Genomic DNA, 128,857 nt, shown 5'->3' with positions numbered 1-128,857 from the left:
AAAAATTTTTATTGGAGACTGTCAAAAGAACCTTGTCTCGGTAAATTCTCTTATTCTGAGGGAATATCCAGTGCATATAAAATTGCCCAAATATTTATTTATCACCTATGATTCTTCATTCCTTTTTATAATTCCATTGTCTTCAGTGCTCTCTCTAAAAACAGCTTATCTGTATAGACATGATTCTCTTCTTGCCTATGTTGTTAAAAATAAAGTTCACAGGTTCTCATCTGTGCAACTCAGAAGAGAGACATGGACAGGAGCTATGAAGATGCCATGGATTTAGCTTGGTGTAAAACTGGTGCAGGATGATCGTGATCTCTGTACAGGTTTGTGGAGGCACATATTTCTGTTTATCACAGACAATGAGCATTTAATAATCATCAGGGGTAATTCACAAATAAAGACAATACAGTCAAAGGTGCACAGAGCTGACAGGGTTTAACAGGTCTTGTTTCAAGTTCTTCTGGACCTAGGAGAGAATGAAGATGTAAGTATCCAGCACAGATTTTATGCCGGTCATTTTCCACTGCTTACAAGAGTAATTGGTGCATCAAGAGCTGGACTTGAGCTTCTTTGGGTGCGTTAATGCAAGATTTGCTGCTAGAGGCTGTCTGGGAAATGTCATTGTCCCTGCCGGGAGGTGTCTGGCCACCAGCTGTGTCACTGGCGTCGTGGTGGGAGGGCTCCCTGGAGAGGTGAGGACGTCTGCTCCCGTCCCGTCTCGCCAGCCTTTCCTCTGCCCCCCGCTTGTCGTCACCGGCCCCAAACCCCTCTGCCCTTTGGCTTCCTCAGGCTCTGAGCCGTGGGTTTTCCCCTTTCTCATCCTCGCTGCCTCTCTCCTCCCAGCCCCGCTTCACGGCAGGGCTCCCTCGGGACCCACCCCGCACTCGGACTGCCGTGCCCTGCACAGCTCAGCCTGACCTCGCACGGCAGCTGGAGGCTGGTGGCCGCCAACAGGACTCCCTGCGCCTGCCTTGCCTTTCCCCTGTCCCCGTGTACGCTCCGTCTCCGGCCGGGGGGCTGGTGCCCGGCCCGCAGCCTCTGAGCTGCAGCCGCCTCCTCCTGCTTTCTCCAGGCGCTGCTCTCGCCGCCTCGGTGGCCCAGATCCGATGGCCTGAATTCCCCCAGCCGCGCGCTTCCTGCCGGCTGGCACGAGGCCGCCGGGGCGCGGAGCCAGGAGGCCGCCTTCGCCCGCAGAGCTGGTGCAGCCGCAGCCCCCGAGCCCTTCCCCCCACAGCACGGCCGCTGCCAAAATCCACAGATTCGTCCTTTCTTTCCTGATGCTGGTTAGCAAAAATGGGGCATGGTCGGTACTGATTTGAGGGGGTTGGCAGCTCCAAAAGATCAACGCTGTGTTTGCTGGGAGGCTCACGCTCCTGCTTCGCTCGTTCACCAGGGGCTCCCACTGGCTGCGATGGAGGTGCCGTCTGGCAGAGGTGACGCGAATACTAAGAATAAAACTTGCTTGGCCCTTTATTATCAAATATTTTCTCCTGTGCAGAACTGTGGCCTTTTAAATCCACGCAAGACCTTTGCAGCAACCTCCCTTCTGCACTTGCTGACCTACCATGGCTTTGGTGGTTTATTTTCACTGCTGCTGTGAGCAGGACTGGTACGGTGCCAACGTGAAGGACACGTGAGACCAAATACCTGCCTTTCTAAAGATGAGGCCTAAAGATGGGAACTAAAAAGGGATATCACATAAATGCCACCAAATAGGTTGCTAGCTGTGGGTTGCCTGCATTTAATTAGTCCAGGCGCCTTCAAAAATCACCCTCCAAGTTATTTTTGGTAGAGGAAGAGAAGAAGCTATCCTGGTACTCGGGGAAGGCAGTGGGGTAGTTACAGCTGAAGAAGAAATCAGAAACGCGACCTCTTTCAACACCAACACAGGTTGTTAAAGACACCTGGTTACTATGGGAACCCCAGCAAGAGCTTCTCAAACAAATTGGAAATCAGGACTTCATTACACCCAGGAAGCCCAGCCTGGATGGGTGGGAGAATATGGCTTATCCGAACCTGAATTATCTCCCGTCCCTGGGTTACTTACTGCTGTCTCAATTTCACAAATCATTAACACCGCATTGCTTCAGGTTTATAGCGTCTCCCGATGCCATTTTAAAAGACTTGCAAAGGGGATAATGAGCCAGACGCGCTGCGAGCAGGAGCGGCCTCGGCTGAACCACCTTTGGTGGAGCTGCACTCCCGCGGCTGCGCACTCACCCCAACGCACCTACATAATCAGAATAAAAATGACTACCTAAGTAACGGTACCGCTCCGCTGGGGTTATACAGTAAGCAAGTACGTAAATAAATTTCTCTTTCAATTTACCAAAGCATAGCACCGAAAGGAAATGAAGGACCTTTGGAGATATGTGGTCTGCATTTTGCCAGTATTTGAATGAAGTGTGTTTGCTGTTGAACTGCTGCCAGCGTAACAGCAGCCGTGCTTCAGGCAGCTCCTGGGTAAGGAATACAGAACCGCTGCACCTATCAAAGGGTGTATGTTTGCCATTTAGATGTCACCATAAGTTAAGTTGCTTCCTAATAGTCCCTGAACCTTGCAGATGACTGAGTGCCCTCGAAATCCGTGGTCAGCATTTGCAAACTGCCAATGCTCCGACGCTGCCCCCAGCTACCGTTTGCCTGCATCCCAGGGCTGGACGCGGCAATGCCCACGCTGCGGCTCTCCCACGCCGCGGCGTCTCCAAAGTGCACACCGTGCCACGGGAGCGGGAAATCTCCAACTGGGGTATTTCATCTGCCATATTTATATCAGACATAAAGCTGATCTGGCTTTGCCTTCTGCAAGAGATGAAGTTCTATGTAAAAATATATTTATTGGTAACCTGACTATTAAAGAAATGTTAAAGAAATGTTAAAGAAAGCAGTTTGAATTACTTGGATACTGCATTTTGGGTTGCTTAGGCACAAAATATTTTTTCAGAAAGCTATGAGAAAATTTGTACAATGTATCTGGTGCCATTTATCTATGCAAGGAAGCTGCATTTGCTTGGAGCGAGCTGACAACGTGTTTAAGAGTAATAAGTGTATTTAGACTTTGGAAGTATGTTATTAATTACAGCACTTTACACAACATTAAATTTGCCAATTAGGCAAACTCTTACTCTACAAAAGTAAAACCAAGGTAAACTGAATTCTTAAGGGAAAAAAAGATCCATTTAATGACTCGTGTACACTTTGAAAACTTGCGTAATCAAAAAGAGGATCTTGGAAACAGGACTTGTGAAGTCTGCACAATATTTGGGGAAGCAGCATTTAAATAACTGAATGACTCTTCTAGTGATATTTCAGTGAGGAGTAATAGTGCTCCTATAGCTAAATGGAGCTTGTGAAGTCCAATAATTCATTGGGATCAGCAATTAGACAATTTTAGTTAATTAAAAAGGCAATGTCTACAGTAAAAAAAAAAAAAAAAAGTGAGTTTATTTTTGTTTTCAAATGCAGAGGAGCCCTGTTGCTATAAACACATTAGGGTATGAGATGGTGCAAAAGGAAGACAAACTAAATAACTAGGAGCCATTACAAGAGAGAAAATATCCCGGAGTCACTGGAAACACTTCAACTTTACTATGTGAATAGAAATGAAGTTGGTCCTATTGCATCAAATACTCCCCTTTGAAATGAGAGAACTCCCCTGGCCCCAGTATTTCTGTCCTGTGAGCACAGAAGTGAAGGAGACAGAGAGAAGTGGGACCAACCTGCGTAATGTATTGCAGTCTTCGGAAAGAATTGTCTTAATATCAACTCATTACAAGAAAAGAAACTGCACAATTTGGCACAGTAAAAGGAAAATTAATAGAAAAAGTATCTGTATCTTCTTACAGGCACATTCTGGAACACAGCACATCCTGGAAATATGAATTCACACTGTTTATTTAAGCAAATGCAAAAGATTTCTGACTGGCTGGGAGCAGAACTTACCTAATGCAGAACAGCTTAGATACCCAATGAAAAATGATGCTTGGATTAAAATATTAGAAAGTCTAGGTAAAAATGACCTCATCTTAGTGAGATTGTGACTTGAAGCCCGAGTTTAATTGATCGTTTCCTGAGCTGGGCGCTGGCTGGTACCCCGACCACCGTGGCAGCGCCCAGTTCAGCCGACAAGCCAGTTTCCCGCAGAGACATGGCGGCGCACGTCCCGAAAGGGCAAAAGCAGGGCTGAATTTCCTGACACGGCCATAACCCGTGCGATGCTCGAGTACTCCTGGAGACCAAACAAAGCCCAAGCAGAGTGGCTCTGTAGCTGTCTTGTCCCCGCAGCACCGCTCGCTGTCTCGGTGAGGGATAAGGCTTGCAGAGGATGCTGCTGGGGGCTGGGACTCTCACAGATTGCTTTGTAATCAACTGGTTTGATTTCCGAACTTTGCAATCAAGCTGCTCCTCTCTACCCATAAGCATATTCCTACCTTCCTCTCATACAACCTCAGCCTGAAGCCCACAGCATTAATTTTCTCCAGTTTCACATCCTTTTGGAAATTGAGTAAATGACTGTTTCTGCTTGTTTGTTCTAATAGCATGCCACCCATTTTGCAGTAAACGCAGATTCTCCTCCCCAATTGTTTTAGTTTGTATAAAAGTCATGTAAACTAAGAGAGAAGCAGCCTCCAGCTGTAGGATTGGTCTCCTGCTAATTGCAGATGCGGGTCTGGAGCTTCCTTTGTGCACCGACAGCCGGGGTTGTGTGTGCTCCCAGCTGGTTCAGGCAGCGATGGTGGATGGATTTACCTGTATGGGAAAGGATCAAGGAAACAGCTCCGGAGTTCACTTGAGGAAGAGTGAGGCTTTTAGAAAATGCCTTTGCACAGGGGTGGAAGCATCAGCCGGAAGAAACAAGAGGGTGATGGTGTTTGCTTGGTGAGTGGGAAGTGGAGAGCTCTGGTGGGCAGGAGTTCGGTCAGGAGCTGCTGCAGGTTAGTGCTTCCCTTCCTGGAGAGAGGACTGTCATGCATCAGTAAATTAAGCTGCAAGACTTGAATTGCTTTAATTAGGCCGTCACTGGTAAGGGACGTACTGGTGAAGTGTTTTCGGAAACACTTTAAAAGTTCACATTCACTGAGGCCTCACTCTGACCAGATGCAGCCTCGGCTGGATCCTGCAACATGTCTCAGGGTGTTGGTCCCCAAGACACCAAACGGGACAGCGTTTCTTCACAGGTGAACCTGATGTCATCACAAACCCTGGCTTTTTAGGAAGACGCCCTTAAAGATTACTTCGTTTTGCTATTTAAGGCACCGACACTGAAATGTTACCACACTTGCCGCTGGGCTTGCGCACCCTCAGAGGGTTTGGGAGCCCGGCTGGCAGGCCGCAGGGTGTGGTTGTTCCTGCTCGGGGTGAGCATGACACATGCTCCTTTGTTTTTTTACCAAATCTTCCCGGCACCCAAGCGTGAGGTGCTGCCCGGATGGCCCCAAGTCAGCAGCGAGAGCCGGGGGCACTTTTTGTGCCTGGAAAAATGTTCTTTGGTGCAGTTCAGGAGCTGCAATGACTTTCCCTTTTCTGTGGCTTTTCCGATCTCCACTGGGAAGAGCGATGCCTGCGTGTCCCTGCACAAGCCAATGGGCAGAGCGTGCACGTGCCTTTGCGAGTGCCGGGGCAGAGCCACGGGAGAGCCCTCACCCCGCTGCCCCCACTGCTACCCTCGGGGCCGGAGGCAGCCCGGGGCCAGCAGCTGCACCGTGCTCCTGGCACTGCTCCCTCCATTGTGCGTGCGGCCAGGATGCGGCTCCACCACGTCTTAAAACGCGGCCCACGCGCCAAAGTCGTTTAGGTACTTGTGGAGGTTTTGCCTTTAACCTCCTGGATAGCAAAAGAAGGCTCAGGTCTGGTTTTTTGCCTTTTACTGTTTAAAGGGATGTCCCATGCCTAGTTAGGGTGCTGTTAGCCAACAGCTTGTTAGGGGCCAGCAGCAGTATCGTCCCCCCTGCCCGGCAGGCACCGCAGAGCAGATCCATCTAAGGAGATGGAAACATCAAGTCAGATAATTGTGAGGGTGCCGTGAACATCGTGATTCATATGTTATTTTAATACCATTGACAACAGTTTTCCTTCTACGTCCGTGTGGCAGCTGGAGCTGTGACCGGTGCTGCTGCCGTAGCGTGGTTCGGGCAAGCCGCAGTGCGGGTGTATCCCCACAGGTCTGGGGGGAGGTGGGTGGGTGCATGCTGTGGGTACAGCTGGGACTGGGGACGGGAGGAGATGAGGTTTTGCACTTCAGTGTTTGGAAACAAGTCCGTCGACTGGAAGTGCTGTGCCTTAATCTGCTGCTCCCTACTCTGCAAGGCTTAGGGGGTGGAAATGGTCGTACTTCTGCCGCTCGTGCGGCTCAGGCCTCGCGCAGGGCAGGGGCAGGGGCCAGGGCGGCCTGGGCTGGGGTGCCAGTGCGGCTTCGGCAGTGCTGGGGCAGCTCCCCATGGCACTGTGCCCCCACTCTTCTGTCTGCACCCAAATGTAGCACCAGAGGGTCGGGCTGTTTGTGGGGAAAGGCAGTCGAGACACACCATGGGGTATTTTACCGCCCCGTAGCAGGAGACGGCAGATCCCAAAGCCCATCCTTGCCCTGCCGGAGCTGGTGATGCCGGTGCTGCGAAACAGCTGAGCGTGAGCTCAGTGCTGGCCTGGCCACCCCGGGGCTGACGGGACAGGAGCCATCCTGACCCGACCCGTGGCTCCCTGTGCTCGAAGCTCCTTCAATGCCAGCAGCAGCCTGGGCACGGGCACGGGCAGGGCCTTACAGAGCGTGGCAGCGTCCTGACTTGGAAGAGGCGTAAACCTCTCGTACAAGAGGAGGAGGACAAAGTTTCAGCTGCCGTAAGGAAGGCAGCCTCTGGGGAGAGCACCCCCGCAGGGCCCCCTCCATCCTCCCAGGCAGCGCACAGCGAGTGCAAGCGGGGAGGTTGGCACCTCTGCCCGGAGAGCGATTCCGGGGGAACGACGGGGTACGCTGGCAGCCGGGGATGGCTGCGCTGCCCCCCCCCTCCCTTGCACGTCCCCGGGGAGCGGCTGCAGGTGGAGGCCGCGCCGTGGGAGATGCCACCCCGCGGGGGATGCTGTGCCACGGGGACAGCCGCGCTGCAGCCGGTCCCCACGCTAGTCAGTGGGTTCGCGCGTGACCCCCGCCCCCGCCCCCCCCCGCGGCGGACACGCGTGGGCGGGGCGTGGGCGGAGCGGCGGGGCGGAGCGGGGAGCGGCGCGGAGGGGAGCGCACCCGCAGAGAGCCGCGCTCAGCGCCCGCTCGGCAGCGCCTCCCGCCGCCGCGGCACCATGTGGCAGCCGGCCACGGAGCGGCTGCAGGTACGCGCGGGCGGGGGTCGGGTCCGGTCCGGTTCGGGGCGGGGGGGCCGAGCTGCCCGGGCAGGGCGGCGGGAGCGGGGCCGACGGAGCATCCTCCCCCGCACCGGGAGTTTGTTGCAACTTCTCCCCCCCACCCCACCCCGCGGAGGGCGGGTGTGCGGGATGGGGGGAACGGGACACGCATACACACGGAGTGCGGTGGGAGGGAGCCGCTGCCCCGGCGGCTGCGGCACTGCCGGTGGGGCTTTGGTGCCGGCGGGCGGGGGCGGCGCGGCTGTGGCCACCCCGGTCCCGGGAGGCGGCTCGGTGAGGTTTCGGCAGGGAAGGCGCCGTTTCAGGGCTTCTCTCCGCGCACCCCCTCGGGTGAGGGGGAGCCCCGCCGGCCCGGCCGCCGCCTGTTTCCGCGGTGCGGAGCGATGCCGGGCGGTGCGGGACGGGTCCCTTTCCGCGGCCGCGCGGGACCCGCGGAGCAGGGCGCGGGGGACACAAAATCCCGCGGGAGCCGTTCGCCACCCCTGAACGTGCAGGTCCGGGTGGCTCATGAGAACCTGGGGCCCCCCGCGCCGCTTCTCCGTGCCCGGCCGGGCCCTCCCGCAGCGGGTCGGGCTCCGCTAGCCCTGGGCTCTGTCTCTTTTTAATGTATGCTTTTATGTATATTTCATAGTCAGGGTGAAATCCGAGACAGGCAGAGAGCAAGATGAAATAAAACTCGGTTTGTAGTTCCACTGTGTCGACTTCATACAGTTTTCCAGAGCAAGTCCCTTGTGAGAGAGAACTGGACATTTTAAGTAAGAATCAATGGTCTTAGCTGATGACAAGAAAAGGTTATTATTGCTTTTGCAATTGAAATTGACAATTTTCTTTCTTTGATATCATCAAGCAGAAAATTCAGCGGTTTGATTGAGTTGATAGTAAAGCCAAGCTGAGTGAGTCTGTGAGCTTTAATCTGCACCAGCCAGTAACGGGAATAATTCCTGTTCTTAAAAAGACATACTTTTCTCTACAAAGAGAAACTTGATTTTTAGTGGATAGGAATGATGTGCCACATCCACAGTTTGTGGATTCCAGGGTAAAAACTATGTGAGCATGTTATTATTTGTTTGTTTCCCCATGTTAGCTAGAAACCTCTGTATGCTGAACACAAGCAGCAAGATCACCTGTGTGAAGGAGTTGGTGATTTTGGGCTGGTTGTGGAGGTGGGAGTACCTGTATCACCTGTGCTCTGGAGCATGGGGTCCCCTCTGGGGGGGATGCTGCTGCAGGGGAAGGACCTGAGATGAGGCAGCACCCGACAGTTGGGGGCAAAGGAGAAGGGGAGGGAAGGGAAAGAGAAGGGGAAAGCTGAGGTTAATAGTGCTGTGCTGGTCTGAATCACGTGGACTGGCTATGTGCCCCCTTCGTGGAATTAGGAGGTGTTAAAAATAACAAGATACTGTTATCACAAATATCTGATAATGCACACAAGAGCATGCAAGGCTAAAAAGAACCAAGTGCTCATGTTTTGCAAAGTAAGGTTGTAAGCGTAAGCTTATTCAGCTGCCTCACATGTCCCACGCACCAGGAGGGATCTTGCCTTAGGGAGCGGGTGGGAAAGGCCATGCATGTGCCGTGGGGAACCAGGGCTGCCTGGAGGGGCGATGCTGGCTTTCCTGTCTCAGCACAACACAGGCCTGTAGCGAGGGGAGCCCGTGCCCCTCCCTGCACTGGAGGGGAGCCACGAGCACCAAAGTTCTCAGCAGCGGCCACTGACTTCGTGCAACTTACTGGTCGTCACCTCTAGCTGGGGACTCCAGGCATCCTGAGCCTCCCAAAATGTTATGTACCTGTAATTGTGCTTCTTGCCAACAGGAGTTGCTGGGGAAGTGTATGAAGAGCTGTAGATGTTCTAAAAAAACCCAAGCCATAGGGATCCAAAATTGCAGAATTAAATGGTGCTTTTGATTTTTACCAGCTCCTAAATTGGGGAGCAGGGGAAAACCTTGGAAAAGCCGCAAGAAGCCCATAATAATTCTGTGTTCATGCAAGAGTTTAAATAACAACATAGTGAACAGTGGACCAAATGAATGCAGTGAGTGGGAGGATGCTGGGAGTAACTAGGATGGGATCCTGTAATTGGGAGCTGGACCCTAATCCATATACACACAAGCCAGAGTTGCACGGGCAATAGATTATCTAGTATCCCCAACTTCTTTGATTTTTATTTCCTTTTTTTTCTCCAAAAGAACTTTGAAACCTGGTCACTTCAAGTAGCCTGATCTCCCCTTCTGTTCCCAAGAACTACATGTTGTGCATCTGTATTGTGCAGAGCTGCTGGCAGTGTGGTCCACTCCCCCCCCCCCGCCAAGGAGAGCTTGTGCAAGTCCGAAATACGTGGTTTTTCCCCCTCAACATCTTCATTCGGTTTCAGGTGTCCCCTGTCGCTTTCTTTGTCCCAAGCTCCCTCTCTCCTAGCACCCAGCTGCTGTGAAACAAATCTTGATGTTGTCAGGGTGTTGAAGGGGGTGCTGGGCATGGGATTTCAGTTGTAGCAGGGAGGTATTTGGTCACTGGGTAGGACAGATGAAGTCTTGTGGTCTCTATTCATGTGTTCTTTGATTATGGGTTACACCAAGTCACTGCTGCAGGATATTTGGGGGATGTATAATGGCAGGTCAAGCCCCATCTTCCATAGGCTCTCCTTTGAGCTGATGTATGGGTGCAGAAAGCGTGGAGCTGGCACAACTTTCTTAATGTCTTCATGTATGAGTTGTATGTGGCGTAATTTTGACCCAATGCATCCTGCATTAATATCCAGCCACGGTGAACTGCAGCTCTGTCCTAAGTAAAATGGTAGTGAAAGTATCTTCATCTTTCAGAACGCTTCTTTTGGCCTGGGTCAGGAAGGGAAAGTAAGGGAAAGACGTTGGAAGTGACTGCCTGTTGGTCCTGCCCTCGTTGCTGCGGGGAGCTGCGTATGTTTAACTTAAACGGGAGCAAGCATCATGGTGTGAAGACTTCTGTCATGTCCTGATGTGGTCTTCTATGGCTCGCGGGTCTCCTTTCCCAGTCTCACGCAGCGTATAACAAGGCTGTGTGTTCCTGGTCTGTGGCCATTCGTGTAAAAGCTACTTTTGTTCCAAATGTACTCAGTCCTGTCAAGTTTCACGGTTTGTGCTGAAATTTTTGGCGTTGACTAGACGGGTGCAATTCCAGTAGTGAGATCATCAGCAAAACTCATGCATACGCAATAGGGACGAAGCGTCATCAGCAGTTGGGTTACAAAAATGCAGTGAGCTGGGGCATGAGCTGGACATCTCCCCACTGCTGTTGTGGCCACTTGCTGCTGAGATGCCCTCCCCTTTCGGGGACAGTGGTTTCTGGCTTTGCTGGAATACGCCGTGGTCACTTGTTTTTTTGGTTTGAGGTTGTGGGGCTGTTTTTTTTTTGTGGTCACTCTGGTCTCCACTCCACTTCTTTCTGACAGAAGCTTCTCCTGTTATCCTGCTGCTTAATGAAGAAGCCTTGCTGTTTCTGGAAGCTGTGTTGAATTGAATTCAATGAACTAGAAGAATAAGCTAGAAAAATATATATATCCAAATTTCTGGAACTTCCTTGAGAATATAATGCAGTGAAGCCTGCTTTTTCTTCTGCTGTTCCTTTCTTTTCCCCTTTTGTGATTCTTTCACCTATAGTGACATCACAGTTCCGTGTATTTTCCCCAAAGTTTGTGGGGCAGTCCCTTACGTGGGAAGTGGCACAGCCGGGACGTTGCAGGAATATACCATAGGGATCGTCGAGTCTCTGGTGTGGTACTCCAGAAGGTTGTGACTTTGCAGGTAATACTGGTATTAGCATTATTGATGCTTAATGTAAAAAAAGCGATCTGGGACTGTGTCTTTTTTTGAAGATTTTTTTTTTCCCCTTGAATTTGTGTGGCGGCGTTCCTGGTTCGTGTTCAGTAAAATGCGGGTGAACACAGGAGTGCCTCCTCATCTCCTCTGCTGGAGCAGCGACCAGGGGGTGCTTCAGGTATTTAAGGGTTGTTCTCCATGCTGGGAATGCCGGGGGCTCCAGCCTGGGGCTTGCTGAACCTTCTGGGTATGGTTTTCATTGCCGTGTTTGCGGCAGAGCTTATCGATGGTTATAAGCAGTGTGCTCTGATTTTTTTCGCTCAATGTTTGTGGCAGCGGCGCTGGTTGAAACAATGCTGCAAGTCTTCTGAAATCTTTCTTTAAAACTATTTCCAAATGTACCCTTTGTGCCCGGTTCAGGACAGGAGGGTTGGGAGCCCTTGGTGACACAGCTGGGATTTCGGAGCTGCTGGCCTCAACGATGCTCCCCTGAGGACTCTGAAGTGGTTTTCAAAACAAGGTCTTCATGCAGTTTCGTGTGCCTGTCTGAGAGATGACTGCTATTTGCTTTGAAACCTAAATTTTCCTGGAAGCTTGATGCCAGAGATTGTTTCTAGATAATAAATCCCAGTGGGTGCATAGTTTCCAAGGTCATGCTGTTTATAAGCCCTGTTTACAAGTTTTCCTGCTTCCCTTAACACATATGGGTAATGGGGATCACCATGTCCAAATACGTTTTCCCCAGGAGTGGGAGACGCAGCGGTGCTGGTGCTGCCACACTGGGCATGGCTGAGCTGTGCCCTTCTCGTTCCGGAGAAGCTCTCCCTTTTCCTCTGCAGGTGGTATGGCCGTGGGCTCGCACGAGCAGCAGTCAGGTCGTGGGGAGCAGGCAGGGGTGCCGTGTGGTGGAGCCCGTTCCCATCCCGTATCCTGCCTCTGCCTGCGCATCCGGGTGGGAAAATGCTGCTGTTTCAGATGCTTTTCTTGAGCAGGCGGTTACATCTTTCCAAGCGGTCTCTGGGTTTCTGCCATCATCTGGGCCTGCCCCAAACCACTGGAGGGCAGCAAGAGAGACACACAGCGCAACCCCCCCCCCTCCCCGTGCCGCCCACTGCCTCCCTCTTCATATGGCTTCATATGGATGTGCAAACGGCCAGGAGTTCACAGAGGACTTCGGTGATTCTTTGTCTACTCATCTGGAAATTGGATATTCTTACCAATACCCACAGTTTGGGGCCATTTCTGGGCAAGGATTTAATAGCGGATGGCTGTGGTGTATTCTCATATTGCTAGAATTTATTTCTTTGATAAAATACAGTTCCACGTCTTTTTCTAATGTGCTGTGAAAAACTGTGGGGGGGAGCTGCAGGGGGGTGAGATGTGACAAAGCGAAGAGGGTGATGGAGCGCAGGAAGCTTCAGGCACTTCTTTACCTGGGCAAGTTTGATTCCCTGAACCCAGAGACTTAATTTTGCCATCACATAACTTGTGCAGCCACTGTGAAGTCCATGGGAAATATGTTTGTGTAAGGTTGCTTTACCATAGTCTGAGTTTTTGGTGTAATTTACCTTCACGTTGTTAAGGTATAGCAGGAAAAACACAGTGTGGGTACTGGTGGAGGTGAAAAAAGTGAAAGCAGCAGTATTGGGGGTGTTGCTGCTCACTCTCTGGTTGGAACTACCAGGCTGCTCCCCGAGAGCACGACCCTCTGAGGCTGCATAAACACATCGCTGGTTTTACTGGGATCTGTTGCTGTACCGTGTCGCACCGCATTTTGAATCTGCGGATACTTTCAGATTTGGGCACGATAGACCCTGTTGCTACGTACACGCATATTACATGCGTCCGCTACCAGCCAGTACACGCATCAAACCCCGCTCCCACGTCACGAACACTGCAGCTCTTCACTAAAGAGAAGTTCGCTCTGGACATTTCTGTGTGATGGCTTCAAGGTAATCATGGGCACGGTGGTTTTCTGACTATGTTTGTTTGCATCTGTTCAGATGTAATGTGGTTTTAAGTGCTGTTGGTGCTTTGAGAATGAACTCTTTTTTTTTTTTTTTTTTTTTTTGCTATTATATGCCTGGGGTTCAGGTGTCTACATCTATTCAAAAGTGCAGTATACAGTCAGTCAAAAAAATAATTTTCTGATTTTTAAAAGCATAGGGAAAAAAAGTCTTCTTTAAACCAAACACAAACAGGTTGTAAATGTAAAGCACACAAACAGCTGTCTAGGCAGAAACCGTTGCAAGACGTGTAGCAGGATTGATACTACTACTGAGCTCTGGTTTTATTAAATATTATGTCAGAAGGAAAAAGTGAAAAGTATTTGAAATTTAAGCCTGAGTCATGTGGATGCAAACGTCTGGGAAGTCTTACAGCCCAGTGTTTTGGCACTGTATAGCTTCAGGCTATCTTTCAAGGCATCAAAGTTTTTGCACTAGTTTGCTGCTCTGCCTTTACAGCAGTCAGGGATCTTTAAAACAAAGCTCTGTGATTCCAGCAAGCTCATCTGGCACCACTTAGCTTGGGCAGTTCCTTTTTTCTACATTATTTATTCTTTGTAGAAAATGAATGGCTCTGGAAAAATGCTAATTTTGGGAAGCGTTCTATGACCAAAAGAAAATCGAAATCAGTGACTGCCTTGTGGAAAGCCCCCTGGGAAATGATCTTAAGGATTCATTTAGAGTGTACTACTAGTTTCTGTTTATGAAACTGACAGCCCGTTTGATCACCAAGAAAAATAAAAATAAAAATATAAATAAATAAAACAGTGATTTCCTTGAAGGAAGACAAACTAAAGCATTCTGTCGAAGTAGTTCAGAATTTGAACTGCCTGTTTCTTCCTTTCCCTTTGTCCGTGGCAGCAGTCAGCAGGACAGTCAGCGGTGGCGTGTTACCGTTTCCTTCCAAGCGTGACGGTGTTTGCAGACCTTCAGCTGGGCGGTGGGAGGCGTGCTAGGCGGCCGGGGCTTTGTGCTAGCATCCTCTCACGGACATCAGTACCGTGGTGACTTTGTTTGTGATGTGGCGCTCTGTGCGAGCAAGGTGAGTCTGGCCCAGGGAGGCGGCAAGGGGTAGCTGAAGAGTGCCTTTAAGCAATGGTTAGTAATTACCTTTCTCCTCCCCCCGCCCCCCGCCAGTGCTTTCATGTATAATAATTGAACTAATTTGCACTTCAAATAATAGTTATTATTTGAAATGTTACAGGTGACAGCAGTGTTAGTCTTCTGGGCTGTTTCTGAATAAATGCATCGGCATTCTTTGACCAAAGATTTTTAACCCGGGTGACTGTAAATGTGTCCTGAGAAGACCTAATATGGCTTTTCGTGATTTGTTTTTCCCGCTGAAGTTCTGAAAATGTGAAGTGGCAAATACAAATCTTTGAGCAGGAATCTTAACAGGGAAAAAAAAGTGTATTTCTGGTATTTGATATTTTTTAATGATGGCACAAAATATACACAGACTCAGAATGATGAAGTTGATCTCATTGCACTGACCCTTACCTTAGCAGTACAGTGATGGCTTCTGAAGTGTTGGCCTTGAAGAACTATACGTGTTTTCATTGGGAGCATTTAAATAGTAACCGCTTTTCTGACAAAATGATTCAGTGGTAATAATTCTAATGTTGATTTGGAAATGTAAAAATTTTGCCATTCCAGCGGTTTCCCTCCGTTCCCTCGCAGGCTTCCCCTGTTCCATCATGCCGAGTGCTTCAAGAGAAGGGGTGGGATGTCTGGAGCAGGTCGGGGGCCTTTTTTGGGCTGTTTCATTCCCTTCGCACAGCTTAACGGCTGGTTATGCTTCCAGGCAATGTTGACAGCTATATTTCTGACCTGAGTTACTACTAATCGTTTTACTGACCAAACTGTCCTGCGAGTGCAGTGCTGTTTGGTTTGGGATCTCCGTGCCGTAGCACCGGCAGTCAGCGCTCTTGTGCCATACCCCTTCGTTGCATTGGGTCTGCGTCATGCCAGACAATTTTCAAATGTCGTCTTATGTGAAAACATTTTCTCCAGATACATTTGATGGGAACTGCCAAGAACCCTGAGAGCAGACAGAAAGTTAATTAAGTGTCCTGAAGCTCAGATATGTGGCCACCTCTTTCTTCTCATGCCAGGCTCCCTCTGGGTTTGAGAGATGGTTATTCCATATGTTTCGTGTGAAGCTTTCAGAATGACCCTGGAGTAAGTTTCCAAGTATTCAGAGCCTCCATTTAGGGCCAGGCTTTTCCAGAGAGCGTTTTACCTGGTGGACCAAGCTCTTCTGAAAACATACCCATTCATTCAGTGCCTGGAGAGGAGAAGTGATGTTCAGAGTTTGGTCCCAACGGTGGAGTAGCTGCCCAGAAGATTATGCGGTGGGATCTGGTCCAAGCTCCACTGGGTCAGTACCAACCTTGAGCCCGAGTGGATTGTAGAGCAGGGCAGCAATCCTGTCCATCAGGCTCTTACAGGAGATCCGTGAAGTTTGTATAGTCTCATTTAAAACAAACGTTTGTCCATGCTATGGAGCTTCTTCCTGAGAGTGGCTGGAAGCCAGGGCAGAGGAGTTTGGGGTCTGTGGGGGACCTCTGTGGCGATGCTGGCAACATCAAATACATCATCGGAGCCTGCAAGTGTCTTGCTCTCTGTTCCCTCTCTGAGCCTGGGTGTTGAAAGACAGAAGGGATGGGTGGACACAGCATTTCCTCTCCAAATGGCTGCAGGGGGAGGCTCTGCGGAGCGAATCTCAGCTGCTTTCTTGTAGCTGGGGACGAGCTTTCCTGCTGTCTGGATTAATCTGTGCTTTCTGAGCTGATGACGATGATACTGACCTGAAAATGGTAATTACCCCTCCCTCCTGTCATTTTGGTTGAAAAAGCCCCAGGCAAACAAAAATTCTGTTATTATTTATTAAAACTCTCCAGTCCAAATTAAAATGCTGAACTTGGTTTCTAGTGTTCCGTTAAGAAATCTTGTCCTCAGTTTTCTAGTATTTCCTTCTGCTGGGGAGAGGAGCACCACAAGAAGAGTTGTGTCATGGTGTGCTGGTTCTTCTGGCTCCAGCTCGGAGCTGGAGACCGTAAAGACAAACAGCAAAATCATTAGAAAAAAAATAGATCAGCCTTCATAAACAGGGTTTTAATCTTTTTTTCCCCTTGATTTGAGACTATTTATTTAACAGAACCCTTTGCCCATTTTTAGCTTTTTCCATCTGGAATGTATTACTTTTTTCCAGTTTTTGACCAGAAAAGTACTTTCTGGAACTGAGGTGAACACCAAGCTGCAGCTCCCAGAGCTGCCTGGGTGTCGGGGTGTAGTGCGCACCTCTCCCCCGGCTCGCTGCGTCTGCGGGAGACGGCAGTGAATTTCTTTTATCTTCCAGAAAATTGTCAGCTTAAGCATCAGATTTACAAGAGTAGTCAATACAAAGATTGGAGAGAGGATTTTGGCTGTGTTGTTTTGCAGCTGGGGATTTCAAATTGTCCGAGTGACGTTTTTCATGGGATTGTTTGTGAAGGATCTGAGGAAGTATTACTTCAGGTACAGAAACAGGCAGTTTAACATATTTCTTGTGGGTAGCTATTTTAAGGCAAAGGTAAACCCAAACCTAGAAGTGTTTGCATTTATGTGCAGAGAATGAAGTGAGATACTTCTGTGGCTGGCTTGCTTATACCATAGCGTCCATATCGCTTTCTGTGCTGCCAGTTCCAGAATTGTTGATTGATATTAAATCAATTTGAATGTGGGGTGATTTTTTTTTTGCTTTGTGGTTTGTTTTTTTTTTTTCTTTTCTTTCTTTTTTCCCTGATCCACAGGAATTTTCTGTGCCTGACCATAAATAAAAATGCAGAAGCTTGAATCTTGTCCCACTGCTTTTAAGAGGGAGCCTGCACAGTGCGGATCTGCACAGGCTTCAGTTTTCACAGCTGTGCTCTGTTGTTTGGATTAGAATTAGAAGGAAGGATATTTCAAAAATTTTACACCAGTCCTCTCGCTAGTTTGGCTGAAAGGGCCTATTGAGCTTGGTACCGCGCGTTTGAGAAAATCCTGATAGTGAAGACAGCTTTGGTGCCTCCTGCTCCCATGAACTGGAAGGATGTGCAGCGCTGTTAAAGAGCGCTGAGTCGTTAACTCTTCTGATAGGCAACGAAGAACGAACCCAGCAGCGATTCCTGAGACACCCGAAACCCGGTGGCCCTCCAGCCGAGGGCAAGGCGTGGGTTCAGGCTGCCCCTGGATTTGTCACCCTGGGCTCCCCCAGGCCGAGCTGCCCACTGGGAAGCGTGGTGGGGAGGCTAGAAGAAGCGGAGCCCGCTCTGTCGCATCCTTGTTGGTGGAGCAACAGTGCTGAAGTCTGCAGAAGGGATGTTACTTTCTATGAGATTGGACAGTTCACGTTGATGAATGTGTGTTAAATCACTCGGATTATAAGAATGCAGTCTTATCTCTATGCCTTTGAACCCATTAACTTTTATCTTGCCATTTGAGATGGCAATATAACTTTTCAGTGGTTTATAAGGAATGTTAGGAAGCATTTGTCTGCGAGTGACTGTTTTGTTTTGATCTGGTGTGTGGAGGCTCTTTTTTCCATTAAAGAGCCGAAGCTCAGTGCTAGGTTGTGTAACATTTTCAAAGGGCAATGTTTTGATCTTGTACCTCTAAAATTCAGAGTTGCTATAAAAGGAAGAGTTGCACAGTTTGAAAGGTTACAGGAGCTGAGGTAGGTCACGCGGTTGCCTTTTCCTGCAGATCGGCGTTGCGATATTCAGTTCTTGTAGCTTCGAGGTCGCACGTGACTCCTTGCGCCTCCACGTCACAATCCTGCTACTTCTGGTAACAGAACGCATGCTTCCGAGGAGTAACCCCACTGCAAAGACTTGGGATTTTGTTTTCCTCAACAGCTAGTACGGACAGAGTTCAGATCATTTCCTTGGAGGTGCCCAGTGGGGACTGGGGTGCCTGGTGTAGGAAGTAGCCCCATCATCAATAGCCGCAGGGCAGCGAGGTCTGCGTGGGTGGAGGTAACTGGGGACGTTTGTCAGAAAGGCAGACTCTTAAGGAGGCTTTGGACTAATGTAAAATGCTCTACCTCTCTACAAAGCTTCGGGGCGTAGGAGGAGCAGGTCTCAGCTGGGGACCGGAGAGGTCCGTGAGCGGTCTGGGGGCAGGTGCAGCCCAGGAGCCCTGTCTGCAGAAACCTTGCGCTGAAACAGCTCGCTTCTGCTTGGTTACAAGAATCGTAGACATTTTAAATGATTTTCAGAGGACATTTATATTGTCTTTTCAGATTAGGATTTTTATTTCTCAACATCAGAAGTTATTTGTGCTGCTTACAAGATATTAGAAAACCAGCCACATGCAGCGGGCTGCGTTGACCAGGGAAATGCCCATTCCTTCTTTGTTCTGAAGCTTACTGCACCGGTTCTGGAAGTAACGGCCTGACCTTTCGTTCCTCTGTTATGGTCTGAGGGTGTTCTTACGTGGATGCGAAGCTTTCCAAGATAAACGAAGTGAATGTGGTTTGGCATTTAAATCACTAATGTATCAAGCTGGAGAATTTCAGAAGCCATTAATGTCTAAAGAGATGTCATTTTGTTCACTTGGGGATAAACTTTGTCCCTGTCTGTATGCATGTCTTTGGTTTTGGTCCAAATTCGGATCTTGAGAACGTTGGCATAAATCTAAGTGCCACTGCTAATGCCAGTGGAGTTACTCCATGTTTCTTTTACTCTGATTGAGAAGAAACTTGATGTGTTTTTAAGAGTCCAAATCTTATCTGATTTTTTCTTTTTTTTTTTTTTTTTAAAAAGAGTAGATATATGTGACAAGTATTAATATCTCAGCTGAACTGGATGTTTCTGTATGACTCTTTTTGCAAAGCGTGTGTTACTGAAGTCATTCTGGACTGAGCCCTAACACTGTTTGTGGATCGGGGGCTGTTTCGTATCCCACGGGAATGTCTGTATCACGCTGCGAGCTTGCCACCCTCTTGCTTTGGGGTGGGGGGAAAACCGCTTTACAAACTACTTATGGAAGTGTTAATAATCCTCATAGTCGCACGGTTCCTCCCCTCTGCGAGGGGAAATGGGAGTGTGGGTCCCTGGCAGGAGGGTCGGTGCGGGGCCGTGACGCCTGCCCCGGCAGCGGGCTCGGAGCATCGCTGGCTGTCAGCTCCATGGTGCCCGCCTGCCGCCTGGCTCCGGGGCTTCAGCAAATATTTTCACTTTTCAGCTGAAAACTGTATTTCTTATTTGAGAATCTCATCTGGTTTTGAGGCCTTTTCTTATTTTCATATTTTCTTGTGAAAACTTAATATATTTGCTTCTTCAAAGGGCTTAAAAGGACCGCTCCACTTTCCCCCCGCCCCAGCATTTCTCAGGAATGGAACAAAAAATTGTTTCTTACCCAGCAGCTGTTGTTAGCTGAAGGCAGAGAGCAATCTGCCTCATCCTGGGAAAAAAACCCCACTGTTCCCAACATTTTCTTAATCTCAAATCCATATGTGGGACAACAGGAAAGTTCTGTCATATTCTTCCCTATTAGCCCAAAATCTATCTGGTGAACTTTTTTTTTTTTTTTTTTTTAATTTTTAAACAGCTTTCTGGGAAGTTTTTAAATCTGGTCTCCTTACTGAGCTTTATAACTCAGTATAAACCTGCATAAAATCAGACTGAACCATTTGCTTTAAATGACCTGGTCCTTACAGTGCCAAACGTGACTTCCTGTATTGGTAGTAAAGGGATGTCGTGAGTTTGAGGAGTTGGATAACGAAGTTCGTCCCTGTTAATTGTTGTGACTTGTGCTGCAGAGCCGTCAATGCAGAGCGGTTATGGCTGTGTAATATGGTTTCCAGAAAAATTACAGTCTTTGTAGCAGTCCAGTTAGGAGGTGTCAACACGCAGCTGTGGGTTTTTATTTAAGAGAGTTTTATTAAAGGCCTTTTATTAGGGCTTTCCAGCTAACGGAGCAGGTGAAGGCTCCCTTCACAATGCTGGCGGGATCGGCTGGCCGGGGAGGGGGCAAGGCTGCCGGGAACGCTCCAGGGGACTCGGTGACAATTTTGCAATGGGAACAAACTGACACAGCACAACTTGTCCGTCTGTTGGAGGTGTGGAGGAATGACTTTCAAGCATATCGTCACCTCCTTAACGCAATCAGTTTTTCCACTCGGAAGGAGGCGATTGCAGTGCCAGCAGTGCCAAGGTGACGTTGTGCGCTGGAGCCTCTATGCTGTGCAGTGACGTTATCCTGGTGAAGAGAGGGTGTGATGCTGTCCGCACTAGAATAACACCACTTGCATTGCCCGGGTGATTCACAATACTTGGCGTCGGCATCGTCACAGTCTTTGGCCCTTCTAATCCTTCCTGTGTACGGGCACGAACCGGGCGCAGAGGCGCTAACGTCCAGCTCCCCAGCAGTGCCGGGAGCTGGGCTGGCAGCGCACGCCGTCGTAGAGAATTGGGCTGTAATTTTGTGCTTTGTGAAAGTCTTGTGCATGCAGTGGTTTGCACAAGGCTTTGGAAGAGAGCTTGGAGGCAGGTGCCTCCCCGAGACTTGTGTGTTCCTCAGTGCCTCCGGTTGCTGGCCTGCCTTGGTAGATCCGACCAGGAGTGAGCGGGCTCCGTAGCAAGAGGTCGTGCTGTAAACGCTGCGCGGGGATTCACTGCCAGGGCTGGTTATCCCACGTAGTCGGTTACTGCGCCCTGCGTGCAGATCCAAGGTTTGCTCTAGGAAATATTTAATGCTGTTCTGCTTTGTACACCTGGAGGTCAAAGGAGAAAGTGGTTTTTCTAGCTAATCATTGCCTCTTGCAAACTAATTGTAAGTAAAATAAAGCAAAGAGAAAGCATGTGGAGTCTGGCCAGCTCTTAGTAACGTCTGAACCAACTAGTCCAATGCTGTGTCATTTCTCTGACTTAATTTTACTGAACTTTTGTGGGATTTTAAGTCTGACCCTGTGTAGTTTAGCTTAACTTTCACTGTGTGATGGTTGTTTTTCGTGTGGGGTTTGTTTTTTGGTTTGGTTTTTTTTTTTTTTCCAAGCCAGTGGGTCAATATAAAGAATTATTTTAAACAGTGGATGTGAGATGGCTTAAAAAAATAAATAATGGGAGTTGCTACCAGCATTTACATGATAGATACTCCACTGGAAGTTAATAGTGAAGGGTCTAACGAGCAGGATGCTCACTTCCAGGGGTTGTGTTTACAAAAATCTGGAATTTATCTCCGTTCCTGGGCATTATTTGGTGCTGGAGGGATGCGTCTTCCTCCGGACCTGGCACAGGATCAGCAGGGCACTTGGGGTGGCGGGGAGGCTGCCCACTTGCCTGCAGTGCAAGTGAGCGTGTCCTTGTTTTCGTCTCTCGGCTGTTTTGCCCTTTCCTCTCCCCCCTGAGCAGCCAGCCCTCGGATGCTGTGTGTCCGTCTGCGAGATACTGGCTGGACAAAGGCTGGGCCCTCACCTGAGGGGCTGATGGGTTACAGCAGGGAGCAAGATGCTTTCAGTTTCTAATGTGCATGTTTCGATTAATATCTTGTTAACCCTGTGTTAACCCCTAACACCATGTGGTTACTAGTATAAATATTTATTCTTGGTATGTAGCTACAGATACGTGGTAAGGATTAATGCTAAATTGTTAGTACTTATACTCAGTGTAAGTAAAATCAGTTGGTCAGACTGCTTCCTTTTGTATGTTTGTTTTTTTTTTAAATTGGCAAAAGAGTGTGTACAAACAGGGTTCAGATGGCCAGAGCCTCCAGAATCTCATTATCTTAATTGAAAAATGTCAGCCTTTGACATTAATAAATGATTTAGCTAGTACATGATTTAGTCACTGGGGAGAAATGGAATCGACTGTTAGAACCATCCTTCACTTCTAGATGGTAATGATAAGCTACAGCCCACGGCGCTTAAGAATTAATAGCTCCGGGCTTGGGATATTATTTTTGTATATTAGAACATCTCAATTTTGTTATATTTGGTAATGTTTTATTCTGGAATATCTTCACTTAAAAAAAAAAAAACAACCTGGAAAAACACAAAGGACATCCTCCTGTATCCTCTAATGTCGCTCATCAGCTTTTTACAATCTGCAGATGTTGTTGTCAGTGCTCTGCCTCTTCCTTTTTTAAAAATCAAACTGTTTTGTTTCTGTTGACCGTTCTTCACGTACTGGAGGAAATAAGTTGTTTAGACGGTGTGTGGGGATTAGCCGTGTATTGAACTACTGCAGTAAACAAGTAATTAATTCTCATCAAAATGTACACTGTGCTCTGTGTGTGGATTTTATGGAGTCTTCTGGAAAAGAAAATATTTTTCTGTCTAAAAAGCATTTCCTACCCAGTGACTAGCTGTAAAAGAAACAGCTTGAAAATATTTCCTGGCCGGGAGAAAGGATCGGTACATACTTTTAGTTTGCCATTGTGGTTAACATCACTATGTGTTTTTTCTAGCACTTCCTAAGGTTTGGGTTTTTTTTTTTTTTCCTCAGTTTTATATATCTAGTGTTAATAAACATAGGTACAGAAATAACAGGCTGCCTGAGCTAACCCGTTTGATCTTTTCTTTTCTATTGGTAATGCCGATGTTGGGATTTTGCAAAGGATAATCTGAGGATTCAGGCTTGGCTTTGCTCTTGTTTGAAATCACTGTTAAAATAGATGACTTTGCAGGATCAGAGGCCTGAGGGTTGTGCCTTAGGGGGTTTTATTTGTTTGGGTTTTTTGTTGATGTTTGGGGTTTTTTTTAAGAACTAGATCAGTGGGCAAAATACAGCATTAGTGTATTGAAGGAGGTAAGCGGGTGAGGTCAGCGTGCCTGCTGGAGCACCGTGCGTGGGGTGTGCACCACACACAGCTGAGCAAGTGCAAGCTGGAGTTTGCCACGAGACGTGTCTCGGAGCACAGCCGGTGACTGATGGGTTTTGATGACCAACCTTTGCCTTTAGAAACAAAAATCTAGTGTTTGTCTCAGCTTCTAAACCAGGTTGGTGAACAGCTGTTAGGAGCACCAGGAGACGCACGGCTGTTGGTTTCCAGACTTTAAAAGATGTTTTTTTTTATGCTGTCACCAGTCAGCAAAGGAAAGTTGGGGTTGGCAATACCAGTGTTTCCAGAAAATGAGAAATCAAAGGTGGCAAACATGTATGTCTGGAGGATTTCTGGTCGGCCTCCCCATTAATGCAGGGCTTTTGCTGTTGTCCTCTGGCTTTGCAAGTGGCATTTCTCCACGGGCCAGCGTAGGGGCTGCTGACGCTTTGCAGGCGGTGTTTCGCTGGCATTGCTCCCTCTTAGCAAGCTGCTCTGCACCTGCCCCGAGCTACGCGTAACTCAGCAAGAAACAATTATTCCAAATCATGAGTACCCTTTTCCCTCTGACTATCCCAGTCTTACGTAGTTGTTTTCACTCCTGCCCTCTCCTGGCCGTCGCTGTGAGGGGTGTATTTCCTAACCTGGCTGGCTCTGCAGCGTGCCTGTCTTCTGGGGTGTCCCGACGCTGAGGTTTCACTGTCGTTTTGCTGTTGTATCGTACTGCAAATGACTGCTTAACTTGTCTGATTTTCTTGCTGATTCCTGGCAGAGCGGTTTGCCTTCTTTCAAATCATGCATCACTTCAGCCTGACCCTCATAATCTGGGATTTTTGTGGTGCCTCATTTTCTATAGGTGTGTGATTATGTGTGATTTTTCTGCCTTAAATTGTTATTGTTGCTTTTTCAATGTTAGCTTTTATCTGTTACTGTTGCAGACAACATCTAAAACTGATTCTGAGATGCTCAAAAAACCTGGAGGCAAATGAGAAGATTCCTAAATGTATTCATCCCTGGCACTCTTTCAGCCGTGACAGTTTCCATCCGAACAGATATGTTACAACTTTGGCAGACCAGGAGTGAAAGCAAGATCTGTTGGGGATGGTGACCTCTGTGGTACCAAAAGCTAGGCTAGACAACCCCAGCGGTTCTTTGGTAGCTGCGTTCTTGGGCAAAACCAGGTTTGAAATGTTTTTGAAGGCCGGGTACAGAGCGAGACCCATAAATAGATCCTTAAACTTGCTCTCCCGAGTTGCAGAACATCCCTCAGTAGGTCAGACCTAAAGACTGTCAGCTATTCATGCTGCATAAAAGTGTGTACTACAGTGAAATTGTCACAAAACTGGAACTAAAGTAAGCTGTAAATGGAAAAGCTGTAATTGTCAATTGAAATAATAAAAAGAGGGAGCATGCCCCTAATAAATGCTGTAGTGCAATTGCCATACAAGTGTGCACGTATTTACACTAACAAAGGTCTCATTTCTGCAAAACTTCAGCCATATGCGTATTTTTACCTACTGTGAGCAGCTAACTCGTGCCCACGGGCCTGTACTCTGCACAGTAAGTAAGGGTCTGATCTCTTGCAGGACTGGGGCCTTGCTTAAGTATTCAGTGTTTCTATGCACATGTATCTTCTCCGGAATTGAAAACATCTTTTATTCCCTGGGCTGAGCTGGCAGCCGGCACAGAAGGCAGCCTGCTTTATGTTTATCAATCCAGGGAGAAGTCCAGCTCTTGCGAGCGTATTTCTCATCTGCCAAGAGCAGCAATAGAAAGTTTAACTATCTTCCACTCTTTTTTAAATTACTTAAATACGGCCATTCAGGGAGGCATTTAATTCTTTAAATATGGTGAGGAAGGCGTTCGTGAATTAAGGGTAGAGGGTTTAACCCCATGATTTCCAAAGCTGTGCTGGCGGCTGGCCGCTGCCGGTGGCTGGACGTCGTGTGACAATGTGTGGTCTGTCCCGGGAGGTGCTGCGGGAGCATCCCCCTGCTGCGGACCAGCCCCGGGCAGAGAATCCATCCTGCCGTGCTCCCCGCACCCCTGCCTGCATGCTGGAGCCTTTTTGGGGTGCCTGCAGAGGTTTTACCTGTGGACAGTGGGTTATTTTGGGGAAACCCTGATTTAAACTATTGCTCTGTGCTGCCATCTATGCAGAGTATATTCAGAGAGAATAAGCAGCCTGGTCCTGATGCATTTGAGCTATTCCATTCATTTTAATTAGTCTAATTTAAGCTGTGATTTATATGTGTAAAAATGGGCTTTGATCATTTCGGGGCTTGGCTGAACGCACCCTCTGATCCAGGGCTGTAAATAAAGCCCTGGCAGTGAGTGAATGCTGAAGGGCTTTAGAAGGGTCTTTTCAGATGATTCTTGTGCCCGTGTGTGGAGAAATGGGGGTGTGTAAAAGATTTCTCTTGTAGCTGAGGAAATTTTAAAAGTCAGTAATGGCATATTTCACCATCAGAGTTTCTTAATTATTAGAGTGTTCTAGCAAGAAAATTACTTGCATAAATTGTGGCAGCCCATTTCACTAACCGAACGCCAGGTTTATTACTGTATAAACTTGATAATTAGTTTGTAATCCATGCATAGGCTTTTCATCCTGGTGGTTTTCTCGCAGAGAATAATTTGCCTTTTATTTGTTGAGGGTGGATTTTTTTGGTGAAAACACAAGTCCCATTCATGATGGGCACAGCAAATGTAGTAAAACACTATCATAGCTGGGAGTTGTTGTACGCTATGGATTTATGTCAAGAATGTTAATGATTTGTTTATGAATAAGTGAGCCTGTAGTATTGTGAAACAGTATTTGGCAGGGATGCTGAATGGACATTTTGAGAGCAGAGGATTCTTGAACTGAATAAGCTGTAGATATTTGTATGTCTCAAACTAGTCATAAGTAAGCTTATGGATTTTAAACAGAAGTGTTTATTTAATGCATTATCATAGTCTACAGCACTCATCTGGCATATGCATGGGCCACTCGATAACAAGCAAAGAGGTTGTTAAGTATTTTTTAAGGGCAGTTAATCTTCTTCTAGGGGGCTTTATTTTAAAAATAATGTTTTCTTCCAGAAAGTAACAGGAAACCTTAAACGGAGCAGCATGGTGTTTGCAGAGTCGGTGTGGATCAGGAACGTACTCTGGCTTTGCAGTGTCCCGCTTGGGTGTAGCACCTAGTTTAGCAGAGACACCACTTGAATTTTCTGATGAATTTATTGCTTGGCTGCCAGTATATTGTATGATCCCAAACAGGCACCTTCCCAATGAGTGCTTGGGAAGGGTTTGCCACTTTCTTCTGATCCCTGTTTTCTTGGAAGGATACCTACTGACGAGTAGGAGAGGTGGTTCGTTCCCCTCTTAGGTTGAGTCCAAAGACCGGTATCTCCTGTGTACTGGGAGTACTTGTGAGGAATGAAGAACAGTCTCTCAAAAGAATAATTTGGGGACTAGATTGAACTTCATCCCAGGTAGTGATTCATTGATTTACCTGTTACAATTTGCATGGTCCAGGTGTGGGATCTAATCACAGGGATATCAAATCAACTGACCAACAACCAATGTCCATCAGCACAAAGTGAGAGCTCTGTCACTGTTTGGACTCAAGTCCTTAATCAAACTAATGTGTGAATTTTTGTGCTATGTAAAGATCATAAAGTTTCAAAAAATGATTGTAATATTTATCCTCTCTCCAGGCATCCTTCCTATAATGAGTTTTATAGCTGGTTAAATGGACGCAAATGCTTAACATGAAGAAAAGGTAGCCACTCAAGTGGGATTAATGCACTTTTAAATGTAGCTAAGCCTCTTGAAAAACCGCAGGTAGAAGATGTGTTGGTCGCTGCAGCAGGAAGCTTTGCTGTGTGACTTCATGCACCAAGGGCAGCTGGGCCCAAAACCAAGGGACTTCAGTGCTGGATTCGGGAAGTGTCAGAGGCAGTTGGTGGTGTGGATCCAGGCTCCTGTGTGGAGTGTGACTAAACTCTGCCTGATAAATTATGGCATTTCTTGAAATAGTGTCTTGTACTTTTTAATGAGCTGGGCTATTAGCTCTGCATCAGTGAATGATTAAAATGGAGCAAGAATTGCTTTAGCATTAAAACTGTGCCTGGAGGACTTCTCTAAGAAATTGCTTATGATTATTAAGTGAATATAATACAGTAAGACAACCTTGCTTCTTTGCTGTGCTTTTTTTACTGAGTGCGGTTTTGAAAGTTGAAACGTGTACAGATGGAAAGTAATGTTCAAATGAGAATGGCTTTGGAAGCCGTGCAGTGCTCTCTCCCTTTGAACGTGGATAGGGAAGAGAGGTAAGACACAATGTATTGAGATACAACTTTTATAGAAAAATTGGATTTCCTCTAAATACGGTTTGATCGTGTGCCAAACGGAAAAGAGGCTGAAGCCAGAGCACTTCATGTGCCGAACTGGAGAAGATTCTCTTCCAAACCGAATGGGCTGGGGAAAAATGAGCCTCGTATTGCTTTGCTCCTTCTGCTGTGTGTGTATGCATGCAGCTAAATAAATGGAAAGGTAGCCACTCTCTGTGACCATGGATGATGAAGCAGCTGGTGGGGTGGTCAGACTAGCTCTAATCTAACCTCCTCTGGGGCGGCAACACCCCGTAGGGCAGGTGGCATGGGTTGCTGTAGCTCTGCCAAGTTACCACTGAGATTTACCCCTGTGTCCTTCATGTGTTATTTCTTCAACAGTGCATTCATTTCTTACGCCATTTTCAGAATTGTCTCCTCTTTCTTCCCCAGAATTGTCTGGTCTGAGATGGTAATTGAGCAAATAGATAGCCCACAAGCAGTGTGTTACTCCCATTCTCCGACACAGCGGCACATATTCAGGGAGGAAGGCAGGAGGGAAACAGTACTGGAGCTGATGAACTAATTTGTTCTCTGGAGAGATGCTTGCACCCTTTTCCTACTTGGATATGTACTGCACGATTAAACACTATTAAATATTGGCAAATTCACAGGAAACTGCATTTGTGATTTGTCCTCTGTGTAAGCAGAAAAGGCAATCCCAAATGTGCTTTAGAATGGCTTTGCTCTCCTGGGTTGGGAATATCAGTGATAGCCACCAGAGTCTGTTAATTTCTAACTATAGTGGTGATAAAACATGAAAGTGGAAATGCTCGTGTCGTAGGGCAGGAGTTGGAACTAATCATTTTTCTACAGATGCTGCAGGGAAAATAGATTATAACCACAGCCCTGTTTCATGTGCTGGTTGAAGCTGGTTCCCTTTTAATCTCTATTCTAGTGATGGAGGACTGCATGGAATATCATGGTTTTCAAATTATTTCTAATCTTTATTTCTACAAAGCAATTCTTCTTAAGAATAGGTCTTCAAGCAGATGCACTTGTTTAGGTTTATTTCATTGTGCGATGGTCAAAACCCATTGTTGTCCTTTATGGATAACTACTGCATACACTTGCCTGGCTTGAACAACAGAAAATGTTGCTGTTTGTGTTCCTGTTTCTGCAGGGAGATGCTGTAGCTCTTCAACTCTGATTTTTCTCTGTTGTGCTCTTTGTGGTGTGGATGACACCGAGATGCACGTGATACTCAACCCGTGCTTAAAGATGTGAAAAAGCAAAACTTGGAACACTTCGATTATGGTGGTTGCTGGATTGTACCCAGGAGGGAACAGGCTTTGTTGAACGATCAAAGGTCATTTATGCTCCTCAGCTGCTCCGAATGGAGCAGACAGATGTTTATCTAGCTGATTGTCTTGTAAAACTGTAGAATTGGCTTGTGCAAATAGCTGTGCATGCAAAACTTGACTGATGTTATTTCAGAGGCTTTTCTAATGTCCTCTGAAAATCTCTTCCAGGCAGAGAACCTAGGATCCAAAATTGAATAAAAATCAAACAAGGATACCTTCTGCTCCTAAAACTATCTAAGACTGAAAATAGTGTAGTTGGATTAAAGGTCAGTATATTGGAGGGGAACTGGTGGTGATTAATTGACGCGGAGTTAAAGTTCCCTCTCAAAAATCTGTGACTTCAGTCAACAGCTTGCCCAGACTTTCCACTTTCAAGGTTATCTGTTTCAAGATTTGCTTCTGGACTGAAATGATGTACTTTTTTTTTTTTTAAATGAAAATATTTTAGTTGCAGTGGTTTCCCAAGTAAGTTACAGTACAAACATTTTTACAGACTTTCTCTTAAATAATAATAACACTTGGAAAGCGAGAAAACAACCCTCTGTCATGTAGCTCAGAATCAATCCTCAGGAACAGAAATGTTCATTTTGAGCGTTCGGCTCGACCGCCCTCTGACCTCCCAAGTGAAGACCTAGAAGCAAAGTCTTATTTTGTGTCTGTGTGGAATGTTTTGTGGTGAATGTTCTTGACTAGCATGTAGGCAGAGAAGCCTTGCATGGGCAGTCTTGAGGATCTCGGCAGCTGTAATGAAAACCCTGATGGAAGTGAGTGGTGAAGAGGCAGAAGTCTTGCATAGCTGTTGCATTGCTCCTTGTGTGGCGTATAGCTTCACCGATAGAAGCTCCCCGCTGTGGTTTCCTTCTGATGATGGTGCTCCATCAGAGTAGTTGGCATTGATGATCCTAGCTCATGGGTTGGCATTTAATTGTTTTCTAAATGATCCTTGCTTTCCAAGGGTAAGAAACTGCAATAAACACTATGAGCTAGACAGTTACTTTTCCTAGAAGTATTTGTGGAAGAGGTCAGGAAACCTGACAGATTCCCTTGAGAAGTCTTCTGCGGATTCATCTTCCATTGCAGAATTGGGGCTGACCCATACTGAAGCGGCACTGGTGATTCATATTGAATCCCTGTGTGCATGCATCCATCTGCCCATATCTGCAGTCTACGTGGTTACTGCCATATCAGTAAATGCTCAGAATTGGGCTTTTTTTTTTTTCCTCTCTTGGCCAGATTACTGCCATTGACATCACTTAGTTTGGCTTGGAGTGTTTTTTCTTTTTCTTTTTTTTTTTTTTTAAATGAACTGTTTTTTTATATATATATAAAATTTGCATTTTATATGCAAATAGCTTAGATAAGCATAGTTTAGAAGCCGTCAGTAGGGCTGCAGCATGAAGAATTTCAGGTATTAAAAAATAACATTATAAGATTGATAACCCTTGTGCTTAGTGGCCAGAATACAAATAACAAAAGCTGCAAATCTGTGCAGACACGCATGCTATAAAAAGGCATTATAGCAAGATTAAGCTGTAGAAGACACATTTTTGCATGGTAATCTACTGGATTTATTTTGACAATTATTTATTTGTGGTGGTTGTGAAAGTGAAATTTTTAGCAGTCTTGGTATAATTATAGAGGACTGAATTTGTAAAGCTGCTCAAACATTTTGCATCACAGTTGTGTGGGTTTTTTCAGCCAAATACATGCCTGTTTTGATTAAGACATATTTGTCTTGAAACTCTTTTTCCCTAGAGGAATGACTAATTGGTATTCACAAGGTTCAATACTTTAATATTTTATCGTAGGCCCCTGAATTCTTTCACTCCCTTCTCTTTCAGGCTAAATAACTTAGATTTCAGATGCATCAAGTTTGATAAAATCCACCTTGTTAACGTCTCCTCCTGTAGAATTACAGCTCTATGCTGAAATAACTACATCAGTAATGCTTCTAAGTTAAATTGAATGGGGCAAAGGAAGAAGACAGTGGGGAAATGCTGGGCCGGCAGTTCATTTATTTTAATTTTGTTGGTTATTTCACATCTGTTTAACTAGCTGCCTGACACACGTGCACTGGAGACCATAAATGTCATGGGTATTCAGAATACTCTCTTCGTGTTGTATTACAGGAATATATATTAGATTTCCATCTAAAGAACCTCAGGGCTTTAACAGCCCAGGCCCTTTTCCCTGGATGTTGATGTTCTATGCTATTTTGTTTCCCCTAAGCCTGAAACATGTTAAAATATTGCTTGCAATAATTGACAGGGTTTGCAGCAAACCCCCCCAACATTTAAAAACAAACAAACAAACCACCTCTTGTTTACATTCCTGTTTCTTCTGCAACTTCATTTCTCAAAATGGACCCAAAACTTGCAAATTCAAAATTGATTGGCTTTTTTCCATGCCAAATTATTGAAGTTGTAAAGTGGCTGAGAATGGATGGTGTTTAAGGTGGTCAGCAATCGGGGAGACGAATGCTGAGGCTGTACTGAGAATAAGGTTGTTCCTCTTTGTTGCTCTGCGGGTTTGTTTATTCTGCAGCCGTTTTCTGTGTGGAGAACTTGCAAGTTGTTGCTGTATTGAACAAAGTTCGGAGCAGATTGGACAAAAGTGAGAGTACAGTGACTGGGAAAAGAGGAAGTAGCCTTCACAACATAAAGATGTTGAATGATGATCCTTGTAAAGGCCTGAAGTCTTCCAGTTCTGCTGGTCTTGCTGAAAGGGAATGTTTGGATAGTTTTCATAGAATCATAGAATGGTTTGGGTTGGAAGGGACCTTAAAGATCACCTAGTTCCAACGTCCCTGCTGTGGGCAGGGACACCCTCCCCTAGACCACGCTACCCAAAGCCTCATCCAACCTGGTCTTAAACACTTCCAGGGATGGGGCATCCACAGCTTCTCCGGGCAACCTGTTCCAGCACCTCACCACTCTAACAGTAAAGAATTTCTTTCTAACATCTAGTGTAAATCTCCCCTCCTTCAGCTTGAACCCATTACCCCTTGTCCTGTCACTACACTCCCTGATAAACAGTCCCTCACCAGCTTTCCTGTAGGCCCCCTTCAGGTACTGGGAGGCCGCAGGGAGATCTCCCCGGAGCTGCCTTTTCTCCAGGCTGAACAATCCCAACTCTCTCAGCCTGTCCTCATAGGAGAGGTGCTCCATCCCTCTGATCAGCTTCGTGGCCCTCCTCTGGACTCTCTCCAACAGCTCCATGTCTCTCCTGTATTGGGACCCCCAGAACTGGACACAGTTTTGAGCTCTTCTGTTTCCTTTAGTTAAACAATTTAATTTTCCATCATTCAATGCTCTTCATTTCATTGGCAACGTTGAGTTATAAGACTGAAATAGCAATTTAGTTACTACTCTCAAAAATGCTTCTTCATGTAGGTGTATGTAGTAGCACATGTAAAACAGCGGTAAAGATGGGGACTAGTTCTGTTCCTGATGAACTTCAGGTTTGTTTTGCCACAGACTTCTGTGAAAGCAGGAGTGTTTTCTTCATGGCATATGGGATTCTGAAAGACCAGGATTTGGTTATGAATGAGCACGTGTTTCCAGGATTGAATTACATGAGTTTGTTTAATCAATTGTGGATTCCTCCAGAGTGACGCTGCAGCGCCTGTGTGAGGAGTTAGCTCCTTTTAATTGGTCCCATATGCACTGGCAGATAGTATATTAACCATGCCTTGGGGGGGAATAAGGGCGTCTGCTTGAATCTCATGGTGCGTATTTTATTTCTTTTCTGGAGGGATTTGGGTTTTTCTGTTGGGTGGTTGGGGGTTTGGTTTTTGTTGTTGTTGTTCTAAGAACCATAGATACGTATATATGTATATAACCAGTAACATTTTGAAACTTAATACTCAGCTAAGGGATTAGTTAGGCTTCTGCAAAATTATCTGAACTTTGCTGACAAGTAAAGAAGAAGAAACTGAGGTTTTACTGAGAACCTGGAGTTTCTGAGTATCTCTGCATTTGAGTGCTTAAATTGTGAGAAATTGGAAGCTTGATCTTTCTCATCAAGCGCCTAAAGACTTGTCCTTTGAAAATCAGAAAAATGGAAACATCAGCAAAGATTAATTACTTTTGATCACTTTCTGTAGACTCCCTTATTCCTGCTGTAGGCTCTCTGGTGTGCTGCTCTTATTCATGGCTCTAAGAAGTGGGAAGACCTACTGTGTGAAGTCCCTCTGGGCACAGGGGTTATGCATTTGCACTGCAGTGGGACCCAAATTTTGTCTCTGTTCTGCATCATCTGCTAAAAGGTTTGTATAGTCATAAATCCTGGCAGAGTTCCCCCATGATGAACTTACTGGTGGAGGCATGAAAGGAGTAGTATTGCAGGAGATGAAATGCCTGTGAGCGTAGCTGAGGCTGGGGAAGGTGTGTGTGATGGGAGAGCAGTGCTGGCCAGACATGGTTCCCCTGAGGATGCTCTGGAGCACATACTGAAGGCACTCATGGGGACTTGTGGAGAGAGGGGAGGCTAAAGCCACCAGGCTGCTTTCTTTGCCCTCTGCAAGGCTTGCACGGATGTACCCTGATGGAGGCTTTTCAAAAAGGCTAACTTGCTGAAGAAGCAGGTCTGTTCACTTGGACGTGGCTTCTGTCCATGGGAAGTAGGACCACCCCCTCTCAGAGGGCCTCAAAAATGCCGGGCTTAAATCCTGGGAGCGTTTCAGACCTGGAAAAAGCAGTGCTGTAAATTAGCATCAAAGGAGTCAGTGATAAAATGGACAGCTTTAGAGAAAGGAATGGGTTCTCATTATCTTGTAGCTCTAAATACGAGAATTCATTAGACTTATTCCAAAAGTTCATTTGGTTTATATTTAAGCAATAAATAAGCATTTTTGGCAAGAATTTGTACCCTTTCTTTCTGCATAGTATTAGGTGCAATGTTACCTCTAGCAAATAATCAGGGAAATTCCCTGTTTGTAGGAGGCATCTGTGTTGTCCAGTCTGTATCCCTGTCTCAGTGAACAAATCTTGAAAGCTGGAGAGGGAATGTTTACAAGGACATCTAGTGATAGGATGAGGGGTAATGGCTTTAAACTGAAAGAGGGTAGATTTAGGTTAGATCTAAGGAAGAAATTCTTCCCTGTGAGGGTGGTGAGGCACTGGAACCCAGGGAGGATTTGGAGGCCCCATCCCTGGAAGTGTTTAAGACCAGGTTGGATGGGGCTTTGGGCAACGTGGTCTAGTGGAGGGTGACCCTGCCCATGGCAGGGGGGTTGGAACTAGATGGTCTTTAAGGTCCCTTCCAACCTAAACCATTCTGTGATCTTAGAAAGGCAAGAGAGAGGCCACTGAACTACGTAACTGCTAAACAAGTTATTGATTTGTTACAAAAAACTAAGGAGAAGAGTGAGAGAGTGAAATGCTGTTTTTGAAAGGCTGTGTTGGGGAATGCAGTGGCTGTCTGGCAGGTATTGTATGAGATGGGCTTGCTCTGCCAAGCACAGAGTGAAGAGAAAGAACGTTTTAAAGCATCCTCTGACACAGAAATTATTGGAAAGCCTCCAAGAGCAAATTGAAAAAGCAACAGCCGCCTTTATGCTGCAGGATTCCATTGTTTTAATATTGGACCAACTATACCAAATAATACATCTACTGGAAACTCGTGTTAGGGGAAAAATATGTTGGAAAGCAGCTAAGGGGTCAGCTCAAAATCAAAGTGAATGAACTTGACATATCTATGCTGCTGCGTGTCCTATTTTGTTCTTTCTCTTCTTGTCAGCTCCTGTTGCTTCATTTATTTCCATTCCACTCTTTTTTTTAAAAAAAAAGAAATTTGTCTTGTCTTGGGCTTGTGTTCTGGCTGCCATTTGTCCTGAAAAATGCTGGAGCTGATAAATACCTGTGCTTGCACAGAGAAATTCTGGTATATTGATACTTTAGAAATTGTAATCTAGTTTAAAATTCCAGGCTTGCATACAGACACGGTGCTTTTGGGGAGGTACTGCTGCTCTGGTGATGAGAAGATGAACGACAGATAACGGGGATGACTTTATTTTCCTTGAGTGCTATGTAATGGAGCTGTGCTTCCCAGGCTGGTTTTGTGTGCTGGCCTTCTGAACATAGTTTGAAGACCAACATCATCAGGGATGGGATGGAAGAAAAAGACAGAGTTGTTACTGCAAGTGTAAATGTTATTTACAGTCATTGCATTTAACAAATTATTCAACACAGCTATCTGTTAATTGGGTTTGGGTGGCATGAGGGCTAGTTTAGTAGTGTCAATGTTATTAAAATTTGAGAGTTAACAATGATTTCTGGGGGCAGAAGTTTGGGAAGTAGTTGTTTATGAGAGCAGCTCAGTTGATACATTGGTGAAAGTCATTATGCTTTATTTCTACTGATGCTAAAAAAAAAAAAATGTTGTTCTGGTATTAAATATGCCATGAACACCAGGCACTGGAAAATAGAACTCATTTCAAAATATGTTTAAAAGTCATCAGTAAATGATAAACTGTAAAAACCCAAATCCAGACAGACATATTTAGATGTTCATCTTCCATCCACGTGCCTAATTTCCTAATAATGAACTGGGAATTTCGGTACCCTAATGTAGAGACTGATCAAAACCCTTTTTATTGTAGTATTGTGATTTCTTTTACCTTCTCCACTGACATTTTAGGGAGGTCCTATTTTATTTTCATGATTTATGAGTGACCTGAAATATTGGCTCCTTTCTACTCTGATGTGGATCTCTGTAGCGGGACTTCAGGTTTTGAGCAATTACTGCTAAACTGGGAACATAGTCTCTGAATATCCTACACTTCAGATTTGCTTAGGTCGGGGGGTTAGTTTGGCCGAGTATAGAGAGATGTTAGAGGATCGGTCATGAAATTCTCATCTGGCTCTGAAGTTCCCTGCAGTTTGGAGGGTGTTTGTATCTGGGATTGTGTTTTGTTTGGGCAGCGATCCTGCTGATTGGAATCGCATAAGCTTGGCAACAGAACGGAGGCATCCAGCCAGAGCAAACTCAAAGTACACAGGGTCTGAGAACAAAACGTTTCACATGAATTAAATTGTGAGGAAACAGAAATTCTTTAAACTTGTAAGAAAACAAGGCAATGTGAGCATCGTCACACAGGCAGCTGTGTGATCAGCACTATTGATAGGGAGTGCAAGTTTTATTTATGAAATCTTGATAGTTGTGTGTTTTTAAGAGATATTTCTTATCATCACAGGAAGAGGAATATTCCCCAAGAAATTGGTACTAGAGCGAGATGGAATAACTCTCAGTGCTTGCATGCAAAGATCCAGTAGCATCTTTGCTGACAGGCTTTTTGACACTCGACTGATTTTGGTTTCCTCTGCACCATATGCTGCGGCTGGGCTTGCCAGCCTAAAAAGCTTCCCTGTGTCCTCGTCCTGCTTTTCCGTCTGGAAACCTGTGTCCCCCTTCCCTTCATCTATCCAGTTCTTGTGTATATTATAGGTTTCTCCATCAGAGCTTTATCCCTGGCTCCCCCGTTATGTCGAGTAACGGCAGGAGAGGCGCAGGCGGGCCTGTGTGCCTGGCAGCAGGGAGCGTTGCTTGCAGCACGCCGGGTGCTGCCTCTCCTCTGCTTTCCTTTCCCCAGTCTCACGCCTTGCTTTGATGCCATCTTCTGCTCCGTGTCTGGTCACGCTGATTGGAGCTTACCCTGGTAAATGCAGATTACCCTTTTCTCCAAAAGGCTCCCCGTTGCCCGGTCTCTCCTCTGCACTGTCCAGCAGGAGTGTGGTAGGAGCAGGGGGACGTGAGGAGGGGCGATGGTGGCAAGCACTGGCTCAGTTTCTAGTGTGCAACCATGCAGGGTGGTGCTGGGCACATGGAGGGCTGGCAAAGGTCGCTTTATTTTTTGGTTTTTTTACTAGCTTGCTTGCTTCTGTGGCACGATGTTTCCCAGATGCTTTGCCCCACAATCCTTGGGGATGCCATGCCCTCAGTGTGGGCCTGCCCGAGCTCCTCTACTTCCAAACTGTGTCACAGGGCGCAGGCGAGTCCGTTGTCCCCTTATGCCCATTGCCGTTTCTTCACGGTTGAGATGTATGTTCAGACATAGTTATCTGCTTTTTCACCTAAGTAGCATCTGTTACCCGAAAGAGATTGAATGGATTTGGTTTGATAGGCTGGCAAAATATAGCTCTCAACATGCTAGATGAGATAGGTTCTTAATAACCAGATTTCTGGAGCTGGATCGGTGTCAAGAAGATTACTTGGGCCGGATCTGCTTAAGCATAGAGAGTCCTGACATGATCTTGGATTTGCGCATGCCAGTCAGTTTTGTATTACAGAGCAGGCTGCTGATGGGATGATTTCTGACTTTGGTAAGTGCTTCCATCCCCTCTGTAGAGGGTTTTATTGTAGTGTTCAGTACAGTGTTTATATGAACTGCTAGTAAAGGATAAATAAATACAGCACAGTAAAGTTTAATATGGGGGAGGGGAAAGTATTTAAACTGTATTAGCAATATTTGTTTAACAAGAAATGGATCAGATGTGACATTTATCTGCACTGTTTAAAGCATTTGCTTTAAACAAAACAAAGCCTTGAAATGGATCAGTTTTCATATGAACAGTATCAGAATTATTTTCTTGCCAGAAAGCTAGAGGCTTGGGATGGGGTGGTCGTCAGGCCACAGCTGTGCTCATCCACTGATGGCCTAACCATATTGCTAAAGGACTACTGTGTTATCATCTCCTCTGACCATGAGTAAGAGAGTGGAGGCTTGTATCTACAGACTGGATATGTTGGTAGTCAAATTCCACTGGGAATAGGCAAAAAGGGACATTGAACTTTCTAAAATTCTCTTGCTGTTCATTGCGCTTGGCTGTGTCTTTTCCCTCCGAGGCTGCTGTGTCTCACTGTGGGATGCTGTTGAAAAGCTTTAGTTTCATTCCAGAACTAAATGGATTTCAAAGGTAGAGGAAAGTACTTGCATTGAAGTAGTAAATTAGAGAGGTTATTTTTGAATTTCCCAGGGACTGATCTTTTGCTGATGCTCTAACGTGGATCTGACCTGGGAATTCCTCTGGATATGCTGTAGAAGGATGAGTTGCACAGAGGATTGCTTCCCATTCTGGCAAACCTCTCTTTCAGAGGCTTTGAACTTTTAAAAGAACTGTTTTTCACAAGTTAATGTTGTATCATTTTGGGGTTTGCACTCAATGTGTGTCTTTGGCAAATTTTGGCCAAATACAGGTCATCTGGAAATGTGATGCCAGTTTATGCAGTTGTGTGTTGGCTGTAGTGCTGACGTTAAGAGAGAACGGGGGCTGAGGCCGAAGGTGCTGAAGACTTTCTTACTTACACTCACCATGTCACAACCTGATTAGCCTGTAAACTCTGTTTTGCTAATCCCCAATTGCTGGATTACAGATTACAATGAATTAGTCTCCTCTTGATGTTTATTTTTATATTCACATCCAGTATGTAACCCTTTGGTAGATTTATTGAATTGGAATCTTTATTTCCATTATGAGAATGAAAAGATCCACTAGCCCAGGCTTGACTGCCGAGTACTCAATATTGTGAACAGTAGTGACTCTTTAGTTAAGACCTGAAGATGAAGAGCTGTGCAGAAGTGTTAAGTGTTATTATTACAAATTGTCAGTGCATACTTTTCTCCTCCAAGGCACGTTTAATTGTATAGAGTCACAGTTGTTTTCTCCAAGACATTTGGCCTGAGCAGTGGAAGTTACTGTATTGTTGCTGAAAAACTAAACCAAAACCCAAATGACGTTAATTTTTAGTTTTAACAGCAACAGAAATTGTGCTTGGACTAAATACGTAGCACCTAAAATTTGCAAATAATGTTGTGAAATAGTTACTCTAGAGCTAACATGTAACTGTTGAGCTGATAACAAAATGTATGTTGAAAACAATTTAGAAGTTCTTGATTCTTATGTTCAGTTAACCTGGAGCTAACAGAGTGATGACAGGGTTGAAATAGGGAGCACTTTGAAGGTCACTAAGGAGGCAAGTACATATGGTACCTCTATAGTGACAGTCTTGGCCTGTGACGGGTTTGGGCTACCTGTTATACACCCTTCAGTTTTCTTCTATAGGGGGAAAGGATGCCATTAAGGCTGGTAAACTAAGCAGAAGAAAATGATGGAACTTGAATTCTTGAATAAGCAAAACTATGGTTTTCTGTAAAGATAATTTTCCAATGTTATTAGGGGCTTTACTTAAATTTTACTCTGATTTCATGTTCAGCAAGTAGGAAAACACAATGCCAATTGCAGCTCTGATCCTTTCATTGGCAATTAAGTTATTTTGTTTGCTCGAGAAGTTTTAAAACTTGCTGCCAATACCTTACTGTTATGTTGCTCCTTGCATTTCTCTCAAATGTAAAGTCTGTATTGGTAGCACCATCTAAATGGATAAAGGATGAATGATGGGCAGTTTTGAGCTGTTATAGTCATGCCGGTTATGAATCTCTTCTTTTGATGATTTTCAGTGTAACAGCTACCAAATGAACTTAGTGGTTCTGGCTCGTGAAATGTGAATACCATAATGTTCCCTGAACCTTTATTCACTGAATTGCCAAAGTCATGCTTTTCAAGAACTTTGTGAACTTAAAGCACTTTAAAGACATATTCTGGGTTCACAGCAGTGGAGAGCTAATGCCTCTTCTCAAAAAATACATTGGCTACCGTTATAGGTGAGCATTTGCCAACAGTTTCCGCGGGAGGTGCCAGTTTGGAGTGGAAACTAAAAAATGGGTTCAACGAAGCACTTTACCCTGTTCTTGGTTTAAAGCACATGAATAATCCCATTGACTACCCACGTGTGCTTTACTGGGACTGCTCACACAGTGAAAGTTAGGCATGTGTTTAAATAACTTGCTTATTTGGGGGCTCACTGCGTGATGTCTCCTGGCAGAGACTTGATTTTCTTAATGGCAGCCATCATATGACCTGTGCGCAGGGAGCTCAGCGCTAGCCGTGAGTCCAAAGCAAAAGGCTATTTCTGTGTCCACCCCCATTCCGTCCTGCGCTTCTCTGGCAACTAATTATCTGTCTGCTGCCAATAGTGCTCTAGTGTTTTTGGCACCCAACCACTCCAACTTGCTGCTCATACAAGTATCGAATTGCCTTTCTAAGGCAGAGAGTAGTCTTTTTCTTGTTTAAGACTGTATATGTGGTTGTTAAAACATGAAAAAAAGTAGATAATTGTCATAGCTTTCCTCATTTTGGTCAAATTGTGCTCTGTCAGTAGTCCCCCTGAAGTTGATAGACATGCTAGCAGAGGAGAAACACCATTTTGGAGGTCCAAGCTAAGTACTCGGGGAGGCTAAATGGAGTTTTTTCATCTATTGAGTATCTAATGGAGGCGTTCTTTATTTGAGAACCTCTGTAAACAGATCATCTATGGAAACAGAGGGAGGGAGAAGTTAAATGCTAGAATAGGATCTTCCTCAGCCTGGTATTTTGCAACAATTATCTCTGGTTTGATCAAAAGTTGGTCCACCAGCAAAATAGTACAACTTCAGGCTAAAAATACATCTAGGTAAGTGTTCCACCTCTGCCTTCCTCTCCCATCCCTTCCATGCACAAGGCAGCGGGTGACCTTGGAGATGGCATTTCCCCGTGCTTGAAAAGGGGCCAGTCACAGGCAGGGAATCACCACGACCCGCGCATGGCAGGTCTCCAGCACCCTCTCTCTTCTGTATATTTTCTCCTCCAGAAGTACAACGTCTGCAGTAAGTTAGCAGACCTAGAGCCTGTATATAAAAGCAAGCCAAGCTAATAGAGATAACCACAGTTGTAGCAGATAGCAATTACTTAATGGGACCAGCAAGCCTAGCACTGCCGTTGGTGATCAGCCGTGCTCCTTCAAGCTCAGGATCTCAGACTTTGAGCTTGCTTTACACTCGTCATGGCTGGTTGTCTGTTGTTTAGCCTTTGCTAACAACTTCGCCAGAGAAGCCTAGGCAACTCCAAACGAAAGGCGGTTAATTGCAACTGAAAGGTAAAATGAAATAGGTTTTCTCAGTGAGGTTAGTAATCCTGGCTGGGAAAGAGCTCTGTTAGCTTCAGAAACATGCACCAAAGAATATTCTTTAATGGATAATCATCTTAAATGGAGTACTCTTTTGCTGGAGCTGTGTTCGGGACAGTGAATGGGATAACGCATAATAGGAGCCAGATGAAAAATAATATGAGTAGATTTCTTCACTGGGATGGAAACTTGAATGCTTGTACAAACAGCACAGAGGACCTAAAGTATTGCTGTAACAGGCTGTAACTTCATGCGTGAGGTAGGAAAACAAGTACTATTTTCACAGACTTAGCGTTTATGCCTTGAATATGTTTATGAGAGTATTTAAGGTACTGTAGGTCCAGTATCGTACCAATTAGCAGACCTAAACACTGATGAGCTAAAGATTAAGCTGTTTTAGACGTGTATTAACAGGCTTTCAGTTAGTTAATGATAAAGTACTTATGAATTAACTAGGAAGCTTATTTCCAAGAAATTATCATGTATTTTCAATTGAATACTCAAATCCACAAAAGTTCCTATGAAACTAAATAGTTGTTTTGTCCCGTTTATTTAAACATAACTAAAATGTTTAATAGGCGTTCTCCTTGCCTAAAGCACAGGACTGAAAAGCAAGGACCTGAGTTGATTTTCTAGCTCTGATAGAGACTTCTCGTATGGTTCTGGGAAATCACTTAGCATCTCTCGCTCTGCCAGCCAGACCCCACGACGTTCGTCTGCCTTGCAGAGTTGAAGGGGAGGCTGAGGAAAGGGGTGGCTGCAAAACAAGTTAAGAATCTCCCATCAAAAGTCAGAACAAATGGTTTGGTTTTGATAGAAGTAATCTGGAGTCATCGCACATACGGCTACAAACTGCTGTTTTATAAGAGTGAAGTTAGGAAGCTTTAATAAGTGCATATTTCTTTGGATAGCGCTGTAGTATGTTACTAGCTGGGACTACTGCATTGATTTGCTTCCTATCCGCGGTTTGCCCCCTTAGATACATAGTAGCAAGCGAACATGTTTCTCAAATGAAGGTCTGTTCAAAGAAACATTTAAATGTTGAAAAGTTTCTCTGACTCCTCTGATTCCACAACATTGATCTGGAAATCTTTCAAGGGTTGACTTTCTTCACTCTAAGCAATTGCTGAGAAACTCTTCATTCAACAACACTACTGTCCACTTGGCTTGTTCTTCACCCAAGCCTGGGGGGGTTATTTCTTGTCTGTTATAGCAAGTGATGAGTTTTGAATGACATCTGTTGGTTAGTACCAGTAGTGGCGTTTACAGTGGAGACTAGAAGAACTATTGCTTACAAAGAAAGAGAATTTAAAATTCACATGCTAAAGGCAAACTGATGAGGCATTCAGCTCAGTGGGAATGGTAACATCTACTGAGGTCAATGGGATGAGATTTAAGTATAGAGGAAAGAAAACCAGAATGGATGAATCCATAGTTCTTTGAATGGTCTTTGATCCCCTGTTCTTCCCTCCATATGGTCATTAGTAGAGGATCTGGCTCTATGAACAGTTTTAGAATATGCTGGCAGTGATCAGACATTAATTTAGACCCTTTTTGGGACATACATGGATTCTAATGAATTCTCTCATTTTCTGTATGTATACCTTTTTTAATTAAAAACAGTCTCCAAATTGCTAATAGTCATAATGGATATTTACTTTCTTAAGGTATAAAACTTCTTAACTCGCCCCATGGAAATTTCCAAGGCACTGAACAGCAAGTGAAACGTGCAGATGCGGCCAACTACTAACTCTCATTTTTCTGCACCGGAACTGGAGATAACTGCTTTTCTTTCTTTCTTTAGCACTTTCAGACCATGTTAAAGACTAAGTTGAATGTCCTAACTCTTCGGAAGGAGCCTCTCCCAACAGTGATCTTCCATGAACCAGAAGCCATTGAGCTGTGCACCACAACTCCCCTCATGAAGACCCGGACTCACACTGGATGCAAGGTACTCAGGAGTATAAACTGAAGGAACGAGATCACTGTGGAGGTGTCCCGTGTATGTGTGAGGACTCTAAAGAGTCCGAAGTAACCAACATGGTCACTGTTGTTGTTCTGGAAATCCCATTAACTGCTACTATTACTATAAAGTTTGTAAACCAAAAAAGTAATTGGGCGTTTCAGACCAGAAATTTTGGGCTTCAGGAAAAGGTTTGGGTTGTGTAGCTGAAGGCAAGTGTGGAGGAACATCGCTTGTTGTAAACACTGTCATTGTTTCTGTAAGTGCTAGTGCTGAGATGGGAGATGAAGGGCCAAATGCTGTGTATTTGCATTTAGCAATCTGTACTAACAGAGGTATATACCTACTGAAATAGGATTGCAGCTTAAAACTCGAGGTTAGTTTGGTTTTTTGGAAGGGGCTTTTTGGGGTTTTTGTGGGGGGGGGTTGTGGTTTTTTTTTTTTTTAAAGAGAGAAAAAAGAAAAAAAAGAAGCAAGGAGGAGACTTAGATCTTGATTTTGTTAAGCAACAAGATGAATTTGCCCAGATACATCAAAGCACAGCTTCTGAAAAAGCTCTTTAAAGTTTGATGGCTTAAGAGCTTCAAGTGTGTTCTTCTGTGGTAAGAAACCATATAAAAATAGCAAACAAATCTGCTCTGTTTGCCGCTTCTGTTGGAGCCATCTTCCTTGGTCGCAGAGCTCATCTAGCCTTGCAGAGCCATGGGCGGCCTTGCAGACTGAGCTGGGTACCAGTTTGGCCTATGCTGCCAGTCGGGGCTTGGCAGCCCAGTCCCCTTCACCCAAGCCCGGCTGTCAGTTTTGGGGAGTATCCACCTGCCTTTGAGGGTCTTTGTGAAAATGGAGAAAACTGGGCTTCAGCCTCCACTGCTCTGTAAAGTGCCAGGTCTAGAAGAGCCGTTGCCTGATGCTACATGTATTGGATAAGGTCCAAAGTCCAATTAAATGTCCTAACTCCCTCCCCTGCCGGTGTGTATTCACACATGCGTGTGCACACACTCTTCCTCGTTGGAGGATCTGATGCAAGTAAGATGGGGTTGGAAGACATTGCTTCCTGGTGTGTTCCTCTGCTTCTCTTGGCGTACTGTGCAGATGGCACGGGCTGTGGGTCTGCTGTGAAGGGCTTTGCTTGGGCACCTCCAGATCTGGCACTTCCTCAGCAAAGTTTCTTCTTGGGAAGTGTATTCTTTTTTTGACTTTTTGCCTGTCACAGTAGCCAAGAAACAAGACCACTGCTGGGTGTTGAAGCAGTGCTGCCCTGTGCTGACACAGAGGAATGCAGGGCAAGTGACCCTAATATACTTTGTACGGTAGCTCGTAGCATCTGTTCTTCCGCGGTGATGTCTTTTGTCCTTTATGTTGACATCTAATGAATTTTTAGAGAATATTAGCTATCATAAAAATGGTTTACAAAGTATCTGGCTTTCACCCCTAGTGAGAGAGTTCAGACGTAATAATGCTTTCTGAAATCAGTTTATCTCTGTGAATGTGTGTAGAATTTAAATGAACCTTTTTACTTAACCTACAGTCCTTCAACTGGAAAAAGATGGATTGCAGAGAGATGTTGAACCCCTCAGTGAAGACAATCTCATTCTATATTTAGAGATCTCTTTTATTTATTCACTTATTTTTCCTGCAATGTAACATAGTAGTGGGGATGAGGGAACATCTGCCGCCACAACACTCCCCTTTTCCTGCTTGCCCTGTTTCTCCTTCTCCCCTTCCCCCTGCAGCTAGTTCACCTTCTGCCAGTGCTGGATCTCACGGTGGTGCTTTTGGGGTGGTGGCCAGCACCTCTTCACACTGTTCAGCAATTCTGATTTACAGCACCCCCCTTGGGAAGATGATTCCACATATATGTTGTTCCTATGGCTAAAAAATCCTTTCCAGTCATTAACTGAAGGGCTCTGATTTTACACAGTCTCTCTAGTCACAATCTCTTTCCTTTTTATCCCTCTTTTTCTGACTAAATGTATTCTTCTCTTACGGGGCTTGTATCCTCTAGCTGCTTATAGGCAATTAGCCGCCTTCTCCCCTTTCCCTTCTGATTATTAGTTTCTCGCAGAGTGATACAATAATAGTGTTGCCATAGCAAAGCCAGTATTTTATAATACAAGTTTTTGCTCTGTGGGGTCTGATCTATCACTGTTATTCCAGGTGTAAGGGGGAAGATGATGTGGTGTCTCTGGTACCACCAAGCCTCTCTGGTTCTGAGACGTGGGCTTTTCAGGCAAGAGCACGGGATCCAGTTTTTGCTTTCATTCATGAGTCACACTCTTTTGATCCTTAATTGTTTTATTCCTCTTGACTGAAATCCCTCCAATTTTTCTATGTAATCCCATTAATGAGATAGCATCATTCTTCTGACAGAGGCTCCAGACATCTAATTTTATTGCACAGTTTTAACATAAGGCTCAGCTGGCACCATCGTGTTACGGGAACTTGACACATGCAATTGCTTTGCTGTTCAGAGGTCTGGGTATTGGTTTTCTTATGTGATTGCTCTTTTCCTTGTCCTTTCATCATGAGACAGGCTTCTCTTTTCTCTTTCATTTGATGTTAGCTGCTGAATCCTGAAGAAACAAAACTCTTCTGCTGAGATCCAATCTCATTCTGTAACTGAATGGGATGGTTTTAAGAATAGCAATGTCTGGCCTGAAGACAACCCCCACAAAATATGGGAAGTTAAATAATTGAAAAAATTCAGAGAGCTTCTCTTTCCTGTCCAATTCCAGATCTGATGCACCTTTGTTACCATCTTGTTTTGTAAAATATAATTTTGTTATTTACAACAGAAGGCTTAAGACTTGTTCCTCCTGTTACTGCATGTCTACACCTGCCTGTTTGGGCTGGCTGCCCACCCTTCTAGACTCGTGGGCATGATTTCACCAAACAGGAGAAATAGATACTATTCTCACCTTAAGCTAAACCACCCTGTGCTGGGGAAGGACAGAATAGAGTGAGGATAAGTCTTTTGTTCTTCCCAGCCGGACCGCACTTTCAATCACAGGTTACTAATTTGTTCTTAATTAAGTAGAGCATGTTTCTGTATACAGGCATGAGTGTGATTTAGATGCGTGTATGTAAAAATGTGTCCATCCTTATTCAGATCCTAAGGATTTTGATTAGACTGTGGCTGTCCTGCTTGTAGGTCTTTCATGTCAAATGTTGTGCACTCTTGTGTTTCAGCTGGAAACCTCCTCTTCCCTTATCACACCACTAAGTACCACCAGATGGAAACTAAAAATCTGGAGTATCTCCAGAAAATAAGTTGCGCTCTACTCGGAAATGTGTGCTTTCTCTGTGCCTTTTAACAGATTTTGTTTAAGTTCTGTGTGGTTTATTCTTCCTTAACGTCCTAATCGGCTTACACTGATTTTAATGTTTCTTGATTTCTGTCCCTTTGAGCTATGATGGTGGCACAAAGGGAACTGCCTAAATGACTTTGTCTCTTCTGCTGTAGCTTTTCCAGGCACTGTTGCAGTAATGCAAAAGGACAGAGGTTAAAAACGCTGCCTGTGATTTTTGAAGTGGTGTCATAGGTTTAATTTTTTTTCCTATTGGAAGACTCTTCAAAGTGAAGTCAGTGCTGAATAATCAGTAGCTCGTTTTATCCACCTGGGTCAGGCAATCTTATTCCTCCAGTTCCCACCAGTGGACAAGCTTTTCTCAGCAGCTGGGGAGGCTGAGATGAGAGGAGCATAAATGGTGCAAATAATTGCATTCTTAAGAGAATGCTTTTATTACATGGGACAATATATTAATGATACAGCATTTGCAGGCATGATATACATTGCTTGCCTGTCTTACTGGATTGGGTTGGTGAGGTTATTAATTCAGGCTTTGTGGAAGGTATGATGTTGAAATTTCTGCAATGGTCTATCTTAGTTGAAGATCGACAAAAGGCTTGGTTAGCAATTTGTATAAAGGGCATTTAAGTGGCATTTTAAAATTAAGTTTTGCACATAATAATATTTAAAATATAGCAAAGTAGTAATGTAAATAAATGGAGCTTGGTCTTTCAGAATAGCTTAATTGCTTCACTCACAAGGCAAAGAGAAAATGGCTCCTGTACTAAGCTTGCTGCAGGGTGGTGATTACAGTGGGGTTTATTTGGTGCCTGTACAGCAGCAAGGGGCCATGGCCACGGCTGGGCCTCCCTGGGGCAGTGTAGTGTCAGCAGTTGGGCACCGGGCTGGACTAGTGCAACTCCAAGACACGCTTGATGTTGTTACACTTGTGTCAACCTGTTAACTGGATTTGATATGTTTTCTGGGAGAGCTGGGCAGTGGCTGAGCCACCTCAACCTGTGTGATGCCATGGGCTTGCCTCAGCGTTCCTGCAGCCTGCCCACCCGCCGCAGCCCTGCGCCCTTTCACCAAGCCAGTGGGGCAGCCTGCTGCCCTTGCTGCCGCTCCTCTCCTGGCCTTCCTGGCTGCTTTCGTTTCATTTTCACTTCTCTCTTTCTCCCATTCTTCTTCTTTTCTCAAAAGTAACTGTCACCATTAGCAACAACGCATGCCATCAGCTGTGGGCCCTACGTGGAACTGTCTCAACACGCTTTGAGCAACAGGATTTACACCAGTGTAGTGGAGACTGGAAGTTAGTCTGCAAGGGAAAAGTTCGTAATAAGTTTATAGGATGAATAGTGAGTGATTGGGATCTGATTATGACCCATAGAAATAAAATGTTTCTCACTGGGATACTTATTTAATAAATAAAACATCTTAAAATTGCCCTGCTAAGCCTGATTCTAATTCCTTGTGTAAGAGAGTCATTTAAGAATAACATCTGCTCAGATATTACTACCTATTTTTGGTTTTCTGCCTTGTTAATTTTGATTGCAAAGGCCTTGCAGTAGGACGCTCTCTTACCACGTGCTTGCAAAATACCCTATTTCTACTCTACCCTAGATGCCTCTACAGCAAATTTATTAATGCTATGTTGCTGCTTTTATTGGTCATTGCACTTTTAAAACTGAGACTGTTGGTCTTTGGGGGTTTTGGGGTTTTTTTTCCACTCTAGATCAGACTTTCCCAAGCTGTTTTGCCCAGCATTTCTGTCCTATGCAACTTCTGCCACTTGTGTCTGATCCTAATGAGCTTAGCCATGGCGGTGGCCAAACCCGTTATTGCTGTAGCTTTCAGGAGACAGTGTGTTCCCCATCTCCTGGGCCTGGTGGCCCCTTGATATTCAGAAAATGTCCGAATGGATGAACCATCCTCCCAACTTCATGCAGCCTGCACAGCATGGCTTGGTGGTGGCAAGCCCAGCCTCATTCCTCTTCCCCTTCATTGCTCCCCAAACCCCAAATTTTTGCTCTAGCCAGCTGAAGAGTAGGCAAATGGGTCCCCTCTGCCGCACTGTTACTGTGCATGGGTTGGGTTTGTGTGTCTTGATCCTCAATCAGCCAAAATTAATGCAAAGAGAATGTTGTCTCCTTACTTCAATACCCAGAGACCAAGGTGCTCTTTCCTGTTTGTACTGTCATGTTGGCTCAAAAGGGCTGAAAATGTGCCCTAAAACTTTGAGATGGGGAAATCCAGATGATATAAGTGGATGGTTAACAATCCAGTGTTTTGCTTAAATTTCCATACATAATCTAAAACCCCTATGCCTCTTGAACATATATTGCTGTTTTGGCTACTGAAACCATAGCTGGTTGGAAGCTGCACATATTTGTAAAACCACCTCACTTTATCCTTATAAAGCTTAATAAAAATGTTCTTTTTGCAGCTATAGCATGGTCAGGAATGATTGTTTTCAGCGCAGATTTATCCAATTGTAAATAGAAGTCCACCTAGCTGCGTGGTCTTCATTACCATTTTGTAAGCCTGTAATATTAAAATGGCCATTAACTTTAACAAAGAAACAAATTAAACAAGTGAGACAAGCTAAACTGTACCATCACTCCCCAGCCTGCTGTTTTCCACCATGTTTAATGTGAATGTGAAACACACAGCTTATTTTCTTCTTGCTTCATTAAAGGCCTTGTGTTGTTATCCTTAAGCATTACATATTTTGTACTGTGAATTGGGAGCTTGTTTTTCTGCTTCTTTCTCCCCTCATCAAATGAACCAAAAGGATGGATGTGAATTCTTGCATGGGACAAATCTTAATAGCTTCTTCAGTATATTTAGATATAGTGATGGCTGGTGAGAGATACAGAGGCTTTATTGATGTGTTTTCCAAAAGTGAAGTGCATCAAATAAACTAATGCCTCAACAAGTATGCTATGTGAAGAGGAAGTATTTTGTTTATTTCTTTTTCATGTAGTGTTACAGAGATGAGAGGGAAAAGGAAAAACGCTAACTTCACTATTAAGGGAACAGTAAACTGCTTGCAGAAGCTTTACACATGACTGTATCCCAGAGAGCTTTAGAGAACTTGGCTGAGTCTTGTTCTAAAATTGAAAATGGAGGGTTGCATGTGCTTATTTCTTTTTCAAAACGTGACCATATGGTGAGGTCCTGCCCTGCACCTATGAAGTTAATGAGATCTTTGCCGTGGGCTCCATTATGAGCGTGGTGGGATGTAGTCGTGCAGGACGGCAGCCACCATCAGGCAGCACACACTGCGTGGTGTTTGGCACTGGCCACTCTCAGCTTTTAGCTTCAGAGAGGATCTCTCTTGCATAGGATTCTTTTTATTACGTGCATGGAAAGCCCCTTTATGTCAGTGAGGATTTATGCTTTAAATGAGTGCAGAGAAGCTAATAGAAATATGAAGCTTAGATGCAAGTGGAGAATGTTGTTAAAGCGTCATAATGCTTCATTTCCTGAAGTCCAGGAGTCTTAGGTGGAGAATATAAATTGGCTAAAGCAATTGAATTAATCTTAAACTAAGCCTGCTTTAAATAGGACCTTCTGCAGTGTTCAGTTTTGCTGTGTTGGATGTATTTGGGCATAATTTTATTTGCTTACTGGTAAAGTGGCATTGTAGGACTAATGTATTCTGAGAGCAGAGGAAGTTATGCCTGTCAGATATGTTGGTGGTATTTTCTTTCCTTAGCATTTGCACCGGTGACATTTTTCAAGCTATGGTTCAAGTAAAGGGCATCTTGTTATTCAGGAAGTTCTTACATCCCATCTAAAAACAGTTATGTATTTCAGTCAGGTTCATGTTTCTGCTTTAGCTACCTTTATAGGAGAAAGTATATGGCTGTTTTATATGTACAGTGGCATAACTTTGCTCTGAATATATGTATATTAATTAAAGGAAAACAGTTTTGCCTATTTGTTTACTTTTGGATTTTCATTAAGAATGTGTGTCTGAAACCATTTTAGAGAGTTCTATAAAAAGAATAAGACTTCCACCTTGGGAGGACAGTGCTGGTGACAGGGAGGACAAGAGGCTTTCTGGGCACTGCCCTGCATGTTGGTGGCCAGCAGGCCCTTCACCCTGTGGGTTCCCTTTGCATTTGCTTCAAGAGGGAGGGAACTCAAGGCTGGGCATATTGTGAGGAAAATTAGTGAGAGAGCTAGGTTTCATAGAGAGATTTGCAATGAAAATAGTTGTGCATGTGTGCGTGCTCCCAGGATGACTAGAGGGTTGGGCTCCCTACTCCTCGGGCTGGGTAGGAGGTTTCCAATTATTGTGAACCATGCAGACGATGCCCAGACCATTCCCCTGGGAAGAGAGATGTGTCGTGCCTCCTCACCCCCGAGTCCTGACAATTAGTGTGCAGGGGTCTCCTCAGCTGTTTCTGGAGGCGAGGTTCAGGGTCCCTGGCTTTGTGTGCGGAGTAACCTATTCCTAGCATTGCTTTGTCTTGCATGAAGAAATAAGAGCAGAAGTGTCGCACTAGGTAAGCCAGACTTTGCTCAGATGTACGTGTGTGTGTTCAAGCCCATTTTCTTTGGCAGTAGACTGCAGAAAATATCCCCTAAACAAGAAAAAACCCTTGAAAAATGCAAGGAAATAAAAAGTCAGAGCATCCATTAGCACCTTGTGCTTTAGTCCTCCCCTTAGTGCCTGTATATTATTGCTTGCACAACCATTGTGTACCTTAGATTTCTTCCTATTGCCGGAGTTCTGTCTCTGTAGTGGATGTGGTGAGTCCCAGTGAAGAAAATTGATGACGATGCATGATATGGAGCCTGGGAAAAAGAGTTTTTAACATAAACAGAAGTCCCTTTGGCTGGAATCAAGCAATTCCTTTGGCTCCAGGCTTTGATGCTATTAGTTGCCTTTAATTCAACAAAAGCTTGAATTGGAAGTCATCAGCCCTTAATTTTGTTAGCAAATGGTATTTATCAGCAGGAGTAATCTAAATCAAACCTCTTAATGTGAAACAAGGCACTAAACAGTTTATATTTCAGTTAGTCATGGAGGAGATAGTGATTGACTTTCAAAGAGCGCTGTGTAAAATGCAAATACATAGGAATTAAAAATGCTCCCTGTGACTTGATTGAGAATGAGCATTGGCCATTCCTGAATTTCACCCTTGCTTGGAAAAGCAACTGAGAAACTTGTGAGGTACCAAGGAGGCCAGGGACTGTGCGCTAGTGAATGCTCAGTAGCTCTTCGCTATGTATCATTTGTATTTCTGTAGTATTTCTCACCCAGAAAGATCCCCAAACACTTTCTAAACCAGCTCTGTTGTCCCCTGCTGTTCAGCTGCCATTCTCGGCCAGCAGCCCTGTTTGCAGAGGTCAGATCAGCTCACCAAAGCTTGGGGGAAGGCTGTGTGGGCACACTGCACTGTGGATAAAATATGCTAGGGGAAAACTAAAAAAGATGCTGAGAATTAAAATGCATACTTCTATTAAGCAGTAATGCATTAAAAAAAGGTACTAAAAAGCAATATATATTAATGAAATTCCTTTGATGCATAAAACTCCATGGAATACTTTTGTATCTTGAAACCCAAATGTGGGTTTGTCAGTTCTAGAAATCCCACTTTCTGGGGTGCTTGGAGCTGTTGCCTGATTATGGCTGTCTTTTGTAGGAGATAGCATACCAAAATAGTTTTCTTTCAAAGAATACTTAAATATTTAAAAACAATTTAATCTCTCTACAGCAGGGAATATTTAAATTTTGAAGTTCTACATTTCCAGAATTACTTAGGAGATAACCTTCAGTTACACAAATATATAATGCCATATAGTGCACGCCAATAATTTCTATCTTTTGCAGTCTGGCCCAAAGACAAGATACCAGTATGAAGCACTGTGGCAACTGTCAGGTCCTAGATAGCTACAGATGTGTTAGGATATTTATTTTTTATGTTGTAGAAAATACTGTGCTCATCACAATTGCTCAGGCAAAGCCTTCTGGTCATACGAGCTAATTGCTTCCATAATAATTAAGGTTCAAATATCTAAGACCTAATAGCTTTTGACGTATAAAAATTAAAATGAGATTGAAATTTATGATAGTGGTTATGCCGAGCAGATGCTGCAGTCACTGTTGATTGTTTTGTTCTAGTGTGTCCTTGAGAAACACTTCCATCTCAGTGCGGCTGTTTGAGGGTAAGGATGGAGCTGTGATTTGTGTTGCTGGAGAGCTCAGAGAAGCTGGTGCTTCTCCATGGCCCTTAGGGTGTATGGGCCCCGCTGTGAGCTGGCTCTTGGGAGGAGGAGGCACCCGTCCTTCATATCACGTGAAGTTATTCTGTAACGAAATCAAAGAACTTGTGATTCTGCGGCTGCTGCTCCCTTGTGTTATTGCAGTGGGCACCTCCCTAGTCAACAGCATGAAAAGTGCTGGGAGAGGTGTTGGCAGATCTTTTTAGGCATGCTTTTCGCAACAGACATGCGCGCTTATTCTGTGAAGGTATTCTGTGTGGCTCTTCCCCTGCAGTCATGGATATTGTTTCTTTGATTTCCATTAGAATACTGCAAAATTTGCATTTGGCACTGGGTACCCACTGCTCATACTCGTGAGAGCCAACATGAGCCTTCTCAGGAATTCGTAATCTCTGCTTACAGCTGTACTATGCCCCAAACCATCAGTTCTTTTTTTGAGGCTGATCCCGTGTGCTGAAAGCTTCCCACTGAAGCAAATGACATTGGCAAGAAAGGAGGCTGAAATGGATTACAGATCCATTCTTCTGTAGATGAGGTACCGTTGGCCTCATTCATAGCGGCACAGGCTGACGGAATGCAGATTAATGTTGCAATCAAAAAAATATTATGTCATCAGAGAAAAGAATGTCCTGTGTGTGCTACCTCTGTTTTTGTTGGTCCAGGAGTAATCCTGTTCTCATACTATTGCAATATGGTCCACAATGCAGCGTGATGTATAAATGCATTGGCTTGGAAGAGGAAAGAAATGTTTCCATTAGTGGGGTTGGATGTCAGTGTCTGAAACTAATAACATTTTTTTTGTTTCATTAAAAGATATTTTTTTTCCCATAGTTAATTAAATGTTCATACCAATAACCATCTTTAGGCAATACTTCTGGGCAATTTGAAGGCTTGATGTATCTTTTGCTGATCAACTACCTTTATTGTAATCTATTATGAATATTTGACTTCAGGCTTGTGGTGATTCACTAAGCTTTCCTCTCTGAGATTCTAGGTTGTATAGGAATAACAAGTTCAACAGAGGTATGATTCTTCTTTTTTTTTTTTTTCCTTTTTTTCTCATTTAAAATTGATCTGTCTCTTTTCTTAAACTTTACAGTCTAGTTTGGAAAATCAGTAAGTACTCCTAGGTTAAGAACTTCCCTTGTACTACTAACTCAAGAATCTGTGGTATTCACCTTTAATCATTTCACAGCCAGATCCTATTAAATGATACATATTGTCACTGAAATAAGATACTGAATTTCACAGCAATGTAAATTAGGAATTAAGTTTATCAAGTTTTATCAGTGAATGATAAACTGATGTTGAATTGGTGGTGTCCTGTTAACTCTAGAACAGAATACTATTTTATATCCACTGAGAGCATGTTCTATCCCTTTTTGGGAGCTGATGTTCATTTGCCTGTTAGATGTCTGGATTGCTTTCTGGCTGCTAGCGCATAACTCACTGGGGAAAAAATTAATGAGTTAATCAGCTGGAAGATGCTCTTAATTCATTATGCTTTTCAGGTTTTTGGTTTTTTAGTTTTTTTTACCAGTAAGGCTATGATGACATGATCTTCTGATTAAAGTGCTCTGGAGATTTAAATGGCATGGCAGTGACCTGCACTTGATAATAACAGACTTGGGATGTGGATAACCTTACATTTAATAGGTGCCCATACACAAACATTTCAAGTAGGAGGAAACTACTGTAACTTAATGAGCAAATTTTGGAAGAAGAGCAAGTTGAAAGTGTCTTTTAGAACTGTATTTTATAAAATTCACTGAAGATTCATTGAACTGTTTGCTGAGAAAGATTTGTCAATGAGTAGCTATTTGGTGGGATTTTTTCTCATCCTCAAGGACTTGTTTTATTTCAGTGTGTTGTGGGTTTTCCCCCTGTCCCCCAATTTATTTTTCAGTAGCAGAGAGAAAACGGGAGGGGAAAAAGCAAGCTTCAAGTCAGAAACAGATTTATTTCCAAGATCAGAGAAGGATCTGTGTAAAGATTGGTATAGTTGAGTACTAAATTGGGAGAAGTGCTAAAAAGGACAAAATAAAATAAGGTAAGATAATGTGTGCATTGTGATTATTTTGAGAATGTCATTGAAGTTGATTCTGAGTATCCTCTGGGACAAGATGGGCAGAAAACAAACTGGTGCTAGTTCTTTATAGAAGCTGTTTTTTGACTGAATTATCTATAGGCTGGGAGTAATTCCCCAATGCTGTTATGTCTGACTCATTCTCACAAATAGCACAATAATACACTTCAGCTTTGTCAGCTATTTGTAACCACAGTGGCCAGAATCCCTATGGGAATTATAGTTAATGGGATGCAGTTTTCGGGTTGGCTTTGCTATGGTATAAATTGGCGTACTTCCTTTGACTTGACTGCTGTGCTAAGTTATATGGTCTAAGAATTTGGCCTTTGAGTTTGACATGTGGCTTGGGATTCCTAATGATTGAAAGCAGTCTGTTAATGAAATCAAAGTAATTGAGTACAGCATATGTGAACCAGTGCTCTTTGTCATTTGTTATTAGGCTGAAGTGTTAAAAATGTTAAGTAATTCTATCTATCAAGCTGTTCCATAGAAATCATTTCAAGAAAGGTGTGTTGTCACCCCAGAGCTTTGCCTTGAATTGCATTTGAAGGTCTTCATACAAGGCCAAACAAATTGTTTGACTCTGCATTCCCAGGTGGGAAATATCATATATCTCTAATAAATATATTGTATATGTAATTTAAGTTTGGAATATTTTACAGCACTTCCTTAGAAATACTGAGCATAAACTGAATGTCTTCAATTACCAGCGACTTCCTGATGAACTGCTCTAAGGCTTTTGTTCTGCAAGGCTTTCCTTATCTATGTATATAGTTTTTTTGTTTAATGTTACCGCCCTGGCAATGCCCCACGGCAAGGGGCCGGTACGAGACAAGTCCTGAGGCTCCTGTGCGTGCTCTGAAATGTCTCACCATCTTCAAAACAGGCAGCTGCCTGTGCCTGAGGGCTGTGGTGTGAGCATCTGCAGCTTTTCTGCAACCTCTGTCATGTTGAGAACTTAAGTCAACAGCAATAAAGCCTTCCTACCCCTCCAAGAAGAAACGGAGAGCCCTCTGGGGTGTCTTTGGGTGGAGGGAAGGCCAGAGCTGCCCTCCCTTTCTGTAGATCCCCTTTGTTGGCCCTTTCAAGGAGGCTTGCGTGCCACTGTAGGCCTGAAAGTACACATTGGTAACTCGTGGCCTTTTGAAATACCCCCAAGTCCTTCTCCTCAGGGCTGCTTTCAATCCAATCTCTGCCCAGCCTGTGTTTGTGCTTGGGATTGTCCTGACCCACGTGCAGGACCTTGCACTTGGCCTTGTTGAACTTCATGTGGTTCGCACAGGCCCATCTCTCAGGCCTGTCCAGGTTCTTCTGGATGGCATCCCTTCCCTCCAGCGTGTCGACCACACCACACAGCTTGGTGGTGTTGGCAAACTTGCTGAGGGTGCAGGTGCATCTTTCAATTAAATATTAAAATACTACTTTGCAACACATTTCATAAGATTATTCCATTTAGCTCCTTAGTAAAGTGGTGAATTTTATTTTGGAGTGAGACATAGAGATTATGATTGAGATACTTCTGTAATTTTTCCCCCTTCTCTGAATTAGGTTGTGTGTTTGCTCTCCGTTAGCACTTACCTTCATGTGAGTAGGAGTGCAAGAGGTTATAGAAGTGCATGATGTTTCTCACATTGTAGCAGCTTTCTGCATACCAACCCCTTTGCCCTTTTGACTACATGGAAAACTATAAATGTGTCATGCAGGAAGATTTAAATGAGTGCTGTTAAGGTCCCAGATGCTCATTCCAGAGCAGCAATTTCTTAAGAGCTGTCTGAGCTTTACCTTACGTGCCGCCATCACAGTCATGCCGACTGAAATCCTGCTAATTATTTTGGAGGCATTTTTGTATGACGTGTCTTAAGAAAAGTCTGAGCATCTGTGAAACAGATGAAGTGAAAATTCCTCTGGCATCTATCAGCAAACATAAGCAGGTGGAGCACATCCAAGTTTCTGCAGCTGAGGGAGGGGCTCCAGAAATGATGGTCATTTGCAGCACACAGGGAAAATCAAAAGGAAAATAATTACTTATATATCTTAATTTGATGGTGCTGTGTCATACAAGGCCAGGCCAGGAACAGCAACTTTCTGCTTCATTTCAAGGGCCATTGTAACTCAATTGTCAGGTTTCTATAGGAAATGAACAGGACACTGTAGACCCTCTAAGATGCAAATTGCTGAATTTAGAGCTGTACAGTGCCAATAGGGCTCATTTCTCAGTTTGAAGAGTGTTACAATGTTTATACTTCTTGCCTGTGCAGGGTTAATCAAGGTAATTACTGAAATACATTGCTGCATCAATCTCCTAATTGTAGTATTCCTGAAAATCAAATGGTTTGTATGTTTTAAGGCAAACCCAGGAATTTAGAAATAAAAAATATGCTGCTGGTGCCCACTAAAGGAAATGTGTATGGTAAGAAGCTGGTTTTGCCACCTGGGATGAAAGGCTAGCTGGCATCAATTAGCACTTTATGCATATGCACTTTTATAGAAATAGTTTTTACTGAGTGGGTCTCAAAGCCTTTTAGTGTCACGTAGTTAATCCTCATAACAATCCTGTGCAGAGCTGCATCATTATACACATGGGTGGACTGGAAATTGGGGAGGTTTAAGTGACTAATCTGTAGCTGCACAGTGAATCAGTTCCGTCCTGTCTTTGCAAGACAGCACTACCTTCACTCTGAGAAAGAAAACCAAAATGCAACGTAAAAGTTATGCCAATGGTTGTGGTATGTTTTAGAACATCCTTTATGAAGCAATGCCTTTAAACAGTGTATGGGATACAAATACGATTTTTTTATTACATAACGGACAACTACAAAGGATTAAGTAATTTATACATTAATTGACTTCTCTACTTCAAGTGAATTGTTGATGTACTTGGATAATTGCATAGACAAAGAATGACATTTCCCAGTACATGAAAGGGAAGCCTTGCCGCCTACTCAAGAAAAAAAAGAGACACTGGAAAATTTTTTTAAATAAGTGCTTTCTTCTTCTAAGAGCATGGCTACGCAAAAATGCAGGCATGCCAAATTCAACCCTGTGTGTGACATGAGGAAATGTCCGTCACTACTTTCTCTGAAGTTTGCACCCCCTTAAAACGGTCTGCAGTCTGTTTTCCATAGCGGTCTTTAAAGGCCAAGAAAGTACAATTAAAACACACAAATACATGGCTAACTCAGTAGCTCCTCAGTGGAACATCTGACCCTTGGATGAGAGCTGGGTACCTTGCTGTACGAGTCTATGGTGCTTGGGTTGTCTGTCCCCATCACGCGTGGGGTGGGGAGGAAGTGTGAGAGACTGCAGGCTGTAGTTGAGAGGGAAGTGTCAGCAATGTCATCCTTAGAGTACAAGGCCTTTCCCTGTAAGATTCCAGGGTGAGAAGGAGGAATTTTACTCTTTGTCCTTCTTCGTTCCTCCCCCTGGAATGTTGTTATAAAGGGAGCAGGGAATTCATAGAAAAAACCACCTAGTTTCCTGGTATCTCATGTTCCTGTTGAAATTAGACAGTATATAGACAAATTATACTGTAGTCATGCCTGACTGTAGCTTCAAGATATGAACAGTGCTGCTTTATTTCCAGCTGACAGGAGGTATGACTGGTGGTATAAATGAGGATCATCATCATCATGAATGAGCCAGAGGTGCCCTGTGGTTTAACCCTCGGGTTTGGTTAAGCTGCTGTGTTGGTTCACATCTCAGGGCCATCTTTCCAATTAATTCTCCCAAAGCTGGTATGCTGAATAACATGAAATGTATTAGGGTACATGGGTCAGGTGGTGGTAAAAGTGCTGCCTGATTATCCAGATAGGACAAGATGTTTTTAATGGAGTGTTGTATATTCATAAGCAAATTCCCTATTCATTTTATAGCTGTATAACTCCACAGCAACTGCACTAAACTTATGGACTTGCTCTGATATCCCACCACTGCAATATAAAGCACTGTTTTAAGTTCCTCCAAGATGAGAGGAGTGTTGCATAAAAAACCCTCATACATATTGTGTAATATAGGAGAAATATTGTTCATATTCTACCATGTGAAATCTGTTTCATATTTCTTTTGCTGAGTGTCCAGATCATATAAAAGATAGTGGCCATTGCTGTATAGCACAAAGCAAGCCATGGTCTTTTCATGTCTGGAACAGTTTGACATAACATGTATCTAAGATATTTAAGATGCTTATTCAGCATCTTAAAAAAAGCTATGGCTCAGGCTGCTATTCCCAAGTATAAAATTCAGGGATCTTTAATAGAAAATGAAAACCCCAACAAAGCCATGCATTCCTCACAAATAACATACATGTTACCATTAACTTAATCCAGGGTTTCATTCGCCCCCTTCTAAACCTAAAAGAAGAGTAGGATAGTATTGGCCACTGTTGTCCTGATCCCCTTATAAAGTGTGAATACTGCCCACATCCCTGACTTGTCCCTGCGTCCAGTCGCACACCCAGTGCATGGATTCAGGCAGGAGATGTGCACGAGAGTGGTTTCAGGTTTCACATCTCTAAGTGTGTCCTTACAAATCTTCTGTTCTGACCGCTTCTTGGTAAGGGCAGGTAGCTTCAGTTTAGGTTTTCAGATTTTGCATTGAGAATAGAGACCCTGACTATATAGTACTATCCATCTTTGAATATTTTGTAGAGGCTGTACAGAAAAACTAGAAGCGTGGTTATGCTGGATATATAGCAGTGCATTCTCGTATTGGTACTACTAAATCCTTGTGGAAAGAAATGAAGTTATTTTGTTTTACCAAACTTTCGGTGAATCAAAATTGATTTACCTGGTTCACCTCAACATGGAGGCATGACAGAAGTGGACATTCACCCCCCCACACCCCCTTTTTTTTTTTTTTTCAGACAGACACTGATATATTTACATTTGCCTACATTTAAGCACAAAATTTAATCAGGTTTCATGTATTTCCTGGGGGTAAGATAGACACATGAAAGGTTGTGTGCACACAAGAACAATTCCAGTTTACTACATGATATTTTTAGCATCCTTCAAGACAACTAAAATGGGCACCTGCCTCCAAGCAGATCAAGGCAGTTTTGCAGGACTGTGGGCAGTATGGATTCGTATTAGACAAGCAGCATTGGCTGGAGATGTTACTTCCACATTTATGAACAGTTCTTTAACACGTTATCCACAAGATTGGTTAAAGCAAACAATTTTCCAATTTATTTTGTTTTTCAAAAACAAAGAAAATAAATTACAAACATTATAAGGATAATCTTCCTTTTTTTTCTTTTGAAGCCTGCAGAAATAATAGTATCTTGGGGCCCTTTTGTTCCTCTTTGAGTGCCATGAAAAAAATCGATTATTGCCTTTTTTCTCTGTTATTTTCTTTAGATTGAATAGAGATTGATTGCTCTTCTGGGATGAGAAAAAACAGGCTGTGTTGTTCTGTGATACTCTGTGCTAGCAGCAGTGGAGAGCACGAAGTAGGCAGTTTAGTGGTGATCTTGATTATCAATGAATGTAGATTCAATTATGTTAATTTACTTGTATTATTTCATGTTCATACAGTCAGTTCTCATGCTTTCTCATTGTCTGGAACCTGCTTTTTTAATCATAGTTTTAGATACAATTTTTAGTCCTGCTTGAAGTTCATGATGAATCTTCCTTTGCTATTGGTACTAGTTAGATTTGGCTGAATAGTACTACTGCATTTTATAACTCCTGTTTTGGTTTTTTTTGTTTTATCTATCAAATAGCATACCTTTGACAAGCATATGCTGACCTTGGCATTTTGCAGATACACAGATACTAGCAGGAACAAAGGTAAATTGCCCATTAAAGCTATTAACAGAAGGAGCTGCAAAGCAGAGAAAGGCAATTTGAAAATTCAGAGTGATCAGATACTTCTTGTGGTACTTGTTTATTTTTTGATATTTGCATACACAAAGAGGCCCGAGAGGCACAGCAGTGGTTGTTTACTGGCAGAGATACTCCCTTGCAGCCACAGCTGGGGTAACTGCATATGCAGGCCGAGCCCATTGATATTCTGTGTATTGCATGTCCTGAGTAGTCTGTAGAACAGGAGTTAGGAAAATGACTTCTTAGGAGTTTGTTTCCAATGCCTTTTCTCACTATAAGGAAATGTTTTTGTTCTTTTGTTATGTCTTTTCATACTTATTTGTTTCTTGGCATTCAGTTCCCCATAAAATCAACATCTATGTTTAAAAATATTTTTTAAAGGCAGGCTGTCATAAAACACATATGGATGTGATAGTATTAATTTAAAATTATATGTTCCAAAAAAACCCTACAGAGGTGAACTCATTTGATAAACAGTCTGACTTCATACAACACAATATATGTTTACCTAAAGAACATTACTAACCATCTCTAGGGATATTACCAATGAGAGAGGCAGCAAAAGTGAAGGATCATTAACATGTTTGGAGGAATGGTTTTAGTTTCATGTAATCCTGTGATATGTGTTTGGGATAGATGGAGAACTACAAGCATGTTGACTAGTCCAGGCTTGCTTCCCCGCTGTCTGTATGTGCTGAGATATTTGTGTCTCGTCTGCACCTTGCTTACATGGGGTAAAACAAATGGTCCTGGATTGTCATTCTTGTTCTGTGGTTTGCCTCCAGCAGCGGATGCCCTGAAGAAGGAGAAACTGAGAAGTAAACAAGACAACAGTGCCTGCACCTGGCTGATTGTTCAGTGTCTAAAAGGGTGTGGGATGAAGTAGCTGGTCTTATGGATCCTCTTCTCCTTCAAGCATGAGATTTGATTACCTTAGGTCTTTCTGTTCCTGTTCACATAACTGTAAATATAGCACCTGCTGTGTTACCTAACTCTGTAAAATTACCCAATTTTATAACCCCTTAACCAAGGAAGTACACTTGGTTAAAAGAGGGAGCCTCTTTGTCTGCCCTGATGTTACTGGCTGAGACAAAGTAAAAGGGATTTTTCCAGCTGTGACCTCTGCAAAAGCTCATAGACTATATCTGGAGTAGGTGGGGGTGTCCTGCTCTGCCCATACGTGTTCCCAGTGTAATATATGATGCATACATGGCAATACAAATATATTCAAACTTAAACAGGCCAAAATGACTGCACCTGCTGGTGGTCGTATAAATGGTTCAGTCTTGCAATCTGGAGGGTGAGTCTGAATGAGAGAGGCATTCAGATCAGGGCTGAGATATCTGAAATACCCCTGAATCCTCCATGTTAAGCAGAACACTTAGAAGCATACTGTTGACCATAGGAAATACCGACAGGTTCTTACTGAGTGCTTAAATCAGGGGTTGCAAAACAAACATCAAGTCCTGTGCATTTAAAACCTGATTCTCTGTATTTTTCCTTGGATGTAATATCTACAGAAAATGTCATTTGAAGTGCAAGGACAATTAAAAACTTTTGTTCGCAGAAGAGAATATTGTAAATGATTGGTATTGCCTCTGACTGGGCCATAGGCATAGCAATCCTTATTTCCAGTGCCAATCCTGAAACGCAGCAGCACAGTTCAATTTATTCTGCAGTAAATTTATGCAAATGAATTGTCTTTCATACTGATGAAAGCTGTTTTCACTCTGGGCAGGATGAAATGACTCTGATGTCTCATCCTGTTTTTTCCTCCCCTTTTCCCTCCACCCTGATCTCTGGGCGCGCACTCTCATTGTTTTTTTCTTTTTTCCCCTCCGGTTCCTCTCTGTATTCCAGACGAGGAACCTGTTTTTAATTTTCATGTGTCATGTCTGTCTCATAAAACACACACACACTGGATCATATGACTGTTGTGCAATATTAGAGTGCTGTTGAAATGAGTATCACATAGAAGGACTTGTAAAGTCATCTTGAAATAAAATGTACTAAATTCAAATTTGAAAGGGGCAATAATTCCATGCAGATGACAGAAGATACACTGACCACGAATAACAAGTATGTTTAAAACCAGTCCTTGTGCCTGTGGCCCCAGTCACTGTCACCACACCTGCCCCCCACGGCCGTGCCATGCAGGGGCAGGTGGGGGCACTGCCTCACCCCTGGAGCGGGCATGGTGGGACTGTGCCTGTGTGCTGCCGCGGGGCCCCTGTGCTGCGTGGAAGAAATCAGCCATCCGGCGTTGACCCAAAGCGTCATCTCTGGATCACAGTCAGGGCCCAGTTATGAAACAGCTACAAATAACTTAGTTATGTTGTTCTGCCCTGTCCTAAGGCTCTGTGTGACTAACGGTTTAATAAGGTTTTACTTTGCACATGCAGGCATAGCTCTTTGTCCAGTGTACGAGTTCAGTAACGCAGTTGAAAGAAGTCTGTGGGCATTAGGCAAGGGAAGAAGATCCTTCATGGATGTGCACTGTAGACTTCGGGGACTGGTTTCTCTATAAGGCTTCTGAACCAGGGATGTCACTGTGTTATACGTTCCCTTTTGCAATCAATGCTGCATGTTTGAGTATGTTGCAGCGGGAATAATTACAGGAGTTTTGAAGTCAGTAATCCAGCTGAAAACAACTTTTTGTTCCTAGGCATTTAGACAATAAAACACTTCCTAACATGAAATCCCAGATGGGGGTCCTACAAGTAGATACATCTCTACTGATGAAGTAGAAGGATGTGGTGACTTTAATGATACGTGTTGCTGCCGAGTTGCCAAGCTGATCTGGAAACAGCTTGTTTTCCTGGGAGTCCTGCAGCACCAACTCCACAGCATGTATTGCAGCAGGACCCAAACTGTTTTCAGGCTCTTTGCTCTGGGAAGGGTGAATTGGAGCCAAACCAGACCCTCCTCCTCCACCTTCTTCCCCTCCCTTAGCTGAAGCAGTACAGCAAAGAGCCAGGCTGATGATGATCTGAAGGGTGAAAGAACAAGGGAAACTGTAAAACACATAGGATGTTATAGAAGCAAGTTAAGAGACTTCGCCAAAAAAAGCAATTTTTTCCACATAAGTATGAACCTGTCGTGCATGTGCTTTAGACACAGTGCAAACCAGAAGGATAGAAGTGTTTGAGTGCCCACATGGAGAGGAAGGGCTGTGCAGCTACCTGACGACTGACAGGACATCATCATTTTGGGATGACTGTTTCCTTCAGGATAATTTTGTATTCCTATCTTAGAGATACATGAATAGGGGCAGGAAGGAGTTCACTGGAGTACTGATACACAGTCTCCTCTTGTTACTGCTGTTATTACACACATCTGTCTCATTTGAGAAAATGTCTGTTGCTTTTCTCTTGTGCTGTGTTGCTTGATTTGCTGTCATCTGGGTGTGCTGAATTATAGATAGCTTTCATGAACAGAATAACAAGGGATGGTCAGCAAGGGCACCCACAATGTCGCGTTGCTTCGGTTTTTTTCCTGAGTTGGCTTTCATGGGCGTGGGTTGGGGTAAGGCATGAAGGGGCTGAAGCTAAGCAGCATGTGCCCCTTATGCTTGACATGCCTGCTGAGTTTTGGTTGCCCCTGTACTCTTATGAACTGCTTGCTTGATTAAAATGGATGCTAGGCCATCCAAGGTTTTCCTTGCCCTTCTCCCTCACATTGCTTTCAGATTGAGAGCAGAGATGTGACAGTGCCCTTTACTGCTTCTGGATGTGTAAACCGGCAAGCAACAAACCTCACAGCCTTCCAAATTTGTATGAGAGAGCGCTCATTTACTGCAGAATCGCAGCCCTGTGATACGGGGCATGAGAGCATCCTGCCGTGACACCACTGCAGAGGCTGGGGCTGCCTGTCCTCAGCCCGTGGTTGAGGGCTGCTGCTGCCGCGAGCCTTGCCGCGAACTTGGAGGTATGTCTTCCGGGGACGTGCCAGCTAGGAGGGCTGAGCTGTTTGTCTGCACGTCTGTCCCTGCCCTCTGCTGAACCTTGCCGTTGCTAAGGCTGGCACCCAAACAGACTTTGGAGCCAGAGGCAGGAGGGTTTTAAGATCGTATCTCATGGTCCTGAAAACCTCTAGTTTTAAAACACTTAATTTTTGGTAGGTCTTGCAGGACAGTATCCTAGGGGAAAACAATGCTCAGTGAAAAATACTGTCTGGGCAGAAAATGCTGATTAAAATATAGCTTGTTTTATGGAGGTGCTTTAGTAAGTAGGAAGCAGTCTGCCATGCCACGGATTGGAAGCAATCATTTGTCAAGAATAGGAGTTTTTGGTTCCTGACGTGTAGTTTTCTTTTCTGGAAAGACTGTAGTTGGTGTACTGCCCTCTGAAAAGCCAAAAGCAAACAGAAAGATCATGGCTCTGTCTCCTCCCTCCTCTCCAGGTTTAGGAGAGGAGAAGGGAGTGCAGTCTGCAGGTTTCCAACCCACCAGAACAGGCTACAGCAGCAGCTGCAAACACTTTGCTTTCGGGTGGAGAGGTAATTTCAGCACTTCTGTGTGCTGATGTTTTGCAAACTGCAGTTGTTTCAGAGGCGCTTTTTCCACATGTGCATACTTGGACAAAGAAAAATATTTTTGCTTAGGATTCTTGGACTCCCCTTTGTGCCTCTCTTGTTGTACAGAGATTCTTGGAGTTCTTCAGGCTTTTTGTAGAGTTTCTTTACACTGACTCAGAGCAGGATTTCACATATATGGTGGCAAATTGTAGTCTGACAGACTGGTGTAAGCCTGGAGTTGTTCCAGGGCAGTAACTGAATCAAAATCTGGCATGGAATTATACTGCTATTTCTAGATCCTGAACTTGCCATGATTTCGTTCTGATTTGCTTTATCTTGCTCTGCATTATGTTTTAACAATACTGAGAATAAAACAGATTTGTTTTTGTAGTAGTCTATTTTTAGAAAAATTGTGACTTTGACTAACTCTTTTTACATCTGGGTTGGTGTTGCGTATGTGCTTACTTTCTCCATGTTACTCTTGTGTATATCCAAGGATAGGAGTATGCCCATGCCACCGTGGACATGGTGAGAGCTAGTGGGAGAAGTGGCTGCCCTACGTGACAGAACATCCATCCCTATTATTGGGCCTCTTCTGCCGTTTTTCTCTCACTGAGGGTTTTTGCTTTGCAGGATAAATGGCCATCACATACCTAGAAGATGTGTATGCAGGCTGCACACACGTACAGTAGTGCAAACCTGCAGAATATCTTTTTTTAGCATGTCCTGTATTATTTCTATTTCCACATGTTCTGGCTGCTAGGTGATGCAGGTTGCAACCATGAGCTGTCAGCTCTCTATATTCGTTGGCGTGCAGTTTAGATCTTGGTAACCAACTGCAACCACATTTAGAGGTCGTCTGTTCTTTTTTTTCCTTTTCTTTTTTTTTTCCTTTTTTCTTTTCTTTTTTTTTTCCTTTTTTCTTTTCTTTTTTTTTTTCCTTTTTTATTTTCTTTTTTTTTTCCTTTTTTCTTTTCTTTTTTCCCCTTTTCTTCTTGATTCATTTCGCCAAGTTGTGGCATTAGCATGGCCGTGGATCACAATGGTGGAATTGCTTCATCCCAAGGCACTGGGATGATTCTGTTGGGCTATCCAAATGAATAAACCCTGGTTGCTTTGACTGTAATTTTGCCTTATTTAGGGAGCAGTTCCTAAACAAAATGCTGAGAGTAATTCGTATTTACTTTTAACATTTTCTTAGTCTCAGAAAGTATCAAAAAAACATACACAGATGCAAAACTACCATAACTGGAATGCCACAAATCTCTTCATTCTCAGTGCAGGCTGAGATGAACGCTTCCTCCTGGGATCTTTGCAGTGGTGGGGCAGGCAGGTCCCTTCTTTGGGTCACTCTTTTGCTGAGGTGACAAGTAGAGATGACTCTGCTCAGCCCCGCTGGTGGCTGCTGGAGGAGGGCCCGTGCTCTGAGGAGGCACCGTGTGCATGCAGCTGTCCTGCACTGCATGGTATGGGTATGGCAAGTCATTTTTTTGAGGTTTCATTTCACAATGAAGAGGAATATGGTTTCTGATATTGGAATAGGTGTTGCCACATGTAGCCAGATGGTTTTCTTGCTCACTGGGTCAGAAAAGAGGTAGGCTAACTTTCTTTCTAACAGATTCAGGAAAAAGAAAAGTAGTAGAAATGGGAGTATTTAGCAGATGAGCTGAATTCTAGAAGAAGTTTTGAAGTAATTCTTTTTAAAAAATATCTTCATACTATCTTGTATTTCTAGAAAATGAGTTTCTCTTTTGATAACAACTTTAGGTACCCTTTCTGATTTTCACAGTTGAGAAATGTGGGTTTTGTTGTAATGCTTGGGTTTTGAAGATTTTTTTGAGAATATATGTGTATATGTGTATTTGTGTATATGTATTTATATATAAACACTTTAAACCTGTTTCAATGGCGTGAAAACACTTTTATGAAACCCTTTCCGTTTTCTGTTTTGAAGTTTACTCTGGGTTTGTTTGGTCTCCCTCCTCCTTTCCCCTCAAATTAATTTGGTGTCAAATTTGTTATGAAAATGTCCTTGTACTTTATAACCAGTACATAAAATAATGAATTGGTTTTGATTAAAAGATTGCCCTCGTTAGGGTCATCCTTTAGTTAGTGATTCTTCCATATAAAAGTGTCCAGCTGAAGACAATAGAAATTCTGTGCACAGACTCACTAGGGGCCTGAGCTGCTGCGGCCTCAAGGAAAAATCCTAAATTCTTTCATGATTACGTGTTTTGACTATAATGTTTCACTGTTGTCTTTGTAATTTAGCCATTCTTACAGCAAGTTAACAATGTTTTTTTTTTGCTTGGATCGCTATAATGATTTCTGCAAAGCTCATTGAATTTACTTTCCTATGTGGTTGTGTCCCATGTGGGGTTTTTAATTTTGCCCCAAGCTCAGCCTAAATGTCTTCATTTAAATGCATTTCACATCAAAGTCATGGCAAACACAAATGTTTTCCTTAGTTTTTAATGACATTACAAAATTAGCAAAATATTATTATACCCTGGGTTCCCCACCTAAGGAGAGTTGCTACCAGAGTTACCTGAATTTGTAAAACTTGGTGGGTAAAATAACGTTGTTTATGGAGGTGGAAATAAGCAAATGATGGAGATCTGGGAGAAGAAATTCATCAGGGAAATGCTTCAAAGCGTTCTTGAGTCAACTCCTGGTTTTCTAATCCCTTTTACCAATAGAGGTCCTTCTGATGCACACTAAATGACGCTTATCAATTGAAATGGAAATCCGTTATTTACATTAGGGACTGATGGTTATCAACTAGGCATCCGTGATGAAAGACCTACACTTCAAGGAGCTCATCCCCAGCAGCTTAGCAGCAAAGCGTTGATGATTTTGTCTCTGGAACCAGAGAGGACCGAGGGTGTTCCCGAGGGCGCCCCATCTCTGCCACATAACCGCAGTCTAATGCGTCCCTCAGTTTTTTCACCTTTGCCAGAGTGGAATCAATTACTCTTTCTGTCAGTGCAAATCCAGTGCTGTTTGAAGGGTGCTTGGAAGATTTGTGAAGCATTCTGATAACTGCAGGGATAAATTGCTTTCCTAATTAGCTGGGGAATCCTTTAATGATGCTGTTGGAGGCTTTGCATGGCAAGAGCAGGGCATCAAAGGTGGGTAGAGCTTCATCTGGCTGCTTGGGACGGGCAGCATCAGCTGGTGCTTTGAGGAGGAAGAGATACGCTTCCTTCTCTGTCCATACCTACCTCTATGCAGTCAGTGCTCTAGACAGGGAGTCACAGAAGGTGGTGGGGAAGTAGGTAACTACAGTCAAAGCAAGCCAGATTTTAAAATGTTGGGTAGTAGAGTGTAGGAAAAATCTTAATCCTAGCAGATTTCTATGTCAAACCTGCCTTCAGTATTGCATAGGGGGTAGGTGTGAACGGAGCATCAGGAATGCAGTGCTCGTGGTCTGGCTGTGGTCCTTGTGCGCCAGCTTGTCCCAGCGCCCCACCGCTTCACGCCGCCTTGGAGAAGAAGGGGGAAGCCTGGGGCTCACCTCTGCAACGCATTTCCTATAGCAGTTCATCAAGCCTGCAAATGAACAGGCTGGCAGTCTGCTGCTTCAGCCACAGTCCATGGCAGAACATGTGCCTATATCTATGCAATTCTTTCTAGAAACATTATCTGTTCAGCGCTGTTAGTTTCCCTCGGTGGGACCCAGAGGTTGTTGGTGTGATTTCTGCAGTCTCATGAGGAAGATAGAAAACATGGAAAATGTTTGCCACCGCTTTCTGCAGAGTTTTGTTCGGCATGCAATTGCTGGCATGCGGCTCTCCTTCCAGTTTTCCTGCAGGTTGTCACCTGGGAAATCCCCCTCCGCCCCCTTGCACATGGCAAGGGGAGCACAGAGGATGGGCCATACTGTGATCCACCAGCACGTACCTTGCAGACAGATTTGTGGATATCCAGCCAGCGCAGGCGGGATGCCGTGCTGCAGAGTGTGTGTCGAAGGGCGGTGTGGCGAGGTACCTGGGCGCAGGGCTGCAAGGCGGGTGCTGGTGGGCAGGAGGTGAGGATGTGACCTGCTCATAGCAGTTTTCTTGGCTGGGTGTCAAAAGCTGTGCAGAGCTGGTTGAAGAGCATGAGCCAGGCTTATTTCAAAAAGAGTTTCTATTGTTATTTAACTATCATGTGTGTTTTACTGAGTCATAGCAACGCTATGATCTAAATTAAGTCATCTGCCCACTTGGAAAATGCCCTAGTATCGGTTTTACGATATCCTCAGTTTTTAAATTCTTAACCGTAACTCTCCAGGGAAATCCCTGAGGAATGTCTTCAAGCCTAGTTGTGAAATCATGTGGGTTTTATTGATTTCCACAGGATAGATCTCTGATTTCCCTTTTTATGTTCTGTAGAAAACATCTTCACTTACCTGTGCTGTCAGGGACGTTGGCCAGCAGTGAGATAATACGCATTTGTGGAAACAAGAGATTTGTTACTTAAAGTTGTGAGAGCAAGAGCCAACTATATTAGTTGCTATGATATAAACCAGCCCATACCAAAATCTTTAGCACTGCTGTGTGTTCTTTAGGGAATGTATAGAAGTGAAGAGCCTGGCTTAATGGCCACTTTGTTCAGTAATTACAGTATGGCTCACATTTAGCTAAGGTGAATCAACCTGTAATGATGAACTATAGATTGGACTAATTTGTGGCAGTTACAGCTTTAATTTAACAGGTTATCATGCATGAAATTAGTTAATAACCAATGGGTCTTTATGCTACGATAACATCTGGTTTTGTTTTCTCTGCTGACAGTTCTTGGCTTTATCCCAAAAGAAGATGCACCTTCTCTCTGACAATCAGTTGGATTTTCCAGCTGCCAAGTCACAGAGCAAACTCATTTCAGGCCTTAGAGTTCTGGCTGTGCATCCAAAGTAATTCAGCTGATTTCAAATAAGTTATTTCGTATATGTCTGCATATATATCTGATGGAAAGATTCATCCTATCACCCCATGTAAAGAGACCTGTCCATCTCCCCATACATTGTACCGTCTGAACTAATCTTGGCAGTGGAAATATTATCGGTTTCAGTGCAGCCTTAGAAAATGATAGCTCCCATGATTTTTTTGTAGTTATCTTTCTTTCTGACTTTCCCTCAGGCATCCAAGTACTATCTCTCTAGAGGAGATTTCAGCAGCAGACGTCAGGAACGGGAAAGAGTCGCATTATATGAGTCGTTAAATAGCAATAAAGAAAAAAGATTATAAACTATAGCTGTCTCAGAACAGACACCACCTATTGTGAATTTTCAGGATTTTTCTTTCCTTTTGGTAAATGTCATCTTCTGTCTCTAAATGGAAAGCTGAAAAATGGGCTGGTGAATGGGCAGTGTGCGCTTTCACAATTAGTAAAAGCTTCAGTCATGTCACAGAAATGACTCAAATGTCCCTATTTAATTCCTTCCCCTTTTTCACTCATCTTAGGTTTCTTGCTTACCAAGATGGTAATTGCATTTGGGAGGGGAAGTACGGCTGTATCAGCAGCTTCTTTTGACAGCCAGCTTCCATTCCTAGAGAAAAAAAAAAGAAAAAACAAAAGAAAAAACTCCAACCATTAAGATCTATGTGTTGCAGTAAATTATTTCTGCTGATTCAAGAAGGCTGCGATGTGGAAGGCAGAGTTCCGTCCGGTCCCCGGTTGGGGCTGCTCAGAGGCATTTGAGGTGGAGGCTGAGCCATGTCCTGGGAGGAAAAAATGCAGGTGGCTTATTTGCAAACAAACTTCAGGAGCAGTTTAGGCAGAAGCTGGGCTGTGGCAGCCTGTTTCCCAAAGCCGAGCCCCTGCCGTGACAGATGCCGCGCAGCCGTGTGCTGTGTGCAGGCCCTCCATCCAGCGCGCTCGGAGCAGCCTCGGCAGTAAACACTCCGTGCTGCACATCAGCCCGCAGAATGTAAATATTTAAGGGGTCCTGTTGGAGACTAAGCTCTTTCAAGAGCCTTCTGTTTATAATCATTCACAAAAGTAAATGTTTCCTATTATACAAAGAGCATGTGGTAGGTTCCTGTACTTAAGCACTTTGCTGAAGTCATATGAAAAGCGTGAGGAGCTGGTGAGCTCAGCTCGCTGCTACTCATCGGGCGCTCGACCAGTTCGGCACAGCTTTCTGTCCCCACGGCAGTGGGCTCTGTGGGCTTGTCCCAGCCCACCGCTGCCCTCCTCAAGCATGAAACTGGTTGGATCTCAGCCTCCCTGAAATGTGGTTGTGGCACAAATCACATCTCAGGTGTGTGGCTCACCTGCTCTCAGCAAATCACGTCCCTTTTTTTTTTTTCCAAGTGCTGCATAACACAGGATGCAGCTGCCTGCAGACATTCACTGGTCAGACCACATTTTTTATTAGGACACAGGGATTTGCAAGTATTTGGAATATACTGCTTTTGAGATCTTTGAGGGCAAAACCAGATGATGGCTTTGTGGCTGATTCGGTGGTAACGTTGGCATCTTTCAGGGCTCTGCTAGCACCTCTGCAGAAGGATGAGGTGGTTTCAGCACACCGTAACTGTTTCTGACCTTCTGGTTTAAGGAAATGGTGCTACAGAGAGCCTTCTGCGTTCCAGAGCTGCTTCTCATGGCCCCTCATGCGATGAAATCATAGGGAAGAGTGAGCTCCCAGATTTCTTACAAAAATCATGTGGGTTTTGTCTGATGACTTTACCTTGTTCCTTCTTTTTTTTTTTTTTTTTTTTTTTTCAGACAGACACTTGTGTTGCCACAGTGCAGGCACAGTGGTGGTGACCTTACTTCATATCACTGTAAATGCTTCCAGCATCCCAGGCTCAGCCGAAGTGAGCAGCGTAAACATGCCTTGCAGTAGGTCCCCAGCCTCTCAGATTTTCCCACGTGGGTACAAGTCTCCCATGCAGCAACTTCTGGCTTTACAGGCAGTTTCTTGTTCCTTTAGACTGATGCCCATGTATTAGTCATGTCAGGGCAGGAGCCTTGCCCAGTGGCGTGGATTGATGCAGGATGAGTAAATGTCTTGTTGAATTAAGAATTCATTGTCTGTTCCTGCCTTGTGTTGTATTTGACAGTTGTTTATGGTCTGATATGAAGTTATAATAAGATAGTATTTTTTCATCTCTTTAAACTGATATGGATGGGTTATTGAAGAAGGCTGAATATTCAGCTAATTTGATCTGATTTGGATTTATTTGGATTTATTCAGATAGTACTATTTATCATAAAAGTGCACTCTCATTAGATTTGTTAAATGTCACCATGAGCCATTTACCCTTGAGAGAAAATAGGAGGTAAAAATGTTCTGGGAGGCTGGCCAGCAATTTGGAAAGCTCATAGTAAAAATATGAATAATAATGGATGTCTGACATTGTTTGATATAATAAAATCTCATTTCTATAGTTAAGAATCTTCATCCAAGATACTCACTTCTGCTCTCCATTCCCATATATTTTACTCTCCAAGATGAAAAGGAACAGTGCAACTAACTTGGGTGATTGTAAGGAAGTTTTCCAATTTTTTTGTAGTCTTACTTGAAATTTTTCTTATTCTCTGAAGGATCAGAAATGTGGGTCGTGCATAACTAATTTTCTCCATCTTTTCCTTTACCACCTGCCTGCTGCGTGGTGCCTGTGCTGAACGCGAGTGCTGCTGGAGGTGGCTGCTGCTTCTGCAAAGAAGCAAGTAGGAACACAGAGTTGCATCTCAGTGTCTGGGAGGCAGCTGAGTGAGAGGAAGCGGAGGTTTTCTGCTGGTGCTTCGCCCTCCAGACCGGCCAGATCAGAGTGATGCAAGTTCAGCTTTACAAGCCGCTGTTTGCCTGCCCCATCTTAGTTTCTGATTCCTTCTCTGCTTAAAATAGTCATGTTGGCTTATGTGAAGAAACTGATTGTTTAGGTTAAAATAAATAAATAAATACAAGCTCCCCAGTGCTACAAGATCCAAAGTCACCCACTGGTGAGGATGGGTTACAGGTCCCTCTCTGTGCCTGGTGCACAGAGGGCATGTTTGTCACAGCCTGGCTCTGGAGCTGTTTGGTTTTTGGGTTTTTTTTTGTGTGAGAGGTGAGAGATTCGACTTTTAGAGTTGGAGGTTCTCCAGTTCACCGAAGGCTTGTTGACTGTCACCAGAGTCCCATGACCAGCCTTTACATGAGGAATAAAAATGTTATTGTGTTAGGCTGTCACATAAGCAACTGCAGAATGATTGTTTCCAAATCCAGTATATCCCAAACTGTAGACTCTTGAGACCGCTTGACTGGTGCTACATAGGTGTCTGTTAACAACAAGAGCCTTTATATTTGGCCACCGAGTGGCACTCCAGACTCAGCAAACCAAGAGGGGAAGGGTCTGTTTCTGCCATGAGGTTGCAAGGATCTAAAATACAATTATCTGCAAGTGTGTGGACACCATTGAATCAAATTGAATTGCTGAAGGTTAAATTACTATCTTCAGAAATGTTTTTATAATATCCATCTTGACATTTCATTATCCCGGTACAATATAAATATCAAATTTGATTAGCTGTCAAGCAGCAACAAAAATAAGCCAACATCTTTCCATCATTTTTACTCCAGAAAAATAGTAGCAGGAATCATAAAAAATAGCTGGTTGCCAAAGGTGGATTAAAGTTTAAAAATACCCATTAAAAATGGCATTTGGTTGGGTTGCTAGAATATTTGTTTCCCAGAAGGTGCCATTATGAAGAGTGGTGATGTTGGAGGCAGATGTTTGAGCTGCTGCATCCATTGCTGGATATAACCTACTGCGATTTGGGCCTTGCTAGTTTTTTCATCCAGCTTTAGTGTTGCTTCCAAGATTCATTTTGACACTTTGAGATTGTGTTGTGCTTACAGGACCAAAACCTCCCGGTAGCTTGCCCAAGATTTGTTTTATAATCAAGCAAAATTCGAATAAAACATCACATTTAATTGACCTTGTTGGCAAAACCATTTGTGGGCAACTGGCTGTATCCATATTTTTAAATTAAGATATTATGGGTCAAGCAAACCTCTGGTGTGAATGAAATTCAAGTTACCCTAAATCTGACTATGATCCTGTGTGCTGGAATTTAGGCAATGCAATATTTAAAACATTATTCAGTGTCATAACAAATCATCCATCATACTTTGTGGATCTAGAATTGTTTATAACCATTTTTATTACCGTGAACAGCTTCTAGCTCATATTATAATTACTATTCAAACTACGGGACATCAATCTAATTCTCTTTTGTGAGATTAATGTGTAACTCCAGCCTACTATTTTACATGTGTAACCGTGAAGGCAGCTGTTGGAAGAGGAACTTTAGCAATATTTCTGAATAAATACACTTGATAGAGCTCCAGTTCCTAATGAAGATGGGATATCTCTGCAGCTAAGAGAGAATTATGATTCCCTCTGGAGCGTGTCCGTCGCAGAGCATTGTTAAGTTTAATGACTGTTTTTGAAAAAGAGGGAAAAGTTGGTCCCAGCCACTGCGGATCCTTCCTTGTTTCACATCATGCTTGGTGGCGATTGCACAGCCCCGGGTGGGTAAATGATTGCAGCTTCACTGACGTCCGTGTGGCTACAGCTTTGGGCACAGACATCATCCAGCTTTCTCTAAACAGTCTTTTAAATGTCAGCTTCCCGCGATGGGAGGCTGTATCAGACCAGGACTGAAATTTCAGAGTTTCAGAATTCTTTCTTAGAGGTTTTTGGGGGTTTTTTGGACTGCAAATGCCAATTGCATTTTCTGTTGACTTGGTGTTTTCAGGAATCTTTGATTCTTTTCAAGTTATATGAGTTCATCTCACAAGTGAGTGTGTATGGGCACCCATGGGTACCCATGGGGGCTGCCTTCTTGTGACTTTAAATACTCTAGGGATTGGTATGCAAACACTTCAAGGGCAAAAACTTTCTGTGCTTTCTGGTTTGTATTCAAGTTGCAAAGGCTGTTACTTTCTAGGCTATTGCTTAATTGAGATAAAATTAAACATTATCAGCTGAAGTTATAATAGTTTATAAGGGATTTGTACTGCATTATGAACGGCAGTGTGATGTTCTTTTTTATGGTAGCCGAATTATAAAACAGGTTAAGCAGCAGTGCAGCAGAAGTAGTTTATCCTTTAAAGGCTTAAGATGGGAAGCCATTCTTCATTTTTATCTTAACAAATTAAGAAAACACTTTATATTTTCCTTCTAAGTAGCAATGCACTGTCATGGGAAAATGTATGGCTAATTTCTCTTGAGTTTCTGTTCTTGAACCTGATTTTCAGTGATGATTTAGGGGTTGAAAGATGCATTCAGGAAGTTAAGCCAAACATTCGGGAACCTTTAGTACTCCATCCATGTAACTGGTGGACTCCTTCACTTCTTTCTGATGAGTTTCCATTGGTAGTGTCTGATAGTCACACAATGGAAACATACATTTACATTTCATCATTTAGCATATGTAGGTTATAAAATGCTGAGCTGTTACATATTTTGATCACACTGTTTTTTGTTTTGGTTTTTTTTTTTTTTTTTTAAACAAAAGGTCTGATTCCCTGCCCCTGATCTCAGACCCCAGAAGCACCTCTGAAGGAGCAGGTGCTGCTCCAGCGCATGTCCCGTTGACTGAGGAGCTCTGCCAGCTGGTGCTGGGAGATGGGACAACTGTGCATGAACCCCATCTCTCATGCTGCTCACCGCCCAGGAGACAGGGTGGGCACGGGGCCACTCTGACTCTAGTCTGGTTTGGGTGAAGGTAGCAGTAGCGTGGGGTACCAGGGTTGGGCTCCCCACTGCCATTTCTGCCTGGGGTAGTGCTCCCACCCGCACCATCCTCCCCAACAGGCCAGCCCGTGGCAGTTAGAAATGTTTTGTCGGGTGTGACTGGGAGCTGGGAAGGAGATCTTACTCATGCTACAGCTATACCAATGCTATGGTGATGGTAAAAGCACTTTATCTGATTTCTTGGGATTTCCAGATGTTGTTGCTTGTGCTGTTTTAGTATACAATGTCCTTTTCCCTTCCTTCTCCTCCTCCGCCAGCCCTGAGAGGTCATGCATGCCTCGCACAACTTCTCTGCTCTTAGCTCACTAATCTAACTTGTCCAAGCAAGTGTGTCATCTCTGTATAACCATGAGCTTTCCTTCCTAATAGGCTTGATCATGCCTGAAGACTTTTTAAGCCAGCAGAATGGATTTTGACCCCTTTCGGTTTTGGTTTTGGTGCAACACAGCTGTTACAATGATGCCTCAGTTACATTAGGGACAAGCACAGTGTTTATCTTGGCTCCTGGTTCTTACTCATCATATGGCATGACGACTTCTCTCTTATCTGTTATGGGAGATGCTGTAGTAGTCCCATGTTTCCCTGTGTGACATTGAGGTACTACCACACTGTGCATAAACCTGGTGTATCAGGCATCTAGCTGTAGGTACTAAACACAGATTTCCACGCTGAAAACACAGTTAATGAAGCCTTTTTTAGTTTTTTGTGAGGTCTCTGTAAGCTTTGCAGACTTGCATTTCAGTCCAAGTCCTTACATGCAAGTGGCTGTGGACTAAGGAGGTGAAGAAGCAGACATCAAAAAAGCTTCATCATTAAAAAACAGGGATTGCTTCAAATGACAGACGTCAGTGTGCAAGAGTCTGTGCTGGCTGCCACGTTTCTGGTGACCGAGTGCAGAGCAGGTCAATGCCCAAACAACCTTTCTCTTAGGCAATGGCTAGAAATAACTTCAGGGCAGTGTGAAATACTTCAGATAGATGTCCATGTGACAACTTTGTTTTCAAGCCACGAACCAGAGCTAGGCCTTTGCAGTTGCTTCAAGTTGTTTTACTGGCGAGCTTATCTTGGTTACGATAGGTCAAACAAGACCATATCATAGGACTCACAGTTTTTGGGAAAGTATTACCACTGCTGTTGCTGAGGAGAGGACTGTTTGTTTTCCCTCTGTGGCGTTCACTAGCAGGAGTTACATTGTGTGTTCCCAGAGCCTCCAGCTCTGCCCTTGGTTTTCTCCCTCACCTGGGTATCCTGACCAGCTTTTACACCTTTTCTTGTTCAAGAGTGTCAAAATCACATTTTCCTTTCAGCTGTTGCTCTTTTGCCTGAAATCACTGAGGGGAGTGGGGAAGAGCACTGCTGTGCTCTGCTGCCAAAATGCGCGATACATTCACATGGGCTGACGCAGAGCACTGGAAAGCCCAACATCGTTGGGCTGTGGCCTTGGTGAGTTCCTGCTGTCCGTTGCTTTGCTATCAGAGTTGGACACCAGTCTATCTTTTTAATTAAAAAAATAAATAAATACACATTTCTTTGTAACGTCAAGCTGATCACCTATTGGAAGAGAGAAGAATGATAGCTCCTTTTAACCAGGAATTCAGTGCGTCTTCAGAACAGGAGGTGTTTGGTTTCCTGGCAGTGCTATGTATGTGATGATGCCCTTCAGGTGTGATTAGGGCATTTTTCATCTGAGAATCATCTGCTGAGAAGTGCTTATGAAGTAGAAGAAACTTGGATTACAAGAGTTTGCATTCCCTAACAGGTTACATAGTGATCAAGTAGAATGACTGTACATGTACCTAACTCAAGGTCTTTTAAGTGTTACGAAAGCTACTGTGTGTGGCTTTATCCATCTACATGGAAGGATTTATGCTAGTCTTTTGTTGATTCTTGAAGAATTTTTCCAGGCCTAAGGTGATAATTTTGCCATCTGGCAAAGCCCGGGTATTTATCTCCTTTTTCACACTTGCAGGACACATTTGGATACAAATTTCTGTTCTGTTCTCTTAGTGTGTGTGTTTACTTCATTTTAATTTCAAAAAAAGTAGGTGCCTGAAGGTGGCAGCTTAGTTGCTGAAACTGGAGGACACAAGCAAGATGAAGCCTGTTCTTGCCATTGCATCCTTGATTTAATTAGTTCAAATGCAAGATCCTGGTTATACCTGACATTGTGTTGTGTAAGAGTTTTAAGTGTTAGTTGGAAAGTGTGAAGGACATTATGACTTCTTTGCCTAAAGCATAAAAGGAAAAGGCCGCTTTCGTTTTAAAAAGAAACTCCAGAGCAGTTTGTGCTCTACATCAAAGAGAAATATTTGGTTTCTTGATCTTTTCCAGACAGTTTGTAATACAAGTCCAAACCCAGTCTATAAGTAGTAGCCAAAGTGATTTTTGCCCTCTCTCAAGTTCTTGCTTGCTAAACATAATCGTGCTGGTTATGTATTTTTCCAAAGTGCAACAGCCATACATAATGGAGAGTAGATTTTGCTTTGGCGTGTGGTACTGTGCCGTCATCCTCTTGGACCATCTCCAGGAGAGCACAGGTGGCAGTTCTGCTGGGATCTCACAGCTTCTCTGTTTTTATTAGCCTTTCTGGCTGGTATCCTCTACGGTATGACCCACCCCTGAGATGCACTTTCTCTGGACTACTCCATGGAATTTTTTCTGTTCACCTTCTAAAATTTCTTCCCAATATCTTAAATTAAAAATGTCTGGGTAGAACTTTCAGTGTTCATTCTAATCATTGGTTTATGATCAGATTAACTCTGTTTCAGTGGCTACAAGGAGCCTGGGAGTATCCTTATGGATCATCCAGGGAAATCCACACACTTCCCTGTGAAGGGTGTGCTCTGCTTTGCAGTCCACCCTGGAAAAAGCTGCATTTCCAGCAAGAGCTTTCTCAGGGTCATGTCACGGCTCTTTCCCTGTTCCACATGTTTTCAGTCTTCCCTATAGAACGTTCCCACGTGCTGGGTTTTCTTCGCTTCCACGCTCTGTCCAGGCTCTGTCCCAAGCAGATGCAGCTCCCACCTATTTCCGTCGCCCACCGGTGCAGACAGTGCTGATGGGGCACTTGTCCATTGCTGGGATTGCACATTCCTGAGAGGGAAGGAAGGGAGCAGAGCAAACGGCAGGCAGGAAAGAAGGCAGGTGCAAGAAACTCGTGAAGTTACCTTGCTTCATGAATGCCTCTCCTTTGTATTTGCTGGTTCTTGGGTGTTTATGTAGCCAGGACCTGCTCTGCAGAGTGGGAGTGTAGCAGATGTGGTGGTGTAAAGGCAGTACTCCCCCATGCTCTTGGGAGACACCACTCCTAATGACACTGTGCTGTGAATGAGACAGTGTCCCGAGCGCTGCAATCGTTGGAAAACTCTGTCTCTTTTTGCAAGGGTAGCACTCTGGACATGGCTGCTAGAGTCTGGTTTCCATCTCCATTAATTACACTGCTCCCTCAGAAATTGCCCAGTTTCCCTCAGTAATACTATTCGTCTCCTCCCGTTCTGAACTCTGGAGTTGGGGTATACAGCGACATGACGGCAGCCGCTGTTTATATTTTAATGATACAGCTTGCTAAACTCTTCTTTGAGAAGAAAGGTGTTATAAATAATTCAATGGAATTATTTTGTAGTACATATATATGTGTATCACATCCTGTTAGAATAGCACAGTGTCACTTTATGCACGCAGATAGGAAGCTGTCTATGTACACTGCCGAACAATTTGGGATCTCAGGAACCTCAGGCTGTGACAGGCATTACGATACGGAGCGTTAATGCCCTATCTGGGCGTTGGCGAGCTCATCCCGAGAAGGGCTGTGCTCCAGTTCACCAGTGCATATTGTGTGATCGTGCTGCCGTGGGAGGGAGTGCCTTGTTTGTGCTGTGGCTCTTTGAAATGTGGAGATCTTTATAATCTCTGTTTGGTGCTTTTGTGAGAAGGGAGATGCAGTTGGTTTTTATCCACAATTTTTTAATGAAAATAAAAATCTTACCTTCCTAATGACAAAACAAGATGACAAATTATAATCTATATTGTCTGCCACAGTATTTGGTTTTTCAGATGGGGACTAACCTCTATTTCACTGCTTCTCCTTGGGAAAGAACAGGTAGACAAGATCCTCCAAAGAAACATCATGTGCTGGTTGCCCTTGCCTGGAGTAAGAAACACACTGGGCTTTGTTTGTTTAGGGTTTTTTTTTGTCCCCTAGTTTGGTTTTTTTGTGAGTTTCTTGTGGAAGCAGGATGTTTTCTTGTAAATAAGATTCCCTCACAGAAATGGCTAAGTTGGCCTGTTTGGATTTGATTTTTGCGTACATGGCTTGAACTTTAATGCTCTTGGTGGGTTTGCACTCTAATTAAAGAACCTTCTACTTGGTTTTGGCCCAACAAGAGATACCAACTTGTTTTGATAAGGAGGCAGCAGAGGAAGAGAGTGGAAGGCTAGTGACAGATGATAGGGGACAAATAATATAGTGTGTGCTTTTACTGTAAATATCTACACTTTTAGCATAAAGTAAATCTAAAGTAAATTCTATGTTACCCAAAATGCTGCTTTCTGTCTATTGTGCTGTCATATTGTGCTCATGCATAATTAAACCTAAAATACATGTTATTTTCTATTGAAAAGTATTTACGCAAAACAATAACAGCTTTGGTAGGAAACCAGACTGTTAGGAGAGACAGCAAGGGCTCTAATCCTGTGAGTGAAAGCACAACTATGTCTCTTATCAGTGTTGTATCAGGCTCCCTAAGAACAGGAATGCTTTGACTTTGCTTGCTTCAGCCTAGATGGAGAAGCTACAGAATTTTAAAAGACGAGTAATTCCTCATTTGTTAATGCACAGTAATCTCTCTTGCCAAATTTCTGTCTGTATTTCTAGGTGCTGAAAGAGTGGTGGTAAGCTTTTCTTAAAATGCTCAACACGTGTTGCTGTCTGTGCTCTTTTGAAAATCTCTGTCAATATCTCAAAGCAAAGGGAGAGAGCACTCTAAACCCATGGGCTTTCTTGAAATGCCTTGAAATGTTTGGTTCCTGCTGTTTGGGGAAGAGAAACCTTCCCCTGTGGGCAGCTTATTCCAGCCTTGGCCATTGCTTTGGCAGTTCGGACCCTGCTTCTTTATTCTTCCCTTTCTGTCTGATACTGGAAAGTGCTGGAGAAAGTATAATGCACTGGTTGGACTCTTGGTTTGATATGATCGAGAACTATTAAGCTCTTAAAAAGATCTGCTTATTCTATTAAGTAATTTTAATAACTGTATGGAAAATTGTAAGTGTAGGATGATGATAAATGGCTAGAACTAAGTATTTACTTGTTACAGAGCTGTGAAACACCTGTTAATGGAAAGTGTTTGAGTAATTGTTCATATAGAAACAATCATCAGACTTCTGAGACTTTTACCAGATATATATTGCAGTTACAGTTAGCAATATGTTAACTTTTGGGTGGTGAGACCTCATTGAGCTTATTATGCTGTGGATATGTGCTTGATAGGATGGATATATTTGGCTTAGAGACAATGTCATAGGCAGCCTGTAACGTTCTTTGCTTTAGGAAGCTGTATTCTGTTGTCATGCTGAAGAGCCATTTCAGAGAGTTAATGTTGCTTTATCCAGCACTGACCCTACCCCCAGGCAGGCCAACAGCACTGGAGTACAGGTCTCTGAGCTTCGGTGGCAAAGCACCCTGTAGACTTTCTGCTTCCTGTGGCTTGGCGGTGTAGTCCCAGCGGCTGCCAGACTGCAAAGAGGAAGACAGAAAATAGGAATGAGCGGACCTGCTGTTATATTTTTTTTTACCCTAACTTCTCCTAAAGCAACACAGGCTATGGAGAGTAGATGAATGTGATGCTCTGCTGGTTCAGCGGTTGCTCTGAATCAGTATTGATCCCACCGTTGTGTTTTGCGACTGTATCTATATATCCTTTCTTTCTTACTATTCATACAAATACAGACATCCTCTGCAAATATAAATTGGAGCAATTTTTTAAATCCGGATGGCAGTTTTGGTTGGCTGAGAACTGCAAGACTGGGGCCTTTTTATAATGTTATTGATTATTATATTTTTAACTGCAGGTATTTATTGTTGCACAAAGACAATAAATGTCAAGAAAAAATGTGAAAGGTTTATTTATTTCTATCATAAGTAGTTTATTTTTTTTCCTTTGATCCCTAAAATTTGCACCAGCTTGTCCTTCGTCAAACAGATCAACAGTAGGGCACTTCACTATAGATTTTGTCTTTGGAAAGTCAGTTTCAGGGCCAGTGGACGCTATGAAAATGAATTTTCTTCCCTTTGTAAAAGCCCTGACCTCCGTAATACCAGAGAGATGAACTGTGGATATGAAGGGAGCTCCTAGGAGTTTGCTGTACAACTGGTGTGAATAGCAATTGGGTCTGACCTGCAGCCGTCTGAATTGTACTGGGGGCAAGCTGCTGTAGTACGTGATCTAAATTGCAGTAGTGATAAGCAGAGCTGTCCCCAGAGAAGAGGACCTTTGTCCCCCTCCCCTTCTTTCCTCCAGACAGTCCTCCACTTTGGAGTGCTGCCTTCTGGGCTTTCTGAACCACGGCTTGGTCTTTCCTTCCATCTTGGCTGAAACTAGCACCATAGAAGTCTCCACGTCTCGGTTTTTGCTCCAGGTGGTTAAGGACTGTGCCTTTTGGCTGCTACGTAGGCTCATCGCCTTAGAGCTGAAATACCTGCCAAGAGAATGGGTTGGAGGCAAGGTCGGGTGTTTTTGAGAGGCACACAGGTGATGCTGTGATTAAATTAGCCAGAAAAGGAGGGAGGGTCCCTCTGTGTCACTGTAAAAGACCTCTTGCTGCCTGGAGAAATTCCCAGGAGAGGAACCTCTCTGGAGCCCAGGCAGTATGCATGAATACTCAATTCACTGATTGCTTTTCGGGGCTAAGGATTGCATTCAGATCTCTCTGTAGTGTCTGGAAAGATATTATGCAAATGGGAAGTGACTGTATTGAAGGCACAGATGAGCACTAAATCCATTGTGAAAACAGAACCTTGGAGGCACTGTGAACCGTGGCTTTGGAAATGAATTAAAAACTGTGTGGCACCGTTGTCTTCCATCATTATACTCTATGGGAAATATTTGTTCTTTTAAAATCTTCTGTTTAGTCTGCTAATGTATTGTTGCATTGTTGACTGGGAAATTTCTGGTTAAATTCTAATATAGTGTCATCAAGCTTAGAGGCAGCAACGTATTCCTTCTGTCTGCAGAGCCTGTGTTGCTATGGCCTTGATCCAGAATTAGATAAACAAACAAAATGGTAAATCAGGCATATTTATCTAAGGGCTCATTTAGCAATAAAAAGAGTTGTTTAACTATATTTTCTTTTTAATAATGTATTTAGTGTTTTTTTTTTTTAAGCTGAAATATGCAAGTTCTGTTTTTCATTGCTGCAGTGTAAGAGCTCCATCCCAGTGTAGGCACTGTATTTCTTCGTCTCCAGCCTTTGAATAAGGCTTTTCCTGAAGACGCTAAAACTTGAGAGAGCTGGAAAATTCTCTAAGGGTTTTGTTAACTCATGGAACTCATTTCACATAGTGATGCATGAGAGAGATGTAAAACTAATGACAGAGTACCCTAACAGGAGACTTTGCAGATGCGGGCATAGTTATGTTTATATGGGGATGATATTTCTGTGTTCCCCTGTTCTCTTCAGGGAATGCGTTTCAGTTGCAGTGTGTGGAGGATAGTGGAAGGAGCAAGTGCTGCCATTTCTAGGAGTCTCTCGTGTCTGTTGTTTGTTTTGTAATTTTTCTTTTTTTGAATGTTACTGGTCTTACGACACTCGGGGAGGAAGAACGGAAATGGTTTACTTGTAATTGTTTTTCTTCTGTTTCTTCTGTGATGTAGGCCTGACATTTCTCTTGAAATACAAACCAAATTTGCAGTCGTCTTCAGTGGTCCCTGAAGCTGGCTCCCTTCCCGTTTGCTCTTAATTTCAGGTGTTGTCAAGTTGTGCCAGGAAGCAAGTGCAGTTGAGATGTTTGGTCTCCAGAACTGAATGTCTTAGTAACATGGGCTTTGTTCAGTTTTATTACTTGGCACATTCTTTTAAAAGGAAGAACTAAAGGGGAAATACAAGGATCTCATGGGGAATGCTCAAAGAAGGGAACCTTGAGGACAGATCTCTCAGCCATAAAAGATCCTGAAAAACGTGCACTCTGCATGGCTTTCTGGGAGTGCTTCAGTGTCCAAAGTCTCGGAGAGTACATAAAATGCATAAGCCTCAGTGGAAACGGTGGTCCAAGTTATATAGCCATTCCTGTACTCACCCTTTGCACGCTCCATTAAGTACAATTGGAGAAGTTTTTGTAGGACTGGTGCCAAAGTGAGCTTTCTGTGGGTTGGAAAGGAAGGGGAACAAAGTAAAAGCAAACAGCCTGCCTCCATCTCCGCCCGTGGGCTCCTTCCCTCTGCTACGAGACAACAGCTGTGAGGAGCCCAGGACCGAAAAGCTTTCTGAAGCACGATGCGTTGCTTAATCAGATTTCCACATTCAGTTTCGACCTCATATAAATAAAGAATGTGTAGGGAAAAAAACCTTGTTTGTAATTTGAACTTAAATGTGAAGGTAGATGTCTGGGGGTAATCATGATCGTACAAACTTACACCACTTTCTCCTGGCAGAAGGGACGTTCTCAAAGTGAAGGTTTTGAGGTGGCAGAAGAGAGGTTTTGGAAGGACTTTGCGTGAAGGCAACGCCAAGTAATTGCAACTAGTGACTGCAGTGTGGGTTGGTTTTCTTCTCACTTCCCTGGCTGCCTCCACATCTCTCCTTGCCCTGGAAGACTCCCGAAGGACAATGGGAAATGAACTGGCTTATCCAAGAATTAATTTCAACCCAGTGGTAACTGGGCACAAAGAAAGGAAGTTATGTGGGGCAATGAAAGGAGACAAAGGAGGAAAGTGATCTAAATAGCAACATAAAGAAAGTATTTGGGCATAAAAATAATTATCAACTTGTACGGCAGGGTGGCCAGCAGCCCTGCTGAGGTTGTGTATGATCGACGTATTTGTTCATTCAGTTATGTCTTGCACTACAACATTTTTAAATCACTGCTAGAATTAAATTGATTTCTTGAGTTTTAAATAGTGCAGTGTAAATTTTCCTCTCACATTGGGACCCAAGTGTCTCTGACTGCAAGCTAGTTGCAGTTTGCCAGTCCCACTTGATTTCCTTTCAGGCGTATCCCTGCAAGCCAAACCACAAAAAGAGCTTCCTGTCCAGTGGAAAATAAAATGCAAGAGGCAATCCTTTTGTTGCTAACAGGAGATTGCAGGGAGCAGAGCTGGCTCTTGCTGAGGTTGGGTTTGGGCTTGGTTAACCATTTTGCCAGTTAGGCAGAGACTCTGGTCGCTGGATATAAGTTAGGTGCTCTGAGATCTAGCTGAGGACAGTAGTTTAATACCCAGGGTAGTTTATAAAGAGGCTTGTTGAGCAGCTGCCGGACGTAACAAAAGGTGAAAAGCTCGGACCGTTGTGTTTCTCAGGCTTGTGTTTCCAAAGGAGAGCTCTGCTTGCTGCTTATTTATCCCACACTGGCTGTTTGGCCTGCAGAGCCAGTGGGCTTTCTCTTGTTTGCTTTTGTTCCTCTCAGAGCTTACAAATTAAGCTGTCAAGGGTAAATCTTTTCTCTTCCAGTACATTTATTTACTAAATCTTGAACTTGCCAAATGTCAATCCCCCCCCCCCCGCCCCCACTTCTTCCCCAGGCAGTGTGGTTGGTGTCGGTGACCGGGCTAGTCGCGCGGGGTGAGGAGGGCTCTGCTCCTGTGGGCGCTCTGCAGAGGTGGATGTCCCCTGCTCCCCTCCCCAAGCACCATCGGTGAGAGGCCTGGTGGCTCTGCTCTGGGGGGCCGGGGGGGTTTTATTTGGCCAGGAAGAGGGGTTCTAGGAGGTCTGTGTGCTCTCTGGTGTCTCGCTCAGAGCTGGGACAGGATCTCAGAGATGTGCCCTGCGCTTGATGTCTGTAGTCCCTGGAGTGTTTGTCCCACTCAGTGGCTGGGGAATGAGAGATCCTTTGTGGGTGAGCTCTGTCCTCCATCAGAAAAGCCCTGTACCTGAGATGCTGCCCTGGCAGATGTGGGACAGAGCCTTGGGACACCCACCCTGGAGCATGGTAACTCCTCTGCTCGGCCTGCTGCCATGTTAAGGGCTTTCCTAGGCTAGCTCAGAAGCAGCAGTGACATTGGTAATATGTTTTTCTCTCTACTGGGGATGAGCATTTTTTAAGAAAAGGCATTTTCACAGTGCCCCAGCTCTTCCTTGTCCTTCACCTGCTACAGCTACCTGAAATCACAGAGGCTGTAAAACCCGGAAGAATAATGATGGGTCAAAAATAACCAGTGCTCTTGTGTCGTTTAAAGGGATTTAGTTGGGTTATGTCCAAAGTGACTGCCCCATGCTAGCACTTTACACCTTACTTGTGCGTTGAACCCTTCCTGGGACTGAGCTAAGGCAGGATCTGCTGCACGGTCACAGCTGGGAAACACATGGGAAAATAAAGGCACCTGTGAAGGGCTGCTGCAAGTGCGGCCGTGGGGACAGACGGACGGATGGATGGACGGAAGGAGCAGCTGCTGCTTAGCAGTTGTTTTTTCCAAAGGAGTTCTGAAGATGTAAAGAGCTGAATGCACTTCTTGCTGGGTTTGTTTATTATTTTTGTTTTCAAGGGGGAATTTTAGCATTGTTTGAAAACTTAGGTCCAGCTTTGTTCCCACTGAGGGAGTCAGATGCTGGCTGTTGACTTCACTGGTGAAGAGGTGCTGACACTTCCAGTTTTTTCTGGAGCTACTCTTTGATTGCTCGGAATAAATCAGACATTAACTACTGATCTCTTTTTCCCTTGCTCCTAAACCAGAGGACAGTCATCAGAGTTGATGGTTATTTTCCATTAAACGGTTGCCCAGCTCAGTCTGTTCTCTCTCTGAATTTCTTCTCCAAAATAAAACAGTTCTTCACATATTTCTCTGAGCGCCGTTACTGCATTTACTGAATATTTCTGTGTGCCGAGAGCCCTGTAGTTCCCACAAAGACCCTCGTGTTTGTGCCGCGAAGGCTTTGGCTGGATGGCGGGCAGTGTGGGTAAGGAAGCAGCGACAGCCAGAGGAAAACTGTGCAGCCTTTTTCCTTAACTGAGTTAGTTTGTTGGGTCTTAAGCAAACGTTGCTTGAATGCAGTTCACGGTATTTGCTCAGTGATCCAGTGGAATGTCTGGGATATTTTTGTTTTTCCTCTGGAGCCAAAAAGGAGTTTTTGGCTCTAAATGCCAAAGCCGCCAGCCCGAGGCGGAGTCACCGCGCCTGAGGGCGAGGAGAGCCGAGCTGCTGCGGTGCTGCGGGGAGACGGGCACCCTGGCTGGCATGACGTGCTCGCTCTGCGCCAGGAGCTGGGCGTGTTAATTAAAGACGTTGCAAATGACTCTACAGCTAACTTTGCTTTTGCTGAAATGTAACATGTGCCATGACTGACTGGGCTGCTGGGCAGCCCGCTGCAGACCTGTCCCACTTGTATTCCAGCTCTGCTGGGGATAAAAAAAATCCAGTTTCAGAGCTCAAAGCTGTGCGACCCCCCGGCGAGCTCTGACCGTGCCCAGCCACCAGCGTGGGACGCGCTGTCGACTTGGTGCATGCTGCCATTGCAGTGAAGCTCCCCCCCCCCCGCCCCAGCCACCTTGCCTCCTGGCCAGCTTTCCAAACGCTGCACTGCGTCCCCGTCCCCGAGGGACCAGCAGACGTGCTGGTGGGTCCTGCCAGGCTGCCCAGGGCTCCTCTCGGAAAGTGTCTCCACAGCTTTGTGACATGAGGGGTAACGTGGTGCGTGAAGGGGAGCTATTCCAGGTGGCAGTGGCCATGGGGAAACGTGCCCTTTTAATCCTATTTTTTCTTATATATATTTTTATTTATTTTTGTCTCTGAACTAAAGAAGGTGATGTTTGGGGTCCACCAGTGCCATATCTAATGCAATCTTCTGATGCCCTTTGGAGGCACTGGAGACTATGGGGCTATATGCAGACAGCTTTGGACTTCAGGCCCGGTGCCTGGTGGTGTGGCTGGCTGCTGGGGCACAGGGAAGCCTGAGCTCAGGTTTTCTGACTAGCAGCTTTTTGCAGTGTTTTCCAGACCTGGTAATGATGTGGAGATTGAGCTTGGTTTGTTTTGGCCTCGACGATATGTGCATGGACGCTGGGTGAAGCTTCGGCTTTCTTGTCCTGCATGTGCTTTTGTACTGCTAACCCAGAGAGCGTCTGCAAGTTTGTCTGTGTTCCAGCGGCAATTCATAATACGACATGCACATACCCTCTCAAACCTGCTTTTGGCTGATCCTTTCTTCAAGTCTCCTCTGTATACCTCTTAAATATTTTTGTGAGTTTACGCAGTCTTTAGGCTGATGCTTCTTGCTTGGCTGGGGCAAGCTGACAGTTAACGTGCTGACTGGAGGGTCTGTACCTGTGCATCCTGACACAGACCCTTCCAATTGATTTTTTTCATTACCACATGCCCTGATGTTGCCACAGAAGAAGTTGTTCTGATTTCAGGAAGAAAATGTCTCATTACCTCTGCTTGCCTCACCTTTAAGTGAGAAATATCTTCCTTCTCAGATCAAACATGATCAGTTGCAACTAGACCAGATTTGAGGCTAAAAGAATGTTTATTTTAAAACACACATCAACAAAAGAGACAGTCACCTATTAGTAAGATTTGCATAAGATTCAGTATCCTCTAGGACATCCTCTGGTGACTGCAAATACGCAAATACCTGCTGCTCAAGTTCAGTGCTCTGTTTGTTTTATTTTTTTAATTTTCTTTGTTCATTTTGTTGACAAAGACCCTCATTATCTGGTGTGGAAGAAATACTAAAGAAATAACTAGGTAGTTAATTTTCCATATGGTCCTTTGATCATGGTCTCGAATAGTGTGAGAGAGCCCAGAGTCCTGCGTGCATATGTGTTCCTGTGCCAGGCTCCTGTGCCAAGAGAGCATCTGCCCTCGTGTAATGTAATAATTACGCCTCTTTACAACTTGGATCTGCTTTCTTGGAGCAATGATAGTCTATGAACTGGGGATAGGGAACAGAAGGAGAAAAAGCAATCGGGCTGCTTAACTTTAGGTGCCCAACTGAGGCTCATGAGTCAGGAGCAGCGTGGACTTATTGGTCCGTAGGGGAGTCAGATCTGAAGTCAGATTGACACATGCAGGAGCAAAGCTGTTCTTTATCTCATATGAGCTATAAGTAAACAATGTGAGGCCAATGACAGAGAAAAGAATTGAGTATGGAAAGTAAAACCCCCTTATTACTTCTGACAAATTGTGCTGTGCTAGAAATGAAAATGTCAATGGGAGCTGCTATATTGGTCTTTTCAAAGTGGGCAAACTCTTGAGCCTAGTTATTAAAAGATGTTTTCGCTATATGTTACTGGACGGAAGGGGTCGAAATCAACAATGTCAAAATACTCAGGTTTTTTTGTATCCAGGACAGTGCATGAAAGATGACATTGATTAATCTTCATGTCCTTCGACGTGAGACATCTCTTCATGTCAGATGGCTGTAGCTGTGTTATGAAAGGGCAAAGCCACAGCATTTTTCTGTTAGGACAGTTTGTCAGATCCTGACGCTGGTGTTGGCAAGTCTCTAGGGTGAAATAAGGAGGTCTTCAGAGCAGCTCGGCTTTTGCTAAAGGTTTGAATGTTTGCAAGCAGAGAAGTGCTGAAACCACAAGTGTGTTTTATGTCATGTTGGGTGACAGTGGCTTGCCAGGGAGCGAAGGATCAGATGGAAAATGCCAGTTTGCCATAGAAAGACTGGAAAGAATGTGGATAATTTTTAACATGCACAAAAAGTTGTTGCAAGTTGTATCTTCCAGAAATCCATGGGAAAGATAGAACACAGAAAGTAAAGCACTGAAATTGCCATTAAGAACTATATTCCTACCCCTGGAAGAAGATACGGTATGAAATGCCTTTATTGCTTAAGGTTAACGCAGTGGCACTGAGCTGGCTTTTCCATTCCTTTTCTCACTTAAAATACAGTGTCCAGAACAAGTAAAGGCTGCAACAGCTTGATCATAATTTAGACGTTAGAACCAACCTGTGGCTACTCTGCCTTGCGCTGAGGCTAGAGGGGGGGGAAGACGGCTACTGGCCTCGGTGTGTATAGGATGACACTTGCTATAGGACATGCTATGCTGTCACAAATAAGTCATCTTCCTGGACTGATGTTTGGTGCCAAGTGACCTCTGTCCAGTGTTTTGGAGGAAGGAAAAGCATTATTCAGTCCTGGTTAACTTTGGTGGTCGAAACTGTATTATCACAGATGCGGCTTTCAGCCTGAGCTGTGGCTATTGCCAGTCCTTGTCAATGATTCCTCTCTAGTTGGAAAGGCTACGTGGTTGCTTCTGTTCAGGTGCTTCTTGAGTGTGTGTTTCCATGTGCAATGATAATAACAATAATAATAGTAATGTGTTTCTGTGCCCTTCGCATCTGGTTCTTAGGAGTAATAAAGATGACTTTTTTTTTTTTAATACTTCCTCCTGGCTTCACACTGATGAGACACCATCAATTTTAATGGAAAAGACCACCAGTCAGAATTTGTGCCTCAACATAATTTTCTTCTCCATCTGATAATGGAAGGAATAATCTGTTCTTTGATCTTTGGTTGGCAAACTTGGAAAGGAAGATGGTTGTACTGTAATAGCTTTATTCTAATGATATCTGTGGCCATTGGTTTCTGGGCGTTTAAATAAAGGTGGGTGTGCTGTGAGACGTGATGAGGTAGGAGCCAAAATGCAGGGAGCATTACTTGTGGAATAACCTTGTAATTGAGAGCTCAGGGAGAAGTGCCCTATAAATTCATCTTTTGCCGGTTTTAGTTCGCGCTTGTACTGTCCCTGCAATCATGCAAATGTTAATATCTGAGATACTAAATTGGCCAGGTCCAGATGGATTAATACGTAATGGATAACATGTTTGATATTTAATCATGAAGAAAACTTTGTTCTGAACAGGATGCTGCTTTTTTTTTTTTTTTTTTGGTGTCAAACATTCAAGGTGTCTTGCCAGCCTGTGTATCCCTGTTCTGTATTTAGCAGGGGACCATGAAGCGATCTGTCTTCACTAAGAGCTTCATTAATGCTACTCTTGTGAAATGCTTGTATCTCAACTAGGAAAAAATTGATCACTTGTTTAAAAAGAAACAAAAAATAACAGTAGTAGCTGTTGACGTTGCTATGTAAGACACAGTACAGGGGAGACTCTAAACCAGAGCTTTTGTTTATTCTCTCTCCTGTGAATTCCTTGTTGTAATGTCTAAGCACCTTATAAATATTTATGAATGTGTCCTCAAAGGAAAATGAAATTTATATAATGGAGATGCAAAGTGGTGTTAAAGGAAGCAACTTTCTAAAGGTTCCTACACAGTTGTACTGTGACAGAACCAGGACAGTAAATTAGAGCGTTACATCCCATTTTGGTAAACAAGCCATCATCCCATCCTTCTTATTAGTTACTTTGGCCTTGGCTGCTTTCAGAGTATTTCACTGCTTTTCTTTGTGAAGTACAAATACTTTATTTGTAAGGAAATACATAATTTTTCTTGTAACTTCACACTTAGGCAGCCCACGCATAGATTGATGGCCAACAGGGGGTTGCAGTTAGCGGCAGGGAAGGAACAGAGAACGTTAAACTCAATTTATGCTCCCGTGTGACAGCCTGCTCCGGTCTTGCTCCTCAGCTGCCGGAGGTGTGCCGAGCATCACTTGGGAGTCATTGGTGCTGAGAGGCTGATGCTCTGCGTGCTGGGGTGAGTTTGCAGCACTGAGCTCAGCAGTGCTGCCTGGGAAGACCCATAATAACGCTGCCTGAGTGGGATGCAGTTGTCTTTGCTTTCCTCTCCTCTCCTATTGCTCACGCCATTGTGGCAGGGCAGCTCATGTGCTGTCAACAGCTTCCTCTTGCAGACAAGCCTGTCATGAAACAATTCCCTGCATTTACTGTTGTGCTTGCTTCTGCGTGCTCCAAGTGATACCCGTGTTCTCCAAACAGCAGCTGGGGGGACAAAATGTTGCGGTGGTGGCAGCATCTCTCCTGTGACCGGGGATTCAGAACTGTATTTGGGCAGCGACAAAGTGCATGAGCAAGAGGCTGACTCTCTGTTCCTCAGGGTTTAAAGGCTTTGTGCAAATCTCTTTGAAGTCAGTGAAGTACTTCTGTTACTGCAGTGGGCTTTGAATCTAACCCCAAATGCCCGGATAATTTACAGAGTGCGTTAGTCTTTTGTTAGCTGGCTTGTGAGTATGAAATGGTGCTGAGCGAACCTTTGGAGAATATATTGAATGTGCAAATTTGCACACTGATCTTGATCTTTTTAAAGCAATATGACTGTGGATATATGTTGAAATACCCCCCAGTATGTTGCAGACAAATTCCTCTTTGGTCTCGTGTGTTCTGTTTGTATGTGTTTAGTTGGCACTATGAGCTCTGAGGTTTTCTTTTAAGTTATTCTACAGTACTTCAGGGAACTCATCTCTTGTCATTAATAAAATAAAATAAAGCAAAACACTGGTAGGTCTTGCCATGTTAACTGTTCTAGGTGTTGTGTTTCTCACTGTTCAAAAAAATATAAAGCTTTATAAGATCTAACATATTCCCAGTACAAAGCATGAATATTTATAGGCAAAGAATAAGACTTCCCATTTTGAAATGTCAGTGCTACGAAATTGCTTTTTTGGCAGGCGTGATTAAGCCACATGGACTTCCAATAATGTTTTGTAAGCTTTTTCTTAATTATGGCTTAATTTAGGTCTCTGAGTTTAACAAAACCTATGAAACTTGCAGCAAAATATTTTTCTTGTGGAAAATCTTGTTTGCATGGAATACAAATCCTGTATTCCTCGTGGGTATGATTTTTTGTAATGTGTTTAAATGTGGAAACTCCATATTTTTTCTTTGCATTTCTTAAAGCATATACAAAATAAAAATAGCTGATACTGTGTGTTTAATACAGGATTTTGAAGAAATTAGTTTGGAAAGTGCATGTGATTACTTCTTTTTTCTCCAAATGCCTTGAGTAAAATGCACATGAGGTTATAAGACATCAAGCAAGAGGCACGAGATTCTGTCTCAAGCAGTAACTGCTGCAAGAGACAAATTAGAGGCAATTGTGCTTTCATATAGTTGTTCTAAGATGCACCAGTCTGACAATAGCAATAAATAGAATAATCTGCATAATTGTATTTATGTAGTGTTGGTCTGTCTTTTCTAGAGAAAATCCTTTTTCCTAGATAAAATAACTTCAATTCAGCTATAAATGGAAGAACGCCTCTTTAGCAGCTGCACAGATTTAGGGGCATGTTTCTGCACAGGCTTAATACAGAATTTTGATACAGACCTGTCGGTGAATTTGATTTTTGGTGAACAAAATACAGTAAGGGCACTCAAGACACCTTGCTTTCCTGTGCAAATTGGATAACAGGACATTTACTCAGAAGAGCTAGACAGAAAAGCACAGAGATGATGTGATTAAACTAAGGTAGATTTATTACTAGATATTTCAACAGCATATTTTCTTAAATTGATGTGATAAATGTCTCAGCCCTGCTCAAAGATAGAGTTTTAAACAGCTTTGAGCTATTCCTGGCTTAATGCTTAAGTAGAAACAGCAGAAGTGGTGGAAAAACAAGATCATTTTGGAAAAAAACATTCCGTTTAAAATCCTCTGCCATGATCATGCTTTTCTGACCCCCTGCAGCCTTGCATTATCAAACTAGGAATGTCTCCATCTCTCTAATATTAATGTTTGAACTACGATACAAATAAATTTTCTGAATAAAGTAGAAAGAAAAAAAAAGTGGTTAGCATCACAGCTACCTGGGCCCTGCTCCGCTGGGTTGTTAATGTGAGCTTAGAGGTACAGTCCTGGGCTCTAAAGCCGGGCTTTCCAGGGGAGCTGAAGAGAGTGAAATCCCTTGAAACTCAGAGGCTGAACATTTTTAACATCTGGGTTTGAACGGTGAAGTCAGCATCTGAAAAAGCAAATATTTGGAAAAGAATTTGAAAACTGTTTTACTGAAGAAGATGGGGAAATTGGGGAGTTTGCTTTTATTTTCCAGGCAAAGGAGAGTTCCCTGGGATGGCAGAAAGCAATGCCAGAGTCTACTCTCTGTGCTTCACCTATCTTTGCTCTTCTTTGCAGGTTACGTATTTGGGTAAGGTTTCCACAACAGGGATGCAGTTTTTGTCAGGCTGCACAGAGAAACCAGTCATCGAATTATGGAAGAAGCACACGCTCGCCAGGGAGGATATTTACCCAGCTAACGCCCTTCTGGAAATTCGCCCTTTCCAAGTCTGGCTGCATCATCTGGACCTCAAAGGCGAGGCAACAGTCCACATGGATACCTTTCAGGTAGCACGTATAGCCTACTGCACTGCTGACCACAATGTCAGCCCAAACATCTTTGCTTGGGTCTATCGGGAGATCAACGATGACTTGTCCTACCAGATGGACTGCCATGCTGTAGAGTGTGAGAGCAAGCTGGAGGCCAAGAAGCTGGCCCATGCCATGATGGAGGCCTTTAAGAAGACTTTTCACAGCATGAAAAGCGATGGCCGGATCCACAGGAACAGCTCATCAGAGGAAGTGTCTCATGAATTTGAACCTGACGATGGCTGACTGAACTCATTCACGGTTCAGCAGAGGCAGAAATGGCCTAGGGAATGAGAGCTGATAGATGAATAAGCAACGATTGAAATTGGGGAATGAAAGGACTGCCAAACACTTGTCTGACCAGCTTTTTAAATCAAAAGAGCAATTCAGTACCTACAGATATGCATCATTAAAATAATTACGTTAAATTGAATTCTGCTGCTGTTGTAAAAGTGAGGAAAAAACCCCTCCCTCCCCCATCTCTCTCACCCACCCATCACTGTCCCTTTCTCATCTCTGTAGTTCAGGTGCATACCATGAAGTAGATTCATTCCTGTTTGTCTTACAAGACTGGTCAGGCAATTTTATTCCTTGCTCCTCTGGCATTCCTAGCTGGAGGCTTATGCACAAGAGCCAGTAGACCTGGAAAGCCCTAATGGTTCCTGAAGAATCTTTCTCCACGATGCATCACGAAAATCCTTCGACTGTACGTAGGCTAAGACAACCATACATAGCCTTTTAGACTAATGGCCTGGCATTCTGCAGTTAATTCACATTTCACAGATTAAAAAACAAAAGAAGATGCTCGTATGTACACATTATATCATATGCTATCCTTTATTTTATTAATTGTACCTGTTTTCTTAATATACCTGCTGCCACATCTTTCACCCAGCACCAGTAGTTGCAGTTTCAGACTATAAACTGCAGGATACCAAAAAGAGGTGGGCAAACAACACTCCGCGATGGCTGGGGGTACAGCAAGCCAGCACCACTATCTGCATTTTCCACCCCAATGTGCTCCGCAGGAGGGGGGCCCGCTGGTAAGACTTGAGGGACACTTGGGTCTGTCAGTGTTTGAACTGTGACTTCTCATCAACCTCAGGTCTGAAGGAATATGAGCATGGTAGCCTCAACTCTGTGTCACCAGTCTCCGCGTTGCTGGTCGAGTGGCGCTGCTGGGATGGAGCTGGTAGCGCCTCGTTGCACAGCCAGGGCTGTGTTACTGTAAAGATCAAAGGAAACGGCCCCTTAGGAGTCAGGTTTGAACATCTGTTCTGGTTGAGAAGCTCATGTTAAGATTCCCGTATCTTTCCTTGTTCACAGATATCCAGAGTCATGCCTTTCTTAAATGCAGATGTTTAATAAAACTCAAATAAAAGGAAAAAACTCGTTTCACTTGATATTTTTTAAGGCTGAGAGCAGATCAATAGTTTGGAAGTAATGCTGCTCCTTTATACAATTTTGTTCGTAATTATGGTAATGTTAGGGGCACTAGGGCACCTTACAGAAGCCTTAAAAGAAAGCTAATTGAAGCAGATAGCTCTATGTCTGTGTTTTGTGGGGCTATATGTTTGTATGTGAGAGTATATGTCTTGAGTCCAGTGTTAAAGCATGAAGATTGAGCATGGAGACATATTGAGGAGGGCCCACACCTCTTGAAAATATGCTTTTTGCTTTACAATGTATGTAAACTATTCTCCGGCATAAATGCATTCATACTTCAATTAAAAAAAATGTTTTGAGTTAAACCTTGGGAGTTTTAAGCTGTCTTTCCAATGCAAACTCTGTGGTTTTATGTGTGTGGGTTCTGTGTTCATTTCATTTAGTGGAATGAAAATGTTAATTTATTTCCATTTAGTATTACATCAGTCTTCATGGAAATTACCTTTAATATGTTTAAATTATTTTCTTTTAAATATTTAGGTAAATTATTGCCATGAGTGGGTTTTTTTTTTTTAACTTTGCTGTGTGTGGACAACGTTCATTTGGAAGTGGAGGGTTATGTATGAGCTATATGCTGGTCAAAAAAAAAAAAAAGAAAAAATGTCCTGCCATGTGTAACCTGTCTTTTTGACTAAAGACAAAATTAGGCAAAACTTTCTTCAACTTTTGACAAATTATTTTCTTTTGCTCAGAGCTGTAATCATGTGTTAGTTTCTTTGTGTGTTTGGATGCTCTGCTGCCAAAGCTGCCGTGGCTCAGCGTGCGAATTCCCGTTTCATCCTCCAGCCAGATGTCCCTGCTGACAGTGGAGAGGTTTGACTGCGAGTCCCAGCTCTTAACCAAGGGCTGCTCGAGTGTGGGAGGGGGAGAAGGATGACACCAGCCATCCTCACACCCAGGAGCTGAGATGCCTCCTGCCTGCCCTACAGAGGACTACGGCAGATGATTTGGGTTTGGGATTTCCGCTGGGGCCAAATACTTGAAGCGTGGGGTGTGTTCCTGCTGTGGGGGTGAGTGTGATTCTTCTGGCGGGCACAGCCTGCCCGTCTCACCGAGCAGGCTGGGCCAGAGCACAACTACACAGAAATACTGTCACCATTTTATTTTCAATCATGGTCTTTCCTCTAACAGTTTGGGGTCTGCTGAAAATACCCTGTCTCCTTAAGTCACTTGCAGGTGTGGGTTATGCAAAGAGTACCTTTGCTGGGATTTTTTTTTTTTAAGAACACTGAACTTCTGTGAACAGTGCTGGCTTCATTTGGAAGCCACACACAGAAACCGTAGGCGGAAATGCAAAGGATTGCTCCAGTGTGCCTTTACTCTACACTCTGAAGTGGCATCCTGCTGCTCCCCTTCCTTGTCAGGTCTGGGACTGGCAGCATCTGCTGGGCTGTGGTGTTACTCCCCCTCCGTAGCCCACACGCACATGGTGTTACACTCCTGGATTATTCCTGGGTAATTTTCAGCTGTTTCATCTGCAGATCATTGTCTGCAGTGATGCTCCGTGTCAGGACATGGTATCATGCATTGACGTTAGCAGCACCATGATGCACTCACTCAGTGATGGGGATGCAGGTTCCGTGGTTGTGGTTTTGGATTGTCGTATTTCATGGTTTGGTGTCAGAGAAATCGATGCTTTTGGGAACACAGGGCTTGCCCGTTTGCTAGTTGCTTATGTGTGTTTGAAAATTTGTTCCTGGGTGCCAATGAGGACCCGTTACACTTGGCAGACGGCAAGGTGGCTGCCGTGTGTGCGACCCTCGCTGACCTTGCACTGATATACAGTGGGTTGGGGAGTTCTCACAAATTTGATATTGTGGCCTCTGTGACAATTCCTCAGCATTTGGAGGCTGTGGATTACATGGGAATTCTGAATGATTAAAATGCAAAGAAGAAAATTTTAGTCCTTGTGATTAAATCAGACCCTTTGAAACACAAACCCGCTATTTTCTCAGGGTTCAAACATGCAAGGGAACATGAGGAAATGTGTGAACTCCCGTTTGTCTTAGAAAACATGAGATTTGAAAAATAATCAGTATCATGAGTTTGGATCCTTAGATAATTTGGATTTCTGGCCAAATCCCTCTGCGTTATCAATACCAAATGTGTGATGCCATTTGCATGAAGGAGAAAAGCTTTTACTCCTAAATTGTGAGCATATCAGTTATCATTGAATATCAGTTGCCAATAGATACCGGAATGAAACATCAAGTTAAACTTTTCCTTCATTTAATCTGTTGGAAAAGAAAAATCATCATAAAGTTTCCATCAGAAGTCCCTTCCAGTTGGCTAAAGGCTTTGCTTTTCAACTACAAAGAGCCCAGTTTTGGATCTCACTGCATCCCGCTGTGGCTTGACGAGTTCCTTCGGCATCAGCCAGGAAAACACGTAAGGGATTTCTTTCCTTCTTCTGTTTGTATGGGAGAGTAAGAAAAGGGTCAAATATCTAAGTGTATTATTAGCCCTGCAGAAAAATTAGAGGCCATTTAGGTCATTACACCTCAACATCAATATGCAACATCACTGGTGTTTTGTCAAGGTGATTTTTCATAATTTTTCTAACTACCTTAACAGAAAAGAAGGTAAGTGTTATTCTACAGAGAGTAAGTTTGCCCAGTTTTCAAGCTGTGAAGTCTAAATATCTTCTGTTCATACCAACTCTTCTGTGGAGCTGCGAGTGAATGATTGTAGCTCAGGAGCAGTTGTACTATGGGGAGAGCAACACACTGCACTGGTGAGCACAAATTGCTTGAGAATTGCTTAGATGTGTATAGGATTTTTTGCCTGTGGGGAAGGAGGAAAGCAGAGAGTCATTTCTTTCATGTTTTAAACTCAGAGGCCCCTAAGAACAGCTTAATGTTTTGTTTTGCTTAAAAAAACCACCACCCGAAACCCAACCAACCAAAAAAAAATACCCCTCTGCAGCTGGTTCCACTCCCTAACTTTCCAGTAGCAAGTGGCTTCATTTTTACAGGAAAAAGCAGTTGGATGTTGCCAATGAATTGCATTTAATTTTCCTAAAATCTGCAAATAAATGCCATGTGACTGAGAAGCCTTTGATACAGAGGCAACCCCATATCAGTCTCTTAGAAAACTTTACATATACGTGTTATCCTTGGAAGCTTTGAGACTTCAATATCCATGTATTCAGTGAATTTCATTTGAATTATAAGGTTCTCTATGTGTTTGTATGCATATATATATGTACACATGTACACACACATATCTTGAAATGTGATGCTTGTTAATATTTTCTGTATGATGGACATATGTAATGGGAGGTAGCTGTATGTGTGAAGGCAATCTTGCATGTTAGTGTTGAGATAAATGGTTTACTTCTTAAAAAGTCCTTTTTCTTTAGTGGGAAGCAAATTAAATTGTCTGTCTACATGCAAAGTTTGATATGCTATATGCATTATTTACCATTTACCACTAGAGCTGTCTCGCTCCATGCCCAATTAGCTGCTGTAAGAATGATGTATGACTGGGCTCGTTTTTCCCTGTGGCAGTGAATTACTAATTCGTGTATAATTGGGAAGTGATAGCTTAAATGTATGGTTGTTATCCTGTTGACTAGAGTGTTCAGTCTGCCAAGAGTTTGCAGTCAGAGAATATCTCCTTTTGTGAAAATAGGAACATTCATTATACCTTTTTTCTAATGTAATTTTAAACAGATACAGGGTGTTTTTTTAAAAAAGTTCCTTTATTGTTAAAGTCCATTAAAGTGCATCCTTCCTTTTTTTTTTTTTTTTTTTTTTTTTTGTACAATTGATCATCGTTGGCTGCTTTTACCCGCTGCCCCAAGGATCTTTCATCTCCAGGACGTGACTTCCACGCTGCCCTGGGGCCAGGCTGGGGGAAAGCAGGGCTGGTCCCCCCAGCCCCAGCAGGGACATGGGCCAGATGCTCCTGTCCCTGTGGCTGCAGCCGCAGGGTCTGCCTGCCTGCGCCAGGAGAGCTCGTCTCCGGAGGCTGGCCTGGGGTAGGAGTCCCTGTGTAGCTGCAGGAGGCTGTAAGAAAGTTGGGTCAGGCTGTTGGTTTGAATTTTTATCGCTAAGTTGCACAGGCTGAGCTTGAAGTTTGGGAAGACTTCTCTTGTACGGCAGTAATTCATTGTAAGTGCCGTGGCAATTTCTTCAGTTAGGATTGTAATTAATTTTGATCAGGGCTGTTAAGGCAGATACAGTGATTTATTGAAAATAGTTGTATGTTTGGAGAGATGTTATCCTGTCTTCTGTGGTGCCTTCTCTGAAAAGTGTTGTGAAATATGTTGGAAGCACAGACATGGTGCACGTGCTGGCCATGTGCTGCAAATGGGATTAAAGCTGCAGGCTGTTAAAGCTGCATGGGGAGTGGAAGGGCACCACCAGGGAAGCATGTATCTATGGGATAAGGGAGATGCTAGGCTGAGATTTTTGGTGTCTGAGCATGAACCGGATGTGTGAAAATCTGGGTAGTTCATTGTTCTTTGAAGGGCTTCCCCAAACTGAACTGTTCAGTGAAGATTGAGAAGTGAGGATAAGCTGTTGGAGATTTTTCAGGGATCAGTTCAGCAGAGACGCCCAGTACAGTTGAGTGGTAGGAAAGTCTAATGAGTAAATGTGACGTGCTCAGCTTCCATGGCGGCGACTGGGTTACTGATGCTCTGGTATGGCCAGTGCCTGGAAGTGGTGGGTTGGACTCCTGCCCAGTGCAAAAAACCCCAAACTTCACAGGGTGCGTGAGCAGCTGCAGCAAGTTGTGGCGTTCTGGTGGGACGTGCCCACGGCAGGGTGCTCGGTGGGCTCCTCAGGTGGCATCATCTCTGTCCTCCTTTTCCGTGATTTCAAATAGTTACGTACCTGATTTACCCTGCTGAAAGAGGAGCTTCAAATCATGTATCTCAGCACAAGGTGTGGGTTGCTACAAGCTCTTTTCAGAAAAGGTGGAAGTGAGAAGGTAGATTTCTAATGTACATCTGAGGAAGCATTAAAAATACTTGGAGTAACAGCCTCTCTCTACTGAGCAGGTCCTGGCAGGGCATTTGAAGATAATCCTAACGCTGTGTTGACAGCCTAAGGAGACGAAGCCCGAGCCTGGCACAGGAACATTTTGGCAATAGATTGTGTAGGCAATAGACGTGATTTCCAGTTATTGCTAGGAAGATGGAGGGGATGTCTGGGGGGTGTTTGTTTTGCATTTTTTAATGCCTGTGGTGGAAGGTTTATATGAAAAGGCAGTTAATGTTTTCTCGTCAGGAGAAAACTGCTCATGTATTAATGTGGTGAGTTTACGTTGGCAAGGTGAAAACACCTATTGAAAACATGCTGTTAGAAGTAGCCCCGCTCTGATGGCGGAGGAGCGCCTTTTTACTGTGCACCTTGCGTGGTACGGAATCCATGCATCCCTTCACGAGGGGGCTTTGTCTCTCTCAACCTCCACCATCAGAGTGGGAAGACAGTACTAGATAACTTTTATCAATTATGCTTTAATTTGCATTGTGTTACAGTCTCTGTTATTTTCCTGGAAATTGTACTGCTCTTGGAAAGAGAGGAAACATTATAATCCTATGCATAATGCATAATGTGGCTGGTATGTTTTTCTGTGGGCAGTATAGATTTTCTGAGAACAACTGGCAGGAGTGGATTTCATTCTTAGAAAGCGAGTCATTTTTCAAAGTTGATATGGGCCACATGCATGTGAAAAAGTAACTTATTGCTATCTCAAATTAGTTACCTCTCATTTAGAGATAGTAGGAATAGTTTTCAGACATAATTACTGAGGATATAATTAATCAAGGTTTTCTTGCACCGTTGGGTTAAATTGTTGTGGCTGAGCGCTTAGTACCCTGCCGGTGCTCCCTGGCTCGGTCTCATCTTTAATGGATTCCAGATCTGACGGGTTCAAGTAACAACAGCTTTTCCAGGTCCCAAGACGATAATGAAATACGCAGAGGAACTTCAAAGGAAACTCCTCTAGAAAGGAAAAATGAGGTTAAATGATGATATAGTCAACTGTGGGATATTTTTATATCCATAAAGGATGTTGGCCTATCCAAACGCAGAAACAGGTGAAATCTGAAACTGCCCTTGACTAATAGACCGTGCTTCACATCTACCCAGGCTCTCCTAAATGGTTGGGACCTGATTCTCTCCAGGGTTTCCAGGTGAATTTCTTTGTGCTTTTTGAGTCGGGTCTGGCCACACAAAGGAGTTTGCATCTCCCTTCCCAGTTTCTAATCGCTGCTGTTCAGTAGCAAAGGAACGGCCCGGGACGAGCTGGAGCCAGGGCTGCTGTGAGAGGAGCTGAGTAACCCCCCGCGCTCTGCCGCGGCTCGGCCGTCCTGCTTCGCCTGTCCTTGGTGTCCCCGGGAGGAGGTCACTGTCACTTCCAATGAACCCTGCTCTGCTCCCTGGGCCATCGCAGTGTCTTCAGCAGGTAGCGTGCTCTGATTAAATTTGTGTGACCTGTCAGAAAAATACATCTTTTCCTGCCAGTGTTGTGGAAGTGTTTATATGGCAACGCATTCATCTGTGGGGGGAAAGGCCACAGTCTCCTTCCTGCTGTTTGCAGAAAGATGACCAACAATAATTGCCTAGCGCTTGCTAATTGACTCATTACAGGTCATCGCTGGTGTGCACTCAGTCGGGGAACTGGGGCTGTACTGCCTCAGGTGATTAAAGTCTTGATGTCAGGCTGGTGGCGTGGGACAGGACTGGTGGTCCCAGCTGGTGCACGTGTCTCCAGGACAGCAGCCACCGGTGGGACACGGGAAGGCATGTGGGGCCAGGATGGCCGCGGCGTCGCTGGCTGCGGGGTGCTCTCGCAGCTTGGCTGAGCCCTGGGCCAGGGTGCCCGGCAGGCTTCGCAGGATGAAGCGATGCTGAACTGTGCTGAGCTTTCCTAAGCTGGCACGGTCTCGTGCAGCAGGTCGCCGCATTCCCTGTGCCTTACTTACAGAAATCCTAATTTATGCCATTAGAAATGTTAAGAACAAAGAGTTTCAGCGTGGTTCACGTTTTGCCTGTGCGCTGCAGTGGGTCTGAGCTAATTCATCAGCAGCGGTTTGTTCTGCTTGAAATCCTGGAGAACGGCTTCTCTCCTGAGGTATTTCTTCCGACTTAATTGCCAAGTTTTAGTGAAATATGAGGTTCGTTGTTGTCTGCTGGAGCACTGGGGATTCTGTTTTGTTGGCACATTTTTCATGACCTCGTGTCAGCAGCATAACTAGGCTATGAGATAATTTGTATGCTTTAGATGAGCAGCTGTATGCGTCTTAGCCGGAGAGAGAAGTAAGTGGGATCAGTCCAGCTGAGTTAATTAGGTAAAGCAGAGAAGTAACTCTCATCTTGTAGATTAAATGATGTCAGACCATGCAAGGCATATGTAACTTTCATGCAGGTGGAAATCAAAATGGTCTGACCAAGATCTAATAAAAATGAGAGAAACAATAGTTTTAAATGTGGAAAAAAATCTATAGCCATTTAACAGCTGAAAAGGAAAAATGGACTTATTTCCCTGTCATGCTGTGCTGGTTTTGGCTGGTGTAGAGTAATTTTCTTCAAGGTAGATAGTAAGGGGCTATGCTTGGGATTTGTGCTGAGAACAGCGCTGATAACACAGGGATGTTTTCGTTACTGCTGAGCGGTGCTTACACAGCACCAAGGCCTTTTCTGCTCCTCACCCCACCAGCGAGGATGCTGGGGGTACACAAGAAGTTGGGAGGGGACACAGCTGGGACAGCTGACCCAGCTGACCAAAGAGATATTCCATACTATATGACATCATGCTCAGCATATAAAGCTGGGAGAAGAAGGAAGGGGGGAACGTTTGGAGTGATGACGTTTGTCTTCCCAAGTCACCGTTACACATGATGGAGCCTTGCTTACCTGCAAATGGCTGAACACCTGCCTGCTGATGGGACGTGGTGAATGAATTCCTTGTTTTGCTTTGCTTGCGTGCATGGGTTTTGCTTTACCTATTAAACTGTCTTTATCTCTACCCATGAGTTTTCTCGCTTTTACTCTTTCGATTCTCTCCCCCATCCTGCCAGGGAGGAGTGAACGAGCGGCTGCGTGGGGCTCAGTTGCCGGGTGGGGTAGAACCATGACACACGCTTTGGTTCTGCAATGGCTTTCCCCTCATTTCCTATTTAAACAGTTGTGGGGTTGCAAGGAAGGAGGACCGCTCTGCAAGCACTGTTCCTTGTCCTTGTGCTGTTGCAGGTGTCACACAGTTATCACAGGCTTTTGGGAAAGATTAAATTTACTGAAATTCTGTTGGCCACAGGGATGAGGGTTAAATAGTATAGGAAAAACAGAAGCAGCAGACTTGTAACGGTGTCTTGTAAGACCTAAACTGTGTGAGCTGCTTTGAGAAAGAGTGAAGGACAGATTCTGCACTGGCTTTTGCCCTGCATAAACCTCGCTGCGTGGGAGGTAAGTGATGCTTCAGCAGGAGACCTGGTCTCTGAGATGTCACCCTGAGGAGACAATGGTTAGACATTAGCTCTGTGCTGATAGTCACAGCATGTTTCTTCTGTATTTCTGATAAAACTCAGTGTATTGAGTGTGTTTTCAGTGTGTAATATTTGGGTGGAGGAGTCTCAGCTGTCTTTTGGAAATCTGGGAGTTACCTTGAGGAAAATGATTTAGGGCTATTTAGTATTTGTAGTTTGGAGAAGCAGCAAAAGCCTGTTATTAAACTTGCTTTTATTGAGTTTTATTGAGCCACAATATCTGTCATCCTGGGCATCCTTGACAGCTTACATGGTTTGGGTGCTTTCTGTGGAGAAGGATGAAAAATACAAGAAAAAAGCCCCTGTAGTTTATTATAACAATGCAATTATCATAATTTGTAGTGTGTGATGAGGTGTCACCTTGTCATCTCTTTCTGCTGCATGTTCCCAGGGAATATCAACGTGCTGGGGGGCCGTCCCCCCATCCACCAGCCAGAGATGATGCGATCGGAGGTGGCTCCACTGTCAAAACTAAGCCATGCCTGTAATACTAAGCCATGGTATGGGTAAACGTGAGTGTAAAAACTAGGTGGGAGACTTGTAGAAAAACCTTACCTTGGCGCCTACCACCCTGTCGTTGCTTTAGCATGTCATTACCTGCTGGGGATTTACACGGGATTGCAACATCATGAACATTTTTAAACCAAGCAGGGATTACAAGATTTTGTCCAACACAGTAATAAATGAACATCCAGTAGTAGAGAGCGTATGTCAGGAAAAAAAACAGCAGAACTTAAAGGTTCCATTCCTCAAAATCTCATTACCCTATTCTCATTTGTTGGTACCTGTTTCTAAATTCAAGGAGTCCCACAGTGAAGTGGCAAGATAGAAAATATCATGATGCAAGCAAGAGAAAATGAGTTAATGAGTGCTGTGTGTTCTACATCCCATAATTTTATCAGTAAGCTCTCCGACTTCTAGAAATTACTCTGAAATTGGCAGCCCAGACTTAATATCTTCTACCATTTTGCCATCATATGCAATTTTAGTTCTCAAGTGACTCCACTTTTAAACTCCCAGTGATTTAAACAGCTGCGTTGTGCAAAGGCTGGAGTGAGGATGTGCTTTTGTAATCAAGCAGCCCAACTCTAAATTTTATGGCATGATGGTTACTGTGCCATTCAAACTATGCCCCGTTACACAGAAGTGCATTCCTTTGATTTTACCAAAGAGACCATAAATGTAACAAAAAGCATAGCTGGAAAACATGATTTCATGCCTGGATTTTTCAGCTCCTTGCTACTGCAAAGAATAAATGAAGTGGTCTCTGAAAGGGGCATATCTTTGCAGTGAATTATGTTTGTATTATTTGTATGGCTAGCAGAGCTCATCATTAAGCTTACCAGAAAATATATGCCTGTTACAACGTTTAGAAAAACAAGGAATTCAGTTTTCAAATCAAAAGAATAAAAATGAAACTTCCTATTTCAGTAGTTTAATATGGTGGAGGCTCAGGGTGTGAGGGGAGGAAGTGGTTATGCTTGATATAAAAATGTAAAAGATGTTCCATAAATGCATAAATAAAATTAATCATCAGCAGTCATATGCTTGGCAAACTATAGGGCTTATTTGCCTTAAAATTTCCTACTGTATCCTTTCCCCTCAAGGTGATGTAATGTTTTCATCTCTGAAAACTTAGTTTCAAGAAAGATTTGGCTCTGAAATGGAAATGTGCTTTTGATTCAACATTAGGTCTTAGCAGACAGTACTTTTCAGTCCCATTTGTTTGATCACTGCAGCCTTTCTTCAAAATAGTCCCGGTGTGTGTTGCCAGCCACGATTGGCAGTACATAGCCTGTGCGGTCTCTGTCGGTAATACTAAAGCTTAACCAGGTTTAGTTCACCACCAACATGAAATACTGAATAAATGCAATCGAAATTTCAAAATTAAAAATGAATAGCTATGCCATCTGGCATTAGTGAAGCAAAAAAATAAAACAGCATGCACAGGTACAATAATTGAGAATTTAATTTGGGTAATTAAGTTTTATACATAATAAAATTTTATAGCAAACATTTAAAATGCTCCTAAAAATATAAGGGCTTATTTGCTCAATGTTTTATAGAAAGGTACTTATTACAAATAGATCTGGTGGGTAATTTTGCACTGTGAGTTTTTATGTAAAGTATTGACTTACATGAAAGCCCAAGTGCAAGCCATTGGCAAGTGATTTCAGCTGGCGTTGGATTAGATCCAGTGGGGCAAAGGGCAAGCTTCATGCCAGCTTTAAAAATGTAATTGCTCTCTTGCAAACCTCAAATCAAATGTTTTTCCTTGCCAACTTTGATGATAGGTTGGTGGGGTTTTTTAATGTCCAAAAGTCGGTATTACTTTCCCTCCTGTCTCTCCCCTTCCCAACCTCATCTTGCTTGGTACTTCCCTGAGCGGTGAACCTGGTGTCCGGGCACGTTACAGCAGCTTTTGCAACAGCCGAAGGCAAACCAGCACTGAGCCGGCTCCTGCCCCTGTCCCACCAACGCTGCCGTCCTTGGGACCGTCGGCAGTCAGCAATCCTCCCTGCCACTGCTGCGCCGTCTTGCCGGGGGCAGGTTGGATGCTGTTGGTGACAAAAGGGAGATGATGGAGAGATGAGACCTGGCTGAGGTTGTGGTCAGATGGACCAGTGGGGCTGCAGAGGGACAGGGTTAAAGGCTCCTTGCAGCTCTCCATCCCCATGTCCTTCTCAAAACATCTTCGGGTGGGCTGCTGGCAGTCCCAGTATCAAAGGACCTTTGCTAAGGTCAGAATAAAGGTTTAATTGGGTTAGTCCCACCTCTGATTTTCAGTGCTTGGGTTGATAGCCCATGGGCCCCACTGAAAGTGTGTGAATAAATGGGCTTCAAGGCACTGGATTTTGGACGTTGTCAGAGATAAGGTAATAACAATTATGCTGGGCTGCAGATTAATGCCTTTAGAAATGTTGATATAGTGGTAGCAATTTGCTAAATTGTTTATGGGTTAACCACATCTTCAAGGCTCAGTGTGCTGTGCTTCACCATCAGCTCACTCCAGAGTATCAGGAATTCTTGTCTGGAAGCAGCTCAGAGGCGCCAGGCATGGGCAGGATAATGCCAGTAGAAAACCCAAGGCAAATTGTCCCATTTTACATTTATGTGGGTAAGCAGCCAAAAATTCTTGTGTGCGCTTCAAGGGTAGCAAATACTATTTTTTCTCAGATGTAAATGTAAGAAGACACAGTAAAATGTAATATGAGTCCCTTCAGTAACTGGGAATTACCATACCAGGCAGAGCAGTGATCCGTTTTGTGCATTGTCAGGTCTTTGAAAGTGGCTTGTGCTACAGGTGATGGTCCTATAATGCTATACCTGCCCACTGGAGGATTTTTTCTTCAGTCTCACGAGCCTTCTCTGAAATATGAGTGTTTACGTCTTTTTAAACCTATTTACCTCATTCAGGACCATCTGATGTTCTCGTTTTCTGTGGAAATGCCTAATTTGTATGTGAACTCTGTTAAGCTATTGAATGCAATGATAACATGTGGCAATGAGTTAATAGTTTATGCACATGCTGTGCAACTTTTTTTTAAAATCAGTAGTAAATCTTTAAAGATGTTTAAAATCTGCATGCTCCCCTGTGCACAATGCTTTGCTCTGATACAGTGCTAATGATTAAAATCACCCCATTCTTTCCTGTTCTGCCATTATTTATACAACTGCCCTTGTGCCCTTGTGCTTGTGTCTGCCTTAAACTGAAAACTTACATATCGTGGCCAATTTTTATTTCCTTTCTATAAGTTCTGGTCTGTACTGTCTATAATAGGGACTAACCACTCAATCTGAGTTGCAGTAAAACTCTCAATACTTCTCTTAGATTGGTGCTTCCATTCTGGGCAGATCCTCTGCCTTGGCACCGGAGAGGTGGCTATAGACTTGCACCAGTGGAAACATTTAAAATCATCAAGAGCATTTAAAGACCTGGTGGTTTGTTAGCAGTTTCTCATGTCTGAACGAGCAACAGCAGAAGAAATACAGCCACAAGCACCTGGAGACTGGTGTGTTTTTGGGGCAATGCTGTTTCCTGAGGCTGGCCGGGGATTCTTCCTAGAAACCTCCCCTTGGTGACAAATATTCTTGTTCTTCAAGGTTTTTTTTACATTCACTTTAGAAAGTCAAGCACTCCATAGTTCAGAAATGTCAAACAATGCTATTTGGACAAGTCTAACTCAGCTTTATTTTGCCAGCGAATGGCAGGCCCATTGATTACCCACATCTGTGTGGTGAGTGCGTGGTATTACAGCACTCAGGGAATGCTAGAGGGCTGTGCCTGAAGGCTCCTGTGGCTCTGTAAGCCCAAAGGCGGGTAACAAATGAGGAACTTAAGATGTGGCTGGGAAAGAGAGACCAGATTGATGGTGGAGATATTTGAATACCAGCCAAAAATATGATGTAAAAGTAGACCTGGCTTGAATAGGTTTATGTCAGGGCAGGAAACTAAAATTGAGATAATACAATAATGAGTTGAGCTGGGGTAGATGTCTGTGTCTTTGCAGAATGCTGCTTTCTGTTGGTACCATTACTTGGCCAGTTGACTCCTCCATGGTTTTCTCACTCAAGTTTTCTGCATTCTGGATTGTGGAGCTTCTTCAGTTTCCTTGCTCAAACACAGGTGCCGGCAGCCTCTACAGTTGCAGTGTCTTCTCACATCCTCTGTTTTTTCTCCCTGTTAAGCTGACCTCTCTAAAATAAACCAGCTCCCCCCGAACAGATTTTCTTTCATCGCGTTGCTCGCTTTTCCCACACACTACACTTGCTGTCCCATGTGAAGTCTGGGCTCTCCGTTTTGGTTGTGGGAGTGTGGCCAAGAGGCCATTGGTGTTTGCTGTGGGGCACATGGCAATGGGACTGGGCTTTTCACTCCTTCCTCGGGCACCACGAGGTATTAGTAGCACCTGACATAAGTGGTGTTTGAACATTGCCTCAAGAGAAAACCCCTCCTTAAAATCTTTATGATAGTGGGAAACAGGGAGACTTTTATCCTCCGTGTTGGTGTGCTCTGGAGTGGCGGCTTTCAACACACCAGCAACTACGGCCGAGACCGTGGAGCCTTTGGTTGTGCCTGGTTCTGAGGATGGTGTGACCTGCTCCAGAGAATATATTGTGGAGAAGGTGCAGGTGAGCATTATCCTCTGGGTTATGATGCAAAAGACTTTTTGAAGCAAAAGGTCTTACAGAAGAAGGTAAGGACAGCTGGGACTCCTGGTTTGTCTGGTCTCAGTGCTTCATTTGACAGCTGGATCCTTTCAGCCAGGAATGTCTCATCTTTGGCTTTCATCCAGTTGTGTGAAACCTTATCAAAGCCATAAATATTACTTCAGCCCTTGAACTGGACCTGAAGGGGAAGTGAAAATCCCTCCATCCATAGGCCTCCAAAAGGTAGGATTTGCAAATAGGTCTTTATGACTGTGAAACAATACTCTCTTACCTACAAAAAACCCGGGTCTACCTAAAATACAAATCCTAAATGCAATACTTGAGCCCTGGTCCTAGCTGAGAGAAATAATGAATATATCACGTATTGGTAAGTCTTGGCTACGGTGTGGTAAATCTGTCTAAAATTTTGTAGGAGTGCACTACAGTGTGCTATTTTGGCAATAAATCATCTCGAGTCTTAGAAACAGGACAAAGCAATGAAGATGCTGTAACTGAACCGTAAAACAGAAGCTAATTTCCAACAAGCATTTATTTTCTATAAATATATATGCATAATACACATATAAAAATACATATAAAATATGTATTTATATAAAACCTCATCACAGAGCATGTCAGATGCCCAGGTTTATGTGTGTAGTACAGTTTCTTGATATAACTACAAAAATGTTCCACAGTGCTTTGTTGCTCTTAACAAGTCTGCTCTTAAAACCGTGGTTCATAACTTTGAATATCCATGTTTTGAACTGGAATGTTTTATAGGGGTTTTTTTTATGGTAGTCTTCTCACTCATAAAAATATCAGCATGTTTGCCATAACTATGAAAAAAATACTGTCATCCATTGCAATTGATAATGGGTGTTTTTCTACTAATTGGCTAGAGAGCTGGTAATCTGGAATATATTAGTTTCAATTGATTTAGCAATTGTGCTTTTTCACTCTGATAGAACAGTTGTGTGTATGTATTTTGCATAGCACTATAGATACAAAACCTCTGCCAACTTAGCTGACAAAAATATTCTCTGTGTTTTAGTCTTAAATTACAGTATTGGCATTAAAATGGACAAGCTTGATAAAAACAAGCCACCAAGAGATAAATTGCCTTGAAAAGGAAATACAGCATTCCGTTAAGGAATTCTTTTGCCTACAAGATATTCTATGTAGATTCCTGTATTGCTTTGCAGGTCTGGGATGCTGGGTGTGTACAGGACAGTTCGACAGCCGCAGAGGTACCAGAAGGAAATGTCTTGATGTGCAGTATCAAAGAGCGTTTCCAGGCCATACCTGTTAAGCAAACACATAGATCTTTAGTGAAATCTAAATGGGGCTTACTTGGGAGATTTATCAGATCTGTGAAAATAACATCCTATTGTAAATACAAGTCTTAACCTTTCTGTTGGGGTTTCCAGTTGATGTTAAGTGTGGTGTTGGAGATAGGAGCTATTCTCCAATGTGAGTGGGTAAAAACTTTCAACTCATTTCATAGCTCTGTAAGAGCTAGTAGATGGCATTAATTTTATTCACTGTTGCAAAAGCTGCAGCTACGCTTTACCTGCTCGTTGTCCTGTTTATGGCCCCTGGTCCCCCTCCGGGGTCAGGTTCCGTGCATCGCGTTACTGACAACAGAGCAGCTGCCTCAGCCCACAACACGAGAGCGAGTGCTTGCAGCGTTAGGCTTTGCTAAGCGTTAAGGAAAGGCAAGTTTGCCTTTAGCGGCAACCCACTATTTGTGAGTAAAGAAAATCCTCAGTTTTTCCGGTAATTAACAAATGGCGTAACATCTCACCTGTGAATCTTCCTGGGACTCGGTGGGCAGCTGCTCGGCTTTGGTCAGCGGATTGATAACCCCATTATTTAGCACTGTAGGGCCAAGCGAATCCCTCACTGCTGCTGCATGCACCAGGAAAAGCATTTGCTGTGTAGCTCTATTAATTGCAAATTGAAGGCATCCACATATTCAGGATAACTGCAACATTTTCCTTGGGAATGTGGGAGATATTTGGCATTACCAACTTCAAAGAGAGGAAGAGGGAGAGAAGGAATTTAAGTCTGCTTGTGTATGAGGTAATGTCAATTCCTTGCAGTCAGGAGACTGGGGCTTAATTGATATCATATGGGTAACAAATGTACTCCAAAGCCAGCCTAATTTGATTGCTTTTTAATAACTAATAACCCTCGGTGGGAGTCCAAAATATGTATGTATAAAAAAGCATGCTGGAGCTGCCTCTCTTCCCTGCCAAGATCACTGTTACTGAAACAAATTTGTACCTTTTGCAGTCCTGGAATAGACACCGGCAGTGGCTGGACACGTACTCCATCCGCCAGCCCCGGCCAGGAGCGTCTGGAGGAGCCGCAGCGAGGTTGCAGGGTACGTTCCCGCTGGCTGAATCCCTCCTGGTGTCTTCCCCTGCCTGCCCAGACCAGCTCCACGTGAGCGTGGCTGCCCACGGCTGCAGAGCTCGCAGGGCTAATAAAGAGCCACCGAGCACTATTTCTGTCGTGAATCATTTTTCCTGTAGCATTCACAGCCTTCCTGAGTGCAGATCTCAGAGCAAGGAGATTCAGAAAGGGTTCAGCTCCCCAATCCCCTTTGGTAGCCCCCGCACCACTCTCCCTAGTCCTTGGGGCCTCCCTGCTCGCTCCCGAGCCCGGGGGCAGCCGCCGGGGTGGCACCGGGTGTGCTGAGCAGCGGCACCAGGAGCGACCCTTGTCGCCAGCACCAGCACAGCTCCGTAGCGTTTGATTTCCCTGAACAACTGATTATACAAAAGCTCTGCCTGCAGAGCAGGGTCTGGGTGCAAGCAGACTTTTGCAGAGCAGGGTATATGTAAAAACGTGACGTATTGATTACAGCTGACCAAACCGGAGGCTGAGTCCCATGTTCTTCCCTTCTCTGCCTGCCCCGGCAGGGCGGCTGAAGAGGAACACGAGGATCTGGCAGTGTCGCGGCTGTGTCACACAGTGCCACGTGCCCCCCTCCCGACCATCCTCCCTCCCAGCAGGTTTCCCCCTCACTTATTTAGTGGGCAAGTGGCCAGGGCAGGGCCACGTAGGACCAGAAGTCATGGCCACCGGTTGGCTTCACAGGGCATCTCAGTCACTGGAAGGACATGGCGAAGCAGCTGCTGTTTGAACTCCTGGGAGTTACAATATCGGTAGCTGAGTGACCTGAACGTGCCATGGCCTAGAGTGATGCCAGCCAGTCTGCTGTGAGAGCTCGTGAGAGCTGAGCAGCTGCAAAGGGCACGCAGCGCCCAGGAAGAGCTCCCACGCTGGACATCGGACCTTCTGCTTTATGGCTTTTGTGAAACTTCTCAGGGGAGGTTTTCAGGCTTCAGTTTGCATTTTGGGCTAGGAGTGACTGTGGGGAGGATGGTTGATACTACTTTCTTTTTTGTGAGGTGTCTTAAACGCAATTTAGAGCACTTACAGTACTTTCCTGCCTTAGATAGTTTTAATGTCCATTTAGGCAGTGTTCAATGTACTCAAAGTTAAGACATAATGGAGTGAAGTTTCCCAAATAAATTTCTCTGTTTGATGCCTTTTTTTTTTTTTTTACAACCTATTAAGCTAAATATTTAACTAGGAAAGAAGAGCAAATGCTATGTTATATACACTCAGCACAGCTGAGTAGAAGATTATAGCACTGTATTTCATTTACCTAGTGAACTGGGAGATGTCAAGAATGGGCAAGGGAACATTTCCTCTCTGATTTGGCAGGTAACTGGCACTGGTGCACTTCTAGGGGCACTTAGTGCATGGCCTTACATTAAATTTGCAAGACTGTATTATTTATGATCAGAAAACTGGAATTCAAGTAATACAGAAGGTAATAGTTTACAGTAACGTAACATGTCTCAGAAAAATTTAAGGTGGACTGTTTTTGTTGCTGTCTTAAACCTCAGTCTAATGCTAGATAACTTTTGTACTCTGCATGTTAAGACGGCGATGCCTGACAGCAGCAGTGTACCTACTGACACTGCCCTACTGCTGGGTTAATGGAGTGGAATCAATATGATTGAAGAAACTCTTATACTATATTTTTAACCAAATATTTAGGTTTAGGCTGCAATGTTTTGCTGTTTAATGCTACAGATGTAAGATAAGCAAACAGCATTAGCTTTGTTTCCGACATTGGGAAAAACAGAATAGCAGTTGATTCAGCCTGACGTTTTCATGATAAAACCCCATAAATGCAAAGAACTAAGCAAGCAGGTGATATGTAGGCAAATGCAAAGTCACCTGTATTTGAGGCATGTATAGAGATGAAGAAGATGTAAGAGATATCCTATTCTTTCCTAGCATTTGAATATCTCTCCTTATGGAAACCACTCCGGATTGATGCCCCGGTGAGAAGAGAGTCAGGACCGCAGAGGGTGCACATCACAGCTGCTTTGTAAGGTCCATCTCCTGAATGGCTGCAGGGACCATTTCCATGTGAGAACCTCTGATTACAAGTGCTGCTGACGTGGGTCTGTTCAGCAGAGTTACGTATGCAGGGTTCTACTGGGAGTTCTCTGTGCGAGTGAATTGAACTCAATAGGAGTCAAATTGTGCCTATGACAGTGTGCTGGAGAAATCATGCTGGGCAGCCTGGCTTAAGGCCACCAAAAGTTGGGGGTAAGACACTTTTATCTGTTTGTCTTGCAAAGGTCTGGAGTCATCAGGAGGGTATGGGTAAGTGCAAAAGAGGGTTTTTTTGTTTCTTTGCCTGGACTTGGTTTTGTTTGGGTTTTTTTGTTTGTTTTTGGGGGTTTTGTTTTGGTTTTTTCGTCCAGGGGCACCTTATAAAAATGCCGATCCTGTATGTCTTTCGTTATGGCCATGGACTCCCCTCGCTGTGATTGCATCCGGGTTGGTGTCAAAAGAAATTCAGATGGCTGTGTCTATAATGAGAGCTAAAACTGGGCAAATTGTGCTTGGGATAATTGATACGTATTTGATTTCTATTGCTTAACAAGAGGATGTGGGAGCAGGATTAATTCAAGTGAGTTTGCAGGAAGGCTACCAAAATCCATACACTGAAATCAATTCATGAGGGACCTCTCCTGGAATTATTAGAAAGACTACCAGGAAGATAGCAAATTATGGAAAATTAAAGAAACTTGATGCAGGGCAGAAAAAGGAAAACGAAATCCAGGCTGGATAATTAATGATGAAAACAAGATTATATTCTATTTGGGAAGTAAATAAACGCATTGAAAGAATCCAGAGATACTTCTGTGAATAAGGATGGATGAGGGGGGCACTTTTGTTTCTGCTTCTGTGAAGCACAGGCAATGTTTTAAAATTAGTAGAAAAGTTATGAGCTTTTAAAGTTATTCCTCAGAAAAGCAGAGGTGAAATGCTAAAAATGGCTACTTTGTGTTGCAAAAGGGAAGAAAAATTGCTGCAGTGTCTGTTTCCCTTCACTTCCCCCTTCTCCAAAGCAGCAGAGTAACAGGCACATCCGAGCATGTCTGCCCTTCTCTCCCCTTCCTACAGACAGAGAACATGGCCAATTTATAAAAATTATTCCTGGAAGCAATGTCAGGAGAGGTTGTGGTCTTACCATTAAAACAACTGTCGACTTTGTTTTACATATACGTGCATTGGTTTTACTTCACCTCTATAAAGCTGTCTTTGATTAGATTTTCATTAGGACTCACACTAAATTGCACAATATTGATGCAGTTATTTATGTGGAGATCTTTCCTTTGGCCTTCCACTTTGCCTGATTCTCCCTGTACATCGCAGCTCACTCTGGATAGCTCAAAATGACAACATTTTTTGTTTCAGAGTGTTAGATAATCAAAGGGCACTGTTATTTCATAAATGTCCATTAAAAAAACCAAACCAAACAACAGAAAGCAACACTCATTGCAATGTAATATTAGCATGTTGTTCTGAAAATGGATACTTTAGTTTTCAACTTCAGTAAATACTGGTCATCAAACTCATAAGAACTAGCTTACAGCTCGTCAAAACAAGAGTGATTAAGTTAATGATGAAACAACATGGTTGGTAGTTGTAGCAGATTACTTTGGGCTGCTTCTAGGTAAGATTTGATATACCTTTATGCAGACTTAAAAAACCCAGCCAAAGAAAAACCCCAAAGCCAAATAAGCCAACATTGGTCCCCTGTTAGAGGAATGGTGCTGCTGTAGGAAAGAACAATAAGCTATGGGGTTGGTCTTCAGGCCTTTTCCATAAAGTTTTGGCTTTACTGAAGACTGAAGGTGCTCAGCACTACATGTGATTAATTCCTTATGCTGTTTAAAATGCAGATCTCCCAGCCTCCTTTTCTTGATACGAGTGAGTTGTTTAACCTCTAGCCTTTTATCCTCTGTCACTTGGGCATGGTATTGGTTATAGGAATAGTTTACGGCCTCATGGGGAGCTAAAGACTCAATTATTAGGGTTTATATACTTAGAGGTTGCGTCCTGCCCTGTTTGTTGTTACCTCCCATCCCAAAAGGTGCAACACATCCTGATAATTTGTTTTTTCCCTGCCCTGTCTCTATACTCTCTTAACAGCACCATGACTGCTGCAGACCCAGATCCTACCCTTGGAAAACCAAGGTGGTTCCTTAGCCAGTGCCTCGCACCGGCTTACGGGGCTGCTCCGTTAATGGTCACCGTAGGCAGGTAGGGCCACCTTTACCTCTGGGGAAAGCTGGGCTGGGCTCAAGTGCAGGGTCAGACCCATGGGGGGTTCCCCTGCCACAGCCCTGTCCTCAGTGAGCTGTAGTAAGTGTTCAGATGTGGCACCACTTCACTGAATTGTTTTCCTTTCTACAACAAGATGATTTAAACATTATATGACTGAGCATGCAAAGGCACTCTTAAAAAAGTCTATTAATTTTTATGCCTCATAAATGTAAACCACCATTCACTTTGTTTGCTGTAAAAATGTTCCTCTTAAAATCCAAGTTTATAGGACACAAACCAAATAGGATTTAAGAACAAAAGTCTAGTTTCTATCCTCTTGAGAACTCTATTATTGTTAATTAATAATTCTGTTTTGCCTGCCTTTGTTTTCAAGGCTTTTCAAGGAAAATATTTCTAAACCTCTGCTGTTTTACTGCTTTTCTTTGATGAATATTTTATCAAATAGTAATCAACATCTTGTAATGCCATTGTATGGTTTACAACTGTTATACACTGAAACCGACGCAACTGAGAGAAGCAAAAGCAGACCACAAAATTATCAAACCTTTAAACTTTCAGAAGAATTGAAGAGTGACATAATGTTAATTTATCCTAAAGCCAAGCAGTGTGTTGCCGCTTTGGTACTGCCTGCCACTTCCCTGAGTGGCAGGATTTGGCTGCTGGCGTTTAATTGTAGTTTTAATCATACTTTTGGAAATGCGGGCATTGATGGCGCTAGTGAAGCCACTGGCTGCTGTCTGAGCTGTAAAGCAGAGGTCTGGCAGCTGCCAACGTGTGCTCGTACCTCTTGCAAAGTGGCTGTCTTGAAGATATTGCAACCTTCTACCTACCTGACAGTCGTGGCAGCTCATCAAATAGTAGCTTTTTAAATTTATGTAATGAATAGCTCTTCGGAAACTATGTGGTGGCTTTATGGTCTGAGCGTGTGCCCGTTTCCCCTCGGCGGCTGTGCTGGGTGCTGTACCGCCAGCTCAGCGCGCAGACCCGTTTCTGATGCAGATCATCGCTGCTGGGTGAGAGCATTGCTAACTGACGTGATTTATTTGCAGGCTGACAAAATGTAGGCCTTAAGGCTGAATATTAATGTAATAACCCTAACTGCAATAAAACAGCTGTTTTTCAGAAGTGTCGCTCTCCCACAGCTTTCAATGGCCCTAATTTTTTTCCCCCTGTATTCTTCAGTGCTCTAAAAATCAGAGTGCTTTCATTTCACTCTCTAAATACAGTCTTGCGTCAAGCAGCCTTCAGTGTTACCATTTTGTTTCGGGATTGATTCCTGTGTTCTGCTAAAGCCAGAGGCTCGCAAATTCTTTGGGGGACTGTTTTGAAGTTTTTGTGGTTTGTTTTGTTCTTTTTTTTTTTTTTTCTAGGAACCACAGATACGCTGTCAGCATTAAATGACGCCCCCAGGGAAGTTTCCAACAGTTTAAACGCAGGAAATCTTTCTGGTGGAGGAGCGCTGGTGTGTTTCTGTGGTGTGCGTTACAAGGATGTATTTAGACCATTGCCGTTATTTGCATTTTAAGTTCTCAGCTGCAGAGCAAGTGCTAGGAAAGCCTGTGCCCACCCTGACAGAGAAGGTTCCTTTTCTCCTGCCATCACGCTTTTTTGTTTCAGCCCTGATTTCCAGCTGTATGAGCAGCACCAGCTTTCACTATCCCTCCTCGGTTCACAAGCTGATTTCTAATGGTTTTTCTTTTCTGAGAAATGGATGGAAAAATGAAGGCTGGTCTGTGCCGGGGGCAGCTGAGCCCCTACAATGTCCAGAGGGACAGGAGGCTGGTGGCCACGGAGCTCAGGGCAGGGTGTGAAACAGCAGCATGTAGTGAGGTCTGGAGACTTGACTCTGTTTGACTTTGTTTTTAAAAATGTATTTAAACCTGTGAGAACTGTTTATCTCATATTGATGTCCCTCCAAATGATGACTCTTGTGCAGCACATTCCTGCCAAACTTTTCAGTTCTCTTGAGGTCTTGGGTTACTGATACACTTTCAGTAGGAAACTGAAGACCTAAACCCAATACTTGTTGTGGAAAGACAATCAAAAGGAGGTGAGCAGGACTGTTTCTTGCCCCTATGGAGACGACGGGGCAAAGGCATGTGGAATCTTTGCTTTTTTATGGCTATTTTCATTTCTATTTCTGCAGCTCTGAAGTAGGAAGAGCCGCAATGAGCATTTCCCAGGAGCAAATCCTGTGCAAGGTCAGTAAACTAACTTGCATAATCTTTGGCCCAAGTTTCTGTATTTTAGAGTGGATTTTTTTAAAAAATATGCAGGAACCAATATATGCCTCTGAGCAGACAGAGGGTTTATCATATTCCCATTTTATGATTCTTTTGCCAGAGGGAAACTTTTATCATAATTGTGCTGGTATTGTTGCATTCATTAAAGAAAAAAAAAAAAAAAAGGAGGGAAATTATATTGCTCACCCAGTGTTTCATTTCTGATCATTTCACAGGAGCTCAGAGCCAGGCACATGCAGGAAAGCCCTCTGTACTCCCCATGGCACTGGGTGGCCTCAACAGCACGAGAGTGATACTCTCCATTTATCCATCGCACGTGTGTTTGAATGGCAAGACAAGGGTGGTGGCTCTGCGCTGCTCTCTGAGGGGTTTCAGGGGTCCAGCAAGGAGGTGGGAGCGGGATCGGAGCTCGACTCACTGCAGAGAGCCAGAATGGCTGCAGATGCTGAGCGGCTATAACCTGGCAGCTGTGCTCCTCCACCACTGGGAGGTCATGAACGTCTGGGGTGAGCCTAGGAAGAGGGTGAGAAATGAAATATGATGTTTTTTCTCAGAATAACAACCCCTTTTCTTCCTCAGACAGGCTGTGTGCACAGAGGGGTTGCTCACCTGAGTACACTGGGTAAATACAAGTTGCTCAGTGGTGGTTTTAACCCCAGCTGAAGAGCCAAAGTTTAGGATTCTTTCACCATTTCTTTAGCTTGAGTGTCTCTTCATCTCTGTCTGCTGTGGGCTGCTTTAGGCACAGCTGGCCTAACCAGCGGGAGCTGTAGCACATCTTTCAGACTAGATCTCGCTAGCATTTATATGAAGTAACAGGAGGATTTAAGGCAAATGCACAATATGAGTGAAGCATTCTGGCTGTGTATAAGTCCCCATCAGATGGCATGTAGTTTCCAAAGTAATATACAATGCATGGGGGACATACATCCTTTTGCATCCCTGGGGACATGAGTGAGAGCAGAATGTGGCTGTGCTCCCCCAACTCCCTTCAAATAGCTCTTGCACCCACGGGGAGCTTGAGGGCGTGGGAAGCCTCGGAGCACACGGGGATGGCAGGTCATTCTGCAGCCGCGGGGATGGGCACATCGGTACCAAGACTTTCATTGGGTGGAGAAGCTTTATAGGGACAGGAAAGATACTTGGATTTTTAATTTTTTTTTTTTTTTTTTTTTTAAGTTGAAAGGATGACTGAAGAATTTTGCGACTGTTTCATCTAAATGCTGAGCTCCCAATAAACTGCAGCCAGCCTCCTGCCCACTCTGTGTGTGCTCTTATGCTCTATGGGTGTTAGGCAGTTGGGAAGAAATGTGGGCAGAAAGAATCTTTTGGAGCATATTTGCTTTTAATGAAACAAACTGTTTCTGGGATAATCTTTAATCACCTCTATGTCCTCAGGGTGATCAGGAACCAGCCGTTTTATGCATTGCTAAATATTCTGAGCACAGTATTGCTACACCCTGTGGCTGAAGCCAGATTTTAAAAAAACGTTTAGATACCTAATTCCATCTAAAATCAATACTTGCTAATTAGCACGTGTATTTATCTTCACACACACACATATAAATTGCATATTACTGATGTCCTGCACAAACATATTCCCTGTTCTCCAGACATTATTTGGAAGGCTATATTAAAGGAGTTGAGAAGGTACCTGCACATCAATTAGTATCCCAAATTACTACTCTTGGCTGCTGGTTGTTCTAGGTCAACACACAGCTGGGCTTTTCCAAGTGGAGGTTTGCCCCTGCTGTAAAGCAGGTAGGTGACCTGTCTGTGTCCTTTCCCTCTTCAAATTTAATCTTTATGGGGTTGAAGACATGTTTATGGGATTGGGGAGCTTTAGAGTACTTTTTTCCCTGGAATTTGTTGTGGTGTGTAAGGGGAAACGGTGGGAGAAGAGGTGAAGACATTAATTGTCCTTTCAAGTTTCCACCCAGCCCCTGGGTATTTCTAAGGGAAGAGGCAATCAGCCTGAGTTTGTGTGGCTTTTCCCTTTCTTAATGTAGAGAGGAGTAGGGGCTGAAGCTGTCCCTCTCCCCAGCTGAAAGGAGGTGAGCTGGGTGTAGTTAAACATTAACACGTATAGCCTTGAATTATGTGCTAAATTGAAAAACAAAACCTGAAAGTGATGGCTCATAGTAACAAAGAATGGAAAAGAAAGAATACAAAATGAGCAAAATGCCAAAAGACGTCATTCCCTCCAAAACGCGAGCCCGAGACCCCAGGGAGGGGGTTGGAGGCAGGAGCGGGCAGCTGCCTGTGCCCGTGGTGGCGTGGCTTTGTGCGAGGCTGGCAGTGTGGCTGGTGGGGCAGAAGCAGCGACGTCCCTCACCTCAGCCGCACCAACCCCACGGGGACAGCGATGTGCAGGGGGTCACAGCTCACTTTGCTGCTTTGGATGTTCACGTTGCCGCGTGCAGGAGGGCTGAGATGCCTGCCCTGGCTGAGCACGCTCATAAAACCTAATCCAGCATGAAACTGCTTGAACCCCTTTTTTTGGATTTAGGTGGACAGCCCTTGCTCCCTTCCATGTTTGGCAGATCTTGGCCCTGTTTCCCAGCTTCAGCTGGTACATCCTTCTCAGAAGGCCTTGTGCTGCCTCTGGTGCTGCTTCTCGCAGCTTTGTTTTCCAACTGGAGCACTCCATTTTGGAGTAAAATTAGGGCAGAAGAGATGTTCAGGAAGATACGGGATGACATACAATTCTTCCTACTCCTTAGCTGGGCAGTAAATATCATATTCTTAATGTTGCCTATTTTAATCCAGTTTTGTTGACCAAGTACACAATATGCATGTGTACTTTTTTTTTTCCCCCTGATGGGAGAAAAAAACCTGTGCATACTCCTCAGAGGCATCAACTACTTTTGGCTAACAGACTGCTGCTGCTGTACTGCAGATGGCCTTTTTTCAAGAAATACTGAGGAGCCCTTGATGCCCAGGGAACTGACCTGAGATGCAGGGAAAGGAAATGTGAGGCATCTGTGGGTGGTCATGCAAAATCAGGACTATGTCGGTAAAGTTTGGTCTTTCCATTACCTGCTTTTCTGTTCCCAGCAGGCACTTTACATGATGAATTGAGAGCGTTTATGAAGGAGACGAAATTGTGGTGTATTAGCAGTAAGGGCCAGGTTTGCCAGAGGGCATCTGGCCACAGAACCTATGCCTGTGAATAATCCTGATCTCCATTTCCGTATGGCCAAATATATATATATTTGTATAATACATATACATATGTATAATATGTATAAAAATCCTGGTGCAGTGGGTTTCTGAGCAATATATATCTGAATTAATTACAGTACAATGTTTTTGTTACATTCTCTTATAATTTGAAAAAGTGAGATAATAGATTAGTGATTTTAATTTTTTACTCTAAGTCCACAGTAAAAATCTATCAGAGTTCTTCATGTGTTCTTTCAAAATAAGTAGACATAACTACAATTGACAATTCAATTTTCTAGTGCTCTCTGTATTTTCTGTTCCCTCGCTAATAAAGGAAAATAGTGAGGAGGCTATTTGTAAGCAGCAGTTCTTGAGCATTGTGTTTTTATAAGGTTTTTACACCTCTTTAAGGTCAAAAACAGCAACAAAATTAGGATGAAACTAATGTAAGCAGAGTCTTCAAAAATGTGTATTTTAGTGGTATATAGAGACTAGGAAGAAAGATTTGAGCTTTTGCCCTTCTTTTCCTCATTGCACATTTCAGATCAAATCCAGCACTGGACTAATCTTTGGAAGCTCATAGGTGTTTTAAATCTGGGATTTCAAAGCAAGGTAAGCAACTTTTTATGTGCTAGGGAAAGAGATGGATGATGAAAATAGCCAGATTTTCTCCTTTCATTCAAGGCAATGTAGATTAAGCATGACTGCTCTGAAGCTGGTGCAGGACAAGGCTGATTCTCCTCCCATGGGTTACATCTGAGCACCTGGTTTGGACTCAGATAACTGGGGAATATGAGGTTTTGGAAAGGGCAACAAAGGAGGCAGTTCTGGCTGGGCTGGTAGGGAGCGGCGGGATGCTCCGAAGCTGCGTGCAGGCACTTTGGCTGATCCACTGTGAAGCTTTCCCTAAACTGCTGAGGTGGTGTGTGTTGCTCATGTCCACAGCACAGGAAGCTGTATTTGCCAGGTGACCTCACACGATGCAGTGAGGATTGACCGTGGCTGACGTGAGCTCTTACGGTTGCTTACTAGGCCAGAGCTTTTCTTTGCCTCTTGGCAGCAAACACTGGTGCTGGTTATGGATCGCCTGGCCCAAAAGCACAGCAAGGACCAGACTGGATTGCCCAAGTGACTCAGGCTGGCTCCATGGGGATGGTGGTACCCTTCACTGTGATTTCTTTTCTGTTGACATTGTGCTCTGCAAATTATGCGGTACAAAAAAATATGTGGGGAAGTTTTAATTGTAAGGGTGATTAAATGAGAGCATGACTGTTAAATCCATGGAACAGCAGGAATACAGGACAGCAGTGCTGGCTCCGTGTGCGGATGCATCTGCATATTTCCATCAAAGGCAGTCATTTGTTGTTTTATGCTTGTGGAGGACTTTGCCTGAAAGATCCTGTAAAAGAGTCTCTTCTTAGGATGGTGGTTGGTTTGGTTTTGGGGTTTCTTTCTCCATTGAAATTTGGGTTGCTCCTACAAAATGGCTATGCTTGTGACAGCTGGGAAGAATTTGGGGTAATTGTCTACCCTTACCAATTTTACAGGCAAAGCATAAAACAGAGCAGTGACCAGAGGCACAGCTTGCGTCCCTTGGTTCCAGAAAGGCCGTGTCTGCTGTTGCAGTACAGCCCCAGAAGGAAACATGCAGGTGCACAGAAATACATGAAAGGCCATCAAAATGGTGTTCACCCACCAACCTCCCAGGGCACAGCCCTGCAACAAGCTGGTGAGGCATCCTGAGAGCTCACCATGCTTCAGCCACTTGCTGAAATACAACTGGTCTTGTCCTGAAGCAAACCAAACTGACAAAAGCTGTGTCAGTGATATTTTGATGGTCTGTCATCTGGCTATGGCACGCTGCAGCCTGGCCATGCCAGGGCTGTGAGCCCGGGCTTGTCTGTGTACTTCGTGGGCTTCAGAGTCGACTGCCGTCACCTTCGTGACTGGCATCCAGAGAGGAGGTTGTTGTTGCAGTCAGGTCCTGCATCTTTATGGAGTATTAAAGAGCCATCATGTGTCTCATTGGGGAAGACCAAAACAGCTTTGGGTCTTCTAATCAGGATACTACTAAAAATAAGTTTTCTAATGGGATGCTCCCACTTGATGCTGGATCATCATCTTCTTGTATGGTGCCTCTTTCATCTTTCAGAGCAGGACATGTCCAGTGACAGGAAGGACCATACCGTGCCCTTAAAAAAAAAAAAAAAAGGCAAATTATAGATCTGTGATTTCAGTGCTATGAATATCACTTGTCATCAAGGTTGGAGTTTGGAATCAGAGAGCGGTGCAAGGAGCAATGTGCCATCCAGCCTGCCTGAACTTTGGTCGTTCTGAACCAAGGAATACTTTAATTACTTTAATCAACACATGGCCTTTTGATTCTGGCAAGCAGAGGCAGAAGAGAAAGTTGCTATGCAACCAAGCAAGCAGCTGCTGAGCTGAGGAGTCCAGGAACTGGGAACTTTTACAAACAGGAATTGTCTTGAAAAATACAAACAGGCAGAATTTTATGGTTGCTTCCAATTTTCACGTTTGTCATCATCTTGCTTCTGAATTTATTTAGCCATTGTTGGTGAAGGGTCATAGAAATGTTGCCTCAGGTGCAGCCTGGCAGCCTGTTTTGGGGAATATAAAACTATGGGAATTTGGCTTTGGTGACAGTGACATTCTGTACATGCAGCTGACGAGGGACTTTAATTATTTTAGTCTAGGCTTGCATTCAATCCAGGAAGCTCCCCCCATAACCGTAGTGCTAGCTCGGGCCTGGCTTCCCTTGGCGGGAGCGCAGAGTCAGCCTGAGGCTGGGCCCAAAGCCGGGGCCTGGCAGGGATGTGCTGCGAGAAGGGCCGCCGCGCACTGCCTTTGCTCCTAACCCCGCACTACCTTTGCTCCTAACCCAAAACCAGATACAGGATCAGTGCAGCAACCTTCACCATGGCGTTAATATTTGTTAAGATGAATGGCTGAATTTTGCTCGTGTTGCCTGCAAAACAAACGTGAGTATCTTCTTAAAGACTGGGCAAACAGAAAAATCTGGTGCTGCTACTCTGCTCATAGTTCTGATAGGTGTTGCTAGCAGGGAAGCCTGTCTATCGTTAGCCTTTTATTAAACAAATAAATGAATACATTATAGTGAAAAACAAGCTCCTTTTTCTTCCCTCAGATATATACTGTGAACTAGCAAAGGTTGCTGACAACCTTTTTAGTGGAGTTAGACCTGAATTACAACAGGACATAAAACACAAGCTCAGACTACCAGTTGTGCCATTTAACTACTTAATAAATTCCAAGGGAAGTGGGCATTCAGGGCTGTAAACAAGTCCTTTACTACCCTCCCTTCCCATACGGGCAGTAGGCACTGTTTAGACACTCTGCCTTAGAAGTAATGTTTTGGAATAATCACTTCTCCCCCTGTGCCACAGCGTAATTGCGGGGGGGGAGGGGTTAAGTGAAGCCCCTGCACAGGCAGATCAATTGTTTAAGAACTGACAAGAAGAGCCACAAATCCTTCATCACATTACAGCCAGGGTGTTCAAGCTGCTGCCTCCTGCTCTTATTGATAATATCTAGGCAGTAAATTATCATATCAAAGTATAAATTCAAAGCAGCAAAGTGATAATCATCTCCAATTCCTGGTGGATAAGCAACTAATGAGAGATTTAATGTACTAAAAATGCAGGACATAACAATATAGTTACAAAATGGCAAAGTGTTGAAGACTTTCAGGAAGAAGAACAAGGAGAAAAATATTTTTCAAGTAGTGTTTGTTATAAGGAAAACCCCTATCAACAGCCCATCTTTGAACAGAGGCATAAGGTCCACTTGGTGTCTTTCCTTGTTCTTCATGTTCTTAAATTGTGTTCCAGCAAAAGACCATCACTTCTTTCTTTTTTTTTTTTTTTTTTTTTTTTTTTTTTTTTAAGTAAAGCTTATTTCCCTGGTCACAGAAACTAAGTGTCTAATTTGTCTGTAGATGGTTTGGGATGTTTAGAGTACATACAGTGAATGGGTAATGGTGTAGGCACCCATGGAACCTTTCAGCCCAAAAGGATGTGTAGAAATATCTATTGTAAAATGTTGAATTAACCCAAAGGAGCTGAATAGGGAAAAAGTCTGAGGCTGCAATGTGACTGCATGGAGCTGAGAGTTGGGGAGTGACAAAGCAGTGGGGAACGGCTGGGTTTGCCGGTGGGTGATACCTGCCATGCAGCAGCCCATAAAAGGTTTCTGAAAGGGGATGGGCAACAAGATAGACTTTGAGGCAAGGTTGTATCGGATGGGAGACATGTTTTTAGTGAAGTTTTTCTATGGCTGAATATATAAGAAAATTGCATCTTGCAGATATTGTGCAGCAGGAATCTGCAAAATGAAGCCATGCTCTGAACCTGGAGGGGGAAAATGGAGACTGTGCTCAGGTTCCAGGTCTGTCTGCCAGCGGGCACTGTGCTGGTTGCAATGGCGACTGAGGCAGGTAAGGGAGGTTTGGAAAGGGGGTGGAAAGTGGGCTTGGGCCCTGCTTGGCAGGGTTGTGCCTGGAGTGAGACGTCACCAGGAACTGCTGGAGCAGCTGAAGTTTAATCTGGACAGAAATGGAACAGTTGAGGAACAGCAGAAAGGCAGTTAGGAGTTGAGTTGTGCTGTAGGAGTGAATGAGGGACCTTATGGTGGGTGACAGCTTGAGAACAGCAAACCGCTCCTTGGGGAGAAGAAAGCACCATTTCACATGTCTGTGAATCCATCATTTGTCTCCTGGTGAGTGCAGGCGTGAAGGCTGATCTGCAGAGACTCTGGCCTTTTTCCAAACACTGAAAATAATGATCCTTGTTCCAAAGAACTCACAGTCAAACCCGAAAGAAGACAAAGTCTAGTTCAAAAGAAACAAGGATAGGAGACATTTAAGAGTGTACAATCTTCAGAATGTCATTAATTGTAAATAATGATTTGCCTGACCTTGGCACTCATCCCAGGAAGTCACACCAGGATCAAGAATGCACCATCACGATGCACAGCTTGAAAATATTGTGTCAAGCACCACCTGGTTCCTGTTAGCTGAACGCCTCATTGACATTGCTCATTCATTCTTTGCTTGACTGAAAACTCATGGAATCATTGCTGGATGGAGCTTGATGGAACTGCTTGGCAAACCTTGATGGTTTTCAAATGTTGAATAAATTGCTAATTAAAGCGGGGGGGGGGAACAGAGCTCAAAAAAGTCTACAAAAATACGGGTGGGCTTTTTTGTTTGTTTGCAACATCTTGTAAATTAAGTATTTTAAATTGTGATTCTCAAAAAACTTTTTTTTGGTTGACTTTTTTTTGTGGGTTTTGTTTGTTTATTTTTTTTTCATCTGCCTTTAGGATGTTTATGGAAACTACTTTGATAGGTACACCCAAATACTGACAATGTGCCTTGTCTTTTTCTCAAAGACCTTGGTATTGCTTGTGAAGATATGATTTCTATGAAACCTGTAAGTAAATCACACCGATTTGTTTTTTGAACCGATGCTTCACAGGGGTCCCCTCTTAAGGCCCAGCTGATAGGAGATACAATGTTCATGAAACATTAAATATCCATAATATTTTTTGGGAGGAGTATGCATTGAATATCTTTTCATACCTCTAAAACAAATCTAGAGAAGTATTTTAGCTGCTGGCATCTCTCTTAGCCTCCTGCAGACTAGCTGATGCATCTGCTTTGCTTGCTGTTGCTGCAAAACTGGATTTTAACTTCATGGATGAGAAACTGTGAAGTACCCATAGGGAACATGCCCAAGAGGAGGACTTCACCTCATTGATTCGTGTGCCTTTTTGGCCCCTTTTAAAAATGTAGTGTTAATTTCCTAATTAATACTAGATTGATATTTGCTATTAATAGCAGGATGATATTTACTCTTATTTCCTTTCTTTATGGGGAGAGGTTTTGGACTTTTATAATGTTTTGTGTGGTATGTCTGTGCTCATGCAAGTCACGCACATGTGGATATTTATCTCTACATATCTGCCTGTCTGTCACAGATTGCTATGATTGCTACATAGTCATGGTTGAGAAAGCAGGGCTAAGGCGCAGCTTGAATGGATATGGGAAGCTGGAGAGCCCGGTGGTAATAATTAGTGTCTCTTGGGGAGTGCCTCCACATTCCTGAGCTGACCCCCGAGGAGAAAATCTCTACTGTAAGTGGCACATATTTTGCTAGAAATCCAGTGATTCAAGCTTGTTTCCTCCTGTTGTGCAAACTTTAATAATGAAGCAGTTGTAATTTTTAAGATTGAGATTAACGCATCTAATGAACCTCCGCTCATTCAAATTTGTACTGAACAGCTTTCCATGTAACAAGTGAATAAGAAGAACATGGTTCATCAAGTATCTTCCCCCCATCCTATTTCCTGATGATATAAACAACTCTTGCCAAGTTACTTTTTTGAGAGAAAATACAATACTCTCTAGCTCTCAAAGAGGAACTGTGAAATCAGTTGTTTCCTCTATTCTTTAAAAATACCATTTGTATCTAATTATTCAAAGCTGAAATATGAGGAGGACCTTGGTTCCTTCCAAGGCCTGAAGAGACATTGCTGTGACTTCAAACCCTCAGTAAATCTAGGAAAATCAAAACAATCCGAAATAATGACAGCTGAATGGAAAGGGAGGGTTTCTTCTTCTGAAAGTCTGCAGTTCTACAGGAATTGATGTTTCTTAGTCATCTAAGATCATATATTGGTAAGAGAAATAACAAAATGGAGAAAATGTCTAGAATACTATCCATAAGAAAACAAACAAATCATTAGAAACTTTGCCAAGATGTAGCTTAGGCAATTAAACAGGGAAAGCATTCCTGCCTTAATCTTGCTGTAGGTTTATTTGTTGGTCTTAAGCTAGAATTAGAATCTGTAGATTTACGTACTGTATATAAAATAAAAAAATCTCTGCTAGAACACTTCTTTTTACATAAAAAAAAATTTAACAGAAGTGATTCTGTACTAGATTTGACTTTCAAGTATTCTCACAAATTAAAGCAATTTCTTGATGAACCATTTTAACTATTCTGAGCACTGAAGAAAGCATCCACAGGTGATACAAACTGAAGCCCTAACCCGAACAATTGCAATCCCTTGAGCCAGGCCAAGTATGGTAATGATAGCAAGGCTACCTAGAAATATAAATACCATAAAAAAAAGCCAACCCTTCCCTCCTCCTGCCCTTAGGAGACCCCTCTCTCTAGATTATTTTTTCTTCTTTAGGTTCAAAACTTTCCATTACCTGTGGAATTTCTCCTGAACTCCATCCCAAAGATTTCACATTTTATAAGATTGATTCACCTTTTACTACTGAAATTGTGCTGTTGTCCCAGGGAGAGACTGACAAAGCCTGGGTCAGGGAGATTTTGTTCAGTTCTTAAAAGTTACTGACTTTTCACAGGTGGTTTGCGTCCAGGTAAGGGTAGTTCTGTCTGCTGGATGAGCCAGAACCTGCCTGTGGAAGAAAGGGCCAGGCAGCAATGAAGGGTATTGCTGATGCCTCTGTGCAGCTCCCCTGGGTTCGGTGTTGTTTGGGAAGTTTCCCTGGAATTGGTTTCCATACTGGTGGAGGCGTGGGGAGGCGGAAGGGCAAGGGCTTTTCATGGCACGAGACAGCAGCGCACTGTTGTAGATGGCTCTTGTTTCAATTCTGTGTGCCAGGAACTACTGCTAAGACAAAGATAATATTGCTGCTGGTAGAGAGGAGGCTTCTCCGGTTTTGGTAGCCGCAACTATATGCCATTAAGGGAGGGAATCAGAAATGTTGAGCATTACACTGAGTGCGTCCGATGCCTCTGCTCACTTCTAAACCATGGGGATTTTCAGGGCTTAGCAGAGACATGGACTGTAGGAAATCTGGGCTGGTAAATGACCTTCTACTTCAAACTTTTACAATTATTTCATGTGAAAATAGCAAAAAAGACGGTAAATATGGGTTAACGCAAA

The 128,857-nt window shown here is 43.8% G+C and overlaps 1 protein-coding gene and 1 long non-coding RNA gene across 3 annotated transcripts; both read left to right on the top strand.

Moving 5' to 3' along the window:
• The first annotated feature begins 7,173 nt into the window (after positions 1-7,173).
• Positions 7,174-95,472, top strand: PID1 (phosphotyrosine interaction domain containing 1). Of its 2 annotated transcripts, none has more exons than XM_075761074.1 (3): positions 7,174-7,323; positions 42,430-42,576; positions 93,491-95,472. In XM_075761074.1, exons 1-3 carry the CDS (start codon positions 7,294-7,296, stop codon positions 93,965-93,967), a joined length of 654 nt encoding a protein of 217 aa, XP_075617189.1. In that variant the 5' UTR covers positions 7,174-7,293; the 3' UTR covers positions 93,968-95,472. The 2 variants fall into 2 exon arrangements, with proteins under 2 accessions (XP_075617189.1, XP_075617190.1); XM_075761075.1 differs by lacking the exon at positions 7,174-7,323 and adding an exon at positions 23,889-24,126.
• Positions 95,473-118,133: 22,661 nt separating this feature from the next.
• Positions 118,134-126,573, top strand: LOC142602995 (uncharacterized). Its single transcript, XR_012836865.1, has 3 exons — positions 118,134-118,253; positions 125,240-125,369; positions 126,257-126,573. It is a non-coding gene; the product is annotated as an uncharacterized LOC142602995 (long non-coding RNA).
• The last annotated feature ends 2,284 nt before the right edge of the window (positions 126,574-128,857 follow it).

The sequence above is a fragment of the Balearica regulorum genome, chromosome 9 (assembly GCF_011004875.1).
Source record: "Balearica regulorum gibbericeps isolate bBalReg1 chromosome 9, bBalReg1.pri, whole genome shotgun sequence".
Classification (NCBI taxonomy): domain Eukaryota; kingdom Metazoa; phylum Chordata; class Aves; order Gruiformes; family Gruidae; genus Balearica; species Balearica regulorum.
Note: the sequence above shows the minus strand (reverse complement) of the source record. Positions and strands in the feature narration are given on the sequence as shown.

Coding starts and splice junctions, on each gene's coding strand:
- PID1 (XM_075761074.1), top strand. CDS start 7,294: ATGTGGCAGCCGGCCACGGAGCGGCTGCAG. Junction 7,324..42,429: donor CGGCCACGGAGCGGCTGCAG/GTACGCGCGGGC, acceptor TTCTTTCTTTAG/CACTTTCAGACCATGTTAAA. Junction 42,577..93,490: donor GGACTCACACTGGATGCAAG/GTACTCAGGAGT, acceptor TCTTCTTTGCAG/GTTACGTATTTGGGTAAGGT.